Here is a 144,179-nt window from a genome sequence, read left to right as displayed (position 1 = left end):
GACATTTTCAAATGCGAAAAATATGTTTCCAAAAAACAAGGTTACTATCACATCAGACTTCAACAATGAAGGAAAGCTGGGCTGACAGGTTTGAACCACATTTTGTGATATCTCAAACCTCTACGGGCATCTACCTCCGGTAATATGTGCAGTATAATAACTTAAATGTACACCAACAGAGTCAAATGAACATTCTGAAGAGATCATACTTTCTATATTTAAAAGCAGTGGTCACTATCTGAATTAACACCTTTTGAAATGTTCTGTATCAGTAGGAATACAATTAAAATTTAAGCAATAGTCCATGCAGCCTTAGCAAGGCTTTAGCTCATGCCCTAGGTTGGAGCACTCTGAGGAAAAGCCAAGTCTATCATTATTTACTAAAGGGAAGTTTGAAGAAATTATCTACTTTAAATGCTGAAAAGTCTGAAGCAAGAGGACTGTAATAATCTGCTCTCATTGCCTTCAAGAGTGAAGAGCAATGACCTTTAACAGCCTTGAGAAGACTCTCATCAGATATTATGGAAAATTGCCTAATGGTAAGAATAATGAAGCCCTGGAGTCGATTCTCTAAGGAAGCTGTAGGATCCCTGGAGGATTTTAAGAACAGGTTAGGTAAGCATCTGACAGGAATGACATAAGTTTAGTTGATTCTTCCCTGAGCCACAGTACCAGATGACCCCAGAGGTCTGTCACACACAGTTTTAGTTTTAATGAATCTTCATTTTTCAGAGCTAGAAGAGAAGTACCAGTTTTCAAATAAAATTTCTCTTTAGGCAAAACCTGAACTTGGGTCTTTGATTTAGCCATACTGGCTTCTTTTCAGTTTTGATTGCCTCTTTTTGTGGCATGGCCAGATCAAGGGGCAACTTGACTATGATAAATAAGAATTCATGTGATGAAGAAAACCAACAGGCTTTAAAGGACTATTTTATATTTATATTGCTCTTGAAGATGTGGACTCAGAACTGACAATCTTTCAAGAAGCCAAACTTTAGTCTTATAAATTACTGGATTCAATATAGAAATAATAAATTAAATTACTTGCATTGTACGAAAGATCAGTTTTTTGTTATGTAAACATTTATTCTCAAATTTTCCTTCTAGTATTCTATTACTGTTAGAAATTATTTGTATTCTATAACCAAGTAATTTCTCTCTTCCATAATGGAACAATGTTTTTCTGATCTACTTTATTTTCCCCTAAAACAGCTATCTTTCCCATCTAAGATATTCAAGATGCTCACCAATAAGATTCTGAGAACCCTAAGATTTTCATAATTCTTTTGAATTTTGGATTCTCAGATGGGAAGAAAATACAATTATCTGGTTTTTTTAACTGCCTATTACAAGAATTAGCTTACCTTTTTTTTTTAAATGAGCCATGTTAAAGTATAAAAATGGCCACTGTGGTTTCAAAAATATTAATATGAATTATATTAACATTTTCAAAATGTCTTTCTGAAGATTCTACCAAATTAAAAAAATCAGTCAAGTGAAAGAAAAATTAACATAGCTTTGGTTCCACAAAACAGCTTTTTCCAATAAAGAGTATATTATTAAATGCTCACATCCCATTTGAATGGGTTTTTTTCCCCCAAATAAAAATCCCTGTTCCTTTACTTTAATCCTGTCACCAAAAGTCTTTTTCTTATGCATTTTTATGGCTTGGAGGTTTTTCGGGTTTTTTTTCAAAATCACCAACACATTACCTTTCTTTTCAGAAACAATAGGCTGGTACTTGGAAGAACAGCACAAAGAAAGAATTATCTTGCTAGCACTGGCACAACTGAACAAGTTATTTTTTTATTGGACCAAATGATCTGAATTACCTTGTGAAATCATCAGAAGAAATCACTTTGATAGTATTTGTGTCTTTCACAGATGTTCACAAGGATAGAGCCTCACTTATTCCTTAGTATTGTGGGGAAATCTACATGGCTTTGGAGCCAGAAGCCAATATTCCGCAGCTCTGCTGAAAGCTTTTCTATCTGATGAAGGTACCCACTGACAAGACTTTTAACATTTTTTCAGGTAAATCACAACAGACTCCAAGTTCACCTTGTTGATATCATGTAGTGCTGGGACAGATTAAAACAGTCCATAATGCACTCCATCTGTATTGTTACTAAAATCAATTTAATATGTTATTCCAAAAAGTAAATCCCATCTTATTTACCTAAATTCTTTGCTCAGCCTTTGGTTACATTCACGGGAATAGTAATTTCTTATCAATTGAATTCTGTACCAGGCTGTCCGTTATTTGATGGGAAGGCGATGCCAGGTAAACCAGCCTCCAGCTGTCTCAATCAGCTCTCTTCTGCTGTTTGTTTGCTGGCAGAATATTGCAATTTTTCCTCTGTTCTGGTGGTTCCCCAAGATTTCAGGACTTATTAAAAATGAACATCTGTGAAACAGAGATGTTCTCAGCCAATGCTTTTAGGATTTTTAAGTGTAAGTTAGCCAAGACAGAGGATATAAAAATGTTTATCCCTAGCAGATCTCTATTGTTTTCCTTCAGTACTGATGAGCTAGGAAGGTGATAAAGTTTGTCACAGTATATATTTCCAAATGGAGATGAGAAATCCTTCTGTATTTTTTACTTCACCACTGTCAGTTTTGTCTGGTTTTTCTAGAATTAAGCCAACCTCCTCTCAAATAGTTCTTCTGGTCCTAATATCCTTATCCCTGTCCTGTAACCATGGATTTTGTAATATAATTATTTCTCTTAGCAATGAGTCTTAACAATACAACAATTTTTAGTTTATACACTTTGTTTTCAACTATCTCTATTTTTTCCTACTTGGCAGATATTTGGGGGTGATTATAGCCTTGTTTTTCCACTGGACCAGAATTTGTTTTAGCAAATTACATCCTCTGAATGTGAAATCAAGACTTACTAGCCAAACAATAAACTCTTGCTGAGGAACTCCCTGCTTCCATTCAGATTTTTCAATTTCCAATTTTTCTCAGAGGCAAATTTATTCATCACTTCTCCCTAACTTCCACAAAATTTATTCATCACTTCTCCCTAACTTTCACACATGTGCTAGTTGTTGGGACTGTTCTCTTCTAATATATTAAGTAAAAGTTACATATTACTTGCAATCAGATTGTGATCATCAGACCCATAGCCACTAAAGGCTGCTGCGTAGTGTTTTATTCATCTATATCCATCAGAACAAGATCCAACATAAATTTACTCATTGTCAAACTCAGTATGTTTTGTGTTAGAAAACCATCATCTATCATCCATCATTTTTAGAGGCTTTACTACCCTCTGTATGAAGTGGAGCTTCCATCATTGCATCCTGGATTCAAGTCCCTCATGACAATTATTCTTTCTGTATATTAAAGGCAGGTGTTGCTGTGCCTGGATTCAGTGGACTGTAACTAACTTACATTAGTGCATGGTCCTGGCCTTTGTTAATTAGCGTAGATTCATGGCCATTCAAGACTGCACATTTCAAGTTTGCTGTAGACTCCTATTGTTCAGAACTTCAACTCAGCATCGTCAGCCCAGAGGGGTTTTTTTATATATTTTTCATATCATTCTGCAGACAGCTTTACTCAGAGAGAAGGGAAGATGGCTCGTTTTTGCATTAATGAAAAGCATATATGGAAATTAGCCTGTAACTATGAAAACATGCATTTACATGTCCAAATGGGTTACTTTTAATACATTTCTACTCAGAGACTTTGAGTCCTTAAAAGACTATTAAAATCCTCCCTCCACCCTGCTGAATAACACAGGCTTACAGACCCCACAGCCTGTTCTTCTCTGGATCAGGTTTATTCCTGATTGAAATATTTCAAAGGGACTGACAATCCTGGTACTGGCGATGAACACTTTGTATCAACTTTCCATTCTGACATGAAAGATCAGGCAAAACAACATGTTGTGGAAGCTTGACATCATTTCTTTAAAATTATATAAGTCAAAAGGCTACCTGAATATTCTGCTATGGATTTCCCCCTCTAAGGACCTCAAGTAACTAGTTTAGATTAAAGATATATCACTTCCATACATAAAGATATCTCTCTTCCATACATAATTCCAAGTGTGAACCATACATTCTACTTACGTTATGCTGAGGATTTTGTTCTTTCATACTGTGGTGATGGACAACTAAGGAGTTCCTTTGTAAATGAGTAATGCCATCAAATTAAATGAAACTTGTTACAATAATTTACCATAAATTCCCTTTAGTGTTTCTTAACTGGAATTACCATAATTCACATGAATATTATTTTAATCACAATATAATTATAAAGCAAGAGCCTTGGATTCCTATATTCCAAAGAATTTATTTTGTTAAATGCCATGTATTTGTACATTGGAACAGCATACATATTTGACAACCTCTTGATTTAAAAAGCCTGCAAGGCTCCACCATTTCACAAGCTGAAGAGCAATTTTCATAATTATAATTACACAGAAGCATGTACATAAACTTGGCAATCCCCATCTAAGTAACTAACTCAGACTAAACTTAAATTGTTAATGCTTTTGCATTGATCCAAGCCAAAGGGATCTATGAGACTTGATTTGGCAAATAAAGCTGATTATCTGAGGTAGTATCCACTGACCTGCCAATGTTTGTTGCAGCTGCAAAGTTCATTAAGGGCAAAATTACACATAAAAATCTCAAGAAACAAAGAACACCTCTTAGGAAGATTTTTTTCTGTTGGAAATGGTTATATCTGCCCTGCAGACAAGACACCAAGACCTTTTAAACCAAAGTTAGTTCCACTAACGAGGCAGCATGAAGTCACTTTGCTTTTGCTGATGACAAGCAAAGGGACCGAACAAATGACTGTGAACTGGAGCATCGTGAAGGTGTTCATGGCATGAACACGACTGCACTGTGCAGCCAAGAACAGGGAAAAGAATGACAATGGAGACTCCACGCCAGCGCTCCATGTCTGAAAGCACCAACTACACTGATGTGATGGGCCCAGATAGGCTGGCTTGAGAGTCAGACTGCACTACAGGTTCAGCACAAAACATCCAGAACACCCCAGGGATTCTGGCTGCAGTCATCCTGCCATGGGAGTAAGTCCAAACGCTAATGCTATCCACACTTGTGCTTCGGGTAGGAGCACGAACTCCCTGCCCACTCATTCCTGCTAGAGTAGGTCAAGAAAAACCTAAACATTTACAAGGCTCCAAAACTCTTATGTAAAGCTACAAGTAGACTGAGAAGTAGACTAAGAAGTTTAAAGTGCTGCTTCTGCACAGCAACATGAGGTACAAACCCGTGATAATGATAGACTTCAGGTCTGAGTTTCTGCTCTAGCACCAGTTCATGTTACTCCTATCACCCATACAGTAATGACAAAATGTAAAAACCCCTAGTACTCAGTGGTCATAAGATATGCAGGTACAAGTCTATCACAACATGTTGAATATACTGTTCACCTTGAAAAATTACATTTTCATTTCTCTTCTCACCTATGCAAGGAGTCTGACTTGGCTCTCTTAGTCCTTTAAATTTCCAGTGAACTGAAAAAAAAAAAAAAGTTAAATTTTCAGAAAAAAAATCTCAGCTCTCATTTGTACTTTGCAAGCCAAGCAAATCCAATTCATGGAGCACTGCCAAATGACATTTTTTTCTTTTTTTTTCCCCTGGTTAGAATGGGTTTCAGCACTGATTTTTGAAGGAAAAAGGCTACCAATGAACCAAACTAATGCCAAAACTCACATTTGAAAGCAAAAGATCCTACCTACAATACATGTACTCTATCACCACAGAGGATGTTGCAGTCAGATTCTCTCTATAGCAAGACCTAGATGATTTTCTGAACCATATCCATCATGGACTACATCCACTCCTTTTCTTTGCATTGTCTTACTTCTGGAATAGGCATCCCACCTTTCAAGTAGTTATATTTTATTTTTAAAAAGCCCAAACAACCAACACTTGTATATGTTGTTTAGTTTTATGGTTACAGGGTGGTACAGAACCTGTTTCTAACATGTAAGTCCTCAGGTGCTTGACAGTGCCAGCAAGCACTGAGGAAACAGGGATTTTTATGAAAATACCAGTGTTAGAATATCTTTTACAGTAATATATAGGAGATATCATATTTTAATGCCTTTTGCATTTTTTTGGCACCTGAAATTATTGCAAAATGCCATTTTAACACTGTACAGTGCACTTATTGAAGCAGATTGCAAAGGAACTTTTTGATTGAAGTAACCAACTCAATCAAGCATCATTTAGATCTCCTGAATCACCAGCCATTATCAATAGCTCAGGAAGACCTTACTGATCTTTAAGGCATTCCCCAAAGAGTTAGTCATTCTGCAAGTATCTCTCTTCTCTCAGACATGCAGCCCTGCTCAGTGAGGCCAGCACCACTCAGTGAGGGCAGCATTTCCAGGCTAGCAAGAAGTCATGTTGGTTAATAAGCAGCTGTGTTGCAAAAAGGCTGAAGTGGAATAAAACTATAATATGTTCACCTATCACAAACATGCAGTAGTGTCATGGGAACGTACACCTGGATGCAGCTGGTACTTCTTGTCTGTTCCAAGATCCCACTGTATGTCACAGGGATGTTTAGAATGATATATGGGTCAAGATCTGCCTTAAGGTCTGTAAAACTCTTGAGGATCTTTCAAAATTAACCACGTACCTGAAGTGCAGCAGCAGCATCCTAATCCTATACATGACCTAGCTGAGTGATTTCTATTTGTGGTGATTTAACTAAATTCAGGGCAACTGCAATTTGTGTTTTCCTCAGCAGGTTTCTGAGAATTGCAGAAATAAGCCTTCCAAAATTGGATAAAACAATTCTGAAATCTGTTTCTGGTAAATTAATGTGTCTCTTTGCATGAAAAAGACATTTTAAAAGTTCATGAAGACAGAACTCATTGCAGAGTAGTGTTGGCTGACCTTCACATGCTTCTTCTACTCTGTGCCCCAAAAGGCATTATATGCATGTAATTTCCAATATGGGAACAATTTGAGTTGTAATTAGGCAAATCTCAGAAGGTTCCGCCACTGATTTGTTCATTCTTTCAATATTATTCTATAGGACACACCAAAAACATTACATTAGGTTCAAGCAGGAGACAATTAAGAAAACTTTAATCCTGTTACAAGGGTATGTAAACATATCATCACTTCATAATGGTGTTATTATACTTTACATATTGGGCAGATGGGTCGTATTGGTGTTCTGGCATTTAGTATTGTACATGCTGTCTCCAAATATAAATTGCCATATTAACAGACACATTTCCCATTGTAAGAGTCATAGAGTGATAGTTTTCTGCTAGAAAGCGTAATAAGAAATCTGTCAAAAAAGTAGTGAGAAAGTTGAGAGACTGAGACAACTTTTCTTCAATAAACTTTATTTTATGATGAAAAAAGTCAACAGATTAATATTGTATTGAGGACAGGCATTGACATTGAATATTTTTTACTTCAAAATTCAGTTCTGTGATGAGAGGAAAGTGCCATTGTCCTTATTTGATAAATGATACTTTTTATTTTATTTTCAGGTTTTTTAATTTATATATCATTTCCATACCATTCATAAATATATTGTGTAGGGATAAAAAACATGTTTATGTGCTTATGCACATGAAAACCTGTCTTTTTATGCATGTGTAAGGTAAGGAATATATAGGATCCTATATATACACTAGTTCAAGCCTAGATGAAAGTCAGACCTTTTGTACACTGCTTAATGTAGTTGAACTTAAAGATAGTGTGAAGACTTATAGTATTTACTCAATATTCATTATTGTAGAATGTTTATTCTTTAAACTCAAGAAAGACAACTTCTGAAAGTGCAATTAAGAAATAAGAATAAAAGGAGCAAGTTAATTGCATATATATATATATGGTCGGATTTTTGTCAAGTGATCAGCTACTATAATACCATGAATATAGAGAGAATTATTCCTTTACTTGAATTTCAAATAATTTATCTCTCAATGTATCTATTTTAACAACAAAATAATACTAGAAATAAGCTTACTTAAAAAGAAATGAAGTAATTTGGTATCAATGTAAAGTTATGGATAAAAATAAAAGGAGAAAATTTAACTCACAAATTATGTGTGAACCAACAGCTCAAAAGATACAACATGAAACTGGCAATGTTAGTACCCTAAATTTATGATCTACTTGATGGAGCTTTAATACCAGTCAAATTCACTGCTGTGCTTATGGTCTTCATTTTGCAAGAATAGCACAAAGATTGATCTGGCTCTGTGAGCAGCAGAGGATGACTAAGAAAGTGCAGAATAATAGGAAAAATAATTATTGATGCCTCTCTTGGCATTGCTTTCCAGCTGCCAGTAATCAGAGGCGTAAGAACTTCCTAAGACAGATATTATTTCTTCATGTTATTATCCTTTGAATACCCTTTTTCCATGAATTCATCTAATTAGTTTCTTAAATTCACATAAACTTTCAAGATTATAAGTGCCGCAGTTTAACTTTGTGCTGTTTATTTTGAACTTGCCATCCCATAACCTTTGCAGAAGCCCCTTCATGTTTTGCTTTATGACAAACAGGGAATAAACATTCCCTATTCACTATAATCATGTAACATCTGATTCCTAACATGTCTTCTACCTTCCTCAATCATCCAGCACACTAAATTAGCAAAACTGCATGCTAAGAGGACCTGAATTCATTGAAGTCTTAAAACTAACATTCACTGACTGCTTAATTAGATTTTCTTTTAAAGTTAAGGCTATTTACACTTCATCTCTGGAAGAAATTCATGGGTTTTGAGGTTTTCCTCTAAAAAGATGTGCCTCTGTTCTTTGAGGCTGTGCTGCAGGATCAAACTGCTGAGCAAACCAAGAGCAAAGACAATTTGTAGCACCACAGCATGGTTATAATTCAAAGTGTGTAAGGCAGATCACAGTTCATATATACAGCACGTGTGTATATGATGACTGTCAAAAGTACTCCTTCATAAAGAGAACAGGTTGTGTAGATTTAACAGGTTAAACCTCCTCTGTAACAGGCATCCTTCAGGCATGAACCAGGGAGTGATTTAAACAATTCTCCTCCACCTCCGCAAAGTGAATCATATCACATAGTTGGTATTTGGGCACCACTAGTTAAAATGCGTCTGTTTTTCCAGCTGAACCTGTCAAAGTCAATGTGATGGTAGCATTAGAGACCAGAGCCAGCACAAAATGGTGAGAACAAAAGAACACGTCCTCCCTACCAACAGAAACACAACACAAACAAACAAACAAAACCTGTTACTGATTAGGCTGATGCATGATTTCCAGCTTGAAAAAAAAAATATTTGCTTCAGTTTTCATTGCTGAACTCTGACATGGACTGTCGTGTACAATTACACTCTGTAGCTGTTTAATTGAGCATTATTTATTTCTGCAAAAAGAAAACACTTGCTAGCTCTACCAGTCTTCTTTTGAACAGCCTTTGCAACTTCTCGGTTTTTATCTTTTTAATATACAGCTCCCAATTAAATGTATTACGACAAAGTCTTCTCTTCCTTGTTTTATTTGCAAATGGGCTCAGGCTGAGTCCTTGACTGGAGCAGAGGCAGTATGGAAGTGATTAAACTTTTGCTCTAATGCAGGTCTGTGGCAGAATGTAATGTTCAATTACCAGATTTGAAGAGCAGAAGCAGAAGGGAAAACCCTTATTCCCCAAAATGCTTGGGCCTGGGGCCTCATGGGTGTCATGGAAAAGATGTGCTCTGAACTTCGGTCAGCAAATTGCTGTTGCTTCCTTTAGGCTCTGCTTCAGGTTAGTTGGTGTGAGCAGAAAATGTGGATGCATGAGGTGAGCTCTCCTGGAGAAGACCTTTGTTGCATGTCATCCAGTGGCCCCTGTAGCCTAGCCTGTCCTCTTTCTCATTCTGTGGCTCCACATGCCAGAAATGCTCACTGGCCTAAAGTTTCATAAACCAACCAGCATCACCTACCCACTGGAGAGCCCAAGAGTGTGTGGTATAGTATGTCTCAAGCCTGGGAAGGAGATTCCTCCACAGCTACAAGTTAATGCTGTCAACCCTCTCCCTTCTGCTGCCTCAACACCCACAGTGGTGTTGCCCACAAACACACACAGGATCTATCAGATGAATTTTCACATACACCAAAAGAAGAGAAAAACTGAAGATGTGCCTGAGTCAGATGGTTAGGGAATACTGGTAGGAGGAAAGACAAAGTCTGGCAACCCAGACTGGAGTCCGCTCAGGGACTGCTGTACAGGGTAAGATTTGAGAAGGTAAGAGACAGCTTAGAAACATTAAGTTTCAGACTCTGAGAAACTATTATAATTGTTACCTGGCTTCCAGTCTTGGACGTTCACTTTACAAAAACAGAGAAACACAACAGCCACACCGTACCATAGCTGTACCTTCACATTGTCAGAGTAACACCGTGGGCAGATTTTACAACAAAACTGGAGTAATACAGCAATGACCTAGTTATTAGAGTATGTTCCCCACTTACAGTCACAGTCAGCTGCAAGAACACTGTTTTCTCAGGCCACACTAGTGAAGTCATTTGAGGTTGGTTTTTTCAAATAACTCAGCATAAAACTCTGTGCAATATACACATAGGACTTGGGCAACAGGGGTATGTATATACTGGAAATAGATCTTAATAAGGATTACACAGATTCTGAGAATAACAAATGCAGAGGGCTTAATGAAGCTGTAATACTAAAATGTTACTAATTTTGTATTCAAAGAATTAACAATTTTCTGGGACTATGACAACAAATCTAAGAGTAGTTCATAAGTATTTTTGTGTAAAATTCAAGTTTGTGCTCCACCAATCTCATATTAGATCAATTCCATCTAAATTAGTGGAGTTACTGGCAGAAGACAGAATATATATAGTAAAGATAGAAATTAATAAATACCAAATTAACACTTTTAGACCTGTTCATAAGAATATTGGCAAGACATTATTATGTAAAGCTGACCTGAAATACCACAAGATCTTCCAGATTTAGTTTATCAAACATCTAGACTTTTACGCATTGATTTTCTGTTGTTTCTACTTTTCTGCAGCTTTCCTAATTTTTTTATACACATGCAAAAGTTTATTGCCTAAAATACCAGATACACCTTTCTTTGAGTTTTTTAACCTCTAAATCTTTGTCTTGCTCTCTACTTAGTAAAAAAGTAACTTTTAAAGAACATGGCATTTTTAAAAATGTAATCAGTGTCTGATTTGGTCTTATTTCATCTGCTCTTTGCATCATAGTAGAAGCAACAAGAGCAGGAGCCTCTCAGACACAATGACTACATCTCTACCAATAAACTGGGCAGCTCCAGGCCCCATTCTCTGGCCCTGAGAGCAGAAGCATGCTGTCATAACATGGCTGCATGCTTTTATTGAACTCTCCTGGCTTCTAAAATAGGGAGGCCATATCCAAACTCCCTTTTTGCTGGTCCCTGGCCCAGGCTAACTCCTGAATCTGGACCAGGAGTGGTACAAGAGACTTTATAAGCCCAAGCCAAAATGATGACAAGGACAGCTCTAACATTCTGATGACAGAAACACCAGTGTTCAGGACCAAGGCAAGACCTATGGATGTGCTGATGTGTTAGTAGGGACACTGAAAAGGGATATGGATAATTGCCCAAGAAAAATGGATCACCCTTGGCCTTGCCCTGCAGCCAACACTAACACGAGTAGCCCCTCAAAAGCAGCGCAGGCTCCCTGGAAGTGCTGTACCAAGAACCCAGGGATTCCTCTGCCCTCCTTAATCCCACTGCAAATGTATTACACACTCTTTTAAGGAGTTTATAAGAGCACTACTGTCTGGTTTTATTTCTTGGTCAGACCTGCCACTGCTCCTCCTTTCATCCACAGTAACCCCAGCCCATGCCATTACCTGCAGTGCTCTTCCAGCACCTCTGAGCCCTCAAACTTAGACTAGCAGAGACCTAGCTCTGGAAAAAGATTAACATGCTGAGCATATTCATAGTATGTGGGCACATGTCCCACTGAAGCCAAGAACTGCAGGAAAATAACCAAAGAAAGAATTCACTCAAGCAAGATTTGGATCTGCAGCATACTCTATTAGGGCAACATCATGAGATTATGTTACTAACAGTGCCTGAAATATCTGCTGCTGAAAGATAGATTCATATTAACAGCGTGTGCCGTTTGTTGGGAGCATTGTGATAAAAACAACTATCAGATTGCTAGATGTTTGATGCTTTATAAAGTCTATGTGTCATACAGCAGTCTTATGTCATCAGTGGGAGAGACTGAAATGATACTTCTTGGCTTCAAAGAGACAAGTCTAGCACTTAAACTGGAAAAGGTACAAAGTCCCAGCATTACACAATGTAGTATCTATTTGTCTTACTCTATCTGCTGGTGACGCCACTCTTCTACCAGCTCACAAGACCACTCCTGATGAGGCTGAGGTAGATGAACCTATTTTTGCTGTCACTTAGGGGTGTCACAAGTCTTACCAAGATCCAGACATATCTGACTTGCCCCTTCCACCTAGGGGTCATCACCCCTTGGGCCAGCCTGACAGCTGACTTGAACCCTGCAGTTGCAGTTCAGTTCACAGCCAGACATCTCAGAGAGACAGTACCTCATTTGGTCACAACATGGGGACTAATAAGCTGACTCTTCAACACAGCAAGCAGGGCATATGTATGTAAAGGAGGAGAGCTCAGGGTCCTGTCCACTTCTTTTGAGTTTCAGCACAAACCACTGCAACAGCCCACAGAAGAGCAGATTACACCACCTGCTTTCTTCCTTTAATCCTTTCCTGCTGAATCTAGCACTTTTTTCTACTCCTAGGAGCAGTTTCAAAAACAGGGAGAAGTATTTCATTCTTTTCCCCTTTTGCAAGCAGTCCGGTGGGCAGAACATTTTCAAGGAATGGAGATGCAGAATCCCCTTTGAAGGAGGAGGTCACGAAAGCCTCATCACCCACAGCCAGAATGACTGCTCTCATTGCTACTTAATAAGGAGCAATAGGAAGCACAACATTTATTGTGTATTCTTTGGTTGAATTGGGCATGGCAACTGTGTGGGTTCTGTGGGAACCTTGTGGCCAGAGTTGAACATGCCTGGAGAAACAAGCATGTCCCCTTGGCCAGAGAATTCAGGCTGAATTTAAACAGAAGGGCTTTCTCGGGCTACTCTACCATCTGCGGAATGAGAAACGGTGCACATGAAATTTGCTTTAAAAGCCACGATGGGTACCTACCCACAAACAGACATCCATTTCAGAAGTGGCTTTGAGGCTCACATTTTCAAATGCAGCTCCTTACTTTCTTACAAGACCAAAAGTACGTGCCTAAGGTCATTGGTGGGTGTGTTCAAATTTATGTAAACAGGACAACACTTTGTATACTATATGTATACTAACAATCAGGTGAGGAACTGAGCATTTATCTAACAAAATCTTTGAGAAAGGTTTAATTTTGGCTACTACTATACTATCCCACATTAAAAAAAAACACTTTCTCTTTTCTACTGAAGTTTATCATATTCACATATATTTAGTAACATATAATAATTCTGGCTTCATCACTAAATTATTTTGTTTGCTATTCTAGGAGCTTGCTCACAGGACTATGAAGTAGCATTGTTGGAGGGTTTTTTTACACAGCAAATTACTTCTCCAACAGTGACCATTTTAGGGCTATCTTCTCCATAAGAACAGGGTAGATGTAAAGCTTAACTCACTGCAATGACTCCAGCTGGTTTTGGATCAAGAATCAACAGCTTTTACAGCAATAAGGTCAGGGAGACAATCCTCTGAGAAAACAGCTTTCAAACTAAAGTGTCCTCCCAAGGACTGAAAAGAAGCACCCGGTAATTTTCCTCAGAACAACCAAAATTTACCATTGATGAAGGAAGGCAGTAATATCAGCATTTGTCCAGAATAAACCAGAACAGCCTAATACCTAGAACCCCTTACATTTTTTGTTCTGTTAGCCAGAACAGATACTTTTGGATCAGATACATTCTTCTGTTTGGTCATATCTCAGAACCTGGGTTCTGATTGTTGTTCTTTGCCATGCCACAGCTCTGTGCCGTACACGATTTCATGGTTCTTTTCCAGTAATTAACATAACAGCAAAGGGCAAGGAGAGGTTGAGGCTGAAAATTAATGCTATAGCAAAGGCCCATTAATCACAGCTTTCTGCACGCCAAATTAACTACAGAAGGTAGTGCTGATAACATGACAAAAATTAACTACAGAAAGCTGCTAAAAATATGTAAATACAGCCTAAGCCTTTGGAACATTTGCCTTAAAAAGATTTCAAAAGAAGAAAACAGTTATTTTTGTTTAGAAAACAACTTGTCAACATTTTTTATCCAGTATTAGAAACAGAAAATTAGCCCAACAATATCTTAGTGGATTTTGTTTTCTGTTTATTGGTTTCTAACCAGGACCTAAAATGTGAAGCAATGCAAAAAAACTTTCATTTCTGATGTAATCCTGCTGCCTAGAGATGTGCATTTATTGTTATTAATGAACAATTATCAACTGCTAGACATACAAAGGTGGAGGAGAAAACAAAAATGGTCAACCAACCTTCCCAATATAATTAATGGCACTACTTTTCAGTTAAAAACCACAATGTTCTTAACATTTGATACCAACTAGTCTCTTCTGAGTAATGGAAAAATTTGCTTTTGGGCTTCATGCTAAAAGAAATGCCAAACACTTTTGATAGTAATTCAAAGTTGGTGTAATCAGAAAAATTCGGGGATTTTTGACCTTGGGATGATTTACTCAACCTGTTCTACTGACGCCTGACAGGATGAACCTATCTCAGAGGGGAGAAAAGTGGTTTAGTGCAGAAGATAGTGGGGCTTGTTGATAGAGCTTTAAACTAGCTGGGAAGGGGGAAACGGAAAATACCAGGTTCGCCAGTGATGAGTGATGGGATGGTGTGCCAAACTTGAGGAAATGAGGTTCCCTCAATCTGCCTCAAAAGGTGTTTGCTACAATGTACCACACCTGAAAAGGTTTCTACACCAATGCCCGCAGCATGACGAACAAACAAGACAATCTCAGAGCTTTGGCCCAGTCCCAGAGATTTGACATCATTGGCATGAGTGAAGCCTTCTGGGATAAGTCCTGTGACTGGAGCATGCTGTGAGATGGTTATAGGCTCTTTAGGAGAGATAGGCAGGGCAGAAGAGGTGGAGGGGTGGCACTGTATGTAATAGAAGAGTTAGAATGTATGGAGCTGTTATGGGTTCACCTAGGTGGGCCTAGATTTGGGCCCTGAAGTCTGGACTAGGCCGAAGCTGTCAGCTGACTTGAGCTGGGCTGAGCTAACAGCTGACCTCTTCTAGCCAGTAACTTTGTATTCCATACCACATTATGACATCATCTCCAGGGAAGGAGGAACCAGTGTGGGAGTGGTTAAGTCAGTCGCTTCTCAGCCCTCCTCTGGGGAGGACGCACGATGCTGTCCCAGGGGGGATGGAGAGGACCAGGCCCACCACTGGCTCACAGGGTACCTCAGGAAAGTAAAATGTGTTGTTCTGGGTCTCTCCTTTCTGCTTGGGTTTGTCTCCCTGGGGAATAAGCTTCTTCTTAAGTAATGTGTAGTTAGGACAGTAGAATTTGTGTGTTTGTTAAGAAGTTGACGTGGGGAACTTGTTGTTGTAGACTTGTGTGAGTGTATATTTGTACTCTCTTCTAATTGTCTCTTTCTTTCTGTGAAAAATATATGTAGATTTAGTATAAATGCAGTTTGAAGTGTTTTTTTTTCTTTCCCCTCTCTTTTCCTCCCTTTCCCTGGTGTTAGGAGGGAGGCTTTTCTCTCTGTGCTTGGGGGGGTTGGCAGTTGCTTATCTCAAACCAAGACAGTTAATGGTGCGCCGCCCGGGAAACTCGGGAGCGACGGAGGACCTTGGCAGGTGTCCCAGAATCTTAGCAGGCTTCCCGGGAGGATTGTTGTAGAAACATAGATTGATAAGTGCTTTGTTTAAGTACATCCAGAACAGAAAATGTAAACAACACAACTCTCCCTTGCTGTTGAATGCTCGTTTTCACTGTTTCACTGTCTTTGTGAGTTCAAACAGCTCGACTGGTGCCTGCTGTGACTGTAGCCACTGCAGAAAAGAGAGGCCCATGAAAGCTGTTCGTGTGTGGCAAGACACGGCTGTTTGAGTTAAATCCCTGAGGACTCATCATGTGAATGCTGATGTGCCCAGGAGCCGAGCTGATGAGGAGCATCTCACCTGGACTGGCATGGGGAGGAGGTGTTCCTGGCTCGATGGGCCCATCGTGCCTTAGGCCACCTGCAGGTGGATAAAGTCGAGGGGTGGATTTAACCGTGAACATTATTCTTAAAGTTATCCACAGTTGTGAAGCGTGCTTGCCATTGTGAGACCCCAGTGAACGAGGAAAAGAGGTGCTGCGGAACCCCCTGCAGAGAACCCTACAGATGCGGCACCCAGAACCAGCGCCCGCAGTGCTGAGCGACCCGCAGGAGCTGGAGCTGTCACTGGCGGGGCTGCCACCAGGGCTGCGAGCGAGCCGGGGGAGGCTGCGAGCCGTGAGAGGCTGTGAGCTGTGAGAGGCCACGAGCCGTGAGAGGCTGTGAGCTGTGAGAGGCCACGAGCCATGAGAGGCCACGAGCCGTGAGAGGCTGTGAGCCCTGAGAGGCTGCGAGCCATGAGAGGCCGCGAGCCGTGAGAGGCTGCAAGCCAAGCCAGGGCTGCAAGCGAGCCAGGGCTGGCGAGCCGCTGGGGCTGCTCCTGCCTCTGCTGCTTGCTTGTGCTGCTGTCGGGGCTGCTTCCGAGGCTGCCAAAGCTGTTAGGACTGCTGCTAAGGGGGATGGCTCACATGGTGAACTGTAGTACTTCTGTGTGACCAAGGAGAAAGACATGAAGAGAAGCCTGCATATGCTGTTGATGTGTGGTGGGACACTGCCATTTGAGTTGAATCTTTGAAAACCTATCGTGTGAGTGTTGATGTGCCCAAGAGCCGAGCCAATGAAGAACATCACACCCTGGACTGGCTGGGGGAGGGTTGTTCCTGGCTCAGTGGGCCTATGATGCCTCAGACCACCTGTAGGTGGATGAGGCCAAGGGGTGGATCTGACTGTGAACACTATTTTAACCCCAGTGGGAAACTAGAGACTCCTGAAGAGAGGATGGTAACCCTATTGAAAGACATGAACCATCAGATAAGATAACCTGAGATGACCTGCTTTGTTTCCATCTGAAATATCTACCCCATCCTAATGGACTCTTAGCCACATTATGGAGGGGTGGAAATCAGCCCTGAAAAAAAAAAATAAGTGTTTAAGCATGAGAACCTAAGATATGAGTGACATAATATGGTATGGAATAAGGGGTGGAGAATGTTATGGGTTCACCTAGGTGGGCCTAGATTTGGGCCCTGAAGTCTGGACTAGGCCGAAGCTGTCAGCTGACTTGAGCTGGGCTGAGCTAACAGCTGACCTCTTCTAGCCAGTAACTTTGTATTCCATACCACATTATGACATCATCTCCAGGGAAGGAGGAACCAGTGTGGGAGTGGTTAAGTCAGTCGCTTCTCAGCCCTCCTCTGGGGAGGACGCACGATGCTGTCCCAGGGGGGATGGAGAGGACCAGGCCCACCACTGGCTCACAGGGTACCTCAGGAAAGTAAAATGTGTTGTTCTGGGTCTCTCCTTTCTGCTTGGGTTTGTCTCCCTGGGGAATAAGCTTCTTCTTAAGTAATGTGTAGTTAGGACAGTAGAATTTGTGTGTTTGTTAAGAAGTTGACGTGGGGAACTTGTTGTTGTAGACTTGTGTGAGTGTATATTTGTACTCTCTTCTAATTGTCTCTTTCTTTCTGTGAAAAATATATGTAGATTTAGTATAAATGCAGTTTGAAGTGTTTTTTTTTCTTTCCCCTCTCTTTTCCTCCCTTTCCCTGGTGTTAGGAGGGAGGCTTTTCTCTCTGTGCTTGGGGGGGTTGGCAGTTGCTTATCTCAAACCAAGACAGGAGCTCACAGTTGGCAATGGCACAATTAAGAACCTCTGGGTAAGAACCAAGGGGCAAAAAAATAATCTGGATGTCATCATGGGAGTCTACTATAGACCTCCTGGACAGGACGATGATGCTTATGAATTACTCTTTGAGGAACTAAGGGACACTTTCAAGTCAACTGCCCTTGTCCTTATGGGGAACTTCAACTTGCCAGAAATCAACTGGGAACATCACATAGCTGGTACAACCTGAGCCAGAGTATTCCTAAAACACCCGGATACAACTTTGTGAAACAGTTCCTAAGGGAGCTGACTTGGAAAAATGGCCTCCTTTGTCTGCTGCTTCTCAACAGAACAGATCTCGTGAGTGAACTGGAGACTGGTGGCTGTCTTGGCCACAGCGACCACAAAGTGATCAAGTTTAAAATCTCTGTTGACAGGAGGAAAAGTGGCAGCAAACACTCAACTCAGGACATGAGGAGAGCAGACTTCAGACTGCTCAGGGAATTAGAAAGTAAAGTCCCCTGGGAACATGTTTTTGCAGGTGCTGTGTTCCATCAGTGCTGATAACTTTATGCACATCACCTCCTAGGGTAAAGGAGCAGCAATTCTGAAATGGAATTAGAAGTCAAGAAGGTGAGGCAAAAGGTCAGCTTGGCTGAGCAGGGATCTTCTCTTGGAAAGAAGGCAAAGAAGGAAATTGTATGCCCAATGGAAGCAAGGTCAAGTGACATGGGAAGAATTCAGAGATGCTGCTTGCCACTGTAGGGAGAAAATTCATGCAGCCAAAGCTCAAGTGGAGTTGAAGCTGCCATAAATGTGGGAGACAATAAAAATAGGTTTTTTAAATATATTAGTGACAAAAGGCAGTGTATAAATGACATCAGCCTGTTACAGGATGAGGATGGTCACCTGACAAACAGGGAGAGAGACAAGACAGAGGTGTTTATTACTTACTTTGCCTCTGTCCTCAACATGGATGGACGAGCAAGGGAATCTCAGTGCCTTGAGCTGGAGGACCATGACTGTGAAAATGGTGAACTCTCAGATGATGCTGAAATTGTGCGGTGTCTGCTGCTCCATCGGGATCCTTACAAATCTATGGGGCCTGATGGGATTCATTCCAGAATCCTCAAAGAGCTGCTGATGTCATTGCACAACCTCTCTCAAAGATTTTTGAGCAGTCTTGGGAATCCAGAATGGTCCCAGATGACTGGAAGCTGGCAAACATGCTCCTGATTTTCGAGAAGGGCAAGAAGGACCCTGGAAACCATAGGCTGTCAGTCTCACTTCAGTGCCTGGTAAAGTTAAGGAGAAGATTCTTCTGAGAGATATTGAAAAACACCTGAAAGGCAATGCAGTCATTGGTCACAGACAGCACAGCTTCATGAGAAGAAAGTCTTGCTTATCCAACCTGATTTCCCTCTATGACAAGGTAACCCACCTAGCTGATCAAAGGAAGCCAGCTGATACCACCTTTCTGGATTTTAGTAAAGCTTTCAACTGTCTCTCACAGGATCCTTCTAGACAAAGCGTTCAGCATACATCTGAATAAACACATCATGATGTGGGTTAGCAATTGGCTCATGGGTCAAGCATAGAGGGTAATAGTGAATGGGGTAACATCAGACTAGAGACCTGTCACTGGTGGGGTTCCACAGGGCTCCATCTTAGGCCCCATGCTCTTCAACATCTTCATAAATTACTTGGACTCAGGACTGGAAAGGATATTAAGCAAGTTTGCAGATGAAACAAAACTAGAAGGAGCTGTTGACTTCCTTGAAGGCAAAGAGACATCAGCAAACCAGAGGACTGGGCAGTCATCAAGTATATGAACAGGCTCTCCAGGGCAGTGGTCACAGCACCAAGCCTGATAGAGTTCAAGAACAGTTTGGATGATACTCTGGCATATGATGTGTCTCCTGAGGATGGTCTTGTTCAGGGCTAAGAGCTGGACTTGATGATCCTTGTGGGTCCCTTCCAACTTGGCATATTCTGTGATTCAAAAGTCACTGAAGTCAATGGAAAGACTCGGACTTTGGACCACATTGCAACTTTTCCCAGGAGAAATCTATCTTTTCCTGAGGTGGAAGAAAGCAATCACAGTTTCAAAATTAGCTTGCAGAGTAGGCGTAAAGAAACCACTTGAGGTTTCTTTGAAAAGAATCCACATGAGGCACAAAAGATCCTTAATTTGCAACTTCATGTTTACAAGAATTTCATGTATTAGCTAAATAGAAAATATCATTTCATTACGTGGAAGATATAAGCTGATTCTCCCAGGAAGCCAAATAATAGTTTCAGGGACTTTGTGTCGGATTTATCTGCCAGAGTTTATACATCAGAGATTTAAATGTCTAAGCTTGAACTAATCCCTAGTTTCCCTTTAGGGTCAAAAAGAGAAGCAGTCACCTCCAAGAAACTATTTACCTTATATTACAGTAGACATAGCAGTCAGGGCTATATGCTGGAGACACCTAATGCTCTGGGAGCTGCAGGTGAATATTTCGGTTTTCAGATACAACTTCAGGTCTACACAGCTGGACTTGATGACTGTCATAATGACCAGTGATGCTTAGATCAATAAACAATACAAGTATGTATCAGCCAAAGGACAACAGATTTATGCTTTGCATCTGTACAAAGTGAATGAGAAAATGAGTTAGCTCAAAACCTAAAACCCACCCATTTGTATGTTCACTATTTTTATAGACTACTGTGAGGAAAGTGACTAAGAAAAAATGTGGAAGGGAAAGGGGGAAAATTAAAAAAAATAAGTTTTCTAATGAACATTTTTATTTTTGGAATGAAACTCATTAATTATGCTAGAGAATAAACTGAAAACACTCGACATTAATTCTTCACAAGCATTACTTAAAGCTGATTTCTGAAATGGAAAAATCCCATTTTTTATAAAATCTCATCGAGTTTAAAAAAGTTTGACATGAAAGTTTCTGAAATTCAAAGCAGATAATACTTGCATGTGTGTGTGAGAGAAAGAGACAGTCCATCTGCCTTATCAAAAATTATGCAAGAGATTCAAATCAGGCATGTGAGGCAAAACCAGATGTTTCAGCCCACAGAACGTTTTTCATAAAATGCTTGAGGTTTTGTTCTTCTTCCAATGCAAAAAATGAAAATAAATAGTCATATTTTTTGGAGGGTAAACAGAATCCACCAGAAAGGCTTTTTTTAGCTTGAGCTGCCCTGGTTATATCACAGGCACTTAGATCTTCACAGCCACAGGGCCAGTGAATGGTGGAGACAACTGACCATCACTGGAACCAGTGAAACATTTAATGACACTTTTTCCCCAGCATTATGCAATACAAACAGTGAAAGAAGGAAGAGGAAGGGAAACAACCTGGCAGAGCCCACCATTGTTCATCCCAGTACGAAGGCAGAGCAGCTCTCCTGCTGTCAGAAACATTGCTCTGAATTTATGCTGGAGTAAATTACAGAAGAATTCACTGCAATAACATAAAACTGTTTACAGTTTTAATAGGAAAAAAGGTTAAAAATACAAAGAGAACAGTGAAGCATCTTTTTCACATTACCAGTGTTTTTAAAACTTTATCAGATTCAAATTTAGCTTTTAAATGTAGCTCAGAATCAGAACCAGGTTTCAAAATCACCAACACATCCATGTTTTGTGCTTTCTGGTAAAAAGAGGGGTAAGTTTATTAAATCAAAGTTCATGAAACTGGAATCTATAAACCCACACTTACATATCCTGCTTGGTGTTCAGTGCTGATTTGTTTTGTGATGATTTAGAATCACCACAAGGCAAACCAGTGTCTGAAGAGCAACTCGGGAAAAGAAAAAAAAATAAGGAAACAGCTTCTAAGCACACCCAAATGCTCCAGGAAAAGAAATGTGTAGGAATGCATCTAACTCAAAAACTTATTAGTCCTTTGAGAACGCAACACAAGTGCTATATTGCTGTAAAATTTGAAGGTGACTGAATAGCCTCATGCTGGATCAAATACAGGCCCATTAAAATCACTGGGAATCTCTCCATTGACTGCAGTAGCTTTAGATCAGGTCTCTTCTCCTTTTTAGGCAAGGCAGTGCAAGATAGGGTGAAATCCTATCCCCACTGAAGTCAACAGGAGTTTGGCCACTGACTTCATTTGGACCAGGATTTCACTCCTCCTCAATTATCGGAATATAAAGTGCATTTTCTGGATCTAATCTGACAGTTGTAAAAGAAGACAGGAACAAAAAACCTGTCACACTATCCAAAAGGTAGCATATATTATGAAATTACAATATTACCATGTTTCCTAGTGGTGTGAGATTTTTCTAAAGAAAAATGGAACATGAAGGCCATGAGTGTGTACTAGAGGCTAAATTACCCAAATTACCCATCAATGCTTATTCATGTTGCAAACTGTGGCATAGAAATTTTGTGTCAAACAAAAAGTCTGGAGTAACATTTCTAACAAGCCTTCCCTACCTACCTGCTTCTGCTGGCCTTCTGTGGTTGGTTATCTTGTTAAAGTTACACAAAAGATCTCAGAAACAAAATGTTTGCACCTGACTTTCCATTCTAGTTCTGCACTCTCCATGCCCAGATAAAATATTTTTTAAAAATTCCTCCAACCAAACCCATTTTCCTTAAGTTGTTTTAGATGTGGATACATTAAAAAAGAAAAACACTGCACATTTTTCTGACCCATCCAGTTTTGCCAGTTGTTAGGTCTTGTGCTTTTTGGGAGTAACGGTAGGGTTGTGCTTCTCTCAGAGCAGCCCTTGCACTGGCTCATCACAGGGTCATGTAGTCATTGGTCTGGCACAAGGGATGCAGAGAGTAGGGGCACATTTTTGGAGCTCACCCCCATAAGTGTAAAACTCTGGTTAAAGCACAGCTCCAGGTTGGACACAGGCACTGTTAAGGACAGATAAGGAGGTGCACCTCCCTGGATCTCCCAAATGAGCCTGAGCATGACCTGCTCGTCTTCTCAGAGCCAACCTGGGAAACAAACCAGAAAGTGAAAAAGGCACGTAGAGAAATGAAACATCTGAAACCTCTGGCGATCCAGAGGCAGGCACACGAAAAAGGAAACAATACAGAGTGCTGTCTTTGTCAGTGTACCCTGCAGATTACAGCCTGGAGACTGGGCCCCAGATGAGAGCAGCAGGATGCAGCTGGCAATGTACTGACTCATGTATCCACTGACAAGTAGCAGTATTAAAACAGGGTGTAAAGATGCCACAACTCTGCATGAGTGATTCGTCAGCCAAGGCAGACACAACCGAGAGCATCAGCAAAGACAGCAGTTCCCAACTGGAAAGGCATGATCCTAGAGCAAATGCAGGGCTGTGTTGAGACTAAGGCTCTATCCATACCAGTAAAATAAATGAGGGCTTTGGCTTCCCCCACCAAACCATGCCTAGGGGAGACAGCACATACCAAGGACCATGCTATCAGTTTCACAGGAGGAACTGGATGATCTCAGCCCCCCAAAAGCCCTCCTGACTTCTTCCTAGGCCACCATACCACTTCTGCTACCACCATGTGGAACGGTAACACCCGGGGCTGACGGTGAAAGAAGCACAAGCACAATCAGCAATCTGGCTCCCTGACACTGAGTGCACAGAAACTCTCTGAAGGGAAAGTCAGTGGTGGTAAGTCTGGGAAACACTGAGCAAAACCAAGAGAAGAGCAGAGTGGAGAGACCAAAACAAAACATGAGTCAAGAGAGAAGGCATGTGGAATCCAAGAGTAGCTTGAGGTCAGGCTACAAGGTGTGCTGAAAACAGAGTCACTCTGAAGTGATTTCAGGATTCAAGAGGAAGCCTGGAGTCAAGAAGGTGTAGTAGTGACTTTGGCTGTGACATTCTGGACCCTTCAGGACTCACATCAAAGCCAAACTGAAGAAATACACAGGGGAAAAGTATTAAACATTTCAATCTGAGACAAGTGGAAAATTAGAAAAGGGGACGAACTATAGTTGGTCAGAGTTATATCTTCATAGAAAAATAGCTGATGGTTTAAATACCAAAGGCCAGGTGATAGTGGGCACATTTTTGCAAGTGCTTTAAACTGCATGAGGTATTTAGGTCCCAAGAGCTAAGCATGATGCCCTGTAGCATCTCTGCTAGAAGCAACCTTGGCCCAGAGCAGACTGCTGGAAGGGGAGTGGAGACGGACAGCACAGGGGCTGCTGAGAAAACTGCCAGCACCTGATCCCTCCCAGCCAGATATGACACACAGTGCAGAGCCCTCAGCTTGCTGTGCCACAGACACCACTGGCCTGGGAACAGGGTGAGCAAGCATGTGGCGCTGTATTTCAGCAGCTCCAAAGCTGGGTAAAATGTAGGCACCTGGGTAGCAGCAGTGGGATGTGCCTCCCACTGGTGCCATGTTACAGGCTCTGCCAAGGGAGGTGCAAGTAGATGCATGAGTGTCTGAAGGACATGCAGGACTGCACTAGTCCATCTGAGGATCAACCAGCATGCTCAGCAATTTGCCAGTATCACTAACTGTGGTCGAACAAATATGCAGGCCAGTCTGAAAGCCTTTTTCCCCCCACACTTTTTTCCTGGATGTGATTTTGGCAGTTCGTTCCCTGGTAATCACATCTCTTAGTCATTGTCTGCCACTATTAAGCCAGTGTTCTTTCACGCTGTAATTGCATCCCATATGTAAAGTTATTCCTAAAAGCTGCCTTTGATAATTGCTTTTTCGTCTTTGTACCAGGCAAACATTAAAGACACAGGCACAAGTGAAACAATAGACTGTCAGGATTCTTTCTGACGTATTCCCATGGATGCAATCCAGTTGGCCATTCACAGCATATTTACCTACCCGGTTCAGCTCCAAGGTAAGCACCTACGCTCATGGCTGGAGTGGTGACAGGCTTTATTTACTTTTGCTGTAATGAAGTGAATTGTGCCACAAAAACGACCTTTGTTAATGACAGGGGTATGCACAGGGGAAAGATTGACACTGCAGAGGTGGACTGTGGATCACAGGAATCTGCTACAGGGATCATGATACAGCAGCAACATGTAGGGAAAAGAAATCACTTTAATTGCATGATAAAAATAGTAATGGTTTGGGTTAAACACAGCAGTATTGCCTCTACATGTGGTTTAGTAAGAACCTTGTGCAATGTGTCCAGCTCTGGAATTTGCATTTTAAAGCAGACCAAAAGTTGGAAAGTTTCTGGAAGAAATGTAAAGAGTTCAATCAGTTCAGGCCCTCAAATAAACAGAGACCAGTTTTTAAGGCTTCTGAAGTGGAGAGTCATGATATGAGCGACCCCTTAACTGTATCAAAGAAAGGTCCTGAAAGATCGATTGGCTGAAAGTGCAAAGTAGAGAAATGTAAACTCAAAATAGGACACAAATTCCTTACAGTGAGAGACTAATTAATCACTGGAACATACTGCCCAAGGAAGTGGTAAATTCATCATCACTTAGAGCCTTTAAATGCAGATTGGATGTTTAAGTGACATGTTCTAGTAGTTCAACAGCAAGTTAGCAGCCATATCACTCACTTGTCTGAGCGTAAAATTATTCCAGTTCTTGCACTGCAAAACTCCTGCCTGGGGTTAGATGGAACTTGTCACAGAGTAGGTCAGATACACTGGGACAGTGGCCCCTTTTATCCCCAAATCTATGAATCCCAAATCTCATTAACCTGACCATTGAAATAATTTTGTTTGTCAAACTTCTAACTTGGCTATATTACACATCATGCACCTTTAATATGTTACAGTTATGTTGCAAGTAAAGTTTGCAAGTAAAAAAATACTAGAAAAAATGCATATGCGCAGGCAACAGAGTTAATTTACAACAGCAATTTGAGCTTTGGAATGTCTTACCTTCTCAGCACCAACTACTCAGTCTCAGCACTTCAGTAATTAATTATAGGAAGTTCTTGCTTACTTTTTTTTTAAACCTATGAATCATTTGTTGGTGAATTCATAAATCTCACTGCTTCAGCTGATGGAATATAAAGGTTTCTGTACTTTGTTAATCGTAAAGACCCAAAAGGCTTTACAGAGGCATCTTAAATTTAGCTTTCCCTGGTTGACAGAGTGCATTGCCATAAATGGGTATTTTCAATCTGTGGAGCTGCAGTCCCTATTGACCACACCAGAAGAAAGTAATTTATAATGGAAATGTTGCTGGGTAGTATTATGAGGCAAATCAGATAATATTATAAGAGAAATGAGATTAATAATTTAACTCAGATCTCTGATAGCTCATAACTGAGTTTTGTTATGTCAGAAAGGCAGGAACCTGAACATCAATGGATCAGGGCAATGAGCAAAGTCCAAAGGAAGTTTTCGAGGAAGAGGGCAGAAGGCTGTGAGGCACCACAAATGTCCAAGGACAAAAGGGAATGACAAAGCAGCTGCCTGTAAAAAGGAAACAAATCCATGAGGTACTTGTTTGTGAAAACTCTTTGTGATGGATAAAGGTGAATTGAATTCAGAATAGTAAAAGATCACTTGATTAGAAACTGCAGATCATGACCAGTTTCTATTTATTTCATGTAGGTAAACACAGTACAGGCCAAATAAGAAAAATATTTGGGTATTTCCAGTTATATTCTGACATTAGGAAAACATAAGAGAAACTTGGTAGTAGGAAAAATGTAGACAAAAATTATGAAAGACAGTGGAGAGTTCTTCAAGAACTTGTTAGATGACTGGGCAGCATATGATCAATGGACAAAAACATCATTGCCTGAAAGCTTGATTCGGTTCAGTGATGTACTGAATTCTTTTAATTTCAGAAGTTTTATTCAAGAAATGAGACTGAAAGCAAACCTCAAATATCAGCAGTTGTAAAGAGCAGGTGTGTAAAATGGGCAAAAGACCCTAAAAAAAAAAGTTGTGGTTGGCAAAACTTGTTGTCAGAACAAATTTACATATATTGAGATCAAAGAAAATGAATGTAGCTTTTCAGTGACAAGGGCAAAATTCTAAATAGAAATCATAAAACCAAATAAAAAATCAAATAGATGTCTGTTTTCTGTTTGACCATGATGTGTCTGATTAACATCCAAGCATTATTAGATTTTTTTTTACTTCAAAGAGGGAAAAAAGAATCCAAAGTAGGGAATTAGACACTACCTACCAAGGATGCACATTATAAAGACATCAACCTGGATAACTTGAATCTAGGAGTCATAAAGGACTTGCTTAAAGAAATCTCACTTCTTGCTTATTTTTACTTAATCCCAGAATACCAAAGAAGTCTGAAAGTACCAGATAAATGTTCACCTTATGCAAACATTTCAGAAGAGCAGACTACCTACCAGAGTTACATTACTGAATCAACCTCAAACAAAAGAATTTTTAAAAAAAGAAAGCATATATGGAATTTAGCTGATAACAAAACAAAGGAGAACAATATAATGAATACCAGACAACATGAAATGTACTATGGAAAATAGTATTGCTTAAACAAACTTCAGTTCATTCTCTAAGAAGTTTTTTTTGGATAAATGTAACTGTGTAGTTATAATAAAATTTTATAGGGTGTTTGACTTGGTACCACACAACATTCTGATATAAAATTCAGCAGTATATAGTACTAAAAAACTGTATACAAAATGTTTTGAGAATTAGCTAACTGATATAACTCAAAATATTTGTAAATAATATCACCAAATAGGACTGTTTCTAGGAGGGTCACAAAATGATGACTATTAACCTGAGACACCATTCTATCCTCAAGTATTGAAAGAAAATACGAAATTAGAGCTGCTCTTTTTCATGAATGAGGTAAAGGCATTTGGAATGGCAGACAAAAGTGGGGAGAGGGCAAGCAGAGTGACCTGAACTGCCAGGTAATATGGGTCTACTAAAAAAAGGGCTCTTCATAAATCCATGTGTCTAAAGAGAAAAAGAATGGCTTGTTCCTATAAAACAGGAATGGTCTTCTGGAAAGCAGCAGTTCTGAGATAGATTTTAAAGCTGGAATGGGCCAGGATGAGGTCCCAGCATCAAGCAAAAAATGCTACTGCAGTCCCAAAAAAACCTGTTAAGGTGATGTTAAATTTCTCCTGTAATTTTGGTCGGGCCAAAGTTGCACTAAATAAAATTCTGATATTTTTAAAGACCATTTTCCCCACTCCTCCCACACCCAACAAGCACAGGCAGAGACTGAAAAACTCTACTGCATATACCTTCAGCATATTATTAAGGATGGTTAAAATTTTGGTAATTTGATGATCATATACCACAACCTTAAGAAAAGTAATGGATTTCACAAGTGATCTTTAACCTATCAGAATACACATGGAAAATTATTGTCAATAGCCAAAACAAGACAACTTTTCAGTTAAATATTTGATTAATTTTAGATAAATCTAACAACAGAGGAAACAATACAAGAAGAAGTTTAACCACTTGAAAGTAAAGTGTAGGTTCTTTACTGTTCTATTTGTGATTCATCCAAATGTGGCTTTGAGGCTCAGAAAAGGGTTAACTGAGTTATACATAAAGAGGCAAAATTAGATGATCTCATGGTCTCTGCTGATTTTAAACACAATGAGAAAAGGACTTTGTGATTGGAATGATATGTTCTCAAATGGGCAATCCCAAATTGAGGCATTAAAAACACATCGTTGGAGAGGTTCTAATAAGCACATGAAACCCTGCTGAATTTAAAGTTTTGTAACTTGAAAATTACTGATCCAAATTTCTTTGACTTTTGTCAGTTTATATTATATCCCCTTTGAGGCAGGATTATTTCTTGCCTATCTATAAAATACCTCATGCTGAAGCTACTTGGAATTTTCTTTTCTCACCATGGAAAATTCTGACTTTTCATCAGAAAAGAAAAAATGAAAAAAAAATCTATTTTCAGCCAAAATGCTATTTTTCATGGGAACCTTTTCCCAAGAGTGGTCATTTTTTCACCAAAATAAATTGATCTGTCAAAAGCTAAACTTTCATCCAAAAATAATTTTTATGGAAAATTTCCAGCCCACCATATCTACAATATTGGTGATGCTATAAATGAACAGACCAAAACACATTCTCTGTTATCACTGCTATCCCAGATAAAATAAATGATTCTTTCACTTTACCCTGAAACTGCTTAAATTTGAACTTTGTGGGACAGCTTTAAAAAAATAATCTCTGGAACGCCTTTTTATCTCCTCTACAAGGATGATCAAACTTTGAACTTCAGCTTAATCTATAAAAAAATAAATGTGATTTGTTTCTTACATGGGGAAAAGCTAAATAATCTAAGTGTGCATATCTCAGCTGTGATATCTCATCACTATTGAAGGAGCAGTGGGTTTCCCGGGGAGCAGGAACATTTGAAGTTATATCCCATGTCATGGATGAGCACACAACTCAGGTGCTAGCCATGGGCTACCCTAGCAGGCACTGACATCAAATGCATTCACTGGGTCAGGTTGTTAAGAAATGTACTGCAGTTTGAAAGCATCTACAGTCACCTGCAGTATGGAAAGAACTGGACTAAATTCCTCCACCTCCGTTTCCAACTTTGATTTCTAATTATCTTGCTTTGACTAATTTGTGTCAGAATTCATATTCTTTTACTCTATGATCAGCCTACCATTTCAATCCCTACTAAAGGAATCATAATTTTATTCTGCAGATTATCTGGTTACGGCACAGTATATTTCCAGATCAGAGTACTTATAATCATAATTTTACTCCTGCTAAACATGACAGGTTGCCTGATGACCTTTTCCTCTATATAAGTAAAGCTTTTTGGCTGAAGAGTGGCAAGAATTTTCCAGGAGAGCAGGTCCTTAAGTTCACATATTTTATCTATCCATGTAAAAAAAGAAAAGTGCACAGGCCACGTGTAGCACAGTGCAGTGCACACAACTGGCACCTGTTAGAAGTCACTTCATCATCACCCTTCTAAGTCAGTCTGGATCCCACTGGTTTTCTTCCTACAGTACAAAAGTCAGTGCAGTCTAAGAGTGATTATTCCAGGCTCCAGGAAAAAACATCAAGATAAAAGAATGAGAACAACATGTAGCACATGCAGAAAGATAAAGAGCTGTTAGATCTTCTTAGATAAGCCTATTGTGGCTGGCTGGCAGAAAGATGAACTTAGGTTTTGCCACTTCTTTAAGTAAAAGGAATAATGATGCTGGTGAAAACCCAGCTCTTTTCTAAGGTTAGTCATACCAGAGCAGTCTGTCATTCAGTGGCATGTGATGTCTGGTCATTTATAATAAAACTCTAATTATGCAGGAGGAAACAGGTCTGGGCCAAGGTTTTTCAGGGTCCAGCGTGGAGAGGTGAAGGACTTACCTCTGGAGGTAATTCCATCCTGCAGATGAATGTCATGGCTCCTGTGATGGATGAGGGCAGGCAAGCTCCCAGGAACTCTGGGACAACTCTGGTCTCTGAAGAAGAGGCTCTGAGCTCTGTCCTCTTCTTTTTTACACTCCTTTTTTAGTGTTTTCTACACTATTTCCACACCTCTCCTATTTTCTAACTGTCTTTTGCAGGGGATCCATCACCCTGCAGATTACATTGTAGAAATGACTGACATTCAGTCAGATCAGGTTCTTGTTGGCAGCACTGGTTTAGCTACTCACAGCTGCAGCAATACATGCAGCACTCCCTGAAGGCAGTCCCAACTCCCCACTCACAAAACAAACCATCCCTCAAGGGGAAAAGAAAAAGTTTTGGGAGGTCAGCAGAGAAAAAAGGAGGGAAAAGTACAAAGGCTGAAACCTTGGTCCTTTCATAGAGGGAGCCTTGTTACTAGTGTCAGCTCTTTCTTGAGTTCAGCCTTTGTCCTTTTGAGTACACAGCTGCTCCCACATGAGTGCTGAAGGCCTCAGAAAATCTGGTCACTCTGCTTGTCCCAAATAATTATCCATGTGGCAATTTATTCTTTATGAACAATGAGAACCTGAGGACACAGACATCAGTATCCAAGAACTCCAAACAGTGCACAGGACAGTGACCAGCGACACAGGAGGGTGAACAGTGTGTGGCAGTAAGTAATTGAAATGTTTAGGACATGGGATGGCAAAACAAGAATCCACACTTGCAGCAATGTACCTGGCCAACTCCACTCCTTCCACATGGGCTATAGGCCCAGCATACTCCACTGAAATTCAGACTGTGATTTTAAATTCAGGGAAGAAACCAATCCCAGTCTACAACCATGAGAGTTCAACAGCTAGGATAGAAAACTCAGTGATGTCAGCATGAAGGCTTGGAGAGGTGCTTTCAAACCAACCCACATCTGTCCTTCACAAGCAGCTTTCACCAGCAGCCCAGTCTCTGAAACAACACTTTTCTTGGCTTCTCTCAGACAACAGTTTGCCTCAAGAAACAAGGATAAAGTAAAAATTTTCTTTGCAGTTACTCACTCTACTGCCAGTTTACGCTCAGTACAAATTGCAGACTTCAAAACTCTGGATGAATTCAAAGAGACAAAGTCAAAGAAAGGGGGAAGAAAAGAAATGTTCTGGCAACCATCCAGTCACCAATGGAACTGGAGGAAACCCTATCATATGAATCATTTAAAAATACGATCAGTCTGGACACAGCACTGGAAAATGTACCGTGGGGAACAGGCTTGTACTGGCAGGGGAATGAACAGGATGAGCTAATCTTGTAGGTCTCTTCCATCTCTAGTTTCTGAGGGCCCAGTCCTCAAGGGACCTCACAGGTTGGGCTCACACCATGTCAGATTGTTTCAAAGGGCATTGATGACAGCTAAAATAGAGTTAGGATCTCATTATCAGAGATTATCAAGCTTACTTCTGCAAAGGTCTATGAGGCAATAAGACCTAGTCTAAAAGGTCAGAGCGGTTTTGAAAACACCTGCTGAAAGGTATGTAAGAAAGCATCTCTTCTTTGACTAGACAGAGGCTCAAGGCTCAAAATCTCTATCTCATATTGTCCCTGTTTGGAGCTGGGAATTTAGTTCAACATATTGCTAGAGACAAGGCCCAGCTGTGAAGCTTGGAGTTGGAGACAGTCTACTATGGTATCTGTTTACACCAGAAATTTGGTTTGGGACATTATCTAGTCAGAAATACTGGCAACCTGCCTCATTCTATTCAAAACAAATGCCCCGGATACTGCCAAGTCCAAACATCAATAAGAAATCTTTTTGGGAAAAGATGATGGAGTAGAAAAAGACTCTGAACCTTCTTTCCCATCACCACTTCAATAAACTGAAGTGTCAAGGGATTGCTGTGATCAGTATAAAAACCGTCTCTTCTCTGCTCATTTTCAGCTCCCTGTGTGTAAATTTGACTAGAGGGGTGAGAACAGGATTTTATCTACAAAGGCCATGAAATGAGTTAGGAGATGTGAGCTTTGTGTCTGGTTCTAGTCATCACTCACTTTCTCTCCCAGCTCCTTAACTTCTCTTTGCAATGGCTATAAAGGAAGCAGTAGTGCCTACTTTTAGCAAAATGCTTTTAGATGCTCAGCTAACTGATGCTTTGTCAGCACTGCTAGAGAAGAGGAAGGAGAGGAACTGTAGAGAATGGTGCAAATGGGTAATGGGACAAAACCAGCAAAGGTTTAGGCTGGAAATCAGGAAAAAATTAACAATGAAGACCATTAGACTGTGGAATATGCTCCCAGAGGTAACTGCTGGCAGCCCCACCATTTGAGTCATTTCAAATAAGACTGGACAAAGCACTAGAAAATACACTGTAGGGAACAGCCCTGGGCTGACCTTCAGGGAGCGGAGGGAAGAAAAGGGGGGAAATGGACTGCGTGACCTAATGGGTCTTTTCCACCCCTAATTTCTATGAATCTGTTACTGACTAGTGAAAAAATGTGATGTAAGGGCAGCCTGCAGTGATTGGCAGACTAAATGAAGGTCAGGAGTAATTTTTTGGATGCCTTGAGCACAGTGCGTGTCCCAAGCACTGACCACACTCACTCGGCATGTTTAGCCACCTGGCAGGTCCGCTGTAGCCAACCCAAATAGTTCATATAAAATTGAAGCGAAACAGCAAACAACCATCGTTCTCAGAAATGTTCACTTTTCCTGGGATTTCTTTTTCTCTCTTTTTCTATTTTTTCCCCCCAGACAAACCAAAAACAAGCGATTGAGTTGAGGTACTTGTTGAGTGACCTCAGACTGGTCAAGACTGACTGTGCCTGGTGGAACCACTGTTGGAAACAAATAAGCATTTACAAGAGGAAAGTCCACCTGCTGTACTTGGATACAAGCTCAGGCTACTCTTGAGGCAGCAGACAGCTCCTCAAACTTGATAGAGCATGGTAAATATGGACTAAAAAATCCCCCATACACAGACACACATACTTCTAGGATGTCCATGTCTCCTCCCCAGTGTCTTCTTTTTACAGAGCCCTTGGAAAGAAAGCCTTATGTTGCAAGCACCTGGAAAGTCCTGACTAGATATCATTCCTCTACATTGCCAAAAACACTCTGTCTCCTGTGATTACCAGTGCTCTCCTGTTCCTAGGGCCAAAGTTTGGTGATTCATATGTGCTAGGGTTGTGTGTTTTGCTGGTGCATTTGGATTGCCATTCCTCATCTTGCCTCAGCCTCTTCCAGGTTTGTCTGCTGGAAGAAGGAAAGGTGAGTGTTGGCTTCAGCTAATGTAATTTTAATTGGCAGAGGATCTTAGTAAAGCACAAGAGGAAAGATTGGAATTAAAAACACGGGATAGAGGAGGTGGGGGAACTGGAATCCGCCAATAGAAGCAAAGCAGGCATGACTAACTGGGGTAAGTGGAGAGGAGAGAGTGGATTATTGCCAATGGAAGGAGGATCTAGTGAACAGTGAAAAGCCAGAGGTGTAGAGTTAAAACACAAGTGGTCATACACAGTTTAAACCCAGCTCTTCAGCTGGGGAGGATTCACTTTGCCCTTGCTCTGGAAGGTTGCCCAAATTTTATGCCATTTTATTGGAAGGTATTTCTATGGACTCCAAGCAGTAACTCACTCCACTGGAAGCACTTGCCATTCAGGGTGTGACCTGAGGGATCTGCATGATCCTTGTTTACTGCCAGCCCATCAAGCCCTTGGCATACAGTGAAGATGCTCCTTGAAGAGTTAGACCTGAGGAGGAAGCAGCAACCCTGAGCTCTTGCTGCACCCTCCAAGGACAACCAGAAATGCATTCCCTTCCCCATTCCCCACTAAAACCAGACTCCACATCTGACTCCTCATCACCTCAAGAAGAAAATACCCCTTTCTATGGTCCTCAAATACAGGCAGGGCAATAAACATTGCCCCTTTGACTATATGCCATAGGGTGCTTCCACTGAATTACAGTCCTCTACCGGTTTCCTTTTCAGTTACAGGAAAACAAAAGCAGAGAACAGAGCAGCTTTACTTTCCTCCTTTGCTTACCTGACAAAGCATCCATAGGTTTATTTTTCTTACTTGTGGTTTTATTTGTCAGTCCAAGTATATCAAATCAAACATAGGTTTTGGTCAGGATGGATCTTGAAGGGAAAACGATATTCTCTCTCAACGTTTTGTAGATCAAAAGTTAAACTAAGGCTGTAATTACAGTGGTATAAAGCAGCAAGTGATGTGGGAACAGAGATCAGATAATGACAGACAGAATTAATTATGTGCAACAAGACCATTGACCAAAGATTGTTATAGGAAACAATGAGCCAATGTATACTACGACCTACATGAAATGGAAAGCATACTCTGCAAATTTGTGGGGGAAAAAAGCTACATTGCCTTTTCATAAGTGGATTCTTCAGAGAAACACATAAAGGGACACTGTGTCTGGGTCTTGTCTACCACCTGGTTTTAACTATTTGCTTGTCAGAGAGGAGCCAAAACAATTGAAGTCCATGTGAAGTCATGACCTAAAGTCCATTTAGTCATTGACTAAAATTAAAAATCCCAGGTTGTATACAGAGTCCCTCACAGGCACAGAGGATGAAGACTCACCTTTTGTTTTGGGCCCGTCTTTTATGTTTGTGTCTCTGAAGAACAAAGAGAGAAGTCTACAACCATATCAATGGCTTTCAATTTTTTATGACTTGTAAATCTTCTTTCACAGCAGAGGCATGGATCTCACCTAGGAAACACATACCTGATGTGTGACTTGTTGGGATCTGCTAAAAGGAGGCTGAAAACCTCAGTGCTTTGTGGTGGGAAAAACCTGTAGCTGTCTCCTCACAAAAGTACACCTTCAGATTGTGTGCATTCCAATATTATAGTTGGGTTTGTTGCTATTCCCAATTTTGATCTTCTTTTTGTCAGGAAATGTCCCCATCTTTGGCCCATACTTCAGAAAAGAGCTAACACCTGCTTTCACACCAGACATGGCTGGACATCCAAACTCAGGGCTCCAGGCAACTCATTTGGCATCAGTCTTGGCCCTGTTATTAACTTTCCATGTAGTTCCAGCCAAATCATATCAACTCAATATCCTCTTCCACAGAAGCAATGGTGATTTTTCCTTTTGCTCATATCTCTGCCACCATAGCTGCCACCAGCATTTCTAGTAATATTCTCTTCATAAAAGAAACCTCCCCTGGACCAAGAATTCTCAAACAAGGTCCTGCTTTTGTTGGTGAAGACCTCAGGTCTTCACATGCACCTGCCATTTGCTGCTCTTGAGCATAGTTTACAAGCAAGAATTAAATGAAGTTTCTGTCAGGCCAAGAGCAGGATGCAAGAAAAGACATGAATCTCTGTGTACCCAAGATTTAAGGAGTACTTCAATTTTAAGTTTATTGCATATCAAACAGGCAGAGGAAGAGGACATTGAGCTGTTTCCCATGGTGTTCTCTTTTTACCTAAGACAAGACTCATAGATATTTTGATAGCAAAACTCCCTTTTTTCATTTTCAATCAACAAAATATAAGTCTCTTGCTTATCAGTGAGCTATGCTGGAGCAGACTGTTTTGCATTTGGTAATGAATTGCATACCATCTTTAGATAGAGATCTCTTGGACTCATTTTTGGCATCTCTGAGGAAATATGTTCTCCACCTGCTCTCTGTCCCATGCAAACACCATTCCCACAGCACGTTTCTCTGCTGCAGACAGATCCTGCCACCTAGTGCATCCAGATGTGTACTAGCCCCACGGCACACCTGGAACAGCTGGCTGGACTCCCACTCTCGACCTGGGATGACTTGATTTCTTCATTACACCTTTTCCTTCAGTCACTGAAGGGAAAACACTGCCATCAGCAGCAGTTTTCCTGAGAGATGCTTCTGGGCAAATATTCCCCCAGGACCTGGATCGGTTGTCAAAACAGACATTTTATTTTCATTTCCATTTACACAATGGCACCTCTGTATTTTTTGTTAGTAATATGGAGGAGTCAATGGAGAGATCTCATCACAGTCTCCAGCGTCCTCACAAGGGGAAAGTGGAGGGGCAGGCACTGATCCCTTTTGCCTGTGACAGGACTTGAAGTGACCAGTGACAGGACTTGAGGAAATGTCATGAAGTTGAATCAGGTGAGGTTTAGGTTGGATTTCAGGGGAAGGTTCTTCACACAGACAGTGGTCAGGAACTGGAACAAGCTCCCCAGGGAAGTGGTCACAGTCCCAAGACTGACAGAGTTCAACAGTGCTCTCAGTCACAGGGTGGGATTCTTGGGTTGTCAGGAGTTGGACTCCATGGTCCTCATGGGTCCCTTCCAGCTCAGGGTATTCTATTATTCTGTGATAACAAACTGGGTAAGCAGATACATGGGCAGTCTATGTTTTTCTTCTATACTTCTCAGGTTATATCCTTATTCTCTGTCTTGCTCAGTCCAGGATCCAAAGGAACAGTATTGTCCAGTGTTATGGTCTCGTCTTACCTCCTTATTCTGTGAGGTTTCGTCTGTGTCATGAAATGAATGACCTTTCAGAAAGCCCTCAACTTTGCTTCTAGTCACAGGTCACGCAGTGTGGCTAGCAAAAAGGAGAGAGTACACAGCCAAAAATTGGATTAGAGGTTGTCAGGGAAACAAAATGGGATTTAATTGTCTATTTGTGGCCTGATTCCCCTCCATAAAAGAGCAACTCTGTGTGTGTGTGTGTGTGTGTGTGTGTGTATGTGTGTTACACTGTCTTCCTCTGAAAAATCAGGTCTGAGCCAGTGTCAGAGAGGGAATACCAAATTGGACACAAAATATATGATATTTGACAAATTCTGTTTATAAAAGTGAAATTCTCCTTTCTCTTTACAAGAACAGCTTATAAATCTTCAGTCCAGGTCTGGAAGTCTTAAAACTTCCACACTTTCCTCCTCACAGAGCCAATGACCCTGTTTTCTGACAGGACAGCCATCAGCTTTTTGCACTCTACAGTGAACAAATATCCACTTCTTTCCTCATCTCTCATCTCTGAGAGGAAGGTATTTGTTTTCCTCCACAGTAGCAATATAATGTATTGCTTCAATCCTTCGTTAGCTGACTAATCCAATTCATGTCAGCTTTTTCTCTTTTCTTCTGCCCTGTGTTTCTAACCTTGCACCTAGAAAAAAGTCGTCTTTGCCATCCATTTTTTCAACAGTTGACCAGCCTTGTTAAAACTTGTACTTTTCTTCTGCTCCACTTCTTTTTCTCCTATGCTTCTCATGGTAAATAAATTCAAACCAGTAAAGTGGTTTTTACCATTCATTGAAATTATTTACCAAGAGCCTTGGTAGACTTTCCACCACTTATGTGGCTTTTATACAAGACCAGAGCCAAATCACAACAGCAGGAGAGCAGTGTGAAGGGGGAGCTACAAACTGCTTTCTCATGCAATGCCAGAAAATGGAAGGGGGATCCCTCTGAGCCACAGCACAGCTCAGCTGGATCCCAGGATAATGCCTTGATCCTGCCCCAAGGAGAGGATTGGGAATGGTAGTGGGGCCCAGTTGGAGTGGAAAGCAGCTTATGACCTATCCTGACACTCCTGGCATCAAAAAGATGGCTCTCCAGACGTCCCCTCAAGACAATTGCCTACCTATAACCTGTTTGTTTTAGTCTCTCAAGGTGCAGCAGGAGAAGTAGGAACTGCACAAACAGGAGCATGTTTCTCACCTTGATGAGTTGGCTGGGGCTGACTGTGATGCTCACACTCCACCAAAGTGGAGGAGCTCTAAATCCAGAGAGGAAGGACTCAGACGGAGTGAGAGGGAAGCAGAGGGATCCTTGCCTCAAATGACAGTCCTCTCTCAAATCCCTCCTGCCCTCCACTGAGAACTCTCCCAAAAGTTTCATCACTTCCATTCCCTCTCTGTAATCCATGACTTTTCTTCTCCATCTCTAACTTATAAAGCTTCAGCTTTAAACCACCTGGCCCTGTGACCGCCTCCTGAATCACACACAAGTCAAAAAATAACCTTAATCACCTCCATATCCTCTCTGCAGTTCTCTGTGATTTTTCCTAAACCTGTTTGACACTTGTGGTCTCCAAAAGTATGCTGATCTCACACTTGCCTACTGGAGTCCTCCTGACTGATCCCAGGATTTTCATCCCCATCTTCTGAAATCCCCTGACCCCTTCCAGCCCTTATTCTCTCACAACCCATTCTGCTGCTGCCCTGAAAAGAAATTTTGCCTACACTGCCAAAAAGCCTTCAGCCATCTCTGATCACAATGGAAAACTTTCTTCAACCACTCTCTCTCCCAGCTGCAGGAAATCCTGGGGGAGCTATTGAGTGACCTCCATAATGAAGTAGGTCAGATTAGATAACCACAATAAGCTTTCCTGGCCCTGAAGGCCTCCTGCAAAACAAATTGCATGATCTAGCACATAAGAACACGGATTAATAAGGACATTCAGGGAGGTCAAACCCCATGTTCCTAAAGCCTTTGAAACTCTAGATGCCAAGAACAGTCTAAACCTACAGATCTAAAGAGAGAGGAAAACAAGTGTAAGTGCAAAGGAACAATCTATGTAGCCCTGATAATACCAGCATTAAACCCATATCATTTGTTTTGTATTATTAGACAAGCTACACAGACATCCTGTATTCCCCAGTTTGAACTAGCAAAATGCCAATGGACAAGAAAAAAACCCACAAAAGTTTATTTTTGTAGGAATAATGTGATGACACATTTTCAGCAATATATACTATGTTGTCAAGCCCTCATTAGACAAGCCAAATATTTTCGTGTAATTTCTGCAATAAAATATGAAAACAGCAACATTCAGACAGAGAGGCTGGCTTTTGTTAGAGTGGGGTTCCAAGACTAACAGCTTGTGAATTACCAGCATCATTGTTTGGAGGAAGAAAGTTGCTTGATATTAACAGATTCATTAAGCCAAAACTTACATGCCTGTTAAAGCAGCCATTAGCCTCCATCTTTATGGACTTGTGTCCCAAACATGCCGAATAATACCAGTCATGGGTACTGTGTCAAGTGCTCTGACAGAGTAACCTACAGCCACTGGGGCACAGATATGTTTTCCAGTAGATCTTAACAATGATTTATGACTCACATTTCTTCCATATACTATGGCACTTGTACAACATTTTGTCCTACAAGGGTCATTTCACCCATCCATAGCACTGGTAAAATGCAATTGTCTCTACGGAGCAAAGCAAGCAATCGTTGGAGCTGTTACAGTAGCAACAAGTGTCTAGAACAGGATAAGGAAGATTTCATCTGCTAAGAGTCTTCAAACCTCTCCATAATTTATTCCCTGATCTCCCATCCCATACTATCACCGGTGGACAACTGACCTGCAGAGCATGTCAACGTTGCATTTTTCAGATAGGGAACGTGCACAGAGACAGGGCATGAGCCCAGACCTAAGTGCAGTCCAGGGCCTCAGCACATGGCAAACCTTTTTTCTTCCTCCAGTAGAAACTGCCAAGAGGATTTAAGAAGATGGATAGCAATTTGCCCAGGAGAATTTTGGCGAGAACACCAGTGTGAATGTTCCAACCCCTCTGATAAACTTCATATGATATTACATCTTCAGGTATGCAGTATTAGTGTCTGACTACACCAACATGAAGTTTATTTATTTGCTGCTTGATTTGGGGATTTTTTCAGGCTGAAGGGCAGTTTCTCGTTCTCTTCGTTTCGTATCTTTGAGAGATCTGATCCCAGATGACATGAGGAAAAAATTTTTCCACAGAATTATTGAGGCAAATTACAGCAGAACGTGTGGGAATATATTTTAAGCACCCACATTGCTAAACATTCACTTTCCTTGTTATCTACTCCTTTTCCAAAGGAAATGGTTTGGTCTTCCACCTCAGCTGAAACTCCCACTTGCACAGCACGCTTCAGAAATCTCATTTTTGCTGTGTAGGGCTATCATGTTAAACAGTCAGATTTGGATCTGGAAGGCTGCAGAATTGAGTGAACATCAAAATATGTGATGATTATGGTGGAAATGTTCTTTCCATTCCTTAAAAACTGTAGAAACATTAACAGATACGGAGACATTATAAGATGGGTTTTTACAGATGTGTCTAATGGAAGCAAACCTTTGGAGGTTCAGGTAAGTCCGGGTTTACCCCACTTCATCAAGAAATCCTTCTTGAAGCTGAGATAAATCAGTTTTAGACAAGGATTGTGCAAATTTTCACCTTCTAACCTGTCCACACACATTTCATTTGGCTCCAAAATAACACTTCATTGTCAAGAGACACCATGAGTATTGCAGAGATGTGCAATTCCCATTACAGTTAACTGACATCCTGCAACACCATGTATGGAGCTCTGCCATCTTGAAAACGTTTCTTCCCTGCCATAGTTTGTGGCTTATAGAGGAGAAAAATATCAAGTCTGGAGTGACAGAGACTTTTTAGTAAGACAGAAACTCAAGGTTCACTTTAATCCCTACGTCGCTGGGAAACTCAGCTGCCAAGTATCTGTCCTACCCAACAGAGCAAGCCAAAGAAGCCCTACTTCTACGTGTCACTATCTTTTACCAGTCAAACAGAGCTAGGCTTTAGCTGGATTAAAGCAAAACTGTACAAACCACCAGGGACACATTATTAAACAAACCCTTAGACAGCATGGAGACTACCATGGCAGGATCAGATAGGAAAGACGGATCAGTGTATTATGCTTTTGTATAACCAAAGAGTAGTATGAAGTAGCAGCAAATTGTCTGTGTTATTCCTCCACCCTCCTCAGGGAACACATGTCCCAATGAATACAAATCCACTCCTGTAGATCTTTCAAACAACCCATGGAAAATCTGCTTCCTTCTTGCTCTGTTGCCAGTGACAAAACCTGACACCAAAGCACCCACCAGCAGCCTTTGGTGACTGCAGTAGACAAGTAACAGGACCAGGATGCAAATATCTCTTATGTTAAGCCTGTCCTATATCAATACTGATCAATAACCTATGTGATGTGCCTGATACCTCTATAAAGACCCTAGTGCCCACTAAAAACTGGTACTGTATTGACAGCGTCCACTGCTGCTGTCAAAAGAATTACCTGAGACCAAAGACCAAACCATAGCAGGCACTATTTAAAATCCACTCTATTTTGTCAAGAAATCCTCTGCTGCAATTGAGAATGGAAAGAAGAGTAGATAATAAGGCACAGTCCCTTTTCTTATAAAACATTATACTGGCAAGCATAGAAAAATATTGGCATGGAAGGCTGTTCATGCAAGCACTGTCCCTCTATTGCACTTATTGTCAATGTTCATTAAAGCTTCAGGTATCCAGGATGCTCACCCTAGCACACATTACCACCTTAACCTCCTGCAAAACAACATTTATAGTCAAAACAGAGAACAAATGAGCAAATTACATGATTTTGCTAATTGAGAGGTCTGAAGATGAAGCTCTAAAACTTCTCAAGGGCATACAGGTTGTAACACTGAGCAGTCAGAAAATTCTATAATTTGGAAATGTAGGTGAAGTTCCTCATTTGTGTACCACTTTGCTGAATCCCCCCATGTACTCACTCTCTCTGCTTTCAGTCCCACGTGTCGTGGCTGAGTTCTGGCACCCTGTCCAAGTCTCCCCATTCTGGGAATACCGACCCCTTTGGTTCTGGAATCAAAATGACCACACGGCACTTATAACATTTCCAGACAGACATAAATACACAGATTAGTCTTTTCTGCATTTTTCCTCATAAAAACAACAGCAGCTTCGAAGCGCATTGGCACAAGCACTGAGATTAAGTATTGCAACCTGCTATTGTTGGCAGGGTTGCTCTGGCTTCTTCTACTTTCCCCACCTCCTTGTAATCCTCTCTTGTCTTGGGGAGTAGTTAAATGCTATGTCCATTCATGTCACCACGGAGTAGTCTTGGCAGATGCAAGCCCCACGGCTGGGATGTTTTTACGAGAACCGTTTTCATATTTCACTGTTTGCCTGGCTGATCCTTTATCTGTTCTAGCAGTTATACAACTAAACATACTGAACCTTCTGTCAGATGATTACATATTCCATGCTGAATTGCAGGATATGGAAATACTGCCAAACTCAGTTCGAAACTAACTCTGTCAACTTCAGTACACAGCTAAGAATGAATTCAGACCTTAAACTCCTTCACACTGGTCTTTGGGAATAAATAGAAGCAAATCATCAGTAACATGTCTTTCAGTTTGTGCATCTATGCTTTTCTAGACTCAAAGGCTCCTGTGGACAATCTTTAGGTGTGAGTGACAGGCTTGTATATAGCACCTCTCTGCTCAGAGGTACAAATTGAGGTTGTTAGAATCCCACAATTTAAAGCTGAAAATATTTGCGTAGAAGCAATGGTTGTCAGGCTCGTAATGAAGGAGGAAACATGGCAGCAGATGGAACTCTTTCCTTCACTCCTTGATATTGACCCAGCCCAGTTGGGAGGGAGGTGGAGGTGAGGGAGGCAGGAGCAGAGAGGACCTTATTTCCCTTCTCCTCCTGACAGCTCCTGGGGGGCAGCTGCCTGCACACAGTCATTTGTTTTTGTAGAAAAATTCAGGGGATTTTCAGGTCCCTTTTAAACATCCCTGAGACCAAGGAAAACATGAGGTGGGTTTTTCCTCTGAAGAAGTTTTCATTCTTTTTTAAACTCATGATTCCCTGGGGAACGATCTCAAGGAAAATGCTGATCTGACCGATTGCTTTATCATTCCACTATTTCTACTGTATCAAACCATTAATACATGTTGAGAGCCTCATGTGCACATGATCAAAAGTGAAGAAGACAGGTGATTGTAGTAAGAGTTCAGGAAGGGATTTTCCCCACAGGAGAATCCTAAGAGAGAACAGACACATGGAAAGAAGGAAAAGCAAATATACTGTTCCTATGTTCCAAAAATAGCTATCAAAGTGCCCTGTACCTTAGATTTCAAGGTTTTCTGAAAGGTTGTCTGAGTTCTTCCATTAATATTGTCACCTGGACACCTCACAGATATTTTAGCCAGCTTTGTCATGCACTTCCCCGATGTTTTCAGTGCTGTTGCTCTGATCCTTGTGAGTTACTTCCTACTTAGCCTGCTCTGTGATTTGTAGTCACAGCTGCCCACATGCAACCAATATTCTTTTGAATCAAACATGGAGAAATTTTGTTTATTTGTTTGTTTGCTTGTTTATTCATATGTTTTGAAAATAATGGCAACCTCATCTCCTACCAGTGTCAAAAATCTATAAAAAATAGGCCAAAGCAAAGGAAAACTCTGTCATAAAAAGGTGGGAAGGGAAGCTTTCTCACTGGAAAGTACTTCAAAAGTATCAAAGAGAGTGGCTGAATAACCATCTCCAGCATCCCTGGATGACTCACACACTGAATTACTAAAAAAAAAAAAGTCATGTCCTGCTAATATTAGCATTTCAGTTCCTCAGTCCCCAAAGATGAGACCACAGAGTGGTACTTCCCCTCAGATCATTTTTTCCTACATGACTTCTGTGCAACCCCTCACTATCCCAGCTTCTCTGGACTCTAACAATTACTTCCCACAGATTTAATGAGGACTGCATGCTTCTGGCTATATAGTTGTCTGTAACTATAATTAGAAAGCTGACAAAGACTGGCTTGTTGTGTGCTCTTTTATTTCTGTGATTGAATATCATATTTTGTCTATGTGCAAGATGAAAGATGATTTTTCTCTTCTTTGTCACTCCCCAAATTCCTCAAGGGAGTTGATAAGTGCATGGCTGCTTTCTGCCTCTTACCTCACTACTAGCAGTAAGACATTGCCATCATTACTAAGCTGATAAGTGTGTTGAAGTGACATGTCAAGGAATTCAGTCAGCCTCCTACCTATGCCAGAGTTTTTCTATCTTTTTGCAGAAGCGTTGCCTTTTGAGGAGTAAAAATAATTTATAAACAAATATTTTAATTTTTAAATGCTATGCTGGTTGTTTAAATGCTATGCTGGTTGGACTGCATCCCCCAACACACCGAGATGTCCTCACACAGAACACGGAAGGAGAGAAAGGTGGGAATTCTGTGACTAAAGCAGGATGAAGAGATGGGGTCAGGCCTATATGAGAAACTGTGGGCATGAGGCTGGCCTGACATAGCTCTTTCTAATAATATTTTTCCTCTGAAATATTTCCTGGTTTTGCTCAAATCTTTACATTTTTTCATGCTCATGGCCCAATCTTTACATGAAATTAGAGCCTTTTAAGGGAAAAGTCAATGAAAATGTTTTTAAACAGACTGTGCTAGTAGAACATTTGTTAGTTTATTAAAATAAACACATTATCTTTATTAATCACTCATAGTAAAAACTTAGACCCAAAGTGAAGCCAGAACAGATATTTTGAGTGAGAAGACAGCATTTCCAAGACAGTTACTTTTCTAACCATAGTTCAGGACCATACCAGCAAAAACAAATCTGTAAAAGCACATAAAGCCATTCTTCATCTCCAGTTCACTGAGAGGAGCTAGAACAGTACTATTACCAAGACAAATGGGTAAAAAAAATCTTGAAAAATAAAGACCTATTTAAAAAAAATCAAAAAAATACTTTTGATCCCTAGTCTGTGAAATCTCACAGTGAATGCAATGAAAATTATACTTATGTTGGGACAAGGTTTCTATGCTACCAAAAAAGGCCATAAACACAGAGACAAGTCAAGTGACAGATACTGGCACTCCTCACAATCTGGATTTACTGTGGATCACACCACATCTCTCCAAGCAGAACCTGCCCAGAAAAAGATGGAAGAAATTTCTACCCCAAGAGAAGCACAAATGTCCTGTAAGTTTCCCACTCAAACAGAAAGAATGGAAAGGTAACCTCTCTGTGGGCATGAGACAAAAATGGCACTGTTACCACTGGGCTTTATTTCATGGTATCAGAAGCAATGGAGGAATGGAAGTGAAGACTACAGACCTGCAAGTAAAGCTCTATCATGCTTACACTGCGGCCAGCCTAACTCCAGCTGCTACATGTTTTCTATCAGGTTGCTTCTGGCAAGCAAGCAACAGAGAGTAACATTCCTTTTAGCAGCTACCACTGGTTTCTACCTTTCTTCCTCTGTCAAGAATACCCAGGCTATTGCTTAGGTAGCACATGAACAACTTTCCCACTGTCTCTCCTGCTTCCTTCCATTGTTCCATAATTCAGCACAGCACCTTGTAACATTCAGAAATGATACCCCAGGGTATAATTCATAGCACCTTCTCAGTCCCCCCACCAGCTGCCCCCATGTGCCTTTCGGATAGATCTCCTCACAAGTCAAGTGGGTCGGTAAAAATAGTTCTCCCTGTCTGCCCCTCTTCTGATTCATGGTCCACTTAGGTAACGTCTCTTTCAGCTACATGGAATGGCTGAGGCCTCCTGGACCCCAGGGACATTACATCCTCATAAATAAGGAGATTTATTTACAGATATAAATCAAGGCACACAACGTTTAGAACATGTTACAGGGAAACAGTAAAATGCAAGGAGAAAGAAAAAAGTGTAATCAAAAGTCGAGGATTCTGGCCAAATTCTTCTTAAAATAGCTCTTCGAGGACATAGTGAACACTGTATCAAACTCACACAGAATCTTTGCTTCTTCATGACTCATTTCACAAGCTGGAGAGTAACAATTTCCTCCCTAGGCACCAACTAGCATGGCTAAGACTAGGTAGATAGAGCTCAACCTGTTGTGATCAATCAGGTCCCTCTTTAGGGGAAACGATGCATTTCATCAAATGCTACTGTACATCAAAATGTCAGCGTCCAGAAAATCATCCTCTTTCACACACACACACACCCTGCACACCCACACACATACACACACTCAGCCTGGTGGGCAGATCATCACCTGCTAGTGTTAACATGCACATAACTAATTACAGAGCAGACATCTGTTCAGGATGTTGCTCATTGGATCAGCATCTTCACCCTGAGATGTCTGCAAGCCTTTGAAGCATTTGTTTTCTAATTCTGTGCTGTCTAATAGTGAAAGATAGTCTGTCCGTAAACGTTCCTCATGCTGGCGCAGCATTCATTGGCATGAATTATTCTGGTTCAGAGCTAAAGCAACGATGCTAATGGGGGAAAGCCAGACTCCTGGACAGACAAGATGAAGCCCACTTATTTCAATTATCACCAAGTGGGAATTATGCAGTCCTGCGTGGGAGAAGGTTTTGCAGATTTTCCTATAAACAATAAATAAGCAGTGTCTGTACCATGTTCTGTTTGACAAGATAGGAACTATCTCAGTGAAATCAAATAATGATTTGGGAATTAAAACCAAAACACAAGTCAGTTAGAGAGTCTCATCTCAATTATACTGAAGTTTAATAATGTTGCTCAGAATGAATGCCAAAGCAAAGTTTGTATTTTCACTGTGATTTCTGAATACAGGCTGATGCAACTCCCTCTGAGGGCATTGGTAATATCTTGAGATTGGCTTAGTTGGTAATTAAAAATTAAACTGGACATTGGTTGCCAAGAAATGATAAATGCCCTTGCCAAGTCCCTGGTCCTCTGTCCTGGCACATTGGTAGCACAGGAACACAGCCCTGACCAGGACACTGCAGAGGTCATCATGCCCAAACTTCTGTGGCTGCACACTGTCACATTCAAAAATGCCAATTCTTCCCTTTCCCATCAACTATTTTTAAAAAAAGAGAGAAGCAAAAATGCATCTGAAATACACATAAGTTGGACACTACCCTTGAGTTCACTACTCTTGACTTCACCATGGGTGCCATGAATAACCCACAGGGATCCCAGCATTACATTCAGCCTAATGTGTGCTAAGAGCCAGGCAGAGCAGGGTGATTTTTCAGGATGGGCTGTGCCACATGTCAAACTGGAACCCTTTCTCTGTACCACCACCACTGTGTTTCAGGTGCCTTTGGGGATATTTCTTTGGCTGCACAGATGTAGCAAAAAGGGGAAGACAGAATGGGAAGGAAGTAAGGGACAGAGAGAGAGAATGGACATACACATCTAACATGGACAAAAGAACTTGTATATCTGCACAGTTGGCTAATGCTGCCTATGCTGGGAGCTGGGGCACTCAGACAGGAGTTGGACACAGCACTGGCTGCACCTCCCTAAAGCACAGCCCCCCACGCCACGGCCACAGCACCTCAGTGCCAGGTGGGAGAGCAGTGCCCATGACACCCACAAGGGGACCCACACATCCCCAGGCCAGGAATGACAGGCTGATCACCACAAGTTCTTGGAGATTGAGCCCATGACAAATGGTGCCATCAGCATGTGTGTTTGCTCCATGCTGAGATGCAGGCAAAGTCTGGAACCAGTGCCAGGGCACTTGAATTGGTTACTACAGAGCACCCACAAGGGGACCCACACATCCCCAGGCCAGGAATGACAGGCTGATCACATTTAATGCTCACACCATATGCTTATCCTGAGCAGATATTTCATGCCTCTCGTCATGGCCATCGTGCTGTGGTGGTTGAGGTTTGCACCTCGCTGGGCTGCCGTGGAGCCGGGAGCAGGGTGGGAATGGGGAGGGATGGCCGACACTTCATTCAGTGATTACAGCCCTCCTCCCAGGCTCAGACTTTGAAACAAGACATTGGCAGGCCTGCTTAGAGAAATGATTTCATCCATGTATGTATTAAGCCAAAGAACACAGTACTTGTCCCTTTGGTGTTTATTTTAAAATAATTATTACATGTTCCCTTCTCTTTCAGGAACATTAAACACAATGCTGCACATGATTTTGTTCAGGAAGGCTGCAGATGGCTGCAATGAGGGAAGGTCAGTGGCAAGTAGTGACATATGCATTATGGCAAGTACTCAAAAATGAACTTCTCATTCCCTTCAGCCTGAGGAATGCTGAATTCCAATGCAGTTTTGAGGGAAATGAAGATCAATAATAGCTAGCTGATTATTTGTTTGTTGATTTTTTTAGTGCTTGGCCACCAGGCCTGTTGTATTTGTACTCTTTAAATCAAGAGCAGACCTTTGCAACCAAGTGTCATTGTTTGGTAGCAAGAGAGGCTTTCCTTAAGCAGCTGTCCTCTGAAAAACATGCCGTGGTTTGAAAATGTGGTTGCAAAATGTGGACAATGTGCACAGGAGTTACTAATGTTTGCAAGAAAATGTGCTGCTTCATCTTCATTATGATCATTAACCACAGCTGTGGCTTTGCAAGTGAGGAATTCTGCTCTCATTCTTAGAGTTCAGATTTGGATTTCACAAGCAGAGACACAGGTAGTTCCTAGAATTCATTTCTCAGCTACAACACATACATATACAGAGACTAGAAAAAGACTTCCCTTTATCTTAATGGACCTAGCATACAGACTGCAGAAGGAATTTAAAACAAGGCTTTAATGTCAGATGTTTCATATAGACCATATTCCTCACAGTGAAAAGGAAATAAATATATATATATATATTAAAAAAATACAATACACTGTCCAGGAAAACAAAGCAAGCCAGCCAGCTCTATGACCATTTGACTAGGAGACAGCTCCAGAGTCATTCCAGTACTGGCAGTACAGCTAAGCCAGAGTTCTCCTATAAGCCAGATGACACACTTGGAAAAATATATTCCAGAGCTTGTTATCCATCCCCTGCACCTGCCAAATCTGCCCATATGGGACCACAGGTGTTGGCTCAACCCAAGGAGGAAATGGATGGAAAAAGGCAGCAAGATGTAGAATATCAAGACCTCAAGCAGTGAGTATCATCAAGCCAGTGCTGAAGTAGCTACATGTGCCAATTTCTGATGAAAGGATTGTGATCTTCAAAAAGTCCAGTCCAACTTAGAGGGTGCTTTTAGATATATCCATGGGCAGATATTTAAAAGTCTGACATAGAGCATGCAAATCCAGCCTAGGATGCTCCTTTTTTACACATGTATGAACACAACAGTTGTCAAATATTTGTGGGCATAGTGTGCTGGAAAGCACAACTTTTAGCTTTAGTGGTACAGGGCCCTTTGGGGCAGTTTATTATGAAAAAGCAATTCCCTGAGCACTGTTATGATAACTCTACTTACAGTGTTGCAAACATACCAACGCACTGTACTCCAAATTCCCAAGCTGCTCACATCTGGAAATTGTATTTCAGTGTTAGTGCGGAAGGGTGCCCAAGCTAAATACCATGCTGAAAAGCAGGATACATTATCCAGAGAGCACTGCAGCATTAACATGGCTGTGTGGCTTCTGGAGCTGAGAACAAAGGGGCTGAGGGGTCTCTGAATCCTGCAGATGTAACCAGGGAGGAATTTGCTTAGCACCTGCATAGGTCTGATTTGTCTTCCAGGCAAACAAAGGAGAGTTGTCCTTGACTAAGTGCAACATACCTGGATTTTGGTTCCACAGGCTGGCCCAAGGCTGCTGGCTGCAGATGAGTCAAATCCTGAGCAGTGCATGGATCAGCACAACATTTGTCACTGGGAATCAAGCATGGGAATTTTAACATCAAAAGTACAAAAGCCCAGCACTTGAACAGGAACAACATCCTTACATTGCCAGCTTGAGCCATCCAAAAGTTGCAGACAGGTTCCCATACTCATGAACTTTAAACAAAAATTACACCACAAGATATGATTTTAATAACACATTTGGGGTTGGTTACATTTGCTCTCTAGGGGCTTTTTTACCACTGGGGTCTACTTCCAAACACTTTCACAACAGGAAGGCTCAGAATACGTTATTTTATGCTATTTTTCAAATGAAAGCTGAGGTTCTTATGCATTCATATTAACTCCAGGAGCTATGTTTTTTAAGGCATACACCAAATATCAAGGGACTCACAATAAAATCACAAGAATTGGCAAGATTGCCTTTGCTGGCTTTGGGGGAATGAGCAGGTTGTTGTTGGAGCCACACATTAGAGGGAGACACACTCGCATGTTCTTAACCATTGAATTATGCACCGAGGTATAATGGCAATCCGCCCAGCTCTGACATACAGCAACAAGAACAGGATGCACAAAATTCCCAGGCCTCTTAAGCTAGTGGAGAAGCTTTGTTAGTTTCGCTAACAAGGGAACCAATGACATAACCTGCCATAAACATGTTTGGGACCATTATATACACAGACATGAGATATATTTAAACTATTAAAACCCATTTAATAACCAAAAAGACAGCTGTGTAATCTGCACATTACACTCAGAAAAAGGAAATAAAAGTAAAATGAACTGGAACATGGGTGTCTAGAGACAAGGGGTGAGAGAAGCCTGAAGACTTCTCAGAGAAACTTAGAGCCTGCTTCAGTAGGAAAGCACTCTTATCCTCCATTCTCTCTTGCTCTGTAGAAACCATACTTTATAGTTTTATTTGTTTGTTTCTTTTAATAGCATTGCCCACATACTAACAATTGGACAGTTTTCAAGCATGGGGAGGAAGCTGGGAGCAGGACTTCATCTTCTTCACTGATGGGGGAAAACAAATGTGTACATATCTCTGTGTCCAAACGAGCTTGGTACTATCACCTGGGATCAAGACAAAGACCAAGCACGTCAGTGTACTATTCCTTAATTTTCTTGCATTGAAGTGCAAGCACTGAGGCACACTATGGCAGAAAAAAGGGACCTGGTCTCTTCATCTGTCTCTGCCTTTTGCTTTAAAGGCATGGTAGATTTACGAGCAATAGGAACACTGACTTAAACGTATTTAACTAGGACTATGTTCAGAATGTATTTGGGGTATAGAGGTTTTTATAAATCATATCACTTATGTTTTGCCATCTCTATGGAGGACATGTTTAGCTGCATAATAACTCACTGAGGTTTTGTCAGGATCAATTTACATTTGTCAGATGCTTTGCAGTGTTCAAAAAAAAAAGCCATAAATAATGGCATTGCACAAGTATTTCATCTTTTTAAATGTTATGATATGTAGCCCACAGAATAGGAAGAAGAGGCAATGGAGTGATGTTGTTTTTTTCCCAGTGTGCAAACACTGATCTGAAGAGAGGAATCAATGTACAAAACTCAGCAACATTGATCCCTAATACCAAAACTGAAATCAAGAAACCCAAGGTGCCTAAATGTCTGCATCTAATTTATGAGTAATTTACAATGAAAATAGATGATACAAAAATGTATACAAATTTGTAGCCTTGCACACCAGGGCAGATAGATAGTTTGACTACAAAATAATGAACACAAAGTGTCTCTTGTGTGTTGCCAGGTAGACATTTTGATTGCCCAGATTTCATTAAACTCAAACCAGAGAGAGCTTGCAGTCTTCCAAACATTCTTTAACTCTATCAAGTGTGTCGGTGCTCTACAGCCGATGACAATATATTTCACCAGAGTTGCCAAAAAATTGTTTAATTTTAAGCAATGCCTGTACTGCATTACTTTTACAAGTTAGGCCAGCGTGTAGGGCACGATCAACTCCATAGAAGAATAAGCCCATTGCCAGTGTTTTCTTTGCATCTGTAAAACCAATTTCACACAGCCATTCTTTAACCAAGGAGAAAGACAACAAAAACAATAAAACCGTTGTTGTGTCCTTCTCTCCTCTAGCCTGCAAATCAGCATTGCTTTTCCCAGCTTTGCCAATCAGACTCAAGCAAATGAAGAGTTACAGAGAATGTCTGTGCTGCCAAGACCTATTTCCAGTGGACTTTGATCAAATGATGCTGTAATCCCTAATGGGAAGCATACCTCATTTATAAGGTATTCTTTGGTGTCATTCCCAAGGAGCAGGCACATGGGCTGTTGAGCAGCAAAGCTCTTTCTCTACAGAAAGGGCAGCACTGCCATGTCCAAGGCAGGTGTGAAAGCCTGCCCAGGACAGTGGGCTTCTGGTGTTAGCCATTGCTACGGTCAGAAAAGACCAGGGTGCTCAGAGGCAAGTCTTAGTGCTGGAATTCCTTCAGCCACAGACCTTCACCCAATAGCAATGACTAACTCACAGCAGGGCTTTCCAATTTTATCTTTTCCAGCAAGGAACACAACAGCAGGCTGTTCTGACATTTGCACTTTGCTGCAACTTTGTTAAACTTAAGAGGCTTGGGTTGTTCAGAACAGTATTTTATTTTCCCTGAAGTTTTATTCCAAGACCAAGGACAATTAGCTCACATTTTAACAGGGAAGCAATTTAAATGCATGACATTCATAAAAATGATTTATCATGCTATTAAATTAGGATGAAAATCATCAAAGTTCATAATAGCCAAAGAAAAACAAATATAAATTATCTTCATAGTCAGTTTGTACTCTGATGTTTATCAGCCTGAAACGCGTGTTATTTATTCTCCAGTGCTGCTGTGCAATTTTGTCATTGTATCTCACTGTTTGGAAAAATCATGATGTTCATTCTATGATGAATAGCAGCCCTTTTAATTGAAAAGTTTTATACAGCCCTTATCTGCTTAAAAATTCCTCCCCAGATAGGTTAAGCTTCCAGAGTTTAAGGTATTTTGGGCACCCCCAGGTAAACCTGCTGGAGCCTGGTGTTCCAGTGGACACAAGGAGAGCCCCTTGCCACCCAAAACCCTCTGTCCAGTTGTCTATGTATTTATGAAAGAGTGTGCTCTCATAAATAATAAAAATGTTATTATTTTTGTTGTGCTCTTTACTTTTTTCCTTATTTTTTCACTGTTTTTACATGCAAACCAAAAAGATTTTCTTTCCTATCATATTTAGAAATTGCATAGATATCTATTTATCATGAGATATAAACATGTCAATAACTCCTCAAGAAAAGAAGAAGCAACATGTCCCAGTGGTAGCAGTATAGAACAAGAGATCAGGTTGTCTTTCTGCCACTGGCTGCCTCTGTGATAGTAGGAAGAAAAGTTATCTGAGCCTTTGTTTTATTAGCAAAATTACAGTATATTAATTCCTTCATAGGACTCTTGTCTGAAAAATATTTGGGCACTTTCTATAAAGAAATACTATGTTCTCTTAATCAAGCTTTCCCAAGCAATCAGGTTTTCCCTTTCATACAAATATGTAGAAGTCCCTTTTAGCAGCTTTCTGCCCTTCACTAATATCTTTCACAAAAATCCTTCCTGCACAGCCCTGCCAGCCCTCAGATTTTGACCAGAGAGAAGATTCAAAGTGTGGCAAAAGCTACATCCCTGCAAAGGTCCAGTTTACATGAAGTTTAAGGATCCTGCCCTGCTATGAGAGACTATAAGCCTGCTAGCCCTTCTTGAGGTTACAAAGTGATGAAAAGATACACCTGACTGAGAGTTGCAAATAAAGCCTCCTGAGCAATAAAATCATCAGGAAAAATCTATCCCTGAAGTTAATAGGTAAGAGCCAGTTCAGATAAACTGCACTCCTAAGGAGGACCTAAATTTGAAGCATGTGGGAAAGGTTTCTGAAAGTGAGTGCCTTACTTATTAATTGCTGGAAAGATTCCTGGTTTAGATGTCTGAACTCCATGGCAGCAGCAGAGTTCCTTATACTTTTAATTTAAGGGAATTGTTCATCTACTACCTACATGTTAAATTGATTTGCTGAACAGGGAACTGTGTTTTAAAGTCGTAATAACTTTCTGGTAATGTGGACACTGTTTCTCTTACTATAACTTGGTAAACATTTATTTATTAGAATTTAGATTATACAGATTGCAAGTAATTTTAATAGGTTCCTTAAAAAGTCTCCTTCATGGCTTGGAAAGCATCATGCATTATCACATCAGTGCAAAGAAAGCTAATAAGACCTTAAGTACATCTGTTTTCTAGAAAATAAAATTAAAAAAAAAAAAAGTGTTCCAATTTCCCATTTCCTTAGCACATCATCTTTACTTTTTTGAAAAAGGAAAGTATTAAATGCTCTGTCTCCATGATGAGTTTTAAAGAGATATTTTAAATGAATTATCCTGATTGAGCTGCCTGTCAAGATAATGGTATAAATTGCTCCTTCACTCTACATTTACAAACTGATTTGAACAGCTTCAGTAAAGACTCGGACAAAAGTTAAAAGAATCTGATGTAAATCAACAATGAGATTAGTGTCCAGATCTCCTCTCAGAGAGAGGCTGTGCTGCAGCTGAACAGACTCATGTTACAGTCTCTTTTCTGTTTTGCTTTAGTTTCCCTATTTCAACTTTGCTCAAATATAAAAAGTACGAGTGGCAGGCTAGAAAGAGTGTTCTGAGATAGATAATGAAATATTTCCAGAACCTCAGGTACTGTATCTTTAAAAATTGTGTTCACCAAATGACGGACTGAATTCTACATGCAGAAAATACATCTGAATGTTGAAAGACCCACAAAAATAGGATTTTAAGAAGTGGGGATTTTAGAGTACTTTACATGTGATATGGACTTAAAAGGGAAAAGTGTTACTGGTCTTATTAACAAACCTCAATCTCATATAGCAAATGTTATTTTTACCTTTACTTCCTTGCTGTAAAAAAACATATTTTTCTTGCTGCGTTAAATTTAGTTTAAATCACTTGATCATTATAGTGATCCCCATTTTACTTTGTAGTCAAGATGATTTAGGTATTCTAGTAAATTTTAACAGCATGTTCCAATACTGTTTTACCTTTGCAATTACTTTACATCCATTTTTAAAACAAAAAGAAATCATGATAATTGGACATAAATTTGCATGTCATGTTCTGAAAAATGATTAGAAGCTTTGAAAAATGTTGACATACCTCACTATTCTGTTTTGCTCTGTTTTAAATATCAGTGTATTTATTAAAGCTGGTTGGAAAATTTAATCATATATAATATTTTCTTTTTCATCAGATGTGAATTCTTTCCAGGTTTTTCAGGACTCTCTATTTTTCTACATGTCTCAGAAAATCTGTATTAAATGAGGCAGGATTTATTCCAAGTTATCCAGTGCATATCTTCAAAGAGGTAGGTTATGTATATACCTTTTAAAATAACTTATTATGTAAATAGTCATTAATACAGAATAGCTGGAGAAAGATTACTTTAAAAGATGTTGATCTTATAAAATGCTGCATGAGAGAGATTTAATGAACATAGTGAATATCCTGAGTTATAATTCTATAGTTATAGTTCTTGCAGTATTTTATGTTCATCAGATTTAACTCTTGAGGTTATTTTCTACATTTTTTGCCATGAATACACATTATCTTTTTTTTTCCACAGCTAAAGACTAATTTCTAAAGGGCAAGATTTTTGTCTCTTTGACTTGCTGTACGATACATGATTCTTCACTGAAAAATAATTTGTACGTGGAGTGCAAAACCCTCCATGTGCAGAATGTGGATGCTCAGACTCTGATCTCACAGCTCTGGGCACAGAGGACAGACGGCTGCAGCCACCCATGGCCCTGCTCGAGCCCATGGCTCCAGTTCAGGACCCACACAAAGAGCTGCAGCAGGAGCAGGACCAGTTCAGTCACCTTGAATAGCCAGCTCAAGGTCAGGGGGAGTTTTGGGTGCAAGGGCTTTAGAAATAACCTTACAGGTGGATCTTACTCATTAAGACATGAGGGTATCCTCTCCTTCCCCCACCTTTAGGGATCTAACTGAGACTACTTTTGGAGTCGTCACTGTAAATTCCCAGTACGGTCCTGGAAGAAAGACTGGCTTTGTCTCCACTTCCAGAGTGGAGCTAAGATTGGATGTGATGTCTGGAGGAGCTGATCTGTCTATTGACTGCTATGAGAGCACGATCTGAGGAGATGCTTACTTAGGCACTTCAAGAAATTTCCTACAGCTTGGCAGAATGGATCCAGGAATAGAAGTACTGCAAGAAAAGTGGCACAGCTGGGTCATAGATTTTGCCAAAGATGTTTATTATAAGAGTGTTTATATAATTTAAGCGTGGAATGAAATCCTGCTAGACATATACTCCAGTATGTTTTTACCCTCTGAACAGTTTTCCCATTAATCTCTGTGGTGGTAACCCAAGGTGAAGCCTGGTGATGCAGTGCTTGTAAACACACAAAAGTTGAAGTATGCAAGTGGTTCTTCTGGACTCAGTGGACTTGACTTTTTAAAGTGGGATTTCTTGGCATATGCATAATGAACAGAACTTCAAAGTGGTGATGGCCAGGCCAAGGCCAAAGGCTTTGAAGGCAGCAAGGCAGGAGGCAGTAGCAGTTCAGTTCCTCTAGATGAGAGGAGAGACAAATGGCTGTAATTGCTGCTTGAAACTGTTCTTGCTACCCATGGAGCTGCTAACTACCTGTTGTTGCCTGAAGCTGCCCAAATTCAAGAAACAGGCTGGGCCAGGGAGACCATGGCCAGTCATTATAAGGATTTCTCCCTTGTCAAGGGAACAGAGATGCTACAGCTTCACATGGGCTCACTCCAGCAAAGAGAATATTCTCAAACTCCTCAAAAAATTGCTTTGAAATTTTGGGTTATGCTGATTTTTGTTGGGGTTTTTTTGGGTTTGTTTTGGTTTGCTTTTTATTGTTTTGGGTTTTTTTGCAAATTGTGCAAGAGCAAAGGAAAAAAGCCTCAAATTACAAAAGGTCAGCTCCAGAGGTGCAAAGCAGAAAACAATTATTACCAAAGTCTCAAAGTCTGGTGAATACAGCTAAAACAGTTTTGATGCAGATCTTGGATTCAGTATGATACTGAGTGCAAGTAAAAACAACATTGACTGAGCTAGCATTAATTCCAGCTTTAGGCATGTGTACTTCAAAACCTTTTTCCTGTTAAGCCCCATCACTGATTTCAAGGGTGAGTTATCCCTGAGCATAGACTAGGTTCTTCCTAGTAAAACCTGCACCCTCTTTTTCCTGTGTTTTACTTTTTAGATTACAGTATACTGAATATTCACCTCGAGCTCTATTTATTGGTCTCTTTTTTTCATATATGTCACTTTTGACTTTTCAGCAGCACAAATGTCTGGGCTACAGAAATAACAGAAAGAACACTGCTGACAGATAGCTATTTTCATCTGTGATTTAACATCAGTCCTGCCCAGGCTCTGAACCATTCCATATTGCTTAGGAGCCTAAACCTACTCTAGGCAATCCCACCTTACTCAGCAACAGGAATCCTCCTTGCTCAAGGCAACAAGAGAACAAGAGAAGTGGGATCAGTGTAGAATGCACTAGGCAGGAACACACTATAGGACGGGGGCAGGCAAGGCTGAAACAAACTGGTGAGAAAGCAGAGGTCAAGGAAGGTGTGACTAAGGCGAGAATGAGTTCTAGAACTCAGGAACAAGTAGGGCTAGGAGTCAAGCACATTTACACTAGTTAACTTTAGCTTTCTCTGGTTGTATTCATCCCATTAAACACTCCTGGCTCTGACTGAAGATGTCCCAACCTGCCTGTGCTAACTCTTAGTCTGTAGTGCACAAGATTGCCCACGACAAAAGTGTGCAAGATACCTGCACCTGTGCCCCAGATATCAACATGGTTTGAGATACCAACACAGATGTGCCCAAAGACACTAACCATTTGCTGTGTTACCTGACTGATTGAGCTTGGGGTCAGCCTCCCATGTACACAGGTGTCCTAGTTCAGCAGGAGGGACCAGCTAACCCTGTGTGTGGGGTGATCAAAGCTGTGTATTCTACCCCCTCTATTCATTCCCCAAGGACAATGGACCATTAGCAGCAGCTGCCCAGGGAGTCATTAGCACCTTCACACTCAGCCTGAGGGGGGCGGAGCTGCTAATGGGCCATCAACAGTTCAATACCCCCTGGCCCCCAGAGTTAATCACCCATTGTGTGAGTCCCCACCCAGGGGGAGGGACTGGGTGCTCCCTGAGGGTACATAAGTGGTGGGTAAGAAGACCTCAGGAACTTCTTGTCGGATCTAGAGGAGCAGCAGGACCTTGACAGGAGGAGATCACTGCTCTCGCCCAGACCACAGCCCTCGCCTGCACCAACAGGTTTTTCATTTCCTTTTGCTCTGGACTTGGGGGAGCCACCGGGGTCTCAGCATAAGGGCTAACAAACCACCTTGGGTTTGTGCCCCAGGACACTGGGTTATACTGCTGGGTTTTTGTGAGTTGAAAGCAATTTCCCTTTTGTGTCAGTGTATTTATTGTAATATTATTATTAATTTTAGGTCTGGCTTATAATCTCTCTCGTGGTGAGTTCATTTCCCCTGCTGGTTCACCTTTAAACCAGCACAACAGGACACACTCATAATTAGGCATGTCCTCATTCATAATAAAGAGAGGATAGAGTTAATATTACATCAATGTGAGTTTCAATTTGTATCCTTAATATTCTTCAAATACAAAAGGTTTTGTGCCATATAGAAATCACTTTGTCAAAGCACTTTTCTGGCAGCAGGAAGATATGTTTGTCAGTTCTTTGCACCATCTTGGTTCTGAAATATGACTGTGGCCAAGGAAGAGGAAGGCCATCAAGGAACAGATCCCATTTCAAGGCTACCAATCACCTTTTTGCAGCCACTACGGTTTCCTAAACCCACCTTCCTCTAGCCTGAGAAAGGAAACTCAGCTTGACAAGTATGTTCCTCACCAGCCCATCGGGGTGTTTGTTAAATGACAAAACCAAACAATCCTTTTTCATGAGGGTTGTGTCGAAAAGTGACTTTCCTTTTATAAATTGGCATGAGTCTCTCTCAGTCATGTCTGTTTTCTATGTGTGATCATTGCAGGGGAGGGAGGAGAATCAAAGTGATTCAGCGCCTGGAGCCTCATCCAAGCCTCTGCACAGCTTGGATCACCGTCATGTGGGGAAGCAGGAGGACAACAGGAGACTCTGCTAGCAGAATGCTTCAAATTGTTTGTCCTTGCACTTAATCCACTTTATACTTCCTTTCATGCCAACACTAGCAGCAACCAGCAGCTTTGAGACACTGGATGTTTTATGCAGCTCTTGCACATTGTTTTGCTTCAATTTTTCCTCTCAGCATTGGACTATGTTTTTCCTCTTTTGTGATATTTGTGGTGGTTATGAAAGGTGTGCCTGTGCAAACAATACTGACAAAGGGTTCCATTCAGTTTGCCCAGGAATACAGCAGGAATTATACTGAGGTTATCCAGCTATTGTAGAGTCATGGAATAAATTAGGTTGGAAGAAACCTCTGGAAGTCCTCTGGTCAAAACTCGCACCCAGAGCTTCAAAATTAGATAAGATTGCTCAGGGTTTTGTTCAGTTACATTTTGAAAATCATCAGAGATGGAGATTGCACAGCCTCTCTGGGTAATCATGCCATGGTTAACCACTGATCCTCAATATTTTTTCCTCATACTCAGTGAGGATTTTGCTTGCTGCAGATTGTGTTTATTGTTTTCTGTCCTTTTGTGATGAACATTTGAGAAGAGTCCAGTTCTATCTTCTCTGCAATCCCCCTTTAGGCAGCTGGACACAACAGTGAGTAGATACCTGCTCTGCCCCTGTTCCTCCTGCTAAGCAAACACAGATTTCTCAGCCTCTTCTCCTACCTCATCGTGTGCTCCAGCCCCCAGACAGCTCAGTGGCCTTTGTTGAACTCATTTGAGTACATCCATGTCATTTTTGTACTAAGGGGACAAACTGAATGCAGTACTCCAGCATAGGACAAACAGAAAGGAATCACCATTTCCCTCAGCTTGCTGGCTATGCTTGGGCTGATACAGACTAGTGCACAGTAGCCTCACCAACACAGGGGCACACTGTGCACTTCTGTTCCATTTGGTGTCCACTAGGACCCCTACCTATGTCCTTTGTGGCAAAGCTTCTTTCTAGCAGTCAGCCCCCAGCCAGTACTGAGCCACAGGGTTGCTCCATCCCAGGTGCAGGACCTCACATTCCTTTTTGTTGAGCTTCCTGAGACTCCTGTATGCCCATTTCCTCAGCTTGTCATGTCTCTCTGAATAGCAGACAAACCTCTAGCACACTCAATGCTCCCCTCACTTATCATCCACTGAGATGCCTGCCGTGCTGTCGCCCAGGGCAGTGGTGAAGGTTTTGAATACTGTCCATCCCAACATCACAGCTGACAGGCCACTTAGCACTGACAACCAGCTAGGCTTCAGCTCATTAAACACTCACCCCCAAGCAGAGACAGATTTTCAGCCACCTTGTATTCCACATCTCCCAGGTTTGGCTACAGCTCTGTTACCTCTCTTGCCTGTGGACATTAGTGTTGCTCTGTGGTTGAGGAAGCATTGCAAAAATTCAAGCACAGAGATCAGAGGCAGGAGAGCTGGGCTGTTTCCCAGTCTCTGCTGTGTGACCTCCAGTAAGTGGCCCAAACCACAGAGACCAGATGCTACATATTGTTTAAATAAGTCAACCTATCCCAAAGATTGTAGATGCAGCTGCATCTGGGGCAAAACTCTGCTTGTGTGACAGCTGAACTAACATCACTGCCAGCAACAGGAGCTCATGTCCAGAATTAATAAATATATTGAAATCAAAATTAAATTTAAAAAAATACTTCTGTGAAGATGTTCCATTCCACCATTTAAATCTTAGCATACTGTCTTAGTCTCAAGCTTAAGTCTTTCTCTCTACAGAATGGTGACCAGATGACCTAAATTTGTACGCTGCAGTAGTGCCAGTGGTCTACTTCAGTGTTGCATGTGAAATAAGACTAAAATAATGCAATCAGCTATAAAACTTTTAGTACCAAAAAAGTCTCCGTGCAACGTGATTTCAGATGAGAAGTAAGTCATGGCAGTGACTGGATGCTGCAGCACTCAGAGTGCTGCATTGCTATTACCTTCACAACTTGCTGTACTTTGAGTACCAAATAATGCTGAATCAACAGAAATTTCAGTGTCAGGATGCTCAAAACTTGAATAATTTTAGACAGCTCCATGGGATATCAAAAGGGCTACACAGAAGCCAAACTGATTAGAGCAGAGGTAGGATCAGAAATCAGCTGCAGAAAGAGAGGCAAAAACCTCCCAGCCATCTCGTTGTCAAAAAAGGCCTTTTTCTCCCCACGTTAAAAGCTCAGGAATATCATTGCTGTCATTTCATGTTAAGATTCAGGGAGAAGGTCAGACATGTTCATGCACAGCTTGCTATTGTGCATCCCTCTTTAAGTGTCTTTTATTCCCACATTAGAGCACAGAGGAACATCATAGGTCCCAAACAGGGACAGCATTTGGTGCCTACAACTAAGCAACAGTCCTTCCTCCACCTTATTGGCTTGCTTTCCTGACACCAGGAAATCTGGACTTAGCATGAAACTCCATGGAGGTGTGTTGGATGGAGCTGCAAATAAGTTGTATGAATACAACATAGATATAGCCCTGTATCTATGGGGATTCTGGAGGACAAAAAGCTGGACATGAGTCAACAGTGCACTCACAACCCAGAAAGCCAACATATCCTGGGCTGCATCAACAGCAGTGTGGGCAGCAGGTTGAGGGAGGGGATTCTGTCCCTCTGCTCTGCCCTAGTGAGACCCCACCTGCAGTGCTGTGTCCAGCTTTGTGGTCCTCAGCACAGGGAAGACATGGACATGTTAGAGCAGGTGCAGAGGAGGCCACAAAGATGATGGAGGGCTCCTACAAAGGCTGAGAGAGCTGGATTTGTTCAGCCTAGGGAAGAAAAGACAAGGGAGATCTACCAGTCTTCCAGTACTTAAAGGGAGCTTATAAAAAAAAAGAGGGAAAACAACTTTTTGCACTGGCAGATAGTGAGAGGACAAGGGGGAATGGTTTTAAACTAAAAGAGGAGAGCTTTAGATTAGATATTAGGAAGAAATTCTTTACTATGAGGGTAGTGAGGCACTGGAACAGGTTGCCCAGAGAAGCTGTGGATGCTCCATCCCTGGAATTGTTCAAGGCTGAATAGGGCTTGGAGCAACCTGGTCTAGTGGAAGGTGACCCTGCCCATGGCAGGAGGTCTGGAACTGGATGTTCCGGGTTCCTTCCAAGCCAAATCACTCTGTGATTCTGTAACTCAGCGCTTTACCCCAGCCTGCAGACACACCTGCCTCTCTGGCGAGGAGCCCCAGGGAACACCCAGGATCACTAAGCCGCGCCTGGGAGGTGGGAAAACGGGGAGACACTGCTCAGACAGCGGTGCCCACGGCAGAATCCCGCTCCCTCCCGCCGCCAAGGAAATTTCCTGCACAAAAATTCCGGTGCAAAGTCCGTCAGCGCGGCCTGAGCCAGAGACTGACCCCAGCGGGCCGCGGTGCCTCCATCCCGGAGCGGTGCCCCGATCCCGGAGCGGCGCCGAGGATCATCCCACGGATCCCGCCGGCCTCGAGCCCATACGGCGGAGAAGGGAGACACCTAACGGGAACCAGTGCTAAAAGCGGCCCCGCCGGAGGCGGGAGGGGAAATCCTGCTGCTGGGAACGCCTTGGGAACGAGTGGGCATCTCTCCGAACGCGGCTTTTTGAAATACCTGCAGCCTAAGCAGCTGTTGTCGCACAGGAAAAATGTCACGGCTGCAGATGACAGCAGCATCGTGCAGAGGTCAGCCTGGGTACGCTGGGGACAATCAGCATCAAAACTGCTCCCCTCAAAAGAACAAAAGGACACGGCACCTTGCTCTCCCATTTGGCCCGGGCCGTGAGCACCAGGTCCTACTGAAAGGAAGGAAAGTCTGACAAGTCCCATGGCACACAAAGGTGCAATTCCTGTAGTGCAGCACCAATTTAATTCACCAATTTCTGACCATAAAATGGACACACGGGTGATATGAGGCAGTGATTCCAGAGATCACCTTCCCAAACAGACCTCCGCTTATGGGGAGGCTGAGCCTGGTGATTTATAGATCCTCTAGAATCACCCTGCAAACACTCCCTGCTAATCCCTTGCTGGGAGCAAGTGCTGTTGCCATTTTACAGATTTCACATCCCTAAGGGGATGTGAGGGGGGCTGCAGCTCATCAGACTGATGGAAAGCACTCAGCTCCCTGACAGCAAAATGATGAGATGAATTAACTGGTGAGGTCGAGCAGTAGATCACCTCCACAGCCAAACAGCCAAGGACGGAGAACTCACCACCGACTGAAATGGAGAAGAAACCTCACAGATCACTGTTAACGACAGCTGCTCAGCAAGGAACAAAGTGCTTCATACTGGTCATGGGCTGGAGCCCGTGGTTGTCCATGCTGGCCGTCATCTTAGACAGATGTACAGCGATAGCTTGCCAGGGATTTCAAGCTTTTGTAGTCCTAACCCATGTTGCAGTAACCCAAGATAGGAAATAAAAGCAACTTCTTGCCAGCATTCCTGGATGTGCTTCAGGGTGAAAGCTGTCTGCTCCTCTCTGGCCAAGCTGGGCCTATAATATAAATGTGCAACTCTAGGGAAGCACATGAGTGTTTTCGTGGTGAAAATGTGACTCAGCAAATTCTGTGCTGCGCTGGATCTTGGAGGAGGCCATTGGTGCCTCACCAGCTGATGAGAGCTGGCCTCTGTGGCAGGCCCCCACAGGTGCAGGTACCTGCTGGGACAAGGATGGGGGATGCCACAGTACATAGCAGAGAGAAAGAGTGGAGATGCTGTAGAAAGAGATGGAGATGAATAATAAGGGTATTAGGGGTAGTCAGTGAAAAGGGTATGGGAAAGGAAGGAGCACAGGGCTACTCTGGAAGAACAGGAGAGGGAAAGGACATACTAGAGGGGGGGTATCTTAAGAAGGAGCAGATGCTGATAATAGATGCCACTTATTGTGGCACTGACTGCAATACGCATATCAACAAAATATCTAATTCTTTAACATAACCAAGCTTTTTTCTTGATTCCTGCCAGTGAATGGCTCAACACCCTTGGCACAGGACACCGGAGGTAGCTGCAAGGGGAGAAGCAGGTCTGAACTTGATGTGCCCAAGGCCTGGGAAGGGTTTACTTGTCTTACTGAAATAAATGAGATTTAAGCAAAGGCTTAACTCTTGCACTCAGTAGAGTAGTTTTCTTGAATCATGCCCTTCATTGAGTAATGTTAATTTTATTCTTTTCCTCCTGAAAACATCTGGTTGTGAGAACAATTTCATCATCTCTGAGATGCTCAAGTATGTTTATATGTCCATAGCCACCTGGGTAGGGAGAGCTCTGTGCTTCTCAGATCCCAGTTCTGCTACTGGACATCATGAGAAATAGTGTATCTTTTTCCTCTGAAATAACCTCCCAAATATCTATTTCAGCAAGGCTGCTGCTTAATGTAGGACTGCTCCTCATGAGAAAGATGACAACCCCTTCTTGGTGTGCTAACTCCTTTACATCAGACAACTCCTTCACAAACAATTCTGAAGACCACCATCATGCTGGCATCCCAGACAATGCAGAAACATGCAGTGGATGCTCCACCTCCTTCACCTGCACAAAGGAAAAGTGATGTGCCTTCAGCAGAAAATAAACCCATTCAGTAAAATACCACAGCAAGGTGGGGCGAAAGTCTGACAAATTAAATAGATGGATCAGATTCCAGCGTGCCCCAAAGGTCACTCCACGCGGGGTCTGCTGGAGTAAAGGTGGGAGCAGCATTGCTCCTCCAGGGAGGGTGCCAAGCTACCAGTCTCTTGGTGATTAATTCTGGGGAGCAGGAGGCAGTGGAGAACACCCTGCCAATTGTAAATGTTGTGATGGGGCATTGGGGGCATATATATGCATCATTAGTCATCCGCAAGAATTTTGTTTTTGTAACCTCTACATTTTTATCTGTCACTTCGAGCAATAAATATGCACTCCTGCCAGTGATTTGACATTACACTTGCTTTGGATGGTTGCCTTTCCCAAATATTAATAGTAACTCATTGTGGACACAGCATTGGTATTTAGTTAGATCAGACCAGCTTCTTTTAAAAAACAACTTTTCGTATAAAGCGAACAGATGTTTTTAATTTACACAAAGAACAAAAACAAAGTTCTATTGTTCAGTTACAGTGAACACAAACATTACAGGCACAGAGAAATTAACACCAATCGCATGTTAAAAAAGAATTAAAAGCCCATCAGTGTACAGGTCTGCTTATCTGCACTTTTTCCATCACTTTAATGATTTAGTGGCATGCAATGATAACAAGTGTTGCTTTTTGGAATCCATGTGCATTTGAGTGTGGCATATTTTAAAGATAAAAATGGCATTAACACGTGGACACTTTCTAAACACATGTTATTGAGACAATATAATTATAATTATAATATATAATATTTTAATAACAAATGAGGAATGTAAACTCCCAAAGTTCAGCTCATAAGCCAAACACCAGCTCATGGGGATAGGAAGAAATAGTGTCTTTGAGATGATTTTTCTGTAATCGTTGTATGCAGGTATATTTACCCCTGTGCCATCTGCACAGAACAGTAAGGCCTCAACCCTCTGAAATACGACATGCATATAGAAACAGAGCAGTGGCATCAGTGAGGTTATCTTGTGGTATGGTAGGAAGTTAAAGCAGAACTACCCTTATATGCTATTTTTCTCTGGGGACCTCAAAGCCTTTTGAATGCAATTACAAGCTCGTGGCACATGCAGGTTGGAGCAGAGCTCAGGCACACATCCCTGCCAAGGTGGCCAAGCTTGTCCCAGAAAAACAGTGCTACCCTGCAGGTGGAGGCCATTTGCACCTTTCTGTGTCTCACAGACACCCTGACAAAGTGTTTCTCAGAGATAAGCTTAACGTCATTTCCATTTCTCACCTTCTGAACATACAACCTGGTTATCTTATTCTCGTCTTACTGCAAAAGCATATCTCTTCCCAAGGAGAAGTATCTCTTCTAGCATCTGTTTCTTGAAGATTTCCTAGAGGCTCTCTCTAGCTGATGGTCACATCTTAGTCCACCTTCTATTTCTAGGTTTAGAAACACTGACATACCAATATTTCTATATTTCAGATTTGCTAGTCCTGCAGCTACAAAAGGATGGGGACAGCAATACCTTATACTGGCTTCTCCCAACTCTATATGAGCAAAGATTGTTTAGAGAAGTTGTGGATACCCCATCCCTGGGAGCATTCAAAGCCAGGTTGGATGGGGCCCTGAGAAACCTGATTTAGTGTATGGCATCCCATACCTTAGGGGCTGGAACTAGATGACCTTTAAGGTTCCTGCCAACCCAAACCATTCTGTGATTCTATAATTCTATGAATCTGCTTATGATACATTAAAACAAGACTTTGCCCCATTCCCTCTCCCATTGTTTGCTGGTTATGTTTTTGTCCAATAATGGGTGCTATTTTACTCTATCCCACACTCAGATTAAGTATCAAACTCTGAAGCTAACTTCAGAATAACACAGTACCCAGTGGGAGAAATAACAGAACAAACCAAAGAAACCTTCTTGTTTTTTAACCAGTTGGAAAAGTCAAAATTAAAAATCAAGTTATAATTAAATTTACAATACAATATATAAATATATATATAAATATAATATATATATGAGTTTTTAATATAAAGTTATAATTAAAAGACTTGAGATCAAAAAATTAAAAAACCTTTTTGTAGTATTCAGGTAACCTGGGGATTTCAGTGCTGCAGAACAACATACAAACACCATGACTCAAAGAGCTGGAGCCTTTTGCCACCACAGAAACCAAGCCTCACTGGGAGAGCTGCTATATGTGTGCTGCTCCAAGTGGCCGGTTGTAAACTTTCAATCACATTATATAATACAATCACCATGCAGGAAAAAAAGCAGAAACCAAAACACTACATTCATACAGTACCTTTCAGCTTGAAAGAACCCCAGCCATGAATCATCTTATCCACCACAGAACGCCATCACCTCAAGGTCGAAACGCAGCAGCTGTTTATTACCCTACAAGAACATTAAGATGGGTGCTCTTATGCGGCCAAAACAGCAAGGAAAACTGAGTAGACAAACATAGTAACCTGGAACACACAAGCTTATCCTCCCTACCTTTATAATCAGTACCAGAGGAACTTTAGGGACCACAGGCAGTTGATGCTTCCAGACACCCAATGCTAACAATGCTTTCTGCAGCACTTAAGCGATCCTTGGAAGCCAGAAGCGTTTGACCTGGACTTGCTTTGCTTTGCTTGGTTGACAGTGAGGCCAAGAGCTGGCTATAGCACACTGACCACAATTTCTATGTCACATCCAAAGTCATTTCTGCCACATTTAGAAACATGATTAATGCCAGACACAGAGTAACCATGATGGTCTGAGTTGTTCAAAGATGTAGAAATTCATCCCACAGCTTTGGCAAATAATTGCAGTTGTGTACCTGCCCTGGCAGTTGACTGTTATTTAATAAACTGCAATCATGCTCTCTCAAACATGGCTCCCTCAGACCTTGATTCTCAGTATCTCTGGGAGATGCTACATGGCTCTTGGAAGTGGCTTATCAAATTTGGAACTGTTTGCTATCCAAATATACTGAAGTTTTCACTCAAAATTCAAAATCTCAGTGTTACACCACACTCATCACTGTGGTATCTGAGTACCGCCATTTCCAGCTGAATTCCAGCCCCAGCTGGATTCAATGAAGAGTCACTCTGAGCCCAGGGACGCAGAGTTAATGCAGGCCAGGATCATGCAGCGAGTCCTGCGTGGGCTCATGAGAAGTTGTTGCAGAAGTTGGACTTCGGTTCCCACTGAATGAGAAAAGCTCTTGTGGCCAAAGGACATTAATTAGGAGATTGCTAAAGCCTCGGGGCTCCTCTCCAGAGCACTCACACAACGTGCCACCATTCCCTGCTGTGCTAAGTCAGTGTGTCTGGCAGGGCAGTGGTGGGTTCTGCTGTTACTGCAGAGGTCCTCTGAGAGAGGGGGCCAGAAGAAGAAATCACACCAATTACATTGTGTCCTGGGAGTGGATGTGCCTACTGGGTTTTGTTTATCACACAGTTGTGTGAAAACAATCTCAGTTGTACAGCTCAACTGTGCTTATGCCTGTGAATTAAAATAGGGTAAGAATGGTTGGACAATGCAGCGAAATAGGGACCACAAGGAGATTGATCCCTACGTTTCAATGACTAAAATGTCAACCTGAACCTCCTCATCATGGGCCATCCATGTCACATAAGCTGTATTTGCAGCTTACCAAGCCTCTCAGCCTGTCTGCTTCCTGGGTCACTTGTAGTTCCAGAAGTACAACTCCCATAAGGAACTAAGACTTTCTCTTCCTAGGCAACATGTTTGGCTTTCACAGACATGCACAGAGTCTGACAGTGATATCAAAGCACTTCTGAAAACAAGATGTTTTCACCAAAACACTCTCTGATAATCAAACAAATCAAAGGGCAACCTAACTGGATCCATAAAAGCAAAACCTGCAGCTGCCAAAGAACTGCTGTTATCTCTGGCATGGCTGGGTCACTGGGACATTTCACAGAAACAAAAATGTATTTCCTGTGTAGCCCCAATTAAAATACCTCTGGGGAAATGTTTCATGTGCTCTTAAGACCTGAAGCCAAAGCCACGCAACTGGCTTGTGAGGAATGAGAATACTTCCCTGGGGTTGATGTAAAGCTTCGAGCACCCTCTGCTGCACTCATTGCAATTAGGCTGCCAGGAGTAAGCTCAGATAACGTTGGAGGGCACTGCAGGATTCAGCCCAGGTGTCCCTCCACAGCAGAAGCCACTAGCCTCTCCTGGTCCACACAAAAGGCTTGGAGAAGACAGCACAATCTGTAAAAGGTAAGCTGTACCTCTCCTCTTTAATCTGACCAAGCTCTGTCTCCACATCTGTGTCCACTTTACCTCACAGGGAGAAGGACTTTGCTGCCCATGTGCAGGTCTCTGGGGGCAGATGGAGGCTGTAGGTCACTCACTATGCAGGTAACAAGACTTTGGTCACCACCTCCTTAATTTTCCATTTTGATCTTTTTTTTTTCTCTGTTCATCCCATTGTTAGTTCATGTGCTTATACTGCAGGATCTGGCTGCTTTTCTTGCTGTTCTGGCTGGGACAAGGGAGGCAGATGGCTCCCCCAGGTTGGTGAAATATGATAAGATGATAGTGGGAAGAGGCAAGGATGAGAATGTAGTTATTTTGCCCATAACAGGATGTGCCTCTTTTCTTCCCTTCAGTCTCAATGACTCATCTACTCTACATGTGCTCCCACCAGGTTTTGTAGAGAGCAGTTGCCGCTCCAGAATTTTTTGGATGAAACTGAATAAACTCTTTCTCCAGGGAAAGTTCTTCCAGCTGGAAATCTATGGTGAGTCACAAGTGTCTGCCCCAAATACCATGAAGGCTAGGGAATCACCCAAGTCTGTGATCTGGATGCTGCTGCCACCTATTGATAAATGGTAACTGACCCCAAGGAACCTGCAGCACATCCTTGTCACCTACACCTGGCCTCTCACACTTCAATTTGGCCATTATCCCTACAGAGGGATAAATCTACAGCCACAACCCCATTTCCCCCTTACAACTAATATACTGGAGAAAGGATGGGCTGAAGAGGAAGGACTGACATTTGGCTTTCATACTTTCTTCTGCTGAGCTCTTACACATGTCTAGCAAGAAAAACAAAGCTGATATTGCAGATTGGATATGTCCTGGGTGGCACAAATGACAACAGCAATGTAGGATGGGTAATACCCAGAAAATACTCTCAATGAGCGCTGATTGAGTGCTGCAGCAATTAAAGGACTTTTTTTCATTTCCTTTTTATTTAACACCACAATGGTAGTTAAATAACCTAATTCAGACTGAACAAAAGGTTTGTATTTTGCTGTGGAAAACACAATCTACTGAACCAAAATGAAAACCAGAAAATGTTCACATCAGATTGTAAAAAGTATGTGATTTCACCTCAAACCAGATTAATTTCTGTTGAGATTATTCTACTTTTTCTGGGTTTTGTTTTTGTTTCACTTGATTTGGAGGCAGAACTGAAAAAATCAAGTATGGAAAGGGTGTGGAGAGAAGTGATAGCATTTACGAGAACAACTGATACCACTCTAAAAAACAGACCAGCCTTCAGGCACAAAGTGTTGTTTGTTTCTTCCAGCTCTATCTGTTGGTTTCATAAAAGCTATTCCTTTTTATTCCAAAGTTATTCCCACTTATCTCCTCAGTCTATCCAGGCTGCAAGAATAGAATTACTCAAACACCAGTTATAGTACTCTTTTACATATAAAGATGACAGACAAATCTAGAAATTGCAGTGACAGCAAGTTAAACCCTATCTATTTGTACAGATTCTTGTGTCTAACCCAAGACTAAAATAGTTCCTTAATCAGAGGGCAGATAATTAACAAAATATGTTGTTATTAACTCTACCAACATCAAGAGCTGAATGCAGTCAGCCCTCATTCTGTCTCTTACTTGGCTCTCCCATAGGTTTCACAGCATGCAGAGATGAGCAGCAAATGTCATCAATATGTAAAAATGCCCATCCAAAATAGATCTGTGACTGCATCCTTTGACTGGAGTGCATGGCAGATTATCACAGCTTGATGATTTTTAGAAATGAATGGCCTTAATAGCCCATAACTCTTTTCTGAGGAGTTAGGGAGCAAGAAATGTAGGTGAGGCCTCAGAGGAGCTCTCCATAATAGTACTGCAAGGTGGCAGTGGCAAAACCTTCCAGATGCAAAGAAGCAGGCATTAAAGTGCACATTATGTGAATGATATCGAGTCATTCCAGACTGCTTCATGCACTCTTACAAATGACAGCACAGTTTTACCAGCTCCTTAACAGCACAAATCACTGGAGAGCATCCAAAACAGATGGATCTCTTCAGAGAAGAGCTGCGTGAGAGGGCCTCGGCACCACTTTGCCTCACTACTTGCCCATTTGCTCTGAGCTTTGCATCCCACATATCATACCTTTTTCCTGTAGATCCCTACACTGGCCCCATTCTGCTAGATGAGAAACTGGCATCTCGCTGTGGCTATGTGCTGTCAGAAGACGTGTGGGGCAACCCCGTCTTCCGCGCGTCGGTGCTCGGCTGTCATGTGGCCAACGAGGTATGACCCAGACATGGGCTTGAAAACAGCTCAGACTGCACATCCTCTCCAAAAAGACAAGATTGGGATATTATATGGTATTCTAATGGCATATGCTGAGAATAGTGAATTCAAGGAATCAGTGTTGGTAGCATGTAGAAACGAATAGGCAATGGCTATGAGGTTTGTTCAGCGTGACTGACATGGGATTCCCTCTCTCCATGGAATGACATTTAGCCTAATGTTGCTGTCTAGCTGCCAGTTCTCAAGCATGTCGTTGTAGCTGCTGATTTGCCAGAGAGTTTCTTGAAAGTCTCTCTGGAAAGAAGTAGGCATCTGCTTGAAAAAGCAAAATTTTCAGTGTGATTCTGGCAGATTGTTTCCTGGCTTAATTTGTGTGGTGATGTGCCTGTTAACACATGCCTAGGAACGTAGATCACACACGTCTATTAGAGCCAGATTTGTCTCACGTAACTTTAGCCATCTAAAAGATAATGTCTGGTCTAAACTAGTTGTTTAGGCTTCCACAATAGTGGGGAGAAGTAGGCATCTCTGGAAGGTGATTCACCCCTTCCAAAAATAAATGTAAAAGTGTAGCCTGGACTCCTAATTTCTAAATATTAGTTGAGATGAAATGTACCCAGAAACAGAATATATCAGACTAGAAACTTCATTGCTTGTCCATGTTTAGTCTGGTTGGTCCTGGAAGCCCCACAGAAAAAATATGGTAAAACTTTATGGGCAGAGGTTACGCTAACAAGGACAGGGGGTGTGCAGTGTAGTGTGCAATGAGCTGGATTTCCAGCCTGGAAATTTCTCTGGAAAGGTTTTGCCTCTTTCTGTAGAAAAATAAACATCTATGTCAGATAGAATCATGGTCCATGGCTTTGTATGTTGCTCCTGGATAACTGAAGAACTGAAAGAGGTTCTTAATGGAGCTGGTCAAGACAGACTTTAAATGGCATTTTTAAGATAGATATGAACTACCTACCTCAAAACAAAAGATCTGGTACTTTCTCTCCATGGGAAGGCACATGGGTCACAAATGGGAGAAACGTACATCACAGGGTAAGATAGGTCAGATCTTCTCTTGACCAGCTGCTCCTTTATAGTGTGTCAAGAATAGTGCTGAGATGTGATCCAACAAAGGCTGTGAATGCTGAGGCAATGAGAAAGCCCTTGCACACAAACCACTTCAGACAGGGTGGTATGTTGAAGAAACTGCCACTGCAGCTCTGAACCTTTTCTCATCATTACAAAACAGCCTCAGAAACAGGACACTAGGCTGGATGGTCCCATGCAGCCATTCCTGGGACCTTCCACAGTATCTACTGAATTGCCAGTTTTTCTTCACAGGAGGATGAGCTGTTTTCACTGACTGTGAACATCAAGGTCTCCTCATTTTCAAGCATGAGGGCAGCCATGACCTACACCTACCCTATGTACTGCTCCTACCCTTCCTGGGCTTCAAGAGAAATTGTGTGCGAAGAAAACTACATGGAGGTAAAAACTTTCTCACTGAAGCTCCCTGCCAGGCACAACAACCTCCACAAACTTCTGTCAGAAGTTGATTGTACACAATGTGCCAGGTGTAATAGCAACCTGATGGTATTTAGCAGGGTGTGTAACTGTAGATGCTTATTAGTAACACATTTACATGCCATAGATATGAAATTCAATGAAATTCAGTTAGCTGTACAGATGATGTAAGCCAAGTTTCTGCAAGCAAATCAACAGCCAGGCAGAACAAGCACTTTAGTTCACGCAGGTACCTTTATGTTATGAAATGCTGCAGCACCTGTGAGTCAAATGCCTCCCTGACATCTGATCCCATCAGATCTTGGAAGCTAAGCAGGGTCAGGCCCCGTTAGTACTTGGATGGGATACCTCCTGGGAATACCAGGTGCTGTAGGTTCTAGTCCTGAGGACTTCACTGTCGCTGTTCAAGCTCACTTGGCCATGGCAGATGCACCTTAGGACTTAAAGGGTGGAATCAGTTTCGTGCATGATGTGCCTCACCTAAAAAGATCCACTGCACAGGCTCGAAGGACACACCCACATGGGTAGAGCCCTTCCCAAATCTTCATTCGCGAAGCCAAGCCATACATACATACCTGTGAGGATGTCATTCTTATGTCTGAAATAATAAAACCTAGAGTTTGCAGAGCTGCACCTCTGCTGTGTCACACAACTTACAGAACATCCCTGTGAGACAGAAGCTACCTCCCCCTGGATGGTACGATTGGGCTGTCCACCTGCTGCCACCACATACACACCAGCATAGAAAAAAGGCTGTAAGCCAACCAAACTTCACTTCTTTCTGTACATACCTGCTATAGGCAGGACAAAGAAAGCATATTTATCCTGTTAGAATTTGAGGCTGTGAAGCCACATTTGGATGTTGCAACACACTTAAACCATGGTACAGGTGTCTGAGGCAAACACTGGTTCTCAGCACAGTGTCCTCTGACTGTCCTCTTTCCTCACCTCACTCAGCAGCACATTCTGGCAAGATTTACACCACAGTATCTGCCTTAGATACTGGGGATCCTGCATTTTCAGGTGTTCAACCTGCATGGGAAGAGGGAACCAGTGGTGCTAAAGCAAATACCCTGCTTCCCTGTACCACCAGTGGAGGGACCCAGATGTCCCTGAAAGTCTCCAGACTGGAAGCTACTTTACAGCTTACTAGATATGAAGCAGAACTTTTTGTTTACCTGGTTATACATAAAGTATTCCCTCTACTGTACATGCATCACCATAAAACCCATGATTTTAACATTGATTGTAAGGCCACAGAAATTACTGCCAACAAGAACCTCTATGGAGACATCTTAGTTACCTCCAGAGAATGCAAATCAGATTTTAGAGAACAAATCTGACTGCTCTGTCTCTCTGTTCCCCATGCCTGTAATAATGCTGAAGACCTGTTTGCTCCTGAAAAATCTCTCTGTCCCCAGGTGTCAGTGAAGACTGATGTCCCAGCAGTTTCAAATGACTACACTGTAGCATGGATGTCAGCACTGCCAGAGGTATGAAGGGGAATCTTTTCTAACAGTTCCTACCCTGCCTCTTCTCTCTAGTCTTATGAGTCATCTTTGGGGCATAGCTCCATCTCTCTCACCAATAAAAAAAAAAATAAAGGAGATGACAAAGTTGCCATCAAGTACTGAAAAACCTCTCAAGTATTTTTAGACCTCTAGACTGCAAAAAGACATTTAGGTGGGAGAATAGAGCCATATGTTTGTTCCATTAGTGGAAACTGAGTTCAAGACAAACAAAGGTAGGTGGTACTTCACACAATGGGTTGTGAATCTGTCAAACTCATCACCAAAAGATGTGGCTGTTAAAAGCTTATTAGATCTCAATGACAGCCTGGAAAAATTGACTGAAGAGAAATACAGTAAGACATACAAAATAAAAAAAGCTACAGATAGCTCAGGAGTCCCTGAGGTTAAAATTATTTGAGGATGGAAAGAATTATGGGGAAATGATGACTGGAGCATCTCTCTTATGAGAAAAGGCTCAGGGAGCTGGGCCTGTTCAACCTAGAGAAGACTAAGAGGATGTTATCAATGTCTGTAAGTATCTGAAGGGAGGGTATCAAGAATATGGAGCCAGGGTCTTCTTAGTCATTCCAGTCAATAGGACACAAGGCAATGGTCAGAAACTGATCCACTGGAAGTTCCACCAGAGTATGAGGAAGAACTTCTTTACTGTGAGGGTGACCATGCACTGGAACACATTCACTAGAGAGGTTGTGAGTCTCCTTCTCTAGAATTACTCAAAAGCCTCCTGGACACTATCCTGAGTAATATGCTTTAGGGAACCCTGCTCAAGCAGGGAGCTTGAACTAGATGACCTGCAGTGATTCCTTCAAACCTTAACCTTAATGGTGTGATTCTGTGAAACATATATGCTTGTCCTATTTTTCTCATGTCTAACTTGCTCTTTATGCCCATTTTCCTTTTGACTGTGCTTCCATAAGACTATTATTTCAGGGGATTCTGTTCTAGGCTAGTACAGGCATTCCTCTCATCTTATCTTTGGCACAGTATGGCTACATACTATAAAAAGTAGTCTGTCATTTGGCCTCTGGACAGATCCAGCAACCAACAGAAATTAAGACAATCAGTTTCTTAACAGCATAGGTATTTTGTTCAAAGTGGAGTTGTTCAAGGCCACCAGTGTAAGTTTCTTCCAGTTATAACTCTAAGGATGCCTTAAAGAGCTCTAGAATTCCTTATCTTTATATTTAACAGTTATTTCTTGACTGTGATGAACTAGTAGTGTCCGGTATCACTCCAGTTACTCCAGCTTCTAACAAGAAACTAGGTGCTACAATATCAAAGTTTTTAAGATTCTTTGGTAGACCTAGACCTGATGCAGCTCATCTCTCTTGCAGACTCAAAATGTGGCATACCAGCAATGGCAGTTGATGTTTGTTTCTCCATCAGGGAGAAAGAGAATAACAGTAAGTGATGCAGTGAAACTAGGCTACAGCTTCAATAACACACTGTCCCGAGTGTTCCTGCGTGCACCCTACCACAGCAACGAGTCTGACATAGGCATGGTGAGTTCCTGCTCCCAATCAGACACAAAGCTCTGCTCCTTCCACTGCATCTCTAGAACATCAGCTCTCTTCTCCTGCCTGCATCCCAACAGGTCAGTGGTGTAAATATGAACATGGTCACTTCCACTTCCATGTACAGGCAGCGGTGGCTGCTTTTGCTAATTGACACAACTGTCTCCTGTCCTGTTGGTAAGGATTTTTTCCTTCGTCGCTAAAAATAGCCACCTAAGAAGCCAGTAGAAAACACAGTATTCCTATTTCACTGTGACCTACTCTAAGAGAAGGAGTTTTCAAGCTGCCCTCAGAGCAAGATGAGCTAAGAGTCTGTGGCTTTAGTTTCAGACAAACATGTTTCCTTGTTGCGACAGTACAGTACTTGTGTTCCCAGTGCAGTGTTGTGCCTTGTCTCTGGTTTCTCAAAACCCCATGTTAGATGCAGGGAACTGGAGACAAGTAGAACTGCTATAGAAGAGCCAGGGAGCTTCCCCTGGGCTAATCCCCTAGTCTTGGCTCTCCTCTTTTGTACCACTCCCTGCAGGGCGTGCAGCTCTGCATCTGTGGGACTCACCTAGTCCTTGTCTCTGAAGAGGCAGAACTACCCCACCTTTCTGCAGAGAAGTGGTGGCTCTACGTTCTGGCTCTCATAGAAGAGTGTTAGTGTGAACAAGTGATGAGAAAGCAGGAGGTTTTAAGTTGTCATGACCTTGAAGCCAATATTTCAAGAAGGTCCAAAGAGTTTGCTCTGTGCCTTATTCATTTTGCCAGTAAGTCCTGGGACCAGAAAGAGCAGGTAGCTGGCAGCATGACTGCTGGTTCTTCTGAATAAATTAATGATTCACTTGAAACTGGTGATTCAAGTCTGCTTTTGAGTGCCAGGGTCTCTGTGACAAAATAGCCATCAGTTGGCTAATATCATACAAGGTGTTGCAACAGTGAAAGCTGTACAGATATCCTGGAGAAAAGGAGTCAGGAAAAGGCAACTGTTGCAAAAGGATGGCTCTGGTAACTCCAACTACACGTCCCATGGGACCGTCTGTCTGATTCAACAGATGGCATCAGCTTCACCAATACTACACTAACATGGACTGTACCAAGCGTTATCCCCACATTAGTGGTTCAAGAATCCACCTTTCTGTCTAAAAACATTGTAATGGGGATCGATGATCAAGTCATAGTAAATCCAGAGGAGAAGAACTACTTACTGGAGCACAATGAGACACACATCAGAATAACTATCCCTATTGGAGCAGAAGGTGGCAAGCTAAAGGTTAGTATGAACCTGTCACACATGAACATATTTGAGGACCTGTACAATGGAAGATGTTTCTAAATCATGGTCATTCAAAATACTGATTAATTACTGCTTAATATATGTAGATACAATAAATATTTGAAGACCTAGACGCTCCTTCCCTGTATTTTGAAAGCACTTACTCAGAAACCAATAATTCATAATTACAAAACATGATAGAAGCAAGTGACTGCCTTTTGGTAATAAGCAATGAGACATAATAATAAATTAAGAGTGAAGGGATTCCTGGACACTGGAATTTAATTGCTTATGTCGTTAAATTGTGAAACTAGTCCTCGTAAACTTCTGGCCTGGCTCAAGGAGTAATTTCCCAGCAAATTTCCATGAGATAACATAAGTTAGCATGGGACAGGTTCTCCACATGCATTTGGGGTGCAGCCACCTGCTTTGAACACAGTTTATTTCTCATCAATTTATAATTTACAGATACAGAGACAATGTAAAAAAAAATGTTCAGTAGAACAGAATAGAAAGGTTTGGGTTGGGATGCACCTTTAAAGATCATCTCGTCAAGACTCCCCTGCCAAGGGTTAAAACAACATTCACTAGATCAGGCTGCTCAAAAATCCATCCAACATTACCTTGAATACCTAGAAAAGAGCTGGCAATATTCATACAAGTCTCTTTATCAGTTCCATTTGTGATGATGACATTGGTGTGATTTTGACTCACCCTCTTCAGAAGTTCACTTTTTTGTGTATTGGTGGATCCTTTCACCACTGTGTGGTGTTGCTATTGTAATACCAGACAGGCTAAGAACTACTGGAAGCACTGAAAAACTTTCAGAGTGAACTGGAACAGAATGGGAGACAGGACAGAGAATCCAGGGACTGTAAAAAAAAAAAAAAGCCCAAAAAACAAATGTGGTGACATGCTAAACTTAATGAGGACACCCCCACAAAGCTGACACTTCCTTATTGGGAATCTCAGCCATATCTGAGCCACACATAGACCAGACAAATGGCCCAAGCTAACAAACAAACAAGCTCCCCTAGGCGAAATCCATCCTAAACTGTACTAGGATATCATTTTCTCTTTCCACTGTAAGAATTTTAACCATATTCAGTCATCCATTTATTGACCCATTGAGAATTAAGACTTAATCACACATTTTACTTCCTAGAGTTCCATATCCGATGGTGTCTATGGAGTCATTTACAGTATTCACTTGTTTTTGGAGCACACATGGACAGATGCAGGTTGGCAAACCACAAAGTATACAGTCATCAAATCCATCACTACACCTTTCATGCCACAAATACCAACTGTTATCAACAGTAAGTCATTCCTCTCATTATCTTTTACCAATCTTTTGCTGTGTTATACATTGTTCCAGCTGCCCTCTGCACATCCCTACATTCACTAGCTGAAGTCAAGATTCAAGTATTTGTATATATATATAAAACAAAACCACAAAGCTTTAGCCTTAACTTCTAAGTTGTTGATTAAAATGCAAACACTTCTTTTGGATTAACATCCAGATTTTTCCTGTGAGCACTAGGACCCTTGAATAAAGATGTAGTGATGTGCACTTAGCATGCTGGGGAGAAGAACTGCCTGAGAACAGTTGATGGCATTTTCTCCCCCAAATTGTCTGCATTTGTTACCTTGCTAGTACACTGAAATCCTTGTGCCATCCAGTACTGCAGTCATGGTTTTTAAATTATATTTTCCAACGCATTAAGGTACTAAACCTATTTGGAGCTGTCTGGAAAAGTGATGTGGAAAGAAAAAGGAGCCTCTTAGCATACATTATGATGCTTTTTCCACATTTTATGTGGCTGAATTGGATTCTAGATTTCTTCATACAAAAGTCATTGTACATCATAGTGCACCTCTAGAAAGTCACTGAACCCACTTTCTATAAAGTTGTATGTATTTGTTGTTAATCTCCTGCAGCTTGAAGCAATTCTCATGTACTCAGAGTATTTCAGATCTGACTAGAATACAAACACTCATTAATCAGAGCCATTAAAGAGATGGCTGTTGGCTAAGTTTCCTGGAATTTGAATGGGAGGCCACCCCAACCGTCTTCGTTACTTGATCCACATCAGCAGTAATTTGATGTTCTCTCCCTGCAGATACTGTGCCAGAGGAACGGCTTTTTAATGTTGCATTTGGACACTTTCTTCCTGATGTCTCCCTGGTGGCAATTGCAATAGGAAATGTGCCATTTACCCCGAGGGAAGCACAGTACCACGGGCTCAAGGTTTATGAAACTCTCTTTTCTAATAGAACAAAAGGGTTTATCCTGGAAGTCTCTTTTGATGATCCATATGTTCTAAAAGAGGTAAGATACAGCAAGTCAGTTCATCAGCTGAGTTGAAGATTAGAGGCTTGTATCTCTCCACTTTGTTCTCTGTAGGTCTCTAGAAGACACACAGTATCAAGTGTAATTAGATGGGATGAATTATCACTTTCTTTTAGCTCCTGTCAGCATGGCTAATGTCCGAGTGCACACACAACAGGAAGAGGCTTGTCAAATCAGTATTAGATGTGTCCCTTGAAACAGGAGTGTCTTGGAAAAATAAATCAATTATTGCAATACTGCAAACACAAGTTCCCAATAGCCAGTAACTCCTGAACCTATGTTTGTGCACAGCCATTTGACCACTGGCACAGGCCATGTCCCGTGCAAGCATGTGCAGGCAGGCTCAGGGTATTCTAAATGTAATTTTGTTAAGCTTCAGACCATTTGTAATCTAAATATTTGTAAAAAGTATAAACTCACCATGGGATACCAGCCTCTCATTTCAGTGGGATGATGCATAACTGCAAGTCCTCCACCACTGTTCCAACCAAACCACGTAGAGATATGATGCTATTTTCTGTTACAAGGAACAACATTGTGAAAGCACAGGATCAGTACTTGTGCAAATAGTTTTCAGACTGCAGTCAAACCACACTTAAATTGCATTAAGGATCAAAGCCAGCCAAAAAAGTTCAGAAGTATTTCTTTCAAGTTGAACACCAGGTTTTGCTTTGGGAGGACTTTTAGTGAAGATAAAGAGGATATTGAGCGGGATCTCTCATAGCATCTCCTCACACCTTCTGTTTAACCAGTTAGTTACTCTCCTGGGTTCAGCCCTCACTCTGAGTAAAGAAGAATAAGGATTTCAACCCACTTCTCCCTCTGCAAGCTCTTTCACCAGTGGGCTACAGAGGAACTACCACTGTGTTCACTTGTGTCTCCATTTTCTTAACAGGCACGGCATGCTCCACATTTATGTTTGGCTGAAAGAGCTGTTGAATCCAGGCCAGATTTCTGAATAGTTTTAGGCCAGTTGAAGCAATGTTTTTGGAGACTGAGATATTTTCAGGGGAGAGGAGAGTGTTGGAATAATTATTTAGTGTTGCTCAGGATATACACGCCTGTCTGTGCTGGAAGCCATTGCTGCTGCAGCCTTACACTTCCCTCTCTTTCAGTATGTGAACAGAAATGAAACAAAATACACCCTCCTGATTAACTACACTCTTAGCATGGGGCCAGAGATGACACTCTATTATCATTCGGCAGAGGTGGAGTGTGTGATTGCTGATATTGGTAAGCTTTCCCCTGATATTAACTTGTTTGCATCAACAGCATGGATCAGGCTTTCATTGAATTCAGCAAGAACAGCGCTAGAGTGAGGATGAGAGCTTTGGGGAAAACCCCACCCTTCGATAGCTCATTGTTGGTAACAGCCAATTTGCTGCTTTGCTGATGGCAGCTCTTCTGCATCCTGGCAAGACAGTCTGCCCTTGAGACACTGAGAGCAATAAAACAAGTGTGTAGAAGAAGTTGGCTTGCAAACTCAGGGAACAAGAGGCCTCAGAACTTGAACATACATCCACTGGCAAAACCTTCAGACATTGCTACAAGTTTCAGTTTGTCCTCAACACACAATCCTGCCTCTACATCCAGGCAGAACTTAACTGACTCAAAATAAATTGCTGTGATCTCCAAAGACAGCATTTTTGTAAGGAGAAATTATCCACTAAGAGCTATACTTAGCAGGTTACTGAAACAGTCAGGATGTCTGATTAGTATTTTATCAGATTTTATTAGATTTTTGGATGCCACAAATGTGGCAGTCATTTCACTGTTCTTTTTTCTCTTTGAAATAACTCTTGGTTCAACTCAAAGAAGGCTGATCAAAAAATAGATTGACAAGCATAGTTCTGCTTGCCTTACTGAAACAGGGAGTAGTTCTGGAAGCAAGCTGAAACGCCACTGGTAAAGCATGAGGATTCCCCACCTCACCAAATATGAACTACTTCATTCACAACCCAGCCAAGGCCCTGGTGACAATGCCAGCATGGACATAACAGGCTGCTGGGGTTTTCACCCTCGATAGAAATCCCTGCCTGGGCCAAAAAATATTGCACAAACCTTCCTTTCTTGCTAACTACTCATCCCACCTTCTTCCCATAGAACTACCAGAAGCAGTTGGTTACTGTGATGAAGAAAACCTGTATCTAACCCTCCCTACTTTTGGCCTGCACCAGTATTGGGACTTGTATCTTGGTAACACGCTCCTGAACCGGCAGATTGCACTCACCAATGGGTACTTTGCAGCCATCAATTCTACACACCTGATCTTGCAAATACCTCTGTTTGCTGTGGGAGTTATCTATGAGGTACAAGAACTGTTTAGCAGTGCCTTCTTTGAAGCATGTAGGACCATTTGCTCATACAGAATCCTACAGTCACAGTTGGTAGCGCTGTGGCATTACACATGTTGGAAAACCCCCAGAGGGAAGGACTCCAAGCCAGTAGGACGAGAGCCACTGGACATGGACCCTTCTGGTAATGCCATGTATGATGCAATTTGCAGTGCTCACTTGTCTATAACAGATATGCATCAAGTCTTCAAAAACAAGCTCCCTAGTACTTTCAGTAAGATGTGACAAAATGTCCTATCTGTACGGAGCCAGAAATAATATTTCAATATAGGTTTTATGAAAGAAGCTCTTTTAAAGGAACATTTTGTAGAAATGTTAAGACATGGTAGGCAAAAATTGATGATGTAATAAACATCTGAACTATTTTAGATTAATCGGCCAAAAATCATGTCTGTGACAGTGACTTACAAATTCATACAAGAAAACTTCTGCCCCCACATTGCATCAGGCTTAAGTTTTCAAACTGACTTAACTCTTGTGACTTGTTAGTACTCAAGAGGCACAAACTAAAGAGCAGAACTTTGTACACATGGATAACATACTTTAACAGGAGATCTCTTCCATCTCTTCTTTCACAGGAAGTGTCCTTTCAGAAAATCAAAGCAAGGTTTGATGTTGTCCTTAGGAAAGTGAGAACTATGGAGACTTTACAGATATTCTCCATTAGCTGCAGTTTTAATTCTTCAGAATTTATAAGTAAGTTATGCAACTGATCAATCAATAAAAAATGTGTGATTCTTTCCTAGAGTTCATAACCAACTCTCTTTCTCAGTATGCCACCCAGACGGTACTGTAATGATATCTGCCCAAATGAAGACAGTTCCTGCCATTGACATGAGTAAAACCAAACTAAGGGACAGCTCTTGCAAGCCTAGAGAGTATAATGAAGCACATGCCTTCTTCAAGTTTCATGTCACTACCTGTGGCACTTCTGTAAGGGTAAGCCCATGGCTGGAGCAGATACACCTGCTGGAAGACTCTGTATCTTCTGCTTTTTCTCTTTTGTTCCCCTATCCCAGATGCTGAGAAGATTCAATTTTTAATGAGCTTCCCATATGCACAGTTTGAAGGTGATCACATTATTTATGAAAATGAAATCTCTTATGAGAAAGAGACTCTCCCAGGACACAGCATGCCGACCATCACAAGAGATCCAGACTACAGGTAGGAGCTGCTGCTGACTTACACTGCTCACTTTGGTACAGCTTCTGGAAAGTACATGTGAACACAATAATTACCCTTTCTCCTATTCTAGACTAACAGTTTTGTGCTACTACCAAGCAAAAGAGACCCTTGTGCTAGGGGCCTTCATTAGTGATTCAGCCACATCACCTCCCTTTGGCTCTGGTACAACAGTACCAAGATCAAATACTGCAGGTGGGCAATTCTCTTCCTCCATTTTTAAACCTCTCTGATTCTTTCAGTCATAAGTTCCCTTGTTCAGACATGCCCTACTGTCTACTAAAGAACCACACTAACATTTCCTTTTCTGCAGCACACAGAAGGGTAAGACAAGCTCTGAATGTAGTTTCCAGAGTGTCCAAAGGTAAATCTCCTCCTACGAAAATCAGAAAATTTTCAGAAATATTTTATTTTAAATAAAATTAAAAACCAAAATCCCCTGATGTTTTCTTGAGATGAATCTTTCATGGAATTCTATGAGCCCAACATGGCCATACTCAAGCAATCAGCGAAGCCTGTGTTTCTTGAGGTGGAGCTGAAAGATGAGAGCCCCAATATTGAGCTATACCTGGAAAACTGCTGGGTAACCAGATCTCTGGACTTCAACAGCACCCCAAGATGGAACATCACTGTGGATGGGCAAGTAATATTAAATGACAAATGTGCCCATCAGCAGAACCCTAATTTCTTCTAGATCTGTTGCTCTTTTCCCTCAATTAGGTGTGAGATTAATGGCAGTGAGTATGCTGCAGAGTTCTGCCCAGTACCTGTTGGCCTCAGGGTCAGGCACCCTTCTCACTTTAAAAGGCTGGCAGTAAGGACCCTGGCAAAGCGACTGGAACAGGTAAGATCAAAGGAAAGGCTCACCTCCTACCCATGGACCCTATCCTTGAAACATCTGGACAATGCTCTCAGTCATATGGTTTAGTTTTAGGTACTTCTGCCAGGAGCAGGGAGATGGATTTGATGATCCTTATGGGTCCCTTCTAACCTGAGATATTTTATGAGTCTATGCTTAAAAAAATAGTTGATTTAAACACCTCACAGATTAAAGATCTAGTCAGCATTCAACTCAACTAGCCTGACTGGTGCCCAGCTTTAATTTAGTTCTCAAATCTCTGCAACACAGTTGACTTAAGATTGGACTGGCTGGAGTAAACAAAAAAATTTGGTGTGTAAATATGACTTCTATACAGTGTTTCTGGCTTTGTGTAGGATTAGATTCATAGCACTTCAGCTCAAAATGTCTAGAGCAGAAAAGACAATTTATATGCCCTAATATCCACATGAAGTTCATCTCTGTTGTCTCCCACCTGTCCCAGCCCAATGGGTAGGGAAGCAGAGGCATGTGGGTTTGGTCTTAATTTTGAGATTCTGTTCTCCTCTAATAGGACTAAGTAGAACAAAGAAAAGCCCAGCTCAGTCACCTGAGGGTACTTTGCTCCTAGTGTACCCAGCTGAGTGGACTGCATGTCCTGACTACATGTGTTGATGCCAACCGTGGCAGTACTCCTGCCTGGGCAGCTTTAACTACATCATTTTTTGACTCAGCCTTTCATAAGCAGTTCAGCTTGCTAGAAATGAACATGATGCAATTCTGGCTTGTGCTGCTTCTTAAGTGTGCAGCTGCATCTAGCACCAGATTGAGTTTCTGTCTAGCTTTGATACACTGCAGCACATGACATTTTAACTTCTCCTGTCTCAGCCTCTCAGTTACCAAACTTCCTGAGGGCTTCTTTGAAGCAAATTTAAAATTCAAGTCAGGTTCAGCTAGAAGGTACCACATGGAAGCGTTCACAGAAGACTAAGTCTAATCAGCTGTAGTTTCTGCAAAAGGAGAGCAAAAGGCAAACAATGCTTTGCAAAATGGGATTTGGTATGCACTAAGTGGCACTTTTTCTTCTTCTCAGGTGTACGTGCACTGTTTGGTAGCAGCGTGCTCTCCTACCAACATACCACCTGGCAGCACCTGCCAAGGACAGTGCAACTCAAGCAGGGAGAGGAAGGGTAGGTGTGCAGGAGAAAAAGCCATTGTCATGCACCCCTGTCCTGATGTTTTTCAGAGATTTAGAAGCTCTGACTTTGGCATCTGAAATGCCTCAGACATGAACTGTGAACACTGACATTACCTTTAGTTCATACTTTAATTCACGAGCTCATAATGTGTAGCATATATATGTTCCTTTAAAACTACACAAATACACTGTATATCATTCTCATCCTTTCCAGATCACCATTCAACCAGTCTCCAGGGCTATGTTCTTGTGGGACCAATATGGATTGCTGCTCCAGATCTAAGATGACACATGTAAACTGCATTTGGTAAGAACACCAGGCCCTGTCTACTCACCTAGAGATGTCATCATGCTTTGCGACACAAGCGATGCATAGCCTGTCCTTCAATACCTCAGAAATAAAATATCTGGGACAAGAACTAGGCAATGGGCACAGTTTGCAGTCTCCAGGTCTAAGCTTGAGCCTGTAAGAGAGGAAAGCAGGAGAGCTACCTGCCAAGCCAAACACAGGTGGTGTGGCTCTGGAGCAGATGCCAGCAGCAGAGCAGGGCATGTTGGAGTTGGACCACAGCAGGCACTTTTGGAGCCAGGTATTATTTCAACAGGTTTTCAATGGGACTGCCCCCAGCCTGAGAAAAAATGGATCCAAAATTTTAGAAACAACCACTAAGTCACTGTCATAATCCAAATTCTTCTGAGCAGCCCAAATCCTCCAGACAAGTTAGGGTTCACACCATAGCTTTGTCTGCCCTTGGAGAATCAGAGTTGTTCAGCTGCACACTCCAGCATCACTCTTCACCTCAGCCTGTGTGTGTCTCTTCAACAGCACCCAAAGGCTCTGCTGTGCTGGCTGCTTTCAAACATTGCCACTGGACACAGGAGCTACCTCTTCCAGGGACCGCCTGAACTATTTTGATTGCAGTGACAAGTCCCGATTGTGGGACAGCACTGGAAAGTGCTAAGGTCTGCTAAGAACATCAGTAAATCTTGTAACCTGCTGCCTCTCTGCAGTGGCTACAGAATAAAACTCATAAGAAAATGACCCAAGGCTGCAAAATAACACCTCTCGTTTCTTCCAGCTGTTGAAATGTGGACTTGCAGATCAATAAAATTATTCTAGCCCTGATTACAGCTGCTTTTTGTAATATTTAATAAAGTGACTGCCAATCCTTCCATCTGAATGTAAAGTGCAAATCTGAAAAGTCAAATTCAAATACATCAGAGGACTGTAAGCACAGAACATCTTGCTAATGTGCAACAGCAACCATCTGGAGTACCAACACTGGCTTCAAAGAGCCAAGCAATCTGCTGCCAAGGGCCTCTTCCACAAGAAACATAATGGCATACTTCTTTTTCCCATTAATGCAGATTTTTGTGTATATCATTACATTGACCTGAGAGTCTTGGAAACCTGTTCCTCTATTTCCTCTCACCTGCCCCCATATGGAAAAGGCTACCTCTACAATATGAGAGTAGATGGATGTTCTAATACGAGCAAAAAGGACAACTACCTGGTATTTTGTTTTCTGTGCACAAAGAAAGGCACAGATGTCTATTATTTTAGACATCAAGTACAAACCTGCCCATGACCACCTGTAATCACTCTCAGGATGTGCCTAAACTGTAACTGCAGGCGTGGCTGCAGCATGTGTAGATGTTCAACACCAGTGAAAAGGAGGCAAGTGCACTGATGCTGATGCCTGCTAATAGCACACACATGTGCAGTATCTGTGGGTTTGCAGAGTACATGTATGCATTCTCCACGGGGTTTGCCCAGCTTCCCAGGCTGCCTGGTTAGTGCATACCAAATGCTGCAGTCATGCCTGAGATGATTGCTGAATAAATGCTGTCTTAAAGCCGTATCTGCCAAAGGAGTAAGATTTGTAAAAAGGAATGGGAGGGGGTGGGACCCCAAGACCCCCCCAGTAGCCACCTGGGTGCTGCCTTCCTCTGCTGTATGAGCAGTGCACTCTGCTGTCCACAGCCAACACTGCAGAGCCCAGCAAGTTACTGCTCCCAGCACTTGCCACACTCCCTGTTTTGAATAAGAGTAACAAACTCATCAGTTTTGGTTAAGTTTCTGTTAATCTAAAAAAGCAGTCCTTTAGAAAGCTGCAAATTGCAATGAAGGGAAAATAATAATGACCAAGTTCTAGCTCTTCTTTTTTCAGCACTTTCAGGACACTGCCTAGTTCCTCTCAGACAAGCATCAGGTCTACAGCCTTTCAGAGTATAGATTCAGGTAAATTTGTGTGCAGCAAGTGGGATATCCCAGATTTTCCCCTTTTGTCCTGGAAAGCCGGGAAGAGGTCCAGCAGCATTCCATACCCATTTATCCATAATCTGACAGATGAGACCTTTCTCCTGCAGATACGTTAAGAGAGGGAGAAGGGGAGACAGACTGGCATGCCCATTTCAACAGGCTTTTCAGGTTTCCACCTTCCTACAGACAAGCCTGAACAATTCTAGATCCTTGATCTCTTCCTCCTGCCTTGGCTGCTGTTCATGGTAGATGATATTTTTCACACTAAATCACACAGTGTGTGTTAGGCATTCACTGTTTACCTTTGAGGGTGTCTTTCCCAAGTTGTGATTCAGCCATGCTATTATATGAATTGCTTTGCACCTATGTTCTCCTGGGATTATTCCGTCCTCTCAGGTGTTGCAGATGGAACTTCAGCACTTAACTCCTGTCCTAGACTGCAATTTAAGCCTATAGGCTTTAATGCTTTCTTGGATTCTTTGAGAAACCACTCTGTTCAAACCACTGTAGTTGAACAAGCCTTCATTATTCAGCCAATGTGAAGAAAAGGAGTTGGGAAAGTTGTTATTTTAAATGCAGAGAGGCACACAAGAGTCCCTGTGCTAGGGAGTCCCCAGCCTGGAAGGCACTGATCAGCCTTTTTCACAGTAACAGAAGTTAGGTTGAAATCTACTGTTGTGGTGTTTGGGACAGAGCCGTTCCTTGCTGGGAGACCAAATATCCTTCAAGTCCATTTCACATGCTCGTTGTACAACACAAAGAGATGAATGATGAAAAACCTGATCATCACAAGTAATGCTTTGGACTGTATCCAATCCCTCCGGGCTCATGGACTAAAGGGATCCTATAGGGAAAATCTAGAAAATAATCTTCAGAAATAGACTAGAGTTGTACTCAAATGATCATAACATGCTGCTAGATGGGGCCTTCATCTTGACCAGATCTCACAGGAAACTTTTTTCATAAAAAGAAACCAGACCTTTCACCAGCCCTGGAAGCCACTGAGGTCAAATCTGTTTTATTGATCCAGCTCCTGCCTCTATTAAAAGGATGAGGCAGATCAACAGCAATCTGCTAACATAAAAGAAAATTGGATATTATCCTACTAGCAATCATCAGTTTTGAAGTTTTTGCCTTTCTGAATCCTTCCCCTTCTGACAGTCAACAGAGAGCATGACCTGCACAGCTGAGCTTGACTCACGGGCATTCATTCCCAACAGAATTTGAATAGGACACCTTTCATTCATGTCACTTTTTACCAAGGTCACCTACCGACCAGGGCGGTGCACAATATAGACCTCAGATGCAACAGCCAAAGAGTTTCAGGATTTTAATGCTGACTTACCCCTGTTGTTCACTCAGAAGGAAAGCATGTGGAAAAGAATCATATTCTGCCCACCTAATGACCTAGCCCTTTGCTTTCAACATGACACAGCTCTCCCTTTGGAAAGGCTCTCCCTGTTCCCTATGCCCCATCTCACACTAAACATACATGAAACACTTCTCATGCACTGCTCTGTGCCCTGCTAACCTGGGATTTTGTCACCTTTTCCTACCTTTCTGCAAATGCAAGGGAAAGGCCTTGCAACACTGCCAGCTGTGTGACAACTCCTCCAGTGCTTCAGTAGGACAAGCTTTGCCTTGTTGTTGGGCACTGATGTTACTCTTTGTCATTCTGTAATGTATTAAGAAAATAATGTATTTTTTTGTAAGTTTAGACATAAATCAACAGGTGGGAACAGTTCGTCATTGCCAAAGTAGCCCCAGCTATGGGGAACAAATAAAACTGAGGGGCTGCCAGTGATGGCTGTGTGAAGGTGTTATGGGTTTAGGCAGGTGGGCCTAAACTTAGGCTTTAAAGTACAGCTAGGCCTATGATTGTCAGCTGATTTAAGCTGGGCTGAGCTAGCTAACAGCTGACTTCTTCCAGCCAATAATATTGTATTCCATACCATACTACATCATCTCAAAGGGGGTAAAATCCAGTGTGTGGGAGTGGCTTAGTTAGTTCCATCATGGCTGCACTAAGAGGAGGACATCTGGCAGCTCCTCTACTATGCTAGGCCCTGCTCCTGTTGCCTCTGCTTGCATTTTGTTTGCATTCAGGGAAGTAGAAACATTTTGTTGTTATACTTTCTCTTTCTTGCTGAGTGTCTTTTGGAGTGCTTATGAATTTAGAGTAATGGGCTTTGTATTAATTGGAGAGTGGGAAGTTATTCCTTGTTATATATGCATAACTTGTGTAAGTGTGTGTTATATTGTAGTTCTCTCTTAATTTTCTCTTTTCTGTATAAATACATATAGTTAGTTTCAGCATAAACCTGGCTTTGGAAGTTATTTTTTTTTCCTCTCTCCCTTCTCCTCCCTTAGCTGGCTGGGGGGAGGAGGAACCCTTTTCACTCTGTCCTGGACAGTTGGTGTTTTGCCAGCTCAACCCAGGACAGAAGGAAAGAGTCAAGGGCTTTGGGGGAGTAGGTTTATAGGTAGGAAACCTTGCGAAAGTAGAGAATTTTTCATGTTTCATGTCTGAAACATTTCTGGCCAGAGTAAAAAGAGTCGGTGTACATTAGCAGCAACCACTTGTTCAACTTACTGATGCAGCCCCATCACCCTGACCAGCAAACGCTTCACAAGGGCAGTGGATGGGGCAGGAGCAACCTCAGTGCTCCACAGGGGTGTGGAATTCTCAAGCAGAGACAACCCCTAAAGCCCTGTGAAGGTATAAACCCATGGCAGCTCAGCATTGTGAAGCATCCAAAGCACACAATCCTGCTCCTTTTACAGGCTGAGAAGTTGCCCAAATTTCACAAAACATTACATAAAAAGAATTTTTTTACTATCCATTAGACTTTTAAATCTGAAACTATTACAAACAGGAAACTTTGCAGGACAAGAGGAGTTAATAAATACATCCTCCTCTTTGAGTTTCAGGGGGTTTTGAGTAAAGGTGATTAATACCCTTTCAACAGGCCTGAGTGAAGGAACACCACATACTACTATTTAATAATCTCAGATTGAAAGCCTAAATTAGTTTTGTGATGTAAAGCCAGAGAACTAAGTGACTTGTGTACATGTGAAAGGGGAAGATGTGAAAACCCTACTGGCCAAAACTACTTTGAAAGAATTCCAAATTATGCTGAAAGGCGTAATGACAGTTTGTCCTTTCACAGGAGAGACAAGGAAATATGGTGAAGAACTGGCAACGCACTTGTTCCCAGCTCAGTGAAATATTTTTGTGCCAATGATTGTGTAAGAAGTAATTAAGAAACATTCACAAAATACCACAAGCTGGAATATTATCTCTAGCATCTTTGTTTTCTTAATTACTGTTTTGATTTTTATCTATATCTCTCATGTAAAGAGTTCTGTGCAGAACCACATCTGCGATCTCTTCTGTCACAGTAAAAGTTCATAGGTCATAAACAACTGTTCTTTTTAATTTTCTTGGCATGGTCAGTCAGGAACATGTTTAATTCTAGCTCACCCTCCCACCATCAACCAAGAGTTGGTATGAATTCGCACTTTCTAAGACTGAGGTAGCATGAAGTGTGCCAAGTCATGAAATTATCCGTGTTTTTTTGGACACAGATCTCTAAGATAAATGGTAGCAAAGCATGTGGTTCATGTATCCAGAAAAGTCCAAAATTAAGACCTTTTTTGAGATAAAAATGGCCACCATCTACTTTCCAAACTGTAAATGGTCACATCCTGCTATACTGCATCATATTTTTGTAACTTTCAATTGCTTCAGTCAAGTGTCAGAAACAAGGGAGGCAAATGGAGCATCTTCTCAACCCCGCATTTCAAATTCACCCACTGTGGCTGTTGCAGAGTTTCATCCCAAAGCTGAAAGTGATCTCAGTGAGGCTGCTGTGAAGGATATCCAGTTTGCTCTCATGACTCACCCAAAGGATTCCACCATCTTCAGGGAGCCTTGTGCTTGTGCAGGCTCAGGATCATCCAGAGAGGAACTCACCGTAAGAAGGAGAAATGTCATTGGCATAATTTTATTCAAAAAAGAAAATCCTAAGGCTCATGTGGGCAATCAGAGAGTATTTCTTTTATTAGAACTTGTATTACTAGGAACATGAAAGAGTGTTTCTTGCTGGTGATTTACAGATTTCAGTAATGGTCCTTCCTATCACATGAGAAATGAGGCTGCCTGGGTATTCACAGGCAATTCCATCAGATGGATTTCACACTGCATTTTTCAGGCAATTGATCCCTTCAATAGGGAGAAAACCATGATTCCTCCTGTGAACATTCTCTACAATAAGCTCTTTGCAGCCAATCGTAAGATAAAAAGTACATATTCATTCTTATTCTTTCAATTACTAATCTGTCTGAAACTTTTACAATAGGGTCACAAAATACAGGTATGCTCTGCTCCTACCTGTTTTAGGTAATGTGAATGAACATACAAAGGACTGAATTCTCATCCCACACTCCTTGTGCAAGGTACAGATGGGTTACTTAAAAGGTCTTATTATTTCTGGTTTTTTCCTAACACAGAAACACTCCAAAATGAAAAAGAAATTCAGATACCATGGAGCATCTCAAGGACACCACCTTATAATGAACAATTGCTTTAGCCTTAAATAAAATATAACAGTTATATGTGGACAAACACTATAATTATTATACAAGCTCCAATCATAAGTATTTAAATGTTTCATGCAGTTTGAATTTTCTTCCCCATGAAAGTCTCTTTAGAACAATATGTGCATGAATAAGGAACTTTTAATAAGGGGAACTACAGGCTTCGTTTGCTGTTACTGAGCTTCCAACATCTTTACAAAGTATTTCTGTACAAAATCTGTACACGTGTCTCACAGAGATCCAACACTATACTTATCCTCAACACTATCAGTAACCAAATTCAGTTTATCTTGCAATTCTAATCCATTTTAACTTATTTACCCAAGAACGAGGTTTCTTCAGTAGGTCATAACAGATGTAAATGATCTTGTGTTTCATCCATCAATGATAAAAATCACTTGTTTAGCAGCATTTTCACACCATTAGTTGCATTTTCAGTACCCTCGCTTCTGTTTTTCTTCTTTATCAAGAATAGCCTGTTTTAGACTCAATGCAGCATCTTCAAACTGAGGGTTTAACTCTAATACTTTCCTGAAATCTTTCATGGCCTCATCAAAGTCTCCTGTCCCAAAAAGAAAAGAAGAAAAAAAGAACAAAAGAAAGAATTATCTTCCTGTAACTGCTCAAACTCACAAACCACAACTGAAAAACACCTCCTAGTAATCTCACTAACAAGAAATAGCAGCTGTACTTATTGGACCCATCACATTTGGATTCTCCAGAGGCCCAAGTGGGAGTCAAAGGGTTTCACAGCAAGAACAGAGTGTGTATATTTTTGAACCTAAAACAGACTCAAGGCTCAATTCAGCCAGATTTCAAATTTAGGAAAGAAGGAACCAAAGGGCCCATGCCAACAGCCAGGCTGCCTTGCAGCGGGCACACTGGCCAGCTCCCCAGCTGGTGCTCATGGTCTGGCTCCATTCTCCCAGTGATCCCTCTACTCCCTCAGCTTCTGTGTCTGGACTTTGCAACAGCCAAGTTCCAACAAAAGGCACAGAGGAGTCATCTCCTTATGGCATAATCAAAACCTGAACAGGAAATTCCCCAGAGGTGGCTGGCAAGGCTGTGCTCACAGTAACTACACCTGCTTGGAAGATGCTTTATCTTGGGTTTAATGGCAGCGTTTGGAAAGGCCTTGTTTTACCCCAATGCAGATTTTTTCAGAACTGAAATTGCACCTTTCCCCCTGTTTTTCACTGAAGAGCATCGTTTCAAATGACACAGCACACTTAGAAAGACAATCACAAGTTGGAAGGGACCCACATGGATTAAGTCCAACTCCTGGCCCTGCACAGGACCATCTCAAGAGTCACACCACGTGTCTGAGAATTGTCCACGTGCTTCTTGAGCTGTCAGGCTTGGTGCTGTGACCATTGCCCTGGGAAGCCTGTGCCAGTGCACAGCCACCCTCTGGGTGAACCCCTTTTTCTAATATCCAACCTAAACCGCCCCTGACACAACTCCAGGCCATTCCCTGGGGGCCTGTCACTGGTCACCACAGAGATCAGTGTCTGCCCCGCCTCTCCCCTCTTAGGAAGCTGCAGTGCGAGGAGGTCTGTGCACACACGGGCCGGGCTCGCAGCCGAAGGTCCCGCCCCTGTGCCCGGCGGTGCCCCCGCCCGTGTCAAGGGGGTCGCGCCCGGGTCGCCCTGCCCCGGCCCGCCCCGGGTCGTACCCAGGCGGTAGCGGACCAGCCCCCGGTTGTAGTAGGGCACCTCGAAGCCGGGCTGGCACTCGATGGCGGCCGTGTAATCCCGCACGGCGGCGGCGAACTCCACGCGCAGGTACCGCACCTGCCCGCGGTCGTTGAGGGCCGTGGCGAGGTGGCGGGCGCTGCGGGCACAGAGCGAGCGGGTTAGGGGTGTCCGCCCGGCGCCCCCGGCCCGCCCCCGGCCCCGGCGTTACCCCGCGGGGCTCCGCGCGATGAAGCGGCTGTAGAGCTCCTCGGCCGCCGAGAGCTGCCCCGCCGCCAGCTCAGCCTGTGCCGCCGCCAGCAGCTCGGCCGCGTCCCCCGCCATGCCCCGCCGTGACGAAGCGGAAGAGCCGCCGAGCAGCGCCGGGGCTGCTGCAGCACGGAGGGGGGGGGGGGGGGGGATGGAGGCACGGCGCTCGGGAGGAAGAAGCTCAAACACCAGGACGGACACACAAAATACAGTCATATGTTAATGTTTTCAATACAAAACTGTACCCTGGGCTGCACCACAGAGGTGCGAGCAGCAGGGCATGGGGAGGTGACTCTGCCCCGTCTCCGCCGCTCTGGGCCCCCAGCACAGGAAGGACGTGGATCTGTTGGAGCGGGGCCAGAGGAGGCCATGAATAGACTGGGAAGGCTGGAGTACCGCTCCTGTGCAGACAGGCCGAGAGAGTTGGGGTTGTTCAGCCTGCAGAACGGAAGGCTCCGGGGAGACCTTTTAGCACCTTCCAGTACCTAAAGGGGCTACAAGAGAGCTGGAGAGGGACTGTGTACAAGGACACAGACAGGACAAAGGGGAATGGCTTTAATCTGAAGGAGGGCAGGTTTAGATTAGACATCAGGAAGAAATTCTTTACAGTGAGAGTGGTGAGTACTGAACAGGTTGCCCAGCAAAACTGTGGATGCCCCATCCCTGGAAGTGTTCAAGGCCAGATTGGACAGGGCTTGGAGCAGCCTGGTCTAGTGAAAGGTGTCCTTGCCCATGGCAAAGGGTTTGGAATGAGATGGTCTTTAAGTTAGGACCCTTCCACTGCAAACTGTTCTACAACTTTGTGATTCCGTGAAAATGAGGTTTATCCTTTCCTGGCCTAAGTTTAGGTGAGAGACATGACTTGCCCTGAAAGACGGTGCAGAAATGTGCCAGTGCAGAGTGTGAATGTCGCAGGTCATGGCTCTTGCCAGGTGGCCAAATGCTGGCTGGGCCTGGAGAGAGCTCATCCTGTGCAGCAAGGACCTGCAGCACTTGCAGAGCAGAGGCTCAAATCCAGCATAAGGTAGAACAGTGCAGTTCTAAGTAAGACATCATTCCTTAGACCTCTGTGTGTAACAAGGGTGACCATTCAGGTCCTGAAATCTGTTAACAGATGTTGGCTGCTCTCTCAAGCTACTTGAAAAAAATGGCCAGATTCCAGTTTGAAGGTTCGTGGAGGTTTCCTTGACTGGTTGAAGATCACATCACCCAAGCTCAAGAACGCAGATGCAGACAGACAGCACTGACTGTTTTCAAGCCCTTTATTGCTATGGTGGGTTTAAAAACACTTGGCCAAAGAAATCAGCACAAACATATGCCTGTACTGGTATCATCACTCTAGTAACACAGCAGTACAAATAATACAAGTAATACAATAATATTATCAAAACGACTGTGGCATTATTTCAACTCAGGAATTACTTCCTTCACAAAATTGTGAATTCTGAGAAAACTCAATAGTTTTCTGTGGAATTACAGACACACAAAAATGGAGCCTGCTTGGAGTAAAACGTATTAATATGAACCTACATTCAACTCACATGGTTTTGAAACCAGGCTCAATCTACAGTAAGAAAGGAATGCTTTTACCTTAAATCTTTTTTAAAAAGTGTAATGAAAATGAAGTCTATTAACATGGTCATTAGTCACATAAATGGAACCAGTAAATGTTTCTCTTATGGGTTTTCTGGGTTTCTCTAATAGTGGCACTATCTGCTACAATACAGTACCTGAGTTGTATTTTAAAATATAGTACATTGGTAACATTCCAGAGGCTATTTTTAGGAGTCATAAATGAGGATACACAGGCTGTTGTCCTCAGCTATACCATGCTGTGGCAGAGAGGACAGGACTTATAATTGCCTACTTCACTGGCTTTCATGCAGTGCTTACATACACTGCACATCCAGACCTCATACTCCAGGATAAGCTCTCCTGTTGCAACACATACAGGAAGTTTCCCATTTTCACTATTAAAAGAAAAAAAGAAGAAGAGTAAATAAAGCTGAAAGAAAAAAAATATGGTGTCAGTTGTTAATTAGAAGTTATTACATCACATAAGACTTCACTGTTCACATAGACAAATGTGTAGATCTTCACATCAAAGAATGTCCACCCCTAGAACTAGTCAACAAATCAGGGCCAGCAGATCCAAAAGATGGAGTGAAAAGCAGTGAAGGCCATATAAAGGTAAGGTCAGATTAGACACCTGCACTACTGTTATGCTCCTTTCTCTGAAGAGTTGACAGCTGCTGGTAAGATTCTGCACAGCTGCACAGTAGGATCAAACAAGACATGTTAAAATCCTATTTGCTACAAGAAAATTGACTCACAGTTTCCATACTCACAAACTCCATGCTGTTAGCAGGAAACATGTCAAAGACAGTATTGTGGCTATAGCCACTCCAAGGACTTATCCCTTAAGTGTGCCCTCCTTGCTTTTCTTTTTTCACTTGACATATTGATATTCTCACACCATGTAGATTTAGGTAATTCACAAAACACTAGAAACTTAATAATGGTTAAACATTCACTTGTGGATATTTGCATCACACCACAATGGTGGTGCAAACAAAATATTATTACTTTAATGTCATGTGATCCAGTATCAAAAGTCATAAAACTCCTGTGCTCTACCTGCCTTTCAAATTAAGGTGAAGTTCCTTCTGCCGGGTCCCTCCAGTGCAGTCAGGGTCTATTTTCCCAAACAACACAGTGTTGTGTCTGCAAACTGGCTGACACCTGCATCATTCTTGCCCAATATTTGGTTTAAGCAGCAGAGCATTTTTAATTAACTTGGTCACACACAAAAGCTGCTAGAACCAGACAACAGGAAAAAACTATAGTATTATTACAGTATCATATAAAAATAAACCCACCTCTCAAGAACATCATCCAGATCAGACTTTTTGTTGTACTTTGGACTGTACCTCGTGAATATCTCTAGAGCAAGGTCTTCATATTGTTGCCTCTGCTCTGGCCTAAGAGTTTCCAAGGATTCTAGTTTAACAAATGCTTTTGAGCAAGTATCAAATGCTCTGTTTGCACATGCACAGAGTGCCAAAAGGGAATAGATTTCAACTGCAGGGATAATGTCTTCATAATCTCGCAAATGAAGAGCTAAAAAAGGACAAAAAAAAGAAATCCAAGGATATTACTACACATCTTGTGAGAAGTGAAAGCACCTGTATGAAATTTTGCTACTAGGAGACAGTATTAACCCTACAAATTGGACAAAATGAGCCAAAGTCTTTTCATTGACATGACTATGAAGCATTGCTTTTGAAAAATAAATAAAGGGGATTTGACTGGGAAAGTGAAATGTCTTCTTGAAACACTTCATTTTTGTTTGGTTGGTTTGTTTTAAAGATGTTAGAAGGATTTTAAATAGATCTTCATTACTTAAATTATAAGGCACTACTTGCTTCTCTGTCACATTTTTTAGGAAGCTCTGCAGGGAGGTCTGATGTGAATTGAGGTATGCCTTATAATTTAAGGAAAGAAACAAAACAGCCAGCAGAACATCTACAGAAATTGACCAATTTAACCATGTAATATTTGGAAAGTTGTATTTAAATTGTCTTCATGAAAGTCCTTTCCAGCTGCCTTGACTGCAGCCATATTCAATTCATTATATGGTTTTGGTTTAAATTCCATGGAACAGAAAAATGTGCCAACTATAAATGAAATTATGTGCTGTGCAGGTGCTGTGCAATTAAAAGGTTTTTTCCAGGAAGTCCTACCTGTTTTAAGTGCTGCATCTACAGAACCTTTATAGAGTTGTTTTTGTGCAAGTATGAAAAAATGGTAAGCCTCAGCTCCTCGCCAAGCATTGTCTACAAAGTGATTAGTTGAAGAAAGAACATCTTCTGCCAGCAAACCAGCCAAAGCTGAAGCACTCTGAAAACAAAGCAATATCACAAGAAATTTTTATATGAAACAGATAGAGCAGGAAATGGGGATACATGAAAAGGACTTTTCTATACTTAATGATTACACCACTGTCTGTGTTAACTAGAAAAATATAAATGGACCTAAAGTGAACATTGTCAGGCATTTTATACAGAGCACAGGCACAACATATGGTGCAGATTTTCAAAGATAAATATCATATACGTGTGTACAAATGTATTTTGGGCACATCTGCAGACTGGTTCATAGTTTGGATTAATAACTGCATTTCAACACCAGAGCTCTTAAAACTTTGTTTAAACTATTTCATTTGTGCATATGAAGATGAATGTGTGAGCAGAAAAAAAATTCTTGCTTTTGGTTCCCTCATATCTGGAGCTATCTCCCTGCTAAATTATAGGCAACATAACTTAATCTAATCACAGTTCACACTTTGGGATCAATACTTACTCCTACATTACATGGAAGTGAGAGTCTTGCACGAAAAAAAAATCTGGAGTTTCTTAGCATAGTTTTCATTGTCATAGTGAAAACATCAAGAAAAACACATTAAACTGATGAAGAAAAATATCTATTAATATATATGATGTAACATGTTTTAAAATAATACTTAAAACAATAGGTTTTCATGGAAGACTTGCTTTAAGGAAAGCTTTGTTCTTAGCAGGAAAAAGGGCTATTAGAAACACATTATAGGCTCCCATGAAGATAGCTTGCTTTATTCCAGGTAGCACATTCCAGAATTCAGAAAGGGGAAAAAATAAAAAAGACACTACCTCTGAAGTTTTCTCTTTAACTTTTCCCCTCTGTGCATTTTGCATTTGTTCATGGCACTGTTCCATAAGTAAGGCTGATAATACATAAAGCTTTTTAACTCGCAAAGGTTTTGTCCTTTTCTTTGACTCTTCATCTGCAATCTTAAAAAACAAAACAAAGGGATTTAATTCTCTTGGACAATTGCATGCTTGTACAAACCTAGGAAATCATGCCAAAAAATGATTCTGCCTTTAAATGTAATAATTTAGACTGCAAAGAGTACTATAAATGAAAATGTCAAAGTGAAGTATGCACATTATTCTATATTTATTTAGCTAATATGTATATAAAGCCAGATTCTCAGGGAGGATAAATCAGTGTAACCATGTATAAGTCTATTGACTTAATGTAAAAATAAACTAAAAAATAGCAGTATTTAAACACATACATACTTTCAGTAAGGTCTGGGGGTTTTCCCATAAAAGAATGGCTTTTGAAAGTAACATATATTATATATATAGTGCTATAAATATTTGCAGTAAAAATTATGTATAACTCTTACAGACTAAGTTATGTATAGAAATATCTGCAGCCAAACCAAATCTAAGCAACATCTCTATCACACACCATTTCTAATTGAAGGTACTAATTGAAGAAATACCAAAATTTAACTTCTTAGAGTTATTGACATAGTTTTATCTCCTTTTTTTAAAAAAATAACACACTCATAACAAAATAACGTGGACATTGCAGCCCAGGCTAGTCTACCATTCTTTTCTAGGCAATGCAGAGCAACAGGACCTTTTCTGAGGTGCAGTTCATCTCACACTGAAGTAAAAGTCTCAAAATAAAATAGATGGCTTATGTCTCAAAATTCTCTCCACTGGCTACAGAGGACAACCAGGGTACTATTACAGACAGACATTCCTGAACTCTGGGAGCTGGATTCATCTTTGCAGTATCCTGTATAATGGCATCTGCTTATAGCCTAGACATTGTTAAAACTAAAATAGCCCCAAGAGAATAAAAGTAGAATGGAATTACTAAGAGCTAGTGCAAAAAACAGTTACTTGACACAAAAATAAAACCTGTGATACCTTGAACATGAGCTTAGCAGCTTCAATGAAATAATTTGCTTTACGATAGAGTTCTATAGCATCAAGGATTTTATTCTTTTCCAGCAAATGACTTGCATATCTGGCTAACAAGGATCCAATCTCTTTCATATTGTGATTTTTAGCCAGTTCCACAGCTTTATTCCACTAGAAATGAAAGGAGACAATTATTAACCTAACAAACCATGAACAGACTGCAACATTTGTGTGAAATTTTTCACTGCCATTTAAAACCAGACTACTATGAAATTAACATAAAAAGCAAGAGAATACAAATGCTAACATGATTACCAATCGTGTGATGCAGCAGGCCTGTGAAACAAATGCTGGACTTCTGTCCAAAGCCACATATGAAACAGTTGCTTCTGCTTTGGTAAAAGCTTTGCAAAATCCCTTCATTGCAGTTCGTAGCCGGACACGTGGATTTCAACACTTCTGGTATTACTAAATCCAGACTCTCAAAAGCACATCTAAGAGGACTTCAGTCAGAAGCTCAAAGCACACAGTATCCTTCTATACAGCTCATTTTGTCTGTGAATTTTCCTGATATTCAATGGTTTGGCTACTGTGTTTGCCCCAGATCAAAAGTTTAGCAGGACTGAGAATCTTAGCTGAATCTCACACCTAATAGCTCTTCAGATCCATAAACTAAGAAATTATTGAAATAAAGCCAGCCCTAGACAGTCCTACCATTATCATACATCAAGTTCCTCATAGTCACCCTCAGTTTTTCTGTGTTGACACCAACATTTGCACAGCTAAGTGCCAGGAAACAGCTCTAGATGTACACACATAGATCAGTTTTCAGATCAGCTTTTTCCAGCTACATCCTCACTCACTCACAAATCCATGTGCATGTGCACAGAGGAGAGGAATGTGGAAAACATCCAGAACAGACATCTATCTCTTCTCCAGTCTTTCTCCCATTCCATCAGGAGGCAGCAGCATAGCCAAGCTCCAGAGGCTACAAATGTCTGCATGCTGAGCATGCTGGCCAAACACCCTGCATGTACCACTGTCCCTCCAATGGTCTAATCTTAATCTCGAAACTGCCTTAAGCACTGAAATACACATTTTCCAGAAACCATGACAAATCATCAGACACTTAACAAGGACTTGTATTTAGTTGGGCATTAGGATAGAAGTTTCACTGTTAAACTGGTAAAGTAAATTAAATTGGTAAAGTAGATTATCTCCAGCTATTTTACCTGGTTGAGATGCACACAGGTATCCACTGCATCCTTTGGTCTATTACATTTCAGAAAGGCTGACACAGCTTGTTCACACATCCCCACTCTTACAAACATATAAGCAATATCCTGCAAAAGCATCAGTACCATGTTAAATTCACTTCCACATTTTTAGTATATTGTGTAGCAACTGCAATACTCTTATATTGTTTAATATAATTCCAAGAGGTTGGGGAAGGGGTTGTTCACTTCATGGATCCTGTGAAGGCACCATGCACTGTTGTTATTATTGAGAACAGTGAGTTGTATTAGTTTCACACACTGCTTCTAAATTCCAAAAAGCTATTTAAAATTTTTTCTTTCAAATTAAATCATACAAAAAGAATTGTATTCTTACTGTTTAGAGTATTTCATGAAACTTTGCTATTCCAGTGACGTTAAAAAGAAATGTCTTGCTTTACTGAAAATGGCATTAAAAGGAGCATGTTTTGCATTTTTCAAGCATTTTGAATTAATCAGCTGTAGTGTAGTTTTAAATTAGCTATTACGTAGTAGGTCATGCCCTACTATATACACATACCTATACTCTACACCCCTATATATCCTATACAACCCATCCCACCTACTTTTCCTCTTTTCAAAGTATCTTCAATTTTCATTGTGCATTTGTGCATTAGTATTCCCACTCAAGCTACCATGTAAGAAGTTAAACCACGTATAGCAACCAACAAGGATTCAGGGGGAAAAAAAACCCAGCAGTGTAGACAAGATGATAAAACAAAAGATAAAGTAAGTGTCCATCCATGAGTAACTTCTCAGTGAAGCACAGATATTTCAAAGGGAAGTGCCACAATTTGGGGAGAGAAAACAGTAAATTATGACTTAGCCAGGTGACAATAAAACACAATGAACAATCAGATCTTTCTGGGGAACTGGGACAATAAGGGAAAGGAAGAATAATGGAGTAGGAAAACAACAGTAATGTTGAAGGTCAATACAGTAACACCATTATGATTAACTTAGTAGGTCATATGCTGCATTCCTTCTCTATTTCTTCCTTAACCCTCCCAAGATGGGAAATTTTAAACAATCGGTTGGGTAAAAGACAATGAAAAATAAAGGTGTTTTTGCTTACAGGGAGCAATTTATGATTCTCTGGAAGTGAGTTAGCCAGATCCTCCAGTCCTTGGTAGTCCTCTAGCATGTAGTAACATTCAGCTAAACGTTCCTGGTTTCGTCCTTGCACATAATACTGTACAGCATTTAACCTAATAGGACAAATAATGTAGTGGCTTCTGATACATAAACACAAGCAAAATTTTTAACTCCGTAAACCTTTCGAATTTTTCAATTTAAAATTGTATTATTTTTAAGATGTAGCTTTTCTTGGAGAAACTTCTGTAGCTAGAATTTCACTGTTTTTCTAAAATGCAGTAAAAGTATTCATTTTCAGAGGTCATTACATTGAAGTAGTAGCAAGACTGATTCTCTGATTAGCATAAGGTTAGGAAGTTAAGGAATCTTAAAACTATATTCCCATATCTGCACAGATCATGGCAGACAATGCACAACGTAGAACTAAACTTTCAGAAAAAGGCTTTACTGTTGTGCCTCTGTATTTTAAAACACAAGCACCAAGACCTCCAAGACCATTCTCCAAAGTTACCTAAAACATCTAAAAATCAACTTTCAAAATCTAATAAAAAGTTTTCAACTGCTTTGGGACCCAAGTTCTTTGTAAAAATAGGGTTTGGGTAATCACAATGTACAGTGGAGCTGTGGAACTCTGAGACACAGGCTTAGAGGGCAATAAGGAAAGTGCATGAAAAAAAATTTCTCAGCAAGTTATTAACTATGAAGACATTACCTCTGGCTCAGTGAGTACTTGACTGCAAAATGTGTTCTGGAGAAATACCATTACAGGTATGTGCTATCCTTAAAATTTTCCTTGGGTGCCCAGTTTGGGCAACAGCTGGAGACTGATCCAGGTCATTGATGCCAAAGGGGTTTTTGTTCTGATTTTCACATTTTGTAGATTTTAGGAACACAGTAGTTGTAGATTTTTAGAGGGTTAATATTTCTAACAGTTTAAGTTTAATGCATTTCTATCACTACCCCTGTCCCAGAACAGGGAGCTCAAATTCCTTTAGTTAATTAATCTTGTTTAGACTCCTTTCCAAGGTAAAGAGCTAAAGGATATCAGAAGGCCTACAGAATGAAACATAAACATAGGTCAGAGTGACCCAAAAGCCAGAACTGGATGAGCTCCAAGAGACCTTTGTGTGCCCGAGGAAGAAGAGCTGATGAAGACAGAGGGTCTTGACGACCCCAGACCCAATTCCAGGGAGTTGGACCAGAGGTGGGACTGGGGCTGAACTGAGAAATATGTAAAGCAATGATTGGAGGGATCTTATTATAAAAGCCATGGAAACAAGAACTGAGGCACATGCATGTCATCCTGTATTCCTGTGACCTGTAGGCCCTGTGTTATTAAAGGACCTTTACTTTTTATCTTACCCTACACTAACATGGCTCGAAGTCCTGTTTTTGGGGGGAAGGGTCATTCACGGCAACATCATAAAGAACTCTGGACCTTTTCAAATATTTGTGGGTTGCAGCATTCTAGAAAATTTGCTGATGCTTAATAATTCTGTCCTACTTTTAAGAACATTTTTTTCTTTAATACTGTATAGGTATTTCTCTTCTTTCCTTGGAAGCAGACAGACTTCTGGAAAAACAGATTTTTATCACCTTCATTATTTAGACAGCTGATCAACAGCTTTTTGTTTATCTTATCATGGAACTATAAGGGTCTGAGCTCAATCTCATCATTTCAAAATTATCCCATGTATTGTATCCTAATGTCTGTCCTTCCCTGTAAAGTAAGTCTTGTCATCAGTTTAGTAATTTCTTTTGTAATTTCCTTCCTACCAGTTCCTCTACAGAACATACCACTTCTGGCGGTCTGCGAAGTAGTCTCCAATAGCATTGTATGCCTGTTCCAGAAGGGCATCGTACGAGTCCGCTGAGCCAGTTTTCAGTAGCACCAGTACTCGAAACCAATCTCCCAGTTTGATCCGCAGTCCAATGGCAAGATCTCTGGTATAAACAGAAAGCAGCAGGGAAATGTCAAAGACAATAAAATAGGTAATAAAAGTCTTCAGAAAAGCGTCTAAAAGTATTTTCATGTTCTTAACCTGTATTGCAGGTATCACAGTGATCCCAGGTATCTTGTTTTCAATTTAAGCACTATTCCATAAGAGCAAATAGAGAGCTCACAGGTCATTGCATAAGTATGCTCCTTATTAGCCACATTCCTGTGTAAGGAGTTAAATGAGCAGCTGGTGAGACAGTTGGGCTGATGTTACTTCAGGTTCTCTCTTATTCTGTTCTGTATCTTTCACTGCTGACCACTACAAGAGATGGGAGCAGCTGCAAAAGGCTAAAGACAGAGGAAGATGAGGGAAAAGGCCAAGGAGCAATGAATTATGAATAATGGGAGCTAAAGATGAGATGTAACAAAACAGATTTCAGAGACTTCTCTTTCAGATTCAGGGTGACTTTGGATAAAGGAGGAATGATTCAGACTTCGTTTTTTCTTTTTATTATTTTTATTATTCATGCATACATATGACTCACCGTGTGTCTGTCTGGCATGTTTTTCCACTAAATAGAATAATTCTATATTACTTCATATAAAAGTAATTCTGCAGGTGCATAAAAAAATAAATGGGAGAGACCTATACACTCTTTTAAAAATGCCCTCAGCTTACAAGTGAAGTAAGGAAGGCAGTAGCAAGTCAGCGCAGTCAGCTAAATAAGAGCATCAATCTAAAAATATTAAAACTGTATTTGAAAAACAGATTTATTTCATCCTGATTTACGATAGATCCTTCTCAGGATTTTTCTGGTGGTGAGGAGACACATAACATCAATACAGAATTCCCATATTCTTGTAGCTGGAGAATAAGATGCTCTGCTGTTGAAGAAACGAGTGGAAAAAAAATCAGTTTTTGACTTCTGCAATCCTTTAATGTCCAAATTTCTCTTCAGCCATGAAGAGAATAAGCCATGAAAAGGAATATGCCATATTTAAAAATGAGTGTGACTGGAGTGCTTAGGAGGCAGTTCACCTCCAAATAATTAACTACAGTCAAGAAAGTTTTCCATTACCAGGCTCTAATGGGCACCTCTCCCCATCTTCTGCCTTCTCCCTCTACCCCCACACTCTGTATCACTTACTGGGAAAGGGGAAGGTTTCTCATTCTTACAGCATGAAAGAATAACTGATGTTTTTCTCCATCATTCCCTACTGTTTTTCATGGCTCCGTTAATCAAAACTTAAAAATTTCACATGTGCACAAGTGATTCACGTTTCTTCATGTTTGACCACCATCTACAGGCTACACTGTACAACTGCTGCTGCTGATTTATCATTACCCTTTTTCAGTAGAGACAGTTGTCTGACTAATTGCTTAGTGTTAATTTATATTCCCAGCAATACTGTAATTTTGCTTTGTTTATTTTCCTTCCTAAGCAAAAATTCCATTGATTGTTCCACAGTTTCATCCAGAGTCCTTTCTGTCTCTCCAGAGATTACAGTTCATTAAAAACTGTTGTTTGTATATGTAATTGGGAAGAATGTGTACTTGGCTACTAGCTAAGACCAACAGCACATAAATTAAACATTAGTTAAGATTGTTTGTATTTTTGGAATCCCAGTTGAAATACTGACAAAATACTTGTGAAAAAAATTACGAAACACAGGTCTACCTAGAGCAGACGAGATTTTGCAAACAGTTTGGAATGCACTGATTTACATATAGAACTCTGTGGATACAACAAAATTCTCTCCATCTGATCCTTTTATGTCTTTGCAGAAACTGGTAAAGACTCTTCAGAGCTAAAACAGCCATTGCTAATTAAGGAGTGCCTTTTTCTTTTCCCAGACTTATTTTCTTTATTTTTTTGCTGCTGAGATGATTCCATGCAATTACCTTCTGTCCATATCCAGATACATTCTTTCAGCTTCTTCAAATCTGCTAAAATAGGCTGCCACTTCTGCTTGCTTCATGGACTCGCTCTGCAGGTTGCCCAGACGCTTCACAAATTTAATACCTTGATAATCTTTGCAACGCACAAAAGCCTGTTCAGCTGTCTGCAGATCCAGCTTCTGAAGAGCAGCTTCAGCCAGGAGACGCCTGTGTGAAAAACAAACATGACAGATGGAAAAGCAGTTGAGAGTAAATTAAATGAGGAGCCATTTAACTAGTAATTATTTAAAGAAGACATTCAAGTTATTGCAATTACTAGCTAATCTTAATACAGTTGTGTTTTTGTTCCCAGTACATTCTGTGATCTGTCCAGTATCTTCTCAGGCAAAGATGTTGAAGCAATTGGTAATATTCTTTTGTTCAGTTGTTTAAATGGACACTGGTTTGGGAAGAATGGGCAAGGTTTGCGTGTTCCACTTGTCCTGTGTGAAATGTCTTGCTGGTCTCAATGCAGTTCCATTTAGATATTTCTACCTATGCATTTGTCATAGTTTTAAACCCACTTTAGGCAGTATCAACTCCATGTTTTTTAATCAGTTTGGTATCACTTCAACTCAAATGCTCATCACTGACATCAAAGAAACCAGGAGAAGAACAGTATGGCTAATGTAATCCACCTGCTACACACATCATCCTGTTTGTTGCATTCTAGAAGTAAGGGCACTGTCCTCTTCTGTTCTGGAATATATTTGGTTACATCCAGTACTTCTAATCCATCTCTTCTTTATAAATATGTGACACGTTTTCTTGCATAAAAAAATAAAGTTCATGGCAATTTTGGAGCAAGAGGAACAGAATTTGATGTGTATTTTGTGATTTTACAATATAAAACTTCTACTGAGATACAGATTTTCAAAATGAATAGTCATTTTATATTAAATGAACAGACAGTACTAGCAAAAGGCATAAATGACTTCAAAGCTCCAAAAAGTCTTCAGCTACCTGAAGACATTCATAAAGGTGAAGATTCCCAAAACTAACATTTTACCCTACACACTCCAACTAATAAAATTACAGTATTATTACAGAAACTTTCAATAGGTAGCGAGCAAATCCTGTGTTTCAGAATGAACATTCTGGAGACAAAAGCACAACTAAATAGGAAGAAATGCTTTTAGGGACAAACATAAAACAAGCTGTCTTGGCCAGTCTTTCAGCAACTTTAAGTTTTCCTCTAAACCTTCCTACTAAATTAACAGCCTAATGTCCAATACTGCAAGAAATCTGTTAGCTTCAAAACAGAGGCAAAATGACTAAAGAAAGGTACTGATAAAGAATCTCCAGAGAATTAAAGAGAATTGGCATCACTCATCAAGAAACCTGTTGATGAAGTTTTAAGTTCTGCAACTGACTTTTCAATAAATTACCCACTGAGGCTTTTACTCTTCCAGCCCTCATGACTTGGGATATTAAAGAGATTCCCAGAACTCCTGTTTTCACAGGTTTATTCTTATGTGTTTGCTATGCAGGCTTTTCAATGTTAATAGCTGAGTCCGTGTTTAGTTTAAGCACGCCGGCATCTCCATCTCTCAGATTACTTCTGAGATGCTGCACCATAACATGATTAACATACCCAGCCCTTCTCATTTCTCTCCTTTATGGCCTGTTCAAAATGCTACAAGGTTAGTCAAACTACTCTTACCTTGTTATCATTCTGATGTGCTCCCTTTTACTGGGTTTTAAGTGCTTTGTCGTCAAGGTTCAATATGAAATATATAAATTTAAATTTGAATTTAACCAACTGTAAATTAGCTTTCTGCCAGCTTTTTCATTTCCTTTAAAGTCACCCCTAAGAGCAAGGGAGCACTGTGTTTTGGGGATCATACAGCACAGAGCAAAAAGGTGTCCTGAGCCTGTACCCTAAACCCAGTACCATGACACACATCACATGCCTGGCATTCCAGGTACTCCAACATTCATAAAATCTTAGTGCATCCTGCTTTGGCTAGTTTTAATTTGAGGTTTTGTACTTTCACACTAGATCTGTCTGAACAGGAAAAGAATACAAAAGAGCACAAATTTTTTAAAAGTTGGCTTATAAAAGATTTTACCAAAGTCTGGGATGTGGATTGTCTTCTATGAATTGGGAAGATTCCTCAATGCCAACTTTTTCAATCAATGCTCGACTGTCTCGTAATGACCGAATCTCGAAATTGATGATGTAATCTTTGTTAGGATGTTCAGGATTCTAACATAATGGATAAAGAAACATACTTTTATTCCATGTGACCTTTGTTTTCACCCAACATAGATATCCACTGTTCAAATCAGTAAGACAGACACCAACTTTTCCTACAAAATAAAGTTAATTGTACTTACCTTTAATACTTCATCCAGAAGAACAGATTTGATTTCTAAATCTTCAAAGTTGCAAATATATCCAGATGTTTGTATAGGTTCCTTAAATAAGTTACAAAGGAATGAACTTATATTCTGACTGATTAAATCCTAATCAAATCTGTTAAATATATATATAAATACATTCTTCCCCAAACTAGGATTTAATTGCATTTCCAACAAGAAACAAATACTACAGTCATTAATATTATTGACAATTCTATAAACACAGACATCATTACAAATCCTCATGTTTTCTCTAACTAAATTCTAAGAAAGAGATACAGAAACATCTGCAAATATTTAGATTCAACTGCACTGTGTTTTACAAGTATCTCTACTAAAACTGCATTTATGTTTCCCAAAGCATACAAAAAAAATACGCTCCTGAAAATTTCTCATACATTTCATAAAAATAGAACAGCATTTTTATGTTTCCAGGACTGATGGTTCATTTTACTTATTTGTTCCAAAACAACATTCCCACCTGAGAGTTGATAAGATTTTGAGATTTCCAGAAGCAAGTTTATGCAAATAACACTTGCCTAATTGAATGGTAAGCACAAGAACAATACTATTCAAGAAAGAGCCATTAACTTATGAGCGAATTTGTAAAATGAGTAGTTTATCAATCTTAATCTTTACCTCTGGATCCAAGTTTCGGAAAACATACATTCTTGTTTTCTCCATCATTGCAAACAAATCTGGGTTATCTTTGGCCCATTTCATATCCCAGACATCCTTGCGTTCCAGTTTCAGCTGCTCCCCTATCACCTGCTGTCCTGTGCTGTCTATTGCCCGCGTGTCCAAGTCAAAGAAACTCAGAACACCAGAAAGGTCTATGATAGCAAGACGACTACAGAAAAACAAAGGAAAAACAAGACAGCTAAATAAGACTGTTCAAGGCTGGACATCTGAAATAGTTCTCCAGACTGGCACAGTAAAATTCTACAGATTCAGTGAGATGCTGTTGTGTGCCAAAGCCAGCACAGATGTGCATGTGACTTTCACTTATCTGCACAGCAGAGACCAGAGACATGGAAACATCTGCTCATATACGATCTGGCCCTGCAAAGGCTCTGAAATATGCCCATTTTTTCATCCAGCATTTTGAAGATCCCTAGTACATCACATATCAAGTTGAATAAATTACAGGTTCTGCCCCTTGCCAAACTTTTCTGGACAAAGACTAAAATTAACAACTAAACAGAACTGGTTTTCCTTATTTACTAGGAGGCAATGGGGCAGATTCTTAAAACAGGATTTCTTACATTTCTGCAAAGGGTATTCTTTAGGTTTTTTTCAAGGCAATAAAAAGCATAATTCAGTTTATCTTTTAAGTCATTTAAATTAAGGGAAAAATACAATTTTTAAAATGTTACATATGAAAGTTTCCAGTTACATAGGTCTTCAGTGAATCATAGTGGCCTCTATCTACTACAAGGTCATTTTAGAAGCACTTCTAAATATTCAATGTTAAGCATCCTAAATCCCTTTTAAGATTTCAAAAGCAATTTAGAAAATTAACTTCCAAATGCTTATGGATCTGATCCTTTTTCCCTAGCACAAGGATACTTAGGAAGGAAACAGCTTGGGTTTAAAACAAAAATGAATGTGGCTCTGACTTGATCACACTGCCTTTGGAGCGAAGCAATCTATTTTTGGTCTATACCTAAAGAGGTGAGAGATCTACACAAGCATTAGAAATTTTGTTTGAAATTATGAAGTTATTTTGAAGTGATTAAAATTGCCTTGCAAGTTCTCTTTAGTCAGTATATTTTAGCCTTTTCTGCCAAGACTCTTGTGTGCTCTCTTGCACAAACACACCTTGAGTACTGTGTTCAGTTCTGGGCCCCTCAGTTCAGAAAGGATATTGAGGTGCTGGAGCGAGTCCAGAGAAGAGCAACAAGGCTGGTGAAGGGACTGGAGCACAAGCCCTATGGGGAGAGGCTGAGGGAGCTGGGGTTGTTTAGCCTGGAGAAGAGGAGGCTCAGAGGTGACCTCATCACTGTCTAGAACTACCTGAAGGGAAGTTATAGCCAGGTGGGGATTGATCTCTTCTCCCAGGCACTCAGCAATAGGACAAGGGGGCACGGGCTTAAGCTCTGCCAGGGGAAATTTAAGTTGGATATCAGAAAAAAATTCTTTACAGAGAGAGTAATCAGGCATTGGAATGGGCTGCCCAGAGAGATGGTGGATTCACCATCCCTAGAGATTTTTGAACAGATTGGACGTGGCGCTGAGTGCCATGATCTGGTAAATGGACTAGAGTTGGACCAAGGGTTGGACTCGATGATCTTGGAGGTCTTTTCCAACCCAATCGATTCTATGATTCTGTGATTCTATTCTAAAGCAGGAAGCCAGTAGAACGCCAGTAGCTGTTAAGTAGAAACCAGACTTGCTAGAAGCATTGCCATTAGCTACAGCTTGTAATAATGGAAAATTATTATTGGATGAACAAAGTTTCCAGACATTAGAAGGACAGGAAAATAGAAAGAAGCCATAGAGATAAAAAGTTTCAGGTTATAACATAATTTTGTCAACACCTGTCATGATCACAGGAAGGTTATGTTTGGTTCATCTACTGAAACAAAGATATTTTCATATATACAAGCATAGGAGAGCTTTACCAGCACAGTCTCTCAGAGCAATCTGATGACTGTCTATAATTAGTAATAAAGAAATGGTTAAACAATAAATAACCACTAAAATTAATGGGTTTTATTAAATTGAAATTAGTACATCATTATTATAGAATGATAGATTTCGTATAATTAGTGTTTTCACAAATTTTAGTGCTTTATTTTTAAATTAGATACTTGTGTTTAGAAGCAGATCTATAACTCACCTGGAGTTGCAGTTCAGTGACAGCTGATAGGCACGACAGTTCAGGACATAGCTCTGCACTGCAGCCACACTAGGGAGACTGTATCTCTGAATAGTGCCAGATTCTCTTCCCTGGGGAAAGGTGATCCTGGCTTAGCAAGAGAACTTTTCCATCAGTAAACTCTTTAAAAGGGTTTTATTTATATGCTATCTTAGACAAAAGAGCTTTTGGATAAGTTACAGAGTATAAGAGGGAATATCATCATCCTAAAAATTCTGAATTCTGCTATTTAAACAAGATATTTTAAGATGCTACACTCGACAGATCTGCTTAAATCAGGGATGTTAAAATAAACAGTTCCAGTCTACATACAGCCCACTGAACAGGACCTATGAACCTCCAGACAGGGTCTACATACAAAAAAGAACAGTTAAAAGATCCTTGTCCCGTGCTAGTAAATCCCCTCAAAGAGTGCAATATGACAGCATCAGCCCAGGTCTGAAAGCAGGACGGGTCTGCTCATGCAGGGCTGACTGCACACTAAAAAAACTCACCAGTGACTTCAAGATCTGAGCCAGTTTTAAAAGGAAATGCTGTAAAATACGCAGGTTATTCACAGGCTTGAGTAACAGGAAACAAATCTAAGTACCAATGTGCTTTATTTTGCTGAATGACACATCCATTCCCTGTGTGGAGACACTATTAGGCCAACAGTCTGAAGAGAGTTTGACATCCCTGGACTGAAATGATCATTGCCACTACTTTCTCATGGTGTTTCCATAGACTGAACAACATATCCAGCTTGGTTTACCTACTATTCAACTCTTATGCTGGAAATAAGTCACATTAAACTTTAAGGTAGTCCAAACTTCATTCCTTATTTTCTGGTTTGGTTGCCCCAAAGCCACCCCTAAGATCCTCAGCATCAATCACCATCTTTGATTTTTTCACCTCTGCATAGTCTATAAACTAAAAAGCAGATTTGGTCAGAAGTGTTAGAAAATCTAACCACTGTAATACGGATTCAGCTTCAGCGCATTTATCCAGATTTGGTCTCAAAGGCACTTCTTCTCATTCCCTTGTTTTTAACTGAAGTCACTATTAATTACTGTCTGAATTTCATTTTCTTATTCTTCAAGCACAAACAGAATCCCATAGTTACCTACTAACCATCACCCTTTTCCCATTCATGCTTTTTCTCATGACCCATTGATTTGGTAAAATACAGCAAAAGATATAACAAACAACAACAACAAAAACCCCCCAACAGATCGAGTAGAAACTGGGAAAACATCAAGGTCTTTTTTGGAAGGAAGATAACATGAAGAAATAGTGTTCTTTTTCTTTCTTTGTTCTACTCAGTTATTAATTTGTATATAACATACTACCACACATACCATTAATATGTAAATAGGCAAACTTTGCAAATCTTCGTGTCTAGAACACACAGCCTAGAAAAGACTTCTCAGAACTCAGATTACAGAATTAAGTCCTGACTTTTTACTTTATCAAACCCTATGTGTAAGTATCAACTCAGGCAACTAGTCTTAAATTGTAAGTACTTAGTGAGTTACCCTCCTGAGGAAAGAATCCAGGTTAACAGAAGAGATTTTGGCTGTTTAAATTCTGAATTCAGAAATGCTTGGAAATGATGATTGCCTATGACATTTTGCAAGAGAATCTCATGCCTACAAGCACAAGAAGCAATTACGAGTTGTTCTAATCTTGTAACTTACCACAAGTAGTATCTTATCAGATGCTGTTATTGCACAAATTGGATCTCTTGTTGCCTGAAAGTATACAAGTGATATCAGCATCAGTTTTACTGCAAAGGGTAAGAATGCCTGCTAAAAAACTAAAAGGGTTTTATTTAAATATACAAGAATGTTGCTAAGTATCCCCATGAAAAGGGGCTATCAAACCTTGCCAGCATAGAGTATATGGATGGGTTTATGATATTAGCAGCCTTTGTTATGGGAATCATGACAATAATATTAACAGCTTCCATTCTTCTCCTGCTCCTCCTCCAAAAAAAGAAAAAGAAATCCCAAATATAACAGGTGTTTAACAGAAAACACAGGAAGACAGTTATCTCTGATTTGTGAGATTCCTAATTAATTTCATATATATTTGTAGATACAGCCAGCACTCACATACACACATAAAGTGAAAATGACCAAAAATACTCGGAAAGATTACAAGGGCTACTGAGTTTCAAACAAGCTTAGATTTTTTTGAAGTAAGGGAGCTGCTTCTGGCAATGAAGACAGCAGGTATCTACATACTGCACCCCAAAATAATTTTTCCATGTTCCCTACAGTTTGCTGTATATTTCCAGCAATACATAATGACACAGTAACAGCACTAACCAGAGGGAAGAAATATAACAGGTATGTAAAAAAGGTAAGAAGTAAAAGAAAGTTTAGGTACAACCAACTTCTGCTGACAAAGATCCATGCAAATAAATAAAGCAATGCTAACTAGTACTGTTTCAAGCTGTTTATTGTGACACCACAATAAACTAGTTAAAAACATCACTTACTTCAATAGCTCTGTTGTAATCAAGGTGTCCATCTCTAGATCCTGAAGAGGTGTCATCAATATGATAGATCCTGTAGAAAAAAAGCAAGCCCAAAGAGAGGATCATCTTTGGTAGCATAGATGTATACCCAATCCTTGGAGAAGAAACCACTGGAATCTGAGAAGTGAGTAAAAGCTATGCCTGTTCCTGTGTTCCCATAGTATTCCCTTTGATAAACCTGCTTTCCATTGGTATAAAGGTATGGTGATTGCTTTCACTTTCACAGCCACTGATGGTCCATTCCCACATGATCTGTGCATTTTAATTTTGCAACAAGTTCCTTTAAACTATCAACCACCTTCAAACATGATCCTCTCCACACTTATGAAGAGCTTCCCCTTCACAGCCACAAAATGTATGTATTACTGTATTATTCAATACTTCATCATAGCTTCTTTTTGCCTTAAAAAGTAGCACTGGGAAAGATTTTAGAATGCTAAAATTGTCATTAAGGCTGAATTACAACTATTTACTTTTTTTCCCTATATTTCTACCAAATTTACAATCTTGTTCAAGGCTAGGACACTCAGGTCCTACAACAATGTATGTTATTACACCATGTACAAATAATTATTATTATAGACATATGGTGACAGGAGATGGTAGATTTATAGGAAGATTTTACAGCATGTCTATGGAAAGAACACACAAAATAACACAAAAGAAAACCATAACAAAGTTGCAAGCTTGTGGGGGTGACAGAAAAGTTAATGCCACAAGTGAGCACCTGGGAAGGAAATATTCTGGAGGCAGAATGATGTTGACTTTGGCTTGTTTAGTTTGAGAGGATAAAAGTCCATACAGGATTAGTTGTCAAAGCCACAGTCAGGCACAAGTGTATTAAGAGAGGAACCAGCTGGACAGACTATGTTCTTACAGGCACTGACACATGAGAAGCAGTTAAAGTTATCAGAGGGAATATGGCTGCCTGGAAACCAAGAGCATGGAGGAGAAAAAGGGAGGGGTAAAAAGGCATCAAGTCACACAGTTCCTTAAGGGAAGCATGCAGAGAGCAAATGGAGACACTGAACAGGAACTAATGTGAAAAAGTCAAAGAGATTTGGATAACAAGCACACATTTGTTATGAAAACTAGTAGTTAATCTTACAAGCCTACAAGTCAACAAATCTGACTGGAAAAATGAGAAGACGAGTTTATATTTTAGGCATGGGAGAATCCACCTTTATCAATGACACCAGAGCAAAGGAAGAAAAATGACAAAGCCTGAAGACAAACCTTTCTCTGCCTTCTTTCCTGGTCCGTGCTACCTGATTGATTTCCATTGCTGTGAGCTTCTTGGCCACACGATACTGCCAGATGTAAAACGCTTCTCTGGAAGCTGCTATCACATGTGTTTTGGTCATCGTGACAAACAACGGCTCTGTTATGAAACCCAAAGGGTTGCAAAATTAGAGTGGCAAGCACTGGAGAAGATGCTAATTTGTAAATGTTTTCCAAGATGGATGAAACTGTATTTCCCTATGTTAAAGGCAAAAATCAACAAAACCACCACACACACACACAACCTAGCAGCAGTTTTCATTAACTGCTAAGAAGTTTCACAGGGGCCTTGGGGCCTTGTCCAGAAGAACAGAGAAATTCTTTACGAGTTCTGATTTTAAAATTAACACTTTTATCCCTATAATTTCAACAAATTTCCATGCATTAATGCAGAAAACTTCAAATACATACAGGCAAACTTTAAGATTAATGACCAGTCCAGGAACATCTTGAGTCTCTTTAACTAGATCTATAAAATATGTGCATATCTGACATATTTGTATTTATCCAAATATAATTAAAAGGAGGGCTACTCAAAATTTGAAAATCTAGATGAGATTCTTCGCTTAGCACCACTTTAAAACAGTTCATACATTTTAAGTTAGACAAGACCTAGAAATGCTGCTTGTATCTTAGTTAACAGCTGGGCCAAATACCCCTTCTTTAAGTGAATGGCAGAAAATTAAATATTTAGCAGAGTGTATGCTTGGTCTTACTTTATTACAGCCAAAGATTACACTGTAGGAATACAGGGTATCTTCTTTACTTCAGCCCTAAGCCCACTTAAGAGTATGTGCATAAATTGAGTATCTCATTCCTGCTGTCCATGCTCAGTGAACAAAAAAAATAACAAAAACAAACAAAAAAATGCACTCAAACCATTACAGTATTCTTTATAATACACTATCTTGGCTATATTGAGGCTTTTTTCCCTTTTTCAATCTTTCATCTTTCTGAAAACCAGTGAATGCACATAAGAAGGCATAGAAAAATGAAGAAACCCGGTAAATAAATCCCCTGATGTCGTCAAATTCTGAAAGTAAAACATTCTGCTACCAAAAAACCCCAAGCAAATTCAAAAGAATTGTATAGCCCAGTCTGGTAGGGGAACAATGAGTCAATACAGATAACATGATGTGAGCACAAAATACAATTCTTTTACCGTGAATCTTTTTTTTTCTTCCTGTGTTTTAGCACAGAACAGAACTCTGGAGGGAGCTATAAGCCTGCCAGAAAGGAGAGCAGTGCTACAAGAGACAGATGGGGGAAGATTGGTTGAACAGATTTTATTTCTTTGAAACCAAGAGGATTATATAAGCTACCCGATGGCTGCAGAATACTTTTTAGTAAAAATGTAAGTACTGGGTAAGAAGGCTTAGTGATGATGCTTAACATGTGAGCAGCACAGTTGTTTACATTATATGCAACTCAGTGTATTTCATGTTCTTATAACACATTCAATAATTAGTCACATCCAAACTGAAGGATACAGTCTCCTTTTTCATCAACAGCATTAATAAATTCTATGTATTTGCTCTATTCTTTTATTAACGTGCAGCCATATGTGCTGTAAAAACCATGCTTTTATCCTTTAAAAATGAAATATCACAATCACCTGACCTGTGAGGGAATAAAGTTTGCTCAAATCACTAAATTTTTGTATTAAGCCACATATTTGGACTCAACTTAGTCATTTAAGCACTTGTAGTTCAGCTCAATGCTAAACCAGCCCCACATCTGAAAGCCATGGACATTCCTCACACTCACCCACTGGACCTACAGCTTCTACAGAGCCTAAACTTACTCATTTGTGCACAGCTTGTAATACCCCAAATCTGGAAATAGGATGTTCACATAAGCTCTGTTGTGATCCACAAACAAGATGGCAAAGCATCCATGCTTTATCCAGGGGAATGCAATCAGTTAGGCATTTTATAAACATGCCTAAGACTTAAACTGACTGTGACTGTCAAAAAACACACACACACCAACCCATGACACATTTCCCTGCCACTTCTTTTATATCAGCTCTGGCAGGAGCTTGACCACAGAGTAAGTTGGATCAGTTCACTCATCTAACGTACCTCAAAATTAAATAAATAAAAGATTAGTTTAAGTTGGATTAAAGGAAAATCACAAATTCTGGAGCAGGCAGGAATGAGCAGCCAGCATGAAGGGCAGAGCCTTCCCTTCTTTGCAACAGCAGGCTCAACGATGACTGGATTTAAGCCAAATGTGAAATTGCAGGGAGAGGGATACTCAACACACAGACACAATCATCAGGATGAGACCCATTCAAAATCACATCTGGAAGAGCAGTATCCACATGTGGGAAGTGAGGACTTAAAAAAACTGCCTGTATAACTTAATTGCATAAAAGTATGATGTGATTTTTCTCTAGAATTGCTTCAGCATTTTATACTGGTCTGCCATTGAACAAGAAAACAGAAAAGTATAAACAGAAAAATCTGTAGAAAAAGAAATTAAAATCCTAGTGTAGACTGGACACTATGAAACACTTCTTTACAGAGAAGGTAGCCAGCCACACACTGGAACAGGCTTCCTAGAGACGTGGTCAGTTCCCCAAGCCTGTCAGTGTTTAAAAGGCATTTGGACAATGCCCTTAGCAAAATGCTTTTGGTCAGCCCTGGCGTGGTCTTGAACTGGATGGTCACTGTCAGTCCCCTCCAACTGAAAGTATTCTAGTCCATCTTCTCACTGCAGAGCCTTCCACACTGAGCTACACTCTGCTCCCAAAATGTTCTCCTTCTTGACTGCATAACAGCATAGATTCAACACGAGAGAAAGATGCCCCCAGCCACCCCAAATTTGGGCTGTTGCTGGGACAAAGAAGGAAGAAATGGGATTATTCCTTTCCTAGGAAAGGAAAGATGCTCATTTCAATCCCCTCAGGCTGAAGAAGATCTAGATTTTGAGGCAGCTGGTTTAACTACTTAGTTTCCTTTAGTGAAGGAAAGTATTATCATCTTATACAGCAGTGTTGGTCATAGCAGCCAGTGCTGCTCACTTGAGCATCAGTGCCCTTCACAGAATCTGTGCTCTGACTATTAAGCAGACAGAAATGCAACCACCTGAAGTCCAAAGGAGGCAAGAGATTTGGACAGTCCTCTGCTCAGCACTTCCACTGCATAGCAGCTTTCTATGCTAAATGTGGACTTATGAGATCTAGCTCTTCCTGCTGATTCTGCAGAAAGCCAGGTTTAGTATTAAGACAATACTTAATTTTCAGACCTTGAAAATATGTATGAAAAACATTTAAACAGGTGTCCTACTTTTCAGTGATCAAATACTGAAAAGTATTAAACAACTCCAACATGTGAAACAACTGCCCTTTAATTTTTTTCTGGACCTTCTTTCTCTTCTCACCTCATTTCTCTTCACTGTTCTTTCATAAAACCTCCTCCCTGAAGGAAAGAAACTTTACTTCTTAGATATCCAGGAAATCTCAACTAACCTTCTACAATGTCTGCATTTCATCCACACACACTCCATTTCACTTCAAAACTGTTAGAAAACACCTGCTTTCATGTCTAATCTTCTTGTAAAAATAGTAAATGGAAAACAAACTTAATGCATGACTCCATTACTGTGCTACATGAAAAAGCTGAGACACTTTCTAGTATAAAAAATAGGATACACAAACACAAGAAAGGCAAGTCATCCCACCTAAATCTGATGGAAAGGAAACAATTTGACAGACAGACACAATACTAAACTCTTGTTTTCATACAAGTCTGATACAGGCTGTTCCTGAGAAACTGGAACAAATTTGGTATAATCAAGAAAATCTACCTAATTTTAGAGCTTGACTCAAATGTCTCTAGAAGTGTTGGCTCACAAATAGAAGAAAATGTCAGACAGCAGCTGGGACAACTGAACTGCATGTGGGACAACTCATGAACAACCACAGTTTATAGAACACAAAGAAATACTCAAAAACAGTTATAATTTACATTAAAAGGTTCAACTTTAAGTAACAGCAATGCAAGTACTGTTTCACATGTCGCTCAGTCACCCTTCTTAAGGCATCCAGGAGAGAGGCAAGACACCTGGGCATGACTCCAGCTCTCTACCTTTAATCCACCTGTATGTTGGTGAGGTTGTTGTGTGAGTTTCACTGGGCACGGGCAAACACTTGAGATAACTCAACACTTCACTGTGTCAGTGCTTCTAAGCACACATAAGAAGATGATATAATCCAGCCTGAGTGACCTTTTCTTAACAGATACCATCTGTTGTGTTTCCATTAAAGAGATATTATATAACAAGATATTTAACTTTCTGTAGTTTATATTTAGTTATTCATCAAAGGACTTTGACAAAAAGCCTGTGAGCCTGTGAAATAAGCAGAGAAGAAACTGTGTTGGTTAATTTTTGTACCAGAGTAGGATGGAATGCAATAATGCCAGACAATGAAGAAAAGATTAATTTATGGGCTAGCAAACATGAGCTATTGTGAAGAACCTCAAGCACAAAGCACAGGAAGCACAGGAAGAAAAATGCCTTTGGACAAAATAAAAAGCAATACCAGGAACAGCCTGAGAGTTTAACTATCCATCAATGTCTAAAGAAAGCTGAAGTGATGGCCCTTCATCAGATAATGACTGATTAATCCTTTTTTGTCATCGTTAGCAGAGGCATTAGAAAACTAATGACATAATTAAAAATTCAACAGAATATAGGAAATAAGCACTTCTTCTTTTGAGCCTTTTTTGAACTACTGGCTTAGAGCCCAACAATGTAAGATTTGCATCTCCTGGGGGTGAATCAAACATTGCACAATGTCACAATTCATTAGGAGATTAATAGCACTTTGTTGAAACATTATAAAATGTTATAAATTGACAATTCGTACAATTTGTGCCTTAACACACATTCTCAGATGCATTATTCAAATACTCTGTCAGCTACTTAGCATCCTTAAATGAGCAATCTTGTTTCTCTACTATCAATTTCCTGCCGGGACAAAGCCCAAGAGGCTTCGCCTAAGAGGCCTGCAAGGCACCAAAGCCTCAAGGAGGAATAAACCCTTTATGCTCAGTAGAGCACCGGGTGATTGCTGTTCCAGCAAAGGCCAGTATGTTAAAAAACAAAGGTGGTGTGTGTTCAAATTGCAGTAATTATAGACAGTCAAAAAACATAGTTTAGACTCATGGCAGTGAAGAGCACCCAGTCAAGAACAGGTAGGAGCACACATATCAAGTGGGCTGTCGAGGACATCCTACAGCTTGGGAAATAATTTTTCATAAGCATTTATGAAAATCAATAAAGTAACAATATAAGTTTATTTAAGCCACTCTGAAAGATGGCACTTAGAAGACTGAAACGAGTAGAAGAGTTCGAAATAAAAGTTACCAAAGCAAATTATTTTATGAACAGAACTTAATGAAACAATTTATTCCTTTACTAGAAGAAAATAACTTGAAAGACTGTAATAGTAGAAAGGAGAGGAATAAAAAGAATTTAACAAACATAATACATTCATAAGTCAATAATACTCCTCCAGTTATCATGAGCAACAAATATGTTAATTTTACTTTTGTACTGTTATATCTTAAATTATTAATGATTACTCTGACCTAAAAATTGATTTAATGCTGACTTTTCTCAATTATAAACAGGACAAAAAGATAATGATTTTGTTAGGAAATTATGTACCTATGGAATCTTAAATGAACTTTTGGAAAAGTCTTTTGTCCTTAAGGTTTTACAAGGTCTTCTCTCTCTATTGACCTCAGCAAGACCAGACAGCTGCTTAAGTTCAACATGCTGTCAAACTGAAACAATTACACTTCCTTCTGCCAAGAAGCCCCAACTGTGATAAACAGCATGATATACTGTACAGCAAGACCATGATTATGTACAGCTGTCAACCCCTCACACAAACTGACCTTATGATATAAATATTTCAAATTGTTCTGTAAAGCTGTATCTTCAAAAATTACAATAAAGGGAAAGTAACTCTGATGAAACCAGCACAATGTGTTCCAAAACTGTTGTATTTAAAGGAGTTTGCTTTTCACCTTCAATCCCTTCTGTAAGTTTAGTAGGCAAGTTTTAAACGAGTCATACAGGATGCATATATTGAAAAAAAAAAGGTTGAATCTTTGGCTGTGTTTGCTAAACAGCAATGAAAGACTTGTTTGTAATCCTTGAACTACTGAGGCTACACAAATTTTTCAGGATTCAAAAATGCAAATATTCTCAACCTCTGGTATGTGCCCTTCTGTGAGGCTGAAGTCTATAATGCCCAGTGTTTTCACAAGTGAACTCACATTAGGGAAGAGCTTTGCAAATCTACTGGTCCTCTGACATTGGAGGAAACAGCAGGAGACTGCAGAAAGCTCAGTTGTGCTAAAGGAAGAGAGACTTTTCCCAGATCATTTCATCTCTTCAGCACAATTCAAACACAGTTGGAATAACAGCAGCATTTTTTAATTAAATAGCATTTCTTTCTAACTGCTTTCAGTCACTGGAGAAGATTCTTTTCTTGTGTACAGGCAGCTGTAGGAGATGGGTCATAATGGGGGAATCATAAAGAAATGAATACCTTTGTTCATAATATAAATAAAACTATCACAGATATATTCAGAGAGCTCACATAAACAGAACAGTAGAAAAATGCAAAGCAAAGAGTTTACATGCAGAGGTAGAAGTGTCCATGTAAAGCTAATTTTGACTGTCTGAGTGGGATTCATTTCACCTAATTTTAGACGTCTCTGACAGAGACGAGCTGGCTGCCCTGGGCTTTTGTACCCAGAGGAGAGGAAAAAGACCCCATTATGGATGATTCACTGAACATATTTTAGATGTCAACTGTAAAAATGAGACAAACTACTCCCTCTAAGTCCCTGAATTGTCCTCCCACCTGCCAATTATGTCCCGGAAACTTGTGGGCACACACAGTGTATGGAGACAGGACAGGGGGGACACAACAGACACGCAACTCACACCACTATCACACCCACCACATCATCACCCTTCAGTGCTCAGGTTTGGGGTTTAGGCTTTTTTTTTCAGCAGGTGGAATGTTTTTTGGTGGGGTTGGTTGGTTGGGGTTTTTTTTCCCCCTCCATCCATTACAAAATTCTTGGTATTGAATTTCCTGGACACTTCATTCCTTAAGATTCTGAAATGCCACCCCTGTTGTGAAAGGCAGCAAATGAACACAAACTGAAGTTACAAGACTAAAAACTTCCACAATATTTCATAGACATTCCATAGGACAAAGTAATCAAATTCATCAGCACAATATACTTTTCATTTTAATTATGATCTACAATATAAGACATGAATTTCACCATAAATGCATATATATATATATATATATATATATGCAGCAAGAAATCAACTGAGATATATATATATATATCTCAGTTGATTTCTTGCTGCTATCACTGAAAAACTGAACATTAGCAAATGACACAGACTTACAAACGTGGTTAATATATAATAAAGAATAAAAATGTTTAGAAGCACTGTTTAAGGAAAAAAATAACCTTTATTATCTCAACTATTTCTAGTTTTTGGTTGATTTGTTTTTCCCTACCTAAATTCCTCAGTGAGTTGTTGTTAATTCCTTGTCTAATAGTTCTTCACCTTACTTACCTTAACATTTCTATCTAAGCAAAACTTCGCTGGACACTTTTCCCACCTTTTATCAGATAGAATGGCTGTTTATATTAATACCAAATATTAGCACTGTGGCTTGGAACTAATTTCTCTAATTACATTAATTTAGACAGAAGAGTTTTACTTTGCAGAGAGGATGAAACAATGGGTCTAGAAGGCAATTTACATCAAAAAACCTCTGAGGTTTCCTGTGACAAAACAGCTACACCCCTTTTTGGGACAGCAAGGAAAAGATTTTGGTTTGGTTTCTTTCTAAATTCAACGTGATTTCTACAGAATCAGAGCACAAAAATTCCAAAACTACATGCACATATTAAGTGGATACCTTTACACTAATAAAATGAGAGAGGAGGATTCTTCCAGGTTTACAATAAAAAATTGTTTTATCCATACCCTGTTCCAGTATTGCTGTGCTCCTCTAACGTGGCATGCAGAGATTCTTCTTCCCCCTAAGGATTTCAGTGTGCTCAGGAAGTGCTGCATGACTGACCACAGCAGAGGTACAGGGCACCCCACCCTTCTAACACAGTGGGGTCATATTAGATGTCCACTGCCAAATACCCCTTCCACTTACCATCATTTTGCTAAGAGGTTCTAACAACTAAAAATAACTATATACTTTTCATTTAAATAACTAGATATCCCTCTCATTCAAAAGCAAATAAACATTTTTTCTAAATCTTCATTACAAATTATTTAACCTTTCAACATAACAGAAGAGTGAATCAATGAATCAAGCTTCAAAAAGAAAACTGCAAATGGGGTTCAGAGTGTCTGTTCCAAATCCAAATTCAGATCTCTCTGGATAACAAACTAAAAGTAAAGCAAAAATCAGAACAAACAAAAGAGGATTCATTAATCAAAAAGCAGATTAATTTGTCAGTTTGCCCACATTTCCCTCATCTATTTAAAGGGAAAAAATCAATGATTTTTATTCTCAAGCAAAACTACAGAAAACAGTGGTTTGCAATTATTTGGCAACGTTCTGTACCACACCTGCAGCAAACGCAGCAGCAAAAGCCTGAAAATCAGCCCTAGGATTTGGGGGTATTTTCATACTTCTGTTATAATCCACTTTATAATCCACTGGGGGGTTTTAATTGAATTTTAATTTATAATCTGAAACTATTTAGATAAAACAGTTGTAAGGAAGATAAGGGAAATATATTATCAACACTAAAACACAAGAAATTGATCTTCAAGATATTTGGGAAGCAGCAACAAGTTATTTTTAAATGAAAGTCCAGATCAAATTATTTCACTTGCTCTGATAAATGGGACCCACTTCAAAGTACATTTTCTTAAAAGGAGTTGAATTACCCCTATTGTGAAAGAAAATCTGAGTCACTAAAAACATCCATTAAAAAAAAATGAAAAGTAAAAATTTTTAAAAATTCTCAATAGTTTGTATTGACTGCAAGAATCAGTTTAAGTGTAGCAAATTTTAGGAATATGATGGTTTTATAAACCATTATTTTTATTAACAGAGTAATTAACATGTTATTTGCAACACAAATTACAGTTCACAACATGGCAACTCCTGATTACTTGTTTCTTTTACTTAGGGAGATTTCAAGCAGAAGTGAGAAGCCAATATAAAATCATAGTTACAACTAGGTATAGAACAGAAGATCACACCACTTGGATGCAAGGGGTGTTAGCACACTGATTACATTGTTGAACAAGAGACTTGCATAAGAAATTAACTAAAAGACCTAGAAAAAACCCAACAGAATAGGACTAGTGCAAGTTGCTTACCAATATCAATGTATTTTGGGTCCAAGGGCGTGCCAATAGAATTGCAGAGAACCAGCACATACTGTATGGAAGTAAAAGCAAGGGTCATTACTACCATATTTTTTGTAAATTAGTAACCTGCACAAGGTTTTCTGGGAAGGTGCATCTCATAACCCATATGTCACACAGTTTAATGCTGATCAGCAACAGAAAACAGAGGGACCACAACTGCAGGAAATACAGAGCAGCATAAGAGTAATGAGCTATTTGCCAATTAGCACCATGAAGGAAGAACAAGCACAAAACAGGAAAATGACCAGGTGCTTTAAGCAGGGGAGCAAATCTACCAGACAAAATACAACAGATAGGATGTACCACCAGCACAGTCCACAGACAAGACATGAGCAAGAGAGCCAGTGTGTCACCTGATGCTGAGGCAACACTGTGCTGCATTATCTATGAGCATGTACACCAGTGACTCAGAGACTTAACTCTCATCAGCTATTCATGCAAAAGATAACCTAAAAAACTCCCACAAGGTAGGACCTTTGTTCTATCCTTTGCAGACCTCCATCTCCTTGAACCTCTAAGAGGGTAACAGTGTGGGGAGAAATGTGATAAGGCTCCCCCTTTGCCCTGCAGTATCACAGGTACTACAAAACTGAGGAGTTTCCTTAGTTTTGCCCTCCTTGTAATCCTGCTTGAGAAGGCTTTGATAGCACAGGTACCCCAGATTGGGCTCTTGAATTCAGGGACATGGAAATAAATAAAAATTGACTAGATGCCAATGCCTCCTTGTTGAGGCTGATGTATTTACTTCTCCAGACCTAAATCAAGATTTAAGTAGCTTAATGATGATTGCATAGGGAAATGTCTTGAATTACAGTTGCGGAAATTAAGGAGCAACTTTTACTGTCAAATCCTTAGACTTAAAATAAAACTTTAAAAATAAATAAATAAAATATACATGGCTACCAAAACTTGAATTGTCTAAGAGCTGTTACCCTGACTCTCCAAGAAATGAAATATAATTAGTTTCTCATAGTTCTTTCACCTCCTGAACAATTCATGTAATCATGGTAGCAGACTAGAGCAACTGTACAGCTTACCCCTTTGAAATGACAGATTGACAGCTTATTAATCACATGAGAACAGCTCAATTTAGCTTTTCAGCTACTGTATGAACTTCACTCTTTCAAAGAAAAAGATCTGAACAAGGATTTCTTTTCATTAAATAGTTTATTTTTTCTGGTTCTGCCACCAATACGCACCTCACAAAAATAGTATTTTTAATGCTTTGCTCATGAGTTAAACTCTCCATCAGCATTCTCAAATTTCTCTTTTCCAGAAAAAACATACAGAGCCTTCACCTCTGTAGGAAACCACACTGGGCTTTGTGATTTCCATCATGTTTATATTATGCCCTGTAGTTATCTCTGAGACTCCAACTCAGAGCATGACAAAGGGTGAAGGAGTAACAGTATCCAAGACAGAGGCTGTACGACCTACCCAGGGTGGTGCTGGGGCATTGTCCTGATTTATCCAGCCTTACTATGGATATCAACATTAAGTCCTTCCTAACTTACTGACACTCACAATCCACTTGCAATGCCTTTAAAAGGGTCCTGCTGAAATTAGTCCTTTTTGCCCCATCAGCAAATCTCTTGTAAAATAAATCTGTTTTTCAGAAAGCAACTCTAATGAAGTACTACCCATAAACTTGTGGACTTCATTTCCTAAAAGCTGGCCCCTCACAGTGTTAATAATTACACTGGAGCCATTTCAAAACAACTGAAAGATCCTTATTGTCTGTAATTTTCAGATGCTAAAATTGAATTTCTTATTTATGTTCAAGAAAGTTACACTATAATGTTTATTTCCTATTTTAAAAATACAATCCAGAAAAACCTCATAATATTACACTCAGCTTCACCAAATGTTTTTGGCCAGGTATACCATATTTTCAGTCCATATGACAGTACACCATTTATTGCACAATGAAGCCAAGCAGCATTAAAGCATGATTGGTGGGTTTTTTACCATTGCACCAAATGACTCTGCCTCATGCTCCTCCTTTGTAAGCAATACACAAGTGATATAGAAAAAAAATCAGAAGTGAATGCAGTAAGAAAAACCACTTAACAGTTAGCCAAAGGATACATTTATTGTGTCATTTATCACTAAAATAAATTAACAAACAGAGCAGTTTATGTAATTTATCACCATCATGGGTTGGCTTTGCAAACGAAGATTTGGGAAGGGCTCTCCCCACATGGGTGTGTCCTTCGAGCCTGTGCAGAGGATTTTTTAGGTGAGGCACAGCGTGTGCAGAACTGGCCCCACCCTTTAACTCCTCAGGTTCATCTGCCACAGCCGAGTCAGCTTGGACGGTGACAGTGAAGTCCTCAGGATTAGAGCCTACAGCCCCCGGTATTCCCAGGAGATCTCCCACCCAGTACTAACAGGGCCTGATCCTGCTGAGCTTCCAAGATCTGACGGGATTGGGCGTCAGGGTGGCATGGCCGTAGTTATGTGTAATTTATATAACCTAAGAAATTGCCCTTTTTTTTCTCCATTTCTGACTGATGAAATATTCATTACCATTCTGATGCTCTTCTGCTTTTAGCTTGTCTCTGGAGAACTCTTCTACATATTTCTGAAGAAACACTAATTTGAAAGGCTGCAGTTTTTATTATGTTACTAATGGCTACAAGGAGTAAAACTGTAGAGGCAGTTAACCAGTTACTGTGTTGTTTGTTGGGGTTCTTTGTTTTTAAACACTTAGCCCATTCAAGTGTGGTGTGTGTGGGCTCAGCTTCACGAACGAAGATTTGGGAAGGGCTGTCCCCACGTGGGTGTGCCCTTCCAGCCTGCGCAGTGGATTTTAGGTGAGGCTCAGCGTGCGCAGAACTGATCCCACCGTTTCAGTCCTGAGGTTCATCTGCCACGGCCGAGCGAGCTTGGACAGTGCCAGTGAAGTCCTCAGGACTAGAACCTACAGCACCCGGCATTTCCCAGAAGGTCTCCCATCCAAGTACTAATCCGGAGCTGACCCTGCTGAGCTTCCGAGATCTGACGGGATCGGATGTCAGGGAGGCATTTAACTGCCCATTCAAGTGCCATTCTGTCAAATGACAACTGACAAGTCTAAGCCAGACTCAGATTTTTACATTTAATCTTATTCTGGCTGTAAGGCACTGACATCTGCAACAGAACATTTCAACTGAAAATTAAAAGACAGGCTTTACCTGAGGTTGATTTTCATCTGCTTTAGTTGCTAAAACACAGAAGTCTCCATAAGTTGTTATGGAAATAAGGCTCTTGACATATTTCACATACTTCTCATTGTTTTTTGTGTCCCAAAAGACTACACAGCACTCCGGGCGGTCAGGTCGGGTATAGGCATAGACAATCGTATTGGAGCAGTAACCCCACTGCCAGGAAAGACAAGTTTGATAAAACTGGTCAGAGATAACAAGAATTCAGTAAGAAACTGTTCACAGCTATGACAAAAAGGGTTTATTTAGTGTACATAATCAGTATTCAATATTTTTTAGCTGTCAGGTGACAGACTGATTTATTAAAAGAATGTGAACACAGCTCCTGTAGTAAGGTATTGGCATAATCTTAAACTGGCAAAAGAAGCTTTCCCACCACGCAGAGTAATCTGAGACTTGGAGGATCAACCCCAAAATGTGACAAGATCTCACTTCCCCTTGTTTCTTGCTTCTTCAGCAGATACACAGAAACAGCCACTGGGGATGATGGGTTTTGCTATGAACATGCTTGCTCTATGACTACTGACTTGGAAACCCAAAGTTCACTTCCCCAATGAAATAAAATAAACACCTCAAACAGTGCAGCTCCTGAAGCAGACAACAATAAGCAATTATAGGAGGGCACCGTAATAACTCACATCACCCCTTTCACATTAGTAACATGAGAAAAACCCTCTCTTCCTCCCAGAAGAATGTAATTATAAGCAGTAGGAGAAAGGGCAAAAAGGCAAGAGAAATGGAATATCCATAGAAAGATGCCCTTTATTGCATTCATCTGATTTAAACTATAGAATTTAATACGGAAAACCTTTTCTAATACAGCAGAATTAGAAAATATCTGAGAGAGGAGGTGAAGCTGTCAAATAAAAAAGATATGAAGCAAACTACTTAGAAATGATGATGCAATTGTAGAAAAACTAATAGAATTCTCTGCATCAGCATCTCCTAGAGAAAGAAGAGAAGAAAAAGCTTGTTTGAGTGCTGGCCAGAGAGGTTCCCACAGTCCACAGGAAATGAACCCAAGACAATAAACTAAAGTATCAGCAGAAGGTCTTCTAGAATAGATCTCTAAACTGAATGGCAATAAATTACCAGAGCCCAAAGGTTTTCACTCAAGCAGTGTTGAATTCTTTGGAAATTCAAACACAATGCTGTGCAGTAGAGCCAAGGAACCAGAACTGGGCAGATCTAGAAAGCCTCATGATTCTGGGAATCATAAATCAGTAAACTGAGCTTTCACACAAGGTGGAGATGTAAAGAAATGAATAATGAAATGAGGTGGACATGGATAAATACAGCACACTGGACAGTCATCATGTTTTTAGCCAGGGAAGTTGTGTCATATTCGTTTATTATCTTTCAGAGAAGGAACAGGCATGTAAATGAAGATTACCCAACTGATAATAACCTACTTGGTCTTATCAGTTGGAGTTGCAAGAAAATCACTTTGCAAGCTCATTTTGGATATAGGAAGAAAATGAAAGGGATTGGAATAAAAGCAGTTTTTGACAACTGAGTGCAATACACACAGGATCCTTCCCAAAGATGCAAACTAGAACTTACACTATTTTGAACATGCAAAATGTATATGGAAGGAGTAAGTTATGAGCCAAAAAGTCTGTAAACTGTAAATCATGTTTGTCAAATGTAAAACTGATTTGAAGAAGTGGTAAAGGACCCCAGAATGCTGGATGATGACATTTCTCCAGGGTGGAATGTAGACTTCTACAAGGTAATATACACCAGAACACACGTAACTACAGCTGTAGACTATAAATTAGTATTACAGCTCCAAAAAGATACCATGAAACTATGAATAGTTTAAAAAAAGATCAGCTAAATTCATAGTTTTCACTACCATATTAATTTAGAACCCTCTGTCTCTTATTACAGTCATACTTGAAAAATACAGGAAATCACTTTATTCAGTGGAGCAGTAATGTGATACTAACACTTCATCTCCAGGTCATTAATTCCAATCCAGTCCAAGTTAATGACAGCTTTGAATCACTCCACTTTAATGACTGTCACCTTTTAGAATATCTACTTCCCAAAAGGGAGTTACTGATATAATCAGAACATGTGTGTTATTTACTGAAGGAAAACATCTATCACTCACCAATAAAAATATTTAACATTGAAACTGAGTATACTACCCACACATCAAGAGTTTATTTGCTGCAGAAATAAATTAATTTGAATGCATCTTTTTCCACAACTGAGACAAAAAAAACCTTACACATGCAGTTTCTAAAACTAAGTTTTCCAAAATAATTATTTGCAAACTGTGCCAGAAACCTGAAATACACATGGTCTCATAGATACTGCTGAGTTTAACAAAAAGCAACGAGCCTGTGTTCCAGCTGTTACACATTTCCCAAAATAAACATTAGGTAGCATTTCCTGCAAGACTAATTTCCAACTCAAATTTCCAAAGTCTTTTCCAGCAGATTTACAACAAACTAGTTAAGATTCCTTCCTAGCAGATTTGTGTTTATAACTCCCTGACCAAAGCTTTTTCACAAGTGGAACAATACATTTCAATATGTCTGCAGTATGTTCCTCACATTGCATTCTCTCTTTAATCACAGTGGTTACACACTGATGATTAAAGAGCATATCCTGTGCTGGAGAAAAAAATATACAATAGTGTATATTTGACAATAATTGCTATTTTTTGGTAAACTGTAAATTTAAGTGAAATAGTCTTAACTCTCTCAAAAAAAAATCCACAAACAAAAGAAAAATCCAGATGGCAGCCAAGATAAAAACATTACTTCAAATTAGCTGTGAGTACACACTTGTGAAAAGTACATTGGGAATTTAAATATAAGTAGGAAGCATATCTGTCAGGTTACACTCATTTCTACTGTTCAGGTTTCTACACAACTCTTCTGGTTCAAACTAATAATTCACCACCACAAAAGCTGACAGTAAAAGGCTCAAACAATTCCCATCGTATCACTCAGCCCAGCATGGTTGACCCAAGAGCAATAAACAGCAATACAACCTACATGGCAGCCTCAAATACTGCCAAATTTACACTTGTGTCCAATTCTCTGTTAATATTAAAAATGCATAAATTTCCTTATTATGAAAATAAAATCACAAATTCATTGTAGAAGCAATGGGTAAGTCATTCTATCACCAAGACAGACACTCCTACTTCACTAAAACTTCAGATCAGTAGTGTTGGTCAGGCAGTAATCATAAGTAAAGCACTGATAGATATATATTAAACCAAACTACTTTTTTCAGCCCATTCAGAAAGTGAATAATTAACAGGCAACTTATTAATACAATTAATGCCACATTACTACATACCTTGTAGTGTGGACGGATGTTTGCAAAATAGATGTACGAGTCGACAGCCAGTGCAATTTTCAGTCCACCTCCCTCCCAAGACAAAGAGGATATTTGTTTGCCAGGGACTTTCAGTGTACGCAAATGCTTGGTTAAAACAAGGAAAGAAAAACCATTTGAATTTATCACAGCAAAACCACTCTAAAATACAGAAACAAGTTTTGATAGTGGATGAAAAAACACACAGATCTTAAGAGTACCCCATAATGACTCTTAAATTGCCACACATCTGCAAACAAGGGAAATATTTAACATGCAATATCATAAAGTCTTCTTTTGCCTCTGGTTTGGTTTCGGGGTTTTTTCAGAGAGAAAAGAAAACCAGGACTCAGTGATAGTTCAAGCTTACAAAGATAAAGAGCAGATGGAGAATGACAGTAAAGCATTTTTTTCCTTTGGCTGGTAATCTGAATCACCTTCATAACTTCAGTCACACTAAAACACAATAGTATCAATCCTCACATGCCTCAGAAGTTTCAATGATATTGGAAGTGCATTAGTGAGTTGATGTAAAACACCCTGAACTACAGCTGATAGTTTAAACAAATAAAAACATACCACTATTCTCTGTTAAGAGCATATAATTAATTAGCTGCATAGGTACACAGAGGCAACAGATGTTTTCCTCTTCTCTATTCCTTTTCAAAAAGAGTTTAAAAAAGGCAGATAATACACTTTCCATCTCTTTTAATACCTTTATTTTGCTGAAGAATTTGGAGTTGAATGAAGGAAACAAATGGAAAAAAATGTTTTCAAAAATGATAACCTTAGTCTCATAGAGAATTTATTTGTACCTTTTTGCTTGCAAATAATATAGATGTATGTAATAAAGGATACACAATCTACTGTAAGATTTTGAATAATCTTAGGCTTTAAACAAATATAACCTTTTGCTGAGTAGAATACTGATACATGCTCAGATCTAACTTTCCTTTTGAGAGCATAACTTCGAGCCTGGAGAAACTGCTATGAATGAACTTACACAGTTCAGTTCCCATTTTGTGCCTCTGATCAGATGCAAATACCAAGTCAAAATACTGGTGTTGAAGTTTGGGATTATTATGTAAATTCTCTCCCCTGCCACTTAACTGCCCAGGCCAGCGGTTAACAAAAGAAGCAGTTAACTGTGATCGCTGGGGTGGGGGCAGGTTTGTCTCTTTTGGTTTTCTTTTTTGATACTCTCCTCAGTCTTGGCTCGGCGGAACGGGGGAGTGGGGGCTCCAAGGAGGCAGGCTGCCCTGCTGGTTACTGCTGGGGTTTTCCCTGGCTGTCTTGCCGCTGCCTACTTCGGACTACTTTTTCCTGCCGTGCTGCTGCCTGCCTTGGATTTGCTGCTGGTTGCTCGTACTTTTCTGCTTCTTGGACGGGGAACACAGGGGAAGAGACTGAGTCCATCTGAAAGCCCGCTGCTCGTCTGTTTCGCTGGAGAGGGACTGAAACTCACTCTGCAGCCAGCCGGGCTGTGACAAGGACACTTAAGTATAACCTTTTCTCCCGGAGGAAAACCTGCTGGGTTTCGTTGTTGTTTTTTTTTTTCTCTTATGGTGTTGGGGAAGTGGGTTGCACTAGTCTGTTTACATATATATATATATATATATATATATATATATATAGCAGTTATCCTTCTTGTATTAAAATTCCTTTTCTTAAATTTGATAAAGAGTGGTGTGATTATTGTGGAGGAGGCCCCTCCCCTGCTTGTGGGTAAAACATTTTGGTTTTTCCCCTCAAACCGAGACAACTGGTCACATTTTATTCACAAAAAATACCATCTTTCAAAAAGTTAAGTCCATATCTGAGTGCCAGAACTAGAACAAAACAATTCTAAAACCTAAAGAATGTACTTCTAAACACTAACTACAAAATCTGCAACACCAGTTTCAGTTAAGCTGAAGGACATAACTAGAGATGTAACATTATTGTCAAAACCTTTAGTTCCATTAAATGCAGTCAGCTAAGGAAACCCCTACAGCTGATGTTGCATCTTATCCCCTTTCACAGCACAGCTCAGACCTGGCCAATACTTTGCCTGCACAAGGGACAAACTTGCTCACACTCTGACATAACACCAACTTACTGATTTCCAGATATATTACTAGGAGAGAAAGGGAAATTACCTGAAATTACCCAGTAAGGCAAGAATAGCACCATAAACAAAAATATATTGGAAAGTTGTCTCTCAACTATCAAACATTTAACATACTATAAAAAAGACAGGATGTAAAAAAAAAATTTTACAAAACAATACCCCAAACAGCCAAATGAAGAAGATTAGAAACAGTTTACCTTCTCTGGGGTTTCTAAGCCATTGCTTTTACTGATAATGGATGCCGTTTTCTCAGCTGTGCTGATTCCATAAAAACAGAAGGGAGCACTCACTGCTGTATTTAAGCTCCTAATACAGAGGTGTCTGGGTCTCATACACAGCCAGTGTAGAAAGAAAAGTACTTCTGGATTTGTTACACAGATATTGACATCTTGACTGCCGCCTAAGCTTCAAATTGCTTATTTAGTCTGAGCTCAGGTATCTGAGTCAGGTGTTCCAAGTTGGATACCAAACAGATCCCATCATTTAGTGTTTTCTGAGATGCACTTGGATTTTCGTGCTGGCCACTATCTCGCTGTTCTAAAAGGGTACTTGGTCCTGTGTCATCTTCCCAGATCTATATGGATATCCCAGATATCTGGCAACACGAACAGATTAAACACCTGCATTCTGGCATCCAAATTCTACCAGTAATGACCATATAGACAATACATAATAAGATTTTTTTAAAAAAAACAAACCTAAAAGATTTAAACTACTTAAACATATCAAATGTTTTTACCTCACCAAAGGGAGTATAGAACTGCACAATGTTGACATCTTGAGAAGTTCCTTGTAGGGAGCCTGCCACTGCCAATACACTTCCACAGGGGTTCCACTGAATACTCACTACATTCATACCAGCGTCAATCAAAACAGGATCTAGTTTTTAAGGAATAAACATTAAGAACATCAAAACAAGTGGACATTTTGGGTCAGGAGCAACTCAGTAACTCGCACCCCACATTCTGTACCTACTGTAGTCATACTCATCCCTCATTATCTGGCATCTTCCATTGTCATAGCAGACAGCAAGGCAAGGACAGTTGGGCTCCACATAGCCTTGGGTGCCGTGATACCAGTGTATCCCAGCAATACTGAATGCTCCAGTTAAGTTCGCCAGGCAACTCAGCTTCATTTTCACCTAGATGAGAATGGTTAATTAAAGTCATGTACAACATGCTATTTAAAGAATAATCTGTATCTCCACTAACACCTTGCAAAAGACCACTTGTCTAAGCAAAATTCTTTTCCTGTCCCAAGAAAAATTTTCAAGTTCTCAGAATTTCACAGGTTTAAAAAACTTCCTTATAATATCAAAGCTGCATCAGACATAATGAAAATGCATAATTTCAACTACAAAGAAGTACCTTAATGTTGGCATTTTCGTGCCATAACTTTTGCAATTATTTGCCCTGAATGCCTGGTAACACAGGTAAGGGCTTTTTTACAAAATCAATTCAAAGAGGGATACCATGTAAGCTGTGGGAGAGAGGGGGAAAGTGAGCACAGCCATACATATTGTTGATGTGGTAGGGAAAGCGACAACAAATTATTTAAAGAATTTCAGTAATTTGTAGCAGTTGGAAGCCATGACTCACACAGTGGGAAGAAAGATAGAGTGGGAGGTTAAAGAAAAGGAAATGGGAAGGGTAACAGACACTTTCTTAGGTAGGTAAGGTAAAGGAGGAAAAAATTCACCATATTAAGCACCTGAAAGTTAAGAATCTGGGCCCAAATACGCTGTTTTTAAAATCAGTGTTTTACTTCTATTTAGTATTCTGTCATAGTCACATTCCAATATTACAAGTAGATAAAAATAACCAAATAAATAAATAAATCTAAGTTGTAGGAATTTAACACTATACTATAGATATCTCCTTTCATTTTCCCACTCACTACCAGGTTTTCTCTAAAGCACAATACTCCTTATGTAATAAGGAATAACAGGAGCAATAGGAAAATACACTACTGCTTCTTTCTAAAACCATGCTAGTACTTTAAGAAGCAGAAGCTGTAAGAACTCAATATCCTTTAAGCCAGCATTATGTCGTCCAAATAATGATAGGAACTAAAAACAACAGCTAAAAAAATTAAATCTGTTCTATCATCACAAACATCTTCAAAAAGAAAAAGATTTTTAGATGTGCTGAAGAGCTTAATTTCATTTCTTTAGTATGACCATTCCTACTTTTACACTTTCAGTAACTATTGCAAGGGAAAAAGGCATTAGTTGATGAGATATCAAAAAAGAAATAATTATAATAAAAAGCTGCAGAACTCGTGAATAAAAGCTCTGTGCACAAGACATTGCCCAGTTCTCAGTGCTGAAGCCCAGCTACTAAATAAACAAACATGAAATAAATTAAGAGAAACTAAGCTTTTATGCCTGTTGAAATTAATACCTTAATCATACCATTATGAACTTACAATAAAATTTCCCTGGTTGTCATAAATGTGAACCTCTCCATTTGCCATTCCAAAGAGTAAAACTTTGCTATCAGAGGACCAGGCCACGTGACACAGGTGGAAACCTTTCAAGTCTTTCCCCCAGATGCGATTGCCTGTAACAGAACATTGAATTGTACTAATGAATACACCACAAAATTAAAAACAGGATGCAAGTAACCAATGTAAACACTAGAACAGTTAAAGAAAGTCAAAGCAAGAATTAGTAAGTAACTATTAATTGTATTTACCTAAAGAAACAGGGCCACTGTGTACATAACACTGCAAACAAAAGCTGTGTAATAGCACAACAATTAGTAGAGATTAAATTTTACCATCCACTGATCCAACAATCACAGCTCCATCTTCATACACAATACAAATCTTTTGTCCATCAGCATTCCAGCTCATGCTTCGAACAACTGATTTATTTCTGTTGTTAATCATCTCTTCATACCAAGCACCTGTTAGTAGTGAATGAGAAAGTGAATTACACTCTGATCTGATAATTCTCTAGAGGATTCAAGGTACACACTAATCACTGAACTCAGAGTAAAATTACTCTCAATTAAAAAGATATGTAAATGGCATGGTAATGACATTTCTTCACCATATGAATTCCTCAGTTGTTTTAAAAAAACACAAGTAAAACATAATGCAGTTTATAAAAGTTTCCAGGAAATCAAGTTAGGTGCTCAATGAACTGCAGAAACCTGAGAATGGTGCTTATAAGTAAACTTGACACGGTAAGTTACATGTGATTCTGCAACACAATATATAAAAAAGTAAGTTTTGGAATGGAACCATTCTTTGGAAAGAACATTCTGCCTTTTCAGGAAAAGTCTAGTAAGACTATGCTACAGTGTCCCCCAGAAGATACAGACATAATTATTGTGAAATACAGTGTTCAGATGTGAGCAGGTTATTTCTGAAATGAACACTGACAAAGGAGGAATTGGACAGGGGAGCCAAAGACCAAGAGGGGCCTTAGAGGAAGAACTCTGTGCTTAAGTAATTTCAGAACTGACAGGAACACACTAGGAAACATTACTAGAGGGAACAACCACCTTTTCTAGAAATTGGTAGTAAGTAATTTACTGATTATTTTCCTAAACTAGGAGATTATTTATATGACAGTAGCCACCACATATCAGGCAGAAAGACTAATTGAGTTATATTCTCTATTCCTGAAATCAGAAGATGAGCTGAAATTTTATTTGTTTCCATTTCTCACTAAACTAAAATTTCCAAGAGAAAAAGAAACCCCTTTATTTTCTTTTTTCCCATATGTTGTGGGAAGTGGTTACTTGACTGTGAGGTTTGCTGGCTCTCAGATCAATTCAAATGTACCAAAGTAGTACATGTATGTGTGAAAAGGTCAAGAGCAATAAAATATAATTACAGTAATACACTGGTTACTCATATTAGTCTACTGCCTTAATTAAACATTTCTAAAGATTGTTTTTATGGATGCTCTAAGCAGGGTTCTAAGTTCTTGTAGTTCTATCAATATGTTCATGCTTGATGCACAATATATTATTTTTCTCCAGGAGAATAAAGTAACAGAGAGAAGAAATTTACAGCAGTTTAGCACATGGCCGAGAACTGATATGTTCTCCTAAGGTAGCTCTGCAGGACAAATGTCTTTTCACATGTGACACTATAAAAAAATGTAGACAAGTGTCACAATAAAAACTCAGAAACTGTTTTAAAACTATTTTGAGTTTAACAATCTGCAAAATAAAAATTCTGAAAAATAATTGTACAAATTGCTCAGGGGTTAAAAAGTATTTCTCATAACATGGAACATTATCTCAAGTTTATCCCACAGAATACCTTCATACAACATCCACACAATGATGAGGCCATTTTGATCACTGGTAGTAAGTTTTTGGTACTGTTCATTCCATGTCACAACCTGCACAAAACCTGGGAAGTGACACAAATTTTTTATTGACATTACTTCAGTAAGTTAATAAAAAACACAACATCCAATTCAATCAACCTGGAGCTTTTCAGAAAGTTGCACTTCTGACTGACTTTGATTTATTTGTATTCTTTCAAAATTCTGCTCAACAGTTCCTTTTGCTTCTGTATTCACCCACTTGAGTTACATCCTCTCCAAATCCTGCTCACAATGTTGCTTCTGTACACAAACCCCAAACTATTGTGGTTTCTGACCACCTCTAATAGTCTGGGACACTGACAAATGCCCACTGTCATAGGAATTTTTGGTTATTTCTTCCTCTTATTAGTTTTAGCCTCACTAGTGATGCACTTTTAAAACAAAATCTCCTTCTCAATTACCAAGAACACTCTACACACAATTCCTTCAGACCCTCAAGTCTCATATGGGATCTTACTCATAAATATCTGACTTGACTTGAATCCTTATTTCATCAGGTCTATACCAGATATGAAGCTGCATCACACTTTTTTCATGCCCTCACTTAGTCACCCATTTTACTCTGTATCCTTTCTATTTTCCAGTATTTCAGTCAAAATTTTATCAACAAATGCAATCAAAGATGTCCTGAATGTCATGGATTTTTGACAATTAACAGTGATCTGTTTCGGAAATGAAAACATCCATTCCCAGTATCCTCTAAATCAATTCCTCCCCATCCATTTCTTTCAATCCTATTTAACCAGGTCCCTAAAATAACCTGACTCTTGGGAGATTCCAAATGCAAATCCTCATAAAGAGTCAATTTCTTCAAATAATGCAAGGATTTTTAGCATTCTCATCACACCCATTGTCTGTGTGATAAGCTTTGCCTGTAAACTATACTGCACATTCTGTGATTTGTCAATAAAGGGAAAATTAAGACACATTTAAGACAGAGAAAAGGTTTACTGAACTAATTTTGATTTCTTCAGAAGAAAATGTAAAGTTGCCATAAGACACAGACAAATCTCACAGATGCTATAAAAACAAACTAAACAGACATATCCAAGTATGAATCACCAGAAAAAAATGTTTAAGAAGGCTTTTAGTCTCATTTCAGATTTTACTCTACCACAGGGAATTTAAAATTTTATATATACAGTGTGAGAGAAAATTGGGGGGTTTGGTTTTTTTAGTTGTTTTTTTTAACTCAACAATTGCAGCATCAACTCCCCATCAGTTTATCTCTTTTTCTATAAAGCATTCTTTATCTGTCATCTATCAGGGCAGTATGTGAACAAATATACAGAAGCAAAAGTATCAAGATTGTTTATGTAAATATTTAAAAATATATTCCTGTCCCATGAAACTGAGTAGCACTTCCAGATTATCCATCCTTGTCAGAGACAAAAAGTAACACTGAACAATTAAAAATAACCCAAAAGCAAAAATAATAAAGTCCCTCTGACATGTAACACATACAACAGCATCACCCACTTAAATAGAAACCAGTATTTCCTTCTCAAGATAATGAATGGGGCCCAAATAATTTGGAAAAAGAAAAAATTGAAGTAATACAAAACACAAGTTAGGCCATAATGTCAAAGTTCAGACTTAACCTTGCAAAATCCATAAGCAAAGTGGAAATTGTACCAGGCAGAGCAAAGCTTGGTCTGTGCAGGACACACAGCACAACACACACAAAATCAGGCAGGAGAACTGATTCTCAACCAGTGATACAATTACAGATCATGAAAAATTTACTGTGGGTCTTTCATCAGACAACTTGGCAAAATACATACCCAAGCTGAACACTGACAACCTTTATTTCAGGCTTACACTAAAAAGTTATACCAAAATTACTCTATCAGCTTCACAAAAGCTTGCATCTTTTTATTCTAACCAAGAGTAGATTAAATGCCCCAATACACTTACCACTGTGACCTTTTAGACTTTGATTCAGAGAAACATTGCTGGGAGCTGCCAGTCCCTTTATTTTGGCTTCATCTAAAGATTAATAAAAATCATGTAAAAATAAAGCTAATGAAACATACATATTACTGTGTCTATGAATACTGCAGCTCTCATCACTAGTTACATCAATAAATCACCTAAAAGTATGTCAATGGTAAAGGCAGGATGAATTTTCCACCCATCAGGCTCAACATGTTCATTGTTGGCATCTGTCACCCAAACTCATACATGCTTTATGGTCTAGCAGTTTTTCAGGGAAAAAACCAATAAAATAAAGAAAATCCCCCACAAGAACATCATAGAATCACAGAATCATAGAATTGATTGGGTTGGAAAAGACCTCCGAGATCATCGAGTCCAACCCTTGGTCCAACTCCAGTCCCTTTACCAGATCATGGCACTCAGTGCCACATCCAATCTGTTTAAAAACCTCCAGGGATGGGGAATCCACCACCTCTCTGGGCAGCCCATTCCAATGCCTGAGCACTCTCTCTGTAAAGAATTTTTTTCTGCTCTCCAACTTAAATTTCCCCTGGCAGAGCTTGAGCCCATCGTGCCCCCTTGTCCTATTGCTGAGTGCCTGGGAGAAGAGACCAACCCCCACCTGGCCAGAACTTCCCTTCAGGGAGTTCTAGACAGTTCTGAGGTCACCTCTGAGGTCACCTCTGAGCCTCCTCTTCTCCAGGCTAAACACCCCCAGCTCCCTCAGCCTCTCCCCACAGCACTTGTGCTCCAGTCAATGGTTATCACACTTTGTTACATTCAGGTAAAAAGTTTAAAAAATTTTGAACACAGATTTCACTTTTCTTGAAACATATTTATTTAAAAGAAAATACAGAGACCTCTCCCTAAAAGTAATAAGATGGAAGACAGTGTTCAAACAAAGTTCAAGAAATTATGAAAAAGTTCCAAAATAAATGGAAAGTACACAAAAAGAACATGAATGAAAGATATGTCCTGAAAAAAGAAGCACTGAAGAAAACTTCAGCAAATAGAATAGGCAGACAAATTGCATGTCCATCATGCAAGACCAGCTGGAGAAAAATTAATGAAAGAATTTGATCTTAGTGCAAATACATAACTAGCCAGGTACAGATTTAAACCTTGTGACATATCAACAAGTAACTAGTGGAAGAAGTTGTGTGGTCTGAAGTGTGGTGGGTTTTGTTCTTTAAATAAATAAATTTTAAAAACACTCATTTACCTGTTTGTGTTTCTAATTTTAGAACTTGCAGCAATCCATCCTCTCCACCACAGGCTATGAAACCTTGATCCTTATTCCAGGAAATACATTTTAAACGAACATTCCCGGGAATTGCAATCTGAAAAAGAAGTGTTTTGTGTCAATGCACAGTTGCAAGAACCACGTTTTATTTCACATACTCCAACACCTCAAAGACACCTACGATAGCACACGACATAAATTTATTTCTATTAACCGCAGTGCCTGCAAAAGTAGAAACAGAAGCACAAGCACTATCGAAGCTGCGCCGCTCGAGAAACTGAACACATGCGGTAAAAAACAACATCGGGACATCTCCAAAGGCGTGCGGGGCAGGGCAGGTGGGTGTGAGAGGTCACAGTGCGGGGCTCTGCTCTCCAGCCGCGTCCAAAGCCTCCCGGGGGAGCGGCTGCGGCGCTGCTGGGGCAGCTGGAACACCGGAGGCCAAAGGAACGCCAAGTCCCCAAGCCCAGGCCGAGGGAAACAGCGGGGCTGGGGCAGAGCCCTGGGGCAGAGCCGCACCACGTCCCTCAGCGCCCCGCGAGCTCCGTGCTCCCGGCCCCCGGGAGCTCCCTCTCCCCCAGAAGTGTCCCCGCGTGTCCCCCGTGCCCAGCAGCACCTTCTTGCACAGGTAGATGAACATCCCTGCGGGGCGAACGGCGCCGGCCCGGGCCGGCCCTCCCGGCAGCGCGGCCGCGTCTCCCCGGCAACGGCGGCGGAAATGGCGCCACTTCCGGGGGGGAGTGCGGGCGCCATTTTCAGGCTGGGCCCGCCCCGGCGCCGGGAAGGGGATCCCGCGGGGCGGGAACCGGGAGGGGCTGAGGCGGGAACCGGGAGGGGCTGAGGCGGGAACCGGGAGGGGCCGGGGAAGGACTGGGAGGGGACCAGGCGGGAACCGGGAGGGGCCGGGGAAGGACTGGGAGGGGCCGGGGAGGGGCCGGGGCAGGAACCGGGAGGGGCCTGGGCGGTGGGGCCGGAGGGCCGTGAGCGGAGGGGCCGTGGGGTAAGGCTGGCACAGCCACTGACCGGAGTGCCCGGCTTGCTTGGAAAGAGCTGTAGTGCGTTGATAAAGGTCACTCTGCGCTTACACCGAGGAAAATCGCAGGTTGTTTGCACACGTTTGCAGCGTAACTTACATCGACATGGAATCACAGGGGTTCGGGTTGGGAGGGACCCCGAACAGGATCCAGCTCCAAGAAGGCGCTGTGCGATGGGACACCTTCCACTATCCCGGGGTGCTCCAAGCCTCATCCAGCCTGACACTGAACCCTTCCCGGGGTGGGACATCCACAGCTCCTTTGGGCAACCTGTGCCAGGACCTTGCTGCCCTCACAATAAAGAATTTCTTCTTCATATCTAAATGTATCTAAGATAGTCTATATAGCTAAATAATGTCCCTTTTGATTGTGTACTTAGTGGCTTGTGGCACACCAGGTAACATATCCCATTTTTCTGGATAACAGTACATCCTATTTCAAATAAATCGTTTACATCACCTTGGAATTTCACTTGGTATTCACAAACACAGAGTGAGACAGATAATTGCTCAGAGGAATTGAATGTAAATACTATCATTTTTAACATAGAATGGAGTTATGAATACTGGTACATGAAACAAATTTGGCCGGCCCATCAGACAGCTCACAAGACACACAGAATCATAGAATCATAGAATGGATTGGGTTGGAAAAGACCTCCAAGATCATCGAGTCCAACCCTTGGTCCAACTCCAGTCCATTTATCAGATCATGGCACTCAGTGCCACGTCCAATCTGTGTTTAAAAATCTTCAGGGATGGTGAATCCACCCCCTCTCTGGGCAGCCCATTCCAATGCCTGATTACTCTCTCTGGAAAGAATTTTTTCTGATCTCCAACTTCAATTTCCCCTGGCAGAGCTTAAGCCCATGGCCCCTTGTCCTATTGCTGAGTGCCTGGGAGAAGAGACCAGCGCCCACCTGGCCAGAACTTCCCTTCAGGTAGTTATAGACAGTGATGAGGTCACCTCTGAGCCTCCTCTTCTCCAGGCTAAACAACCCCAGCTCCCTCAGCCTCTCCCCATAGGGCTTGTGCTCCAGTCCCTTCACCAGCCTTGTTGCTCTTCTCTGGACCCGCTCCAGCACCTCAATATCCTTTCTGAACTGAGGGGCCCAGAACTGAACACAGCACTCAAGGTGTGGCCTCACCAATGCAGAGTACAGGGGAAGGATCACTTCCCTGGTCCTGCTGGCCACGCTATTTTTGATACAGGACAGGATCCCATTGGCCTTCTTGGCCACCTGGGCACACTGTTGGCTCATGTTGAGCTTCCTGTCAATTAGTACTCCAAGGTCCCTTTCTGCCTGGCTGCTCTCCAGCCACTCTGTGCCCAGCCTGTAGCGCTGCAGGGGGTTGTTGTGGCCAAAGTGCAGGACCCGGCACTTGGCCTTGTTGAACTTCATCCCATTGGAATCAGCCCATCTCTCAAGTCTATCCAGATCCCTCTGCAGAGCCCTCCTGCCTTCCAGCAGATCAACACTCCCTCCCAAACTGGTGTCATCAGCAAATTTGCTGATGATGGACTCAATCCCCTCATCTAAATCATCAATAAAGATGTTAAACAGGACTGGACCCAATACATCTGGCCTCCAGCACAATTTTCCACTATGGTATAAAATTTTACATCTCATCTGACAACTGGCCTTGGTGTAAATGGGGCTGATGTCATCCACGACTAATTGCCAAGAAGTTGTAAAGTCTTGTATGAGATTTACAACTTGTTTATTCTTACCAATTACGGAGGCCAAGGCATACTTCTGGCCATATAAATCCCTGTATAATATCCATGTCTAAGCAGAGGACATGAAAGTAAGCAAAGTGCTGGGAATAAACCTCCATGAGTTACAGAAAAAATACACATACACAGCACTCTGAGGAAGCATTGCCAGGTTGTCCCACTTTAATTGCACTACAGCAAATTAATATCAGTGTGGGAACACATCACATAGTATCAACCTCAGCCCAATCCAGAAGCCTCCGACAGTTTATGGTCTCATTTTTAGCCCTTGCTGAAACTGTCCCATGTTCACCTGTGCTATTTAGTGTTATATTCCAACATCAATATATAGACATAACTGATGTCTCACTCCCATGTGCAGTGAATATAACTGGAGTCGTATCTATTATGTGCAGGGCATGAAACAAGCACAGATGTCGTTAATATGTCCTTGGCAAATCAGCTACCAGATAAAATATTTTGTGTAATTCTATTGCAAAGGTCTACAAAATATGTTGAATTTTTCCCTTAAAAAAATTTAATCATAGTTTTGACTCTAAATATAGATTCTAAAGTGTTTGGATGATTATAAATGCCCATGTACAAAACTAGAAGATTCTTTAACAATTAACTTTTTTAATTGTTAACTTGTGTGTTTTATCCTACAAGCACAACAGACACAAGCAGTCTCACTAAAGTCATGGTATGACAACAGGAATGATTGACTAGTAATGTAAGTAAATCTTTCAGGATAAAAACCTTAAATTGGATGATACCTTTTATCCTTCTGAGTGTTAAAAATAATTTCTAATGCTTGAAATTACTGTTAAAACTTTCACCTATATTAATAATTACTTACAAGTATTAAAATCAAATGTGTCTTTTCCCACTGTGTGACTCTGGGGTTAGTATCCCCTTTAATTTCTTCCATTTATGCCTTCCCTACCTTTGAGGTTTTGTTTCCTTGGTTTTTTAAACCCTTTATTTCATAACATACATCCTTTAAGTTGTATACAAAAATACTCCCAGCAACAGTGTGTATATCATACTCTATTTTATTAAAATAAGTTACAAGATCCCAACTTAATTTCCCATTAAACAGTCAGAAGACATAGACACATTTTATTCACTGTCTTGCCATTTCACAGTTTTATATAATGTGATATACTGTATCCATTCTTTTTTTTTCTGTATTTACTTTGAAGTAAGAGAATAAAAAGTGCAGTTACTGCAGAAAAGCAGTACCTGCTGTACTACTGCAGTACAAACTGAAGCACAGCAGGCGTAGCTTTATGGCTAT

At 40.6% G+C, this 144,179-nt stretch overlaps 3 protein-coding genes across 8 annotated transcripts; 1 reads left to right on the top strand and 2 right to left on the bottom strand.

Moving 5' to 3' along the window:
- The first annotated feature begins 68,276 nt into the window (after window positions 1-68,276).
- LOC139668615 (uncharacterized) lies at window positions 68,277-86,118 on the top strand. Of its 5 annotated transcripts, XM_071548303.1 has the most exons (24): window positions 68,277-68,610; window positions 68,681-68,751; window positions 68,848-68,906; window positions 69,041-69,133; window positions 70,766-70,893; window positions 72,229-72,375; window positions 73,833-73,904; window positions 75,278-75,445; window positions 75,538-75,634; window positions 76,495-76,712; window positions 77,881-78,034; window positions 78,839-79,047; window positions 80,184-80,301; window positions 81,172-81,377; window positions 82,001-82,118; window positions 82,195-82,361; window positions 82,486-82,586; window positions 82,678-82,799; window positions 82,918-82,968; window positions 83,060-83,243; window positions 83,325-83,448; window positions 84,515-84,611; window positions 84,834-84,926; window positions 85,446-86,118. In XM_071548303.1, exons 2-23 carry the CDS (start codon window positions 68,723-68,725, stop codon window positions 84,905-84,907), a joined length of 2,736 nt encoding a protein of 911 aa, XP_071404404.1. In that variant the 5' UTR covers window positions 68,277-68,610; window positions 68,681-68,722; the 3' UTR covers window positions 84,908-84,926; window positions 85,446-86,118. The 5 variants fall into 5 exon arrangements, with proteins under 5 accessions (XP_071404404.1, XP_071404405.1, XP_071404403.1 ...); XM_071548304.1 differs by having other exon boundaries at window positions 68,277-68,751; window positions 68,828-68,906; window positions 78,839-78,966; XM_071548302.1 differs by having other exon boundaries at window positions 68,277-68,751; window positions 68,828-68,906; window positions 82,195-82,355.
- Window positions 86,119-90,875: 4,757 nt separating this feature from the next.
- Window positions 90,876-93,542, bottom strand: TTC32 (tetratricopeptide repeat domain 32). Its single transcript, XM_071548305.1, has 3 exons — window positions 93,387-93,542; window positions 93,157-93,314; window positions 90,876-92,043 (listed from the first exon to the last, which is right to left on the bottom strand). The coding sequence occupies exons 1-3, from the start codon at window positions 93,497-93,499 to the stop codon at window positions 91,916-91,918; spliced, it is 399 nt and encodes a 132-aa protein (XP_071404406.1). The 5' UTR covers window positions 93,500-93,542; the 3' UTR covers window positions 90,876-91,915.
- Window positions 93,543-94,668: 1,126 nt separating this feature from the next.
- Window positions 94,669-140,854, bottom strand: WDR35 (WD repeat domain 35). 2 transcript variants are annotated; one of them, XM_071548297.1, is made up of 28 exons: window positions 140,746-140,854; window positions 140,109-140,226; window positions 138,866-138,937; window positions 136,879-136,971; window positions 135,378-135,506; window positions 135,025-135,158; window positions 133,573-133,738; window positions 133,337-133,476; window positions 130,470-130,595; window positions 127,116-127,301; window positions 125,908-125,940; window positions 123,889-123,949; window positions 114,433-114,577; window positions 113,158-113,227; window positions 112,352-112,405; window positions 110,637-110,746; window positions 108,434-108,644; window positions 107,771-107,851; window positions 107,503-107,639; window positions 105,395-105,598; window positions 103,350-103,496; window positions 101,533-101,665; window positions 100,416-100,526; window positions 99,190-99,354; window positions 98,113-98,253; window positions 97,168-97,324; window positions 96,304-96,544; window positions 94,669-95,394 (listed from the first exon to the last, which is right to left on the bottom strand). In XM_071548297.1, exons 1-28 carry the CDS (start codon window positions 140,767-140,769, stop codon window positions 95,247-95,249), a joined length of 3,537 nt encoding a protein of 1,178 aa, XP_071404398.1. In that variant the 5' UTR covers window positions 140,770-140,854; the 3' UTR covers window positions 94,669-95,246. The 2 variants fall into 2 exon arrangements, with proteins under 2 accessions (XP_071404398.1, XP_071404399.1); XM_071548298.1 differs by lacking the exon at window positions 125,908-125,940.
- Between the last annotated feature and the right edge of the window lie 3,325 nt (window positions 140,855-144,179).

Source organism: Pithys albifrons, chromosome 2 (assembly GCF_047495875.1).
Source record: "Pithys albifrons albifrons isolate INPA30051 chromosome 2, PitAlb_v1, whole genome shotgun sequence".
NCBI classification, from domain to species: domain Eukaryota; kingdom Metazoa; phylum Chordata; class Aves; order Passeriformes; family Thamnophilidae; genus Pithys; species Pithys albifrons.
Note: the sequence above shows the minus strand (reverse complement) of the source record. Positions and strands in the feature narration are given on the sequence as shown.

What these genes read in the sequence shown, in the direction of transcription:
- WDR35 (XM_071548297.1), bottom strand. Translation starts at nt 140,769, where the DNA reads ATGTTCATCTACCTGTGCAAGAAG. An exon ending in AGGAAAGAAGGCAGAGAAAG is followed by an intron (nt 113,228 to 114,432) that starts GTTTGTCTTCAG and finishes TTTTTTCTACAG; the next exon opens with GATCTATCATATTGATGACA. An exon ending in TTCGCAGACCGCCAGAAGTG is followed by an intron (nt 101,666 to 103,349) that starts GTATGTTCTGTA and finishes TTGTCCTATTAG; the next exon opens with GTTAAATGCTGTACAGTATT.
- LOC139668615 (XM_071548299.1), top strand. Translation starts at nt 68,701, where the DNA reads ATGTGCAGGTCTCTGGGGGCAGATGGAGGCTGTAGGTCACTCACTATG. An exon ending in AACTGTCTCCTGTCCTGTTG is followed by an intron (nt 75,635 to 76,494) that starts GTAAGGATTTTT and finishes CTGATTCAACAG; the next exon opens with ATGGCATCAGCTTCACCAAT. An exon ending in ACAAGAGATCCAGACTACAG is followed by an intron (nt 82,587 to 82,677) that starts GTAGGAGCTGCT and finishes CTCCTATTCTAG; the next exon opens with ACTAACAGTTTTGTGCTACT.
- TTC32 (XM_071548305.1), bottom strand. Translation starts at nt 93,499, where the DNA reads ATGGCGGGGGACGCGGCCGAGCTGCTGGCGGCGGCACAGGCTGAGCTG. An exon ending in ATCGCGCGGAGCCCCGCGGG is followed by an intron (nt 93,315 to 93,386) that starts GTAACGCCGGGG and finishes CTGTGCCCGCAG; the next exon opens with CGCCCGCCACCTCGCCACGG. An exon ending in GCTGGTCCGCTACCGCCTGG is followed by an intron (nt 92,044 to 93,156) that starts GTACGACCCGGG and finishes TTTTTGGGACAG; the next exon opens with GAGACTTTGATGAGGCCATG.